The sequence below is a fragment of the Dromaius novaehollandiae genome, chromosome 9 (genome assembly GCF_036370855.1).
Source record: "Dromaius novaehollandiae isolate bDroNov1 chromosome 9, bDroNov1.hap1, whole genome shotgun sequence".
NCBI classification, from domain to species: Eukaryota; Metazoa; Chordata; class Aves; order Casuariiformes; family Dromaiidae; genus Dromaius; species Dromaius novaehollandiae.
In genome coordinates this window covers 20,567,626-20,686,244 of record NC_088106.1, presented here as the reverse complement: position 1 = coordinate 20,686,244, position 118,619 = coordinate 20,567,626, and the positions used below count along the sequence as shown (strand labels likewise).

Genomic DNA, 118,619 nt, shown 5'->3' with positions numbered 1-118,619 from the left:
AGATTAAAGAAACAAAAAAGTTTTAAAAGATCATGAGGTGATCCTTCCTCTTGTCCACTGGGAAAAAAGGGCTGCATGTTACATTGCAGATAGTATTTCATCTAATAAAGAGTTTTGTTGCTAGTCCACAAGAACACAGAATGTCATGGAGAAACATGGCTTGCTAAAATTGGTAGCAAGGAATTGAAGAGAGGAGAATGAGTTCTTAAGCAGTTGGTTTGTTTTTTTCATTGCAGAAAGGCAAGAGCTGCCCAAGTCAGGGCTATTTCCTGGTATGGCACAGGGACCTTGAAAGTCAGCTGGTAATATGTTTACCAGCTATCTAATTTTCCCAGAAGTGTCCTGACCTTAGTGACTCATCTGCATCCCAGGAGGATAGCTAATCATTCTGATTTGTTATGGAGTGGCCCGCCAGCCATTCCAGCTTGGTTTGCATTTGTGACAGCATAGTATTTTATGCAGGGTGGTAGATTAAAAACCAGGTTCTATATAGGCATAGTTACTTAAACTAGATTTGAAACTAAAAAGAATTGATCACTAAGCATCCACAAAATGAATGGAGCAAAAAATGACACCCTGGGCAACATTTGGAAAAAGCTGAAACTCTAAAGAACAGGCAAAGTTACAAGACAAGCTAATAAGTTATCCTGAAGTTAGCTGATGATTACGGGCATCTTCAAACGAAATTACCAAATCCTGAGCACTGCATGTAACCTAGCAAAAAACGCACATGATTATTTTTTATAAGGAAACAGTGAAGCACTGTGTCATGGGAAAAATCTCAAACCTATTAAATTAATAGCTCTTGGTGTTGAATGTACTAGAAACCATGCTGTGGAACCCAGCAAACACACACCTTGAAAAAGCCAGCTCATATTTTGGAGAGTGTGGGCTCATATGCCTTCATTTGGGCCAAAACTTTATTTTAAATGAAGTTCTGCTCCAGAAAAAGTACTTGGGATGGGAATCATCATCCACATGTTGTTTGCTTGTGATGCTGTTATCATCAGTAGGCAGCACTCAAGAAAACTGTTCAGTTCATAAGACTAAAGTAGACTAAGCAGTAGATTCAGCAAAAGCATGTAAAAAAGAAGTACAGCACAGCTGATAAAGAGCATTTTTCAGAAGCAATCTAAAATCCACATATGAAATATACAGCAATATCTCACTAGCTGCAATAGTTTGGCTATGCCCACTAGTATTACATTTGAGATTCCACACTGATCGTATCTTACTGATTTTCACATAAATTGTGCTCACTTTATTTCATTTTGCTTGCTTTGGAAACTCAGCTTGGGATCCGAGAAATACACTGGCAACTTTCTTTCTCCACCTCAACCCATAATAATGGTTTGTGGGACAAATAAAGACATTGATTACATCTCTGCACCAGACTACCATACTGCCAGGTTTTCTGCCCCAGAATTGTATCTAGAAATGGAAGGGAGAAGGAGATTTTACTTGCCCAGAAATTCACTACTGCTCAATCTCAGTACGTGCACAAACTGTTCTTCTACCCTGGCTCTGAGCCCAAGGTGGAGGAGTTAAAATGCACACTCCCTCCCCGGCCTTCCAGGATGAGAAGTGTTCTGGGGAAGATGAAGAGTGGGAAGGGGACAGGAAAGCCCCCTGGTGCAGATGAAGCCAGGGACATGGAGGCTTCTGCAGCAGAAAAAGTTGGAGGTCAACATGGGCACCTTTTGCCCAGGCACTTCTAACCAACCACCTGGCTAAGAACAGGAACTTACCCACAATAATGTCCAGCCAAGTACTTTCTCATATCCCTGTGAAGACTCTTCACACACCAGACCTGATTTTCTCTTCCCAAATACAATACCCTGTCAGAAATAAGTGCCTCAACATCTGCATGCTGTATTCTCAGTAACACCCAAGCAATCTCAAGGCACTTTGGTACCTGCATGAAACTTTGCATACAGTTCTGTGGAAGACGCACAAAACGGCACTGAATACCACACCCTCTCCCAAAGCCAGGCTCCAAACAGTTAATGTAGAATTAGTAAGTAGTAAAAATGTCACTGTCATGAAAATTGGCAAGTTTAGAATACAAGAAGAGATATACTGCGTAAAGGGCATCACTTCTAAGAGGAGAAGCACAACTTAATTCATTAACGAAAATTCCTTCAAACGAGTGGGAGACGTAACAGTCAAATACCACACGCACGCACACACAACAGGTTTGTTAACACCGACCCCTCAGGCAGCCATGCATTTCAATTGCAAGGCACTGTGGGGCTAACTCTTCTGCTCCCTTTGAATAGATCAGCCAGAGGTTCTCTCAAAATCATCTGAGTAGGTGATCTCAAAGACTGCTTTCTGAATTTGCCCTAGAAAAGAAAAAACCTTCTTCAAAAATTGGAACAATAAAAAGCAATACCACCAAATCCATATCCTAAACTCAAGATAAGGATTTTTATTTTATTTTCTACTTGTTTCTTTGAGGTCTGCAAGGTATTTCTTACCTTTTTTTCCTGTTCATTTTTGTGTGCCTCTGCACTTTCTGGTTCTGGCTGACAGCAACTAGCATAGTTCTAGAAAGGCTTCCTTCCTCATCCTACCTCTTATTTCTGGCCAAAATAAAAGCAGGAATGAACAAGTTCAGATAAAGATTTTTTGTTGTTGTTATGTTCAACACTTTACGTTGTTCATGCAACCAAACCATTTACATCACGCATAGTGATACTCATATGGTCAAAAACAGAACAAAATAAAAATCCCTAGGGATTTATCTCAGTAGGTGTCTTGTTTATAAAGTAGTATTTAAAGACAATAACAAATTGCAAATTTAAAAAATGTACCCAAAATTCGTAACCCTACACTCATTTCTGAGAGAACTGGATTGCTTACAGTGGCTTTCATGTGAAAAAAAAAATGATGCAAACAAATGTCTGCCAGCTGTGTATTAGAAACAGTGCTTTTATTACACTAAATTTTGTATTATTAGTATTGTTAGTAATGTTTCTAATACACATCTTCGGCCACTGATAAAAAGTATTTTGTATTTTCTCAAATCACTCTCATGAAATGGTCTTTTCAAGTGGATCTGTCATTGTGGTTTCCTGGATTTCTTCAGCCTCGTTGGAAAGCTTGTAAATTCCCATGGCCGATAGTAAGCTAAGAAAGGAAATAAAAAATAGTAAATACCACTTCAATGGTGTAAGCCCTTTTCTGCTCTTTTTTGGCTGAGAGTGCATTTTAGGAGATTATTATCGGCTTTTACACAAACTTCAAAACAGTTCCAGCTGGGAATCCATCCGTATGTCCATTTTGCACCCTCAATTAAACTCCCTTCCACCAGATCAGTCTTCACTAAATATATATACTAGTAGACTACGCTTGGCTGTATTAAACATTTGGCTGTATTAATTAGGTCTGGACTGCTAGTTTATTTTGCAGGAATAATTGAAGATATCAATGCAATAAATGGATGAAGCAACAGGAAGGAAAATCACCCTTTAATATCATATTACTTCCTATAGCTACAGAGCAAAATGTGTGAAAGAAAGTATAAAGTAAATCAGATGATCTATTTCCATGTGCAGTGACCAGATATTTAATATCTGCTACTTTTTTATCACGGATGTTATAAAACACTGAAAACAAAATGTATATAGAATGTTTTTACTATACAGAGGAATGACTGCACATCAGAAATTACAGAGAGCTGAATACGTTCTCAGGTTATACCACTTTTTGCACTCAGATCATGTACTAGAATTGCTTGTGTTAATTGCTATTTGTATTGCTGAAGATGAGATCAGAATACAGCCCAGGATAGATCTGGAGAGCATGAAATACGGGACAAGGACTATTATTTACTGAGTCCAGTTCTACTTTTCCTAAAGCACCTAACTGACTTATATGCTGCAAACTATCTCATGACTTCTGCAGAACATGAATAATGCTGAAAGGATCATGCCTTCTGACCAGAAGATCCCAGTTTTTACCACAGTCATTCCAAGAGAAGGCGTAGGAAGAAATTCTGACTAGCATAATGCTGTTAGAGGAATATTGACACTGAGATGACCCAGTAACAGCACTCAGAGCTAACGAAGAGATTTACATGGTGCATTCTGGTGAGGGGTTCAAAAGTCAGAAGTCATAACCCAAAATAACTGCGTATACCGGAAATTCAAACTATTTCACTCAGAGTCAGAATAATGAATTCATGGAATTAGTTGCCAAGTAAGAACATGGAAACAAGTACTGCAGCCTAAGTGGCTTGGAGACATCTTGGCACTTTTATGGAGAGAGAAGGGATTAAAGAATATAGTGACAAAACAGAAAACTTGGGGTTAAGATAAACTTAAGGGGGGGACAAGCCTGTGAGGTCAAGTGGCATTTTCCTCTCCAGCCGTTTCTTTTATGCCATTCTTCCCAAAGACATCATGTCAGATTGAATAAACAATCACTAAAGTTTAGATGAGGAATGGACTTCTACTGGACTGTAACTGGGATGAAGAAGCACTAATTTTTCCTCTGCTCCACAATAAAACTGTTAACAAACAAGAATAGACTTCTGTATCTATACACAATGCCATGCATTTGACCCACTCAATCTAATGTAGCACATGAGGTTTTCTCATATCAGCCTCTTCCTGTAACCTTATCTTCTCCAGTCCCATCAGAATACTACAACTAACCAGAAAAAAAATTAAATTGAAATAGCTTAATGTCAGAATGCGCAACAGCTGTCTAATGTACACTTCACTGGTGACACACATCTTAAGACGAGTAGTATTTCTATGCTACCCAACCCATTTGCAGTATTAGCATGGACATGTCACATGTGATAGCAGGAAGCACAGGGACTTATTGGATTATTGCTTTAAGTGACAAAGCACCAAGAAAGACTCCATCTTAGACATCTGTACCCTGCTCTCTTTTCTAAAAAAAATTGTTCCTGTTAAGGGGTTGAATCAGATAGTAATCCTTTTCAATTAGAAACTACATATCTACATAAAAAGATGTGTAAAATAAAGTCCATTTTTTACTTAACATGTTAGGCATTAAAGCAATTCTGTAATAAAATTTCTTACTATTCGCCTCTTCCAGAAATTGCTCTTACAAGTAAAATTAATTCTTCTAATTAATTTTAGTTGCTTTCCTCTACCTCATGCCTGAGTTGACACAGGCAGCAACAGTTGAGGCACATGAAGACTTCTCTACCCGGCTTAGCACTGATTTGTCCCCAGGACATGCGAGATGCCCAAATATTCCATGACACCAGCTCGTTGCATTGTTGTGATACTCCTTAATTTGTCAAGTTGGGTTCTTAATTTCTTGCTCTCCAATGGACCTGTAAAAATAAGACCCAAGGAGGAGAGTAGCGAGATTACATCAGGACTGATGTTTATCAGAGTATTATGAGTACATCAATAAATCTATCTTGGAGCCTGACTTTTCCCACGAACGTAAATCATATCACATCTTTCAGAGACAGATACACTTGGATAAATATCTCCCACACGGTCATTTCTGTTCCAAAAGGTGTGTGTGTCCCTTTGCTGATATTCTGTGAAACGCACAGTTGTGTCTCAGCAGACTCGATAATGCTCAACCAGGTTATCTCCAAATCTTGCTTGCTGACAGGCTTCCTCATAGTCACAGGCACTGAATACATTTCATATCTTCCTAATGCTGAGGAAAGTCCCTGAGCATGCCTAAAACGCAGTGGTAGCCTGTCAAGCCAGACAGACAAAGATTCCTCAAGCAGTGTAGGAGCTTGAGTTGGAGTGATTCAGATCAGGAATGTGTCAAAGCAAGAAAGCATGGGGCAGGCTTGCATTCAGGCTAGGGCTTTGGTCCAGAGATAAGAAAGAAAAATTTCAGCAGTTATCTGAATTGCAGGGGGTCTAACTGGAGCAAATCTCTAAACCTTTGGAGCATCATGATCATTTTACCAGAGGTCCAGTCATTTTTAAAAAGGCATAAAAAAAAGATTCTATCTTATGCTTTTTGCATTGAAACCAGCTTTGTCAGCTCCGATCCTAGGATGTGGCATTAAAGAACATTCCTCTGATTCTTGCCCACAGACACAGATCTGTAATAGCAACTTCCCAAAACCCTTCAGCATTCAGTTACCACTAAAAACTGGTGTTAAAATCTTTGCAGATTGTATTAAAACAGGCAAACATTTGTTTTTCCTCTGACATCCTATTAAAAACATAGTAGAGTCAATAGTAGAGTCATACTTCCTTAAAACATCTGAGCTGCCTTAGAATTTCAAGTAACCTGCATTTGTTTCTATCTAGTATCAGTCTGACACCCTCTACCTTTCACTTCCAAACCCCATAATACTATATAAAATGTACCTTCAAAACTTATCTACGTGTTTCAAGCAATAAAGAAACTTGATATGTTGGGACTGATAAAAAGACAATTAAATCTGTAATTATAACCTTTTACCCCATGTAATCTTACAGCATAAAACCAATTTCTCAAATATAAATTTTGTTTTGTTAAGCCTAATTTGGCTTCTAATTTAATCTGCAATAATAACGGGCAATATTCTGCAATCTTGGGGTAGCAAAACTTCCCCTTAACTGAAAAGAAATTAATTACAGCCTTGTATTCAATTAGAAGCTATGCATTAGTTTATATGACATATACTGAGAGAAACTATTGTACAGACAGAAAGACATTTGTGGATGGATGCGTCATAAAAGTAGACTCAAGATAGAGTTCACCCGCCTAGAATTCTACAATCCTGATTCTGTAAAAATTTATACACAGAGAAGCAGGCAGGGATTTACGAAGGCAAAGAAGACAAAATAAATTTTATTCTCCTTCCCCTACCCGCTCTTCCATTAGCATGGTTAGGGGCAGCACACGGCTCCAAGACTCCACATAGGCCACGGATACCCAACAGCTGTAAGCGGGTCACAGAAATGGTGTGGCATCCAGGCAGTAAGTGCAACTCGCCCAGGACGCAAAGCTCACTGCTCCCTACAAGCTATTATCCTCTGAATCCTTCCATACTATTGCTATGTTTGAACAATTTGTAACAAAGGACTGAAGCTCATTATTCAATAATGGATGTCATTCAGATTTCAAATTCTAGCAGGTTGTGTTAATTACATGTCAACGAGGGTTTTTTTCCTCCCTTCCTACAGAAAAATAAGGTGCTGCCACTGGCCGTCTGCCTGAAAGGTTCAAATGTCAGGGCAGTAATTTTGAATGGAATGGATTTGATTCAACTGATGCGAGAATAAAAATAACTATTAGAGATTCCCTGACAAGTTGCTGTGACAGGGAAAAGCTTAGAAATGCTTCCACTCTCCTGCCTGTATGCCTTTGGCTCCGTCCTGAACAGTACAGTACAAAACACAAAGTCAGAAAAACAAAAACCCTGGCGTAAAATCTTCGAGGTTTTTCCTACAGTCAGGACTAATGATTCCTTCCCTTCCTCAGACAGGGAGTGACCAGGAGCATCATGGCCTCGCCTGAGCCAAGCGCTGAGTGCAGTGCACAGACGGGCCGGGGCTGTGAGCCACAGCCAGCAGAACACGATGCTCCTGCGTCACGAAGGATGCCCAAAAAGGGCAGTTCTGCTCTTATGAAGCAAGACAGCAATTTAGATACAGTCACGGCAGCAAAGGATGGCTCCAGGACACTGCTGAGGTCAAGCTTTCATTAGGCAGACTGCCCACTGTAAGACTGCACAACAGTGACTCAAGCTTTTGACAACCCAGTCACATATTTGAGTTCAGGTTCTCACTAATGATTTAATGCACCTTCTATGTTTCTCCTTTGCTTGATGACTTTTAACACCTCTTTACTTGCCCGGTTATATAGAAATAAATTTCAAATGCAATAATGACTCTGCACTGGATAGTTAACACTACTTTTGGTTTGCTACTTCTGGCTATCAGTAAAGGTCTGAAGATGGCACTGCTTCTTATCTCTCCTGAAGGCTCACAGACACAGCAGGAAAGCAGGCAAACAAATAGAAAACAAAAGAAGAAAAAAAGAAGAAGAAATAAACTTTGGCTGCTGCAAATAAGCAGAGTCTGAAGAAAAGGGTTTTAATCTCTGGATATTATTCAGACCCAGACAATTTAATATCATATAACTTCATATCATATAGCTTCTCCCATACACAGAAACAGCATTTTGCTAAAACAGCATATAAGAAAAATACAACAGAGGAAATATTCCCATCAGGCCAATCCTCCTCTTAAACATGTTCAGCTTTTTCAGCATCTCCCTTATCTGAAGATGGTATGAGGAAAACATGTAACTGGCCAATCTCCAAAGAGGCCACAGTTTGCAACAGGTCAGCTGGCCACTTCTGGTGAGCATGAGAGAAGGTGTGAGGGAGCTCATCTGCCCCTCACTGCTGCAGCACAGAGGGCAAACAGCCTCCAAAGACCTTCCAGTGCCAGCCTCCAGGCAGGTAAGGTACAAGGGCTAGAAGGAAGAAGATCACTGAGCCTGGGCCATCTTGCCTCTCTGTACCTCACACTCCCTACTATAAAACGGTAACAGCCCTCCTGACCTCCGCTGTGAAGCACTTAGAGCTACAAATTAGAAACGGTAAATCAGAATTAGCCATCACTATTCAATGAGGATTCAAGGAAAAGGCAAAAACACGGTTATAAGCATGTATGGGGTGACTTTAAAATTCTTGGAGAAGACTGCCCCAAGGAAGCGGTATTTGATATATTCGGGCTATTTATTCTCTCCCTCCTCCAGCAGGGACAGTGGAGGTGGGAAAGATGCTGATTCCTTCCTCAGACCAGTGTATCTTGACCACAAGGACTAGTAACTAAATATTTCTGAATTACAGGCAGATTAGGACAGACATGTCTCACCAAGTGCTATGAAAAGTAATGCTGTTTAGCTGTTTTGTTAATCACTTCCTATCTCCTTAACGCTATCGCTTGTAGGCCAGCTGAGGTTTTTAAATGAGTAGCTCTCAAAAGCACCACAAAAAATAAATATAGGACATTTACATAGTTTAAAGGTTTCCTGGGAGAAGCAGTTAGCTGCATGAGACTAGCTCATGTGGCCAGAACTGTCACATGTATAAAGAAGGGTCTTTAAACATTCAGAGATGGTGTCCTGTCCTCTTCCATCATGTGTTTTACTGACCTTTTATGGCTGCCTTCCTCCCTCTAGATTTATCTGTTTTCAACCTACCCTTCTCAAAAATTCTTCCCCCCATCTATGTTTTCAGTTCTTCTGCCATATCTCCAGAGTTTTGCTGCACTCTAGCCAAGCTGTCACACTAACCTGGCTTCTCTGAAGGTGCTGCCTGCAGCTAATTCTATGCAGAAAAAGCCACCAGCCTGGCAGAGCAGCAGGGAAGGTTCAATTAAAGGCAGTGCTGAAGACATGCTTCATGTGCGACCTCTCTCCTGCTCTCCAGTGACATATCAGCCACCTTGATCACTCCTAGAGATAACTGCAAAAGCAACAAGTGACACAAGAGAAAAAGACCTGTCAAAATAGATGATGACCTGTATCATCAATTTCCCTATTAAAGGGATGTTTTTGTTTCTTACTGGCACTTTTTTTTCTGCTAGGGACATATCCAGGCTCAAAATTATCAATCTGATTCTGTTGTCAGGCAAGAGATATCTCTTTCAATTTATAAGCTGTGATGGGATACAAGATTAAACACAAAATTAACGACCAAAATCCTTTTGCATCTGAAAAGAAAAAATTTGTTGTTGAATATTTCCTTTATGAGATCTTTGGTTTACACCTATTCCTCCCAAAATATGTTTTTCCTTGTCTCACTCAGATATCTTCAGCCTTTTCCAGGTTCTCTCTTCCTCTGCTCATATTTTTTTTTTATTGAAGACAGAACAATAACTACCCAAGAAGAGCAGTGTAACTCTGTTCCCATAAAGGTGAAAGCCCTAGAAAAGCAGTACATTTAACATCTTTGAACCAATCTAAAGAACTTCAGAAGATGAGAGAGAATCGTAGTCACCTTCTCTGACAAAGCACATTGTTGCAGTATAAGGAAAATCACCTAATGGTTACTGACCTTTAGGCTTACTTGCTTTGGTTACAGGATTATGCCAGGGCTAATCCAACACTGTCTGGATTAACTCCCAGGTAAAGTGTTCAGAGTCCGTCTGCACCCTTACATGGTCTTCCCCAAGCGAAGGGGACAGCCTGTGTCTACCCGTCTATACACAGATTCCCTGTGCCTGGCTTTGTACACAGAGTCCTAAGAAAGTAGTTTCAGAAAGAGACTTCTAGATTTCTTAAGCAAACAGCATACATTGGAATAGTTACTGCCAAGGACTAAAATAATGCCACAGTGATCTTTTCCAGGCACTCAACAATATAGTATTTTTTTTTCATCCAACAGCCTTTCATGTGACATTTTTAAATAAAAATGTTTACAGGAAACAGCAACCTTTCCTTTTGTTCTTTAGGTTACGCGTACCCCCATAAAACGCAAATGCTAAGTGAAGTCATCGAACCACCTGACACTGAAAGATGAATTCATCCAAGTATCCTGCTCAAGATCAAATGGTGGCTCCCAGCAGCTAAACAAGTATTTCAAACACTGGATAACTGATATTCGTCCTGGCTTCCAACTGCCATTTGTACTGGGGAGTTACACAGAGAATCTTTATTAGCAAAGACCGTGGGCCTTAGGGGGTCAAACGAAGGTGGTTTCCATTTGCACTTGTGCAGTGGGATGCCCAAGCCTTCACCTCTGCACAGACTTTTTAAACTCGAAATGAGGACTGGGAGCTGTCACAGAGACAAATCAAATCAGGGAACACAGTCCCGCAATACACCAGAGTCTATGGGGTTTCTACCAGTCCTGTAAGAAAGCTGGCAACAGCTGCTGGGGAGTGCCAGCCAAAAAACAGAATTCCAGTTCTGCAAAGAATTCTCCAAAGAAATTAAAATCTTTGTAATCATTTGGAAACTTTCAGAATTGCTTTTCTCATCTAAACAGTTCAACAATTACGTAAAAATGTGGCATTCAGTTTTCCCTTTCTCCCATCCTCTTTGCAAGGATGGATGGGAGATGTTTTCCCAGCAGAGTGAAAATCAAAAAGCCATGGAGTTTCAAAACCAATTTGCAAGTGTAGCCATTTGTAATGTCCTGCTATTTGTCATGTACCAGCAGCACATACAGAAAGAGGTACCCTGAGCCACTGGTACAGCACAGTGAAGTTCCCAAAGCTGAATTCAATGGACACTGGTTGGTAAGGCTTAAAATTTCTGCAGTAGATACTCAGATTTCCTCATGTGCTAGAAAAGGCAACACGAGGCCCTTCAGCTGAGAGGGAGCAACCTATAAAAAAGCAGCAAGTTCCTAAAAAGGACCTATCTTCTTCCTGTTGGTGGAGAGGTGTCAAGGCTGAGTTGTTCCTTCCCCTGTCCTTCCTTGCATATGGTGCTTTGTTAATTGTGTGATTATACTATCCTATTTTTTCATCTTTCATTAAAGAAAGAAGGCCAGCTCTTGAGCACACTGACTGAGATAGATAACCTGCAAGGACAAGAACCACGCAGAGGTGCCAAGCTGCTGGGCAGGCGCAAGGGAAGGCTTCGGGCCCCCAGGTGCCACCAGCTGCCCCAGCTGGTGGGTGAACGTGCCTTTTCCCTCGAGGCAACGCTGTCAGCTGCTGCTGCGCCACAGCTTGCCATGCCAGGGCTAAGCAACAGGGACACAAGTGCTCGTGGGGCGGCGTGTGTCCTGGCCCCAGTATATGATGCAAGCTAAAAGTCTGGGGAGAGGGAATTTCTTAAGCAGCCTTTGCCAGGGGAGGAAATCAATCAAAAACTTCACATTGAGTACAAATAAACTGCAGGCTCTCCATGTCTGCTCCCTCACTACCAACCATATGCATGAGAGCAGTTGCTACTAAAGAAAAGGGGCTTCATATTTTGCCATGTTCCTTGCTATGGTTCCCCCCCCCCCCCCCCCCAAGGCCTTATCCTAGTTACTATGGAAGTAAATTAGCAGTTAGGAAATGCTGGCAGTTAGGAGCCCTATTGCTGTTGGGCTGCTTTGCTTCTCAGTGTCAATGGTCAGTGTATTTCACATTTACCATCAGAGCGGCGCTCAGCCACAACAGCCACGCTTTCAGCCTTGCAATTGCAAGGGTCGATATCCCACAACCGCAGAGGTGCCTCTGCAGGGGGAATGCTGTTGGGCATCAGCAAGGTGACTGTCGTGGCATCTCTGTGAGCACACCCAGGGAAAATGCAAGGTTTCCAGGCCACTGGGACAGAGCCTGGCTCTTCTCCAATCGATTAGCAGAATGAAGTTTTAGATACTTTAAGTTGCCAAATTTTTTCCAAAGAAAATGCTGTTCGTTAACTCTGAAATACCTTGTTCCAAACTTTTCCCAGTTCAGAAGCCAGCTGACCCGTGATCCAACCTGGATTCCTCCTATAAAGCTGATCCTAAAGGATGATCCTAAAAACTAATGTCCAAAATCAAATTAAAACATATCAACAATAAAATTTGCTACAAACCAGAATCGCTGGTTTCCACCACCTTGGAACGTGTTTCATTGAATGCAAAAATGAGAATCTTGGCAAAGTTATCAGGATTTTATCACTTACTTTTTCCAGAGCAGTCCTGCAATATTTATTACCTGCATAAGATGAGCATTATGGAATTCATTTTAACATTTCATCCAGAGGAAAGTTCATGAGAAAGTAAGAATACGTTTTTTAATGACTAGAACCAGGAGAAACGTGATTGAGATTTAGCCAATTCAGCTTTTTTAAGAACTTACCCATTTGCATTTTAAGAACTTATCCACTGCAAACTTCATTTCCTCACACTCAGGACGTGCACCTGACAATATGACCACACACCCATGCTGTACTTTGAAGTAAGGGTGAGCCTGCAGTCAGACAAACAAACTACTTCAGCTCACATCTCTGTTCCGGCATTTTTGTCTTTCTTCAAGAAACAAGCTGGATAAAAGCAAATTTCTTGAGGAGAAAAATATGTTTCCATTTAGTGATGGACCATCACTTTATCCATCCTCAGAATTATAAATGGGTAGCTCTAGGATGAGAAAAGGAATGCCCAAATGTTAAACTCGCTGATGGACAGCATTTCTATGGAAAGGCAGGAAAAGTACTACAAAGCAAAAAATGACCTCTGCAGCCCACTCAAGGTGTAGTTTCAAAGAAAGTGTATCTTGGGTAAACAACAGGAAAATCATACTTCCTTTTGAAAAACTTCCTGTGAAAACTGACAATAATTTTAGATCTGAAAGTCCCATTGGGGAAAGCAGCAGCACTGCAGGTTGCAAGACAGATTTGGAGAAACAAGGTAGCGGACAAAGGGATCCAGCAGAGCTGTCTGGATCCAAGAAGGTGTTGTCATGCTTATAGGCACTGTATCTCATATACTCTTTCAAAATCAGCCCCCACTGGCAGCTAGAAATAGGTCTCTAGGATGTAAGAGTGGGAGAGACAGGCATAATAGGAGGATTTCCCCTCCCCAGCTTGCCACAGCTGTGAGCCACCAGTATCTGTGCTAGCTGTGTCTGAAGGCATAAGTAGGCAGCAGGGTCTGCGAAGTATATAAGCTGGCTGATGAAACAGTAAAGCTCAGAAATAACACTGCTGATTGGAAAACGTCAGTGTCCACTATGCAGGGCACCCTCTTGGGGCTGACTACAAAAATAATTCAGAAGTTCTCTTTGGGGGGAGTCCAAATCCTGAAAGCAGAATAACAGCAGCAGACTGTTGGGGAGAAAAGACAATTCCCAGGTTTATTTAGTCATTCTGAGGGTATCCTGAAACTGCCTGCTACCTCAGAGCTGTAAAGGAAGAAAGCACGTCTCCAAAACTTGCATTTGTACAGACACTTAGGCCTTATTAAAGTCTTTAACTATATAATCAAGGAACTCAGGAGGGCCAGAATGTTTAGGGATAATATTAATTTCAAAACTCAGCCAGGGATATGGCTGAAGGAAAAGCTGCTTCTACACAATCCAAAAAAGTTGTCATTAAATAGTTTAGGAAATATCTTGTTACTTTGCATGCACTGAATAATGGGTAATTTCACAACTTCCAATGCCCATACTTAGGAGAAACTTTTACAAACCAAATTCAATGACTTCTGCTCAAGGGACTCTCTCTTGCAACACTGTGCAACATGCAATATCCACAGGTATTGCAACATCTAATTGCAAAATCAAGGCTGTTTTCCTCCAAACCTTCTCATGCCCTCCTTTCAGCCAACAGCGATAATGTTATACAGGGATAGTTTTCTTTTGGGTTAGTGAGTTGAACGAGCTCAGCAAACATCTGACAGGCACCCGACAGATCCAACTTGAGGGAAACAGCAGAACTGCTAGGCCAGGAGCTAAGAAGGAGAGTAAGACCAGTCAGTAAGGCTGAGCTGTTAGGTCAGCTACTTCTAGACCTGCACAGTTATTCAGAGGCTGCTCAGCTGGCCCCTCGGTTAAGGGGAAGAGTTCTGAGAGTCAGGACAGTGCCCAGGAGTTACAGCACAAACTGGAAAGTGATGCTGCACTCACACCACAGGCCCTGTGGTCACAGTTATAAAGACCAGGGAGGGGCAAAGTTGTATGAACATACATTGCCCTGGAAACAGCAATTATCTGTGAGTGACAAACTAACAAAGGCTCAGAGATCAAGCACAGCAGTTCGTGACCACTGACCAGAGGACTCTGGGTATCTCAAAACAACTTACAAAGAATGAGGTTTGCTAGTACCTCTTTCCCTTTCCTCCACATTCTAGCCAGGCCCCACGCTCTCCTTCTCCTCCACACACGCTCCTCTTCATACTCTAGCCACCTTCTACCTTTTCACTTTTTCTGTAGGAATGAGGCAACTACTTTTTACAGAGAGAGATGGCACTGAAACAATTTTGGTGATAAAGTGAGCTTAGCCCTCAACAGTCAAAGAACATAAACACTGTCTTCCAAAGGAGTTCAGAGCCAGACCCAAACGAACAGTCTATGGGCCTCTGGTGGAACCCACCCAGTCCATGGTTCAATGACACAGCCAAGCTGACCTGATGGCTGGCAGCCACCAATGGAGGGGACCTATTCCCCTTCTGCTATTCCCCTTTCCCCTGTGCTTCCCACTCCAGTTGTTACCTGTGCAGCCAGCCCCTGCTGTGGCACATCAGTTTGGCTCATCAACATGGCAAAAAACCTAATTTCAGTTATTAAGTTTTACAAACTGAGCAGGTTGAACAAGCAGTGGAGCTGCACCAGAGCTGATGTATGGAAAGCAGCAGGAGAACATGGGGACACTGGAAGGTGGAAGGAGCAGAACTGCTCCCTCTCACTACATAAACTGATCATCATCAAACTGTAAGCAGCTTCTGCTCATGGAGCACGTAGAAGTCTGGGTAGCTCAGCCTCAGAGGTGCCTGCTGGTAGACACCATGAACAGTCTGCATGTGACTCACACACAAGGGGTGGAGATAGCAAGCGGAAGCGCAAAGAAAGGACATTGTGAATGGAGGAACGCTACAGCAAATTGAAGATAGGTAATGGATGGTGAAGCTCACATACCACTGGGGATTATACTCACCTCACAGGATGACCCATTCAGACAGTGACAACTTTTTAATGAGTGGCTAATACACATAGTATATTTAATATTCATACACAGGTAAGTAATGGCTCTGGGATTTAAGTGTCTGTAAATATTATTGTAGTTCTGGAAATAGATGAGGAAGGTATTTCAATATGTCACTGTGACAGAGCACCATAATAGGAGAGATCTAGCTGCTTCTTTAAGAAGCCTCTGTGTCATATAGAGACCCTTTCTTATTCACCATACTTACAGTTCTCCTAATACTGCTCCTAGTTTTTATAGCCCTGAAGCTACAGAATTTGCAATACTACAGGCAAAAAGCAACCACCTCCCCACCATGCAGCAGTGGCAAACCTAAAACATAATAAGGATATGTTAACTTCAACTAGCAAGCACAGACCAAAGGCAAACCTGAGCTCGGCAGCTCAGGCAGTGTCACTCTTGATCCCATATTCCTACACTCCTTCTCAAGCAATGGAGAAGCTAAACTCTCTTAGACTGGAGATCAGCTCAGGGGTCATATATCTTACCGTCTTCAGTGACACCAAAGTAACACACTCGCTCAGAGATGTCAGCTCCACATAGTCTGAAATTATTTATAGGAATACATCTCTTGATCACCCTTTTAAGAGGATCATCTGAGCACCTCTTCAAGAATATTTGCTTTGGGAAAAGGGAGCAGCTTCCTACATCCAGAGCAAAAAAATAGTGTCATTAATACAGGCCACACATGACACACGGACCATCCAAAATAAAAGCCAACATGGCTGATGATGAAGGACGAGTCCTGCCATTTGCTGACCACAGCTGTATTAGGTTCTAGATACCACAGATACCAAGCGACTCTCTCCCAACCCTCTCCCCCATGCACATGCCTCACTCTGGGATAAGTCAACACTAAAAATTAGGTGGGAGAGAAGGAGAGGTGATAACGTGAAAGCTGTGTGGAAGGCAGTATGCTACAGAAACACCAACCAGTAACAGTGGAGTCCGTTGTACCATTTACTCCTGACTACAGCAAACCTGCCCAGCGTTGCATAGCGTCAGCTGTGTCCTCAGCTCACCTCAGCATTCAGTCCAGGCATGTTTACTCCTTGAGCCCCAGGACTCTTCCGATCACACAGAAGTCACTCTATTCCCCCATGGTACAATCAATATCTCAATATTTGGTGCAACCAAATGTCAATAGATGTAGGCAAGCTCAGCCACTGCTGCCCTACTGTCACCCAGGGGAAGACTAAGGGCAGCAGCAGGCCAAGCACTGGCTGACAGAGTTCCTACAAGAAGCCATGGGAATGGCTCTGCTCTCAATACTGCAACTCTGGTTGCATCAACCACAGAAGGACACAAATGCACCACTGATTTTAAGCCTTTGAAATGATGACCAAATTAGGAGAGTAGCAATGAATTCAGCTTCCGTATGTTTCTGAGGCTTTTTTGTGGCAGCCTGTGGTGAAAATTCCTGCAAATGCTAGATGAGGATCCAGCCCTTCTCTTTATATCACTGCATAATTCTCATTGGGCACTCAGGTGGTCAGAGAATAAGAGGAAGAGGTTACCCAACAAATCAAGCATTTCCTTCAGCTGCAGCTCTTTCTCTTAGAGGAAGCCCTGGCTTGTATAAGCCACTCAAGAAGCAAACATCAAAGGACTTCTCTATCACTTAGTCAGGGTAATAGACTGTACTTGAACTCTACTCAGTGAAGTGAAACTTCTTAAGCTGAGAGCTGAAGTCAAATTTGTTATTCCTGGCAAACTGCCCAAGAGGAAATGGATCTAGGGCAGAAGTTTGTTTGTTAGATAGCAGTGAGAGATTGACACTTTTATAACAAGCCACAAAAGCAGGGGGAACAGGAGGAGTTGCTGAAACTACTGATTGTCCTAAGATCTACTCTAATGCCATAGTGGTTATTAGGTTCCTTTCGGTAATTGGCAGATAATGGAAAGCAGAAAGCATGAAACATCAGTAAGAAGGAGTCTGAGCAAAGATCCTGCACATGAGGCTGACTCAAAAGAATAGGAGGGAAAGCTCATTCTTGAATAGCATCAGCCACTTTAGGTCTTTGGCGTACGGTATTTGTTACTTCACAAACAGATCAGGATCACAGATGCCTCTTCACTAAAGACACAAGGTACTGCCTGCCAATTCTGTCCACATGCAGCGTTTCAGACCATTCTGTGACCATGTCCTGCCTGTCAGTGCAAAAAGGAGGTGCAAGGAGCTCAATTATTTGATAACATACACAGCAGCATACAGCTAGGATGTGACACCAGTATGCTATCCTGTAGATCTGCTTGCCTACGTGCCTAGAGGCACAGTACCTTGTGGATCCTGTTCTGTGGTATGTCTTTTCACAGCCTCAGTAAAGCCAGGCTCTAGAAAGCCAATAGAAAACTTGGACTTCAGTGAGCAGGCAGCAAAAATGGCTTTATTGCACTGAAATTCTTTGTTAACATTTCTCAAGAAAGACCAGCCATACCTAACCGACAGCCACACCTTATGCCAAAACATCATATGAACTTCACCCAGGCATCTCTTAGGAAGAGTTCAATTAAGATATCGGACCCTCCTAACTAAGAAATCTGAAGTTGCATTTTTACTTTTTGATTGAAGAGAGCTACCTGTATTATATAATAACAGTAAAAATGTTTCATGATAATGTGACATTTTTGGACTTCCTTTACTGTCAATAACTTAAAAGCTGCGTTAAGACAGACAATTAAATTTGATAAAACTGCCCAACAAGAGCAGAAGCAGTGCATTTACCAACATACCAAAAGACCTGATCTCTGCATGCATTTCTTCAATATTTGTTTCCACTTCACTATTATTGGAGTGTAGTTTAAAGAACTGATTAGGTATATAGATTCAAGAACAACTCCAAGTATGAAGAAGTGTTACTGTGCACATTTGGTAATGCCTCATCCAGAGTTTACTGCACAGATTTTGCAACGTGTAGGAATTCTAAATATTGTTATATCACATTCCTCTGTATTTTCTTCCTATGCTAAAGCATTTTATTTGGAAAAGCTAGAATATCCTCTGAAGAAGCAAGTACACCCCTCTCTACTGTGATCAAAAGGTGGCACGGTAGAGCTAAAGACAGGTTAAGGTAAAAACATTTGCACTCTGTCTAAGCAAAAGCAACTCATCTGAACTGCAGAAAATAACCCACTTGCCTAAACAGTCCCCATGTAATCCATGTATCTGTTTCATTCATTTATGAATGAAACAGAAAACCATGCTGAGATGTCTGGTCCCAGTCGCTCGTGCCCCGTACCTGCCACTCCTCCGAAGCTGCATGGACACTGGCAGCTCCCAGCTCTAAAAGCCCATTTCCCACCTCGTTGTGTGCAAGGCAGACCAGGCTCCAACCATCTGACCCAGCACAGACACAGGAAGGAGGTTCAGCTGTTTGGGCAATGTGTGCCCAAACTGTAGACATCCATCATCTTTCCAAAGGAAAGCACTCAAAGCAGACGGAAGCATCCCACTGATCAATCTGAGGCCAGGAGCTGCCAAACTGACCCATCCTGGTTCTGCCATAAGCTGCAACAGGAGATGCAACTTGAACAATGTCCAAATAAATTTCCTTTAATTCCTGTCTGCGACTTGGAAAAATTGTCTCTTGGGAAGGAAAGATTAATCAGTAAGCATTTATCTGTAAATGAGTAAAAAGGCTATCGGACAAATTTAATAAAATAGCAAATGGCTCCTGAATGATTTTTAAACCATAAAAAGACAAAAGAAAAAAAAAAAGAAAAAAGCACCCTAAAGAGAAACAGAAAAGCATGAAATCATATTTTGGCTTCCTGCACAAGAACTACAGAATAAATCATACACTGTTGATACATTGCTTTAGGATTCTCACCCAATAGTTACTATGATCAAATCTACAGCAACTCTGTAGGTAAACATGAAGGATCAGGGCTGGTAGAAATTGCTTGGTTCTTCAAAGCCAAGATGGCTGTAATCAAGTAGCATTTTTACCTTTAAATTAACAGTTTTAGCTAACCAGGCTGTCATTTTTCTATCTGCAAATCACTAAAGCATTTGCCTCCTAAGCTCAGGGAAAAAGCCTCCAGAGACAGTGAGTCAGTGAATGAAAACTGTTTTGGGTCCCATGGCAAACAAAGTACTTTGCATTCAAAAATAGATACATTTCTTGTGGGAAAAAACAGCCTAACTCCTTCCTCTCCCATAGATAATAATGCAAAATGTCAGACACCTCCCACCCTCCGTTCCCAGGAGATCAATAGGGATATAATGATTACTTTTTTTTTTTCTTAAAGGTTAGCTTACATCAAATCGCAAATTGTGACCCAGCAGCCACCAAATGCAGCTTATTACTTATGAGGTGAGGGAGATGAGGTTGCCACTAGCATTGGACTGCCATGGCTGCAGAGAGATGCAGGGGGGAGACCAAAGGCAGGGTGGGAAGGCAAGGACCTGGAGTCAGGGAAGGGGGGTAGAGAGTACCTGGTTCACCTGCACAACATCGAAGGGCTCAAAAGGGATGGGGAGGAGGTTGCGTGGAGGGAAGACCCCTGCCACGTGCTTGTGACACAGCAAGAGCAGCCCTGCAAAAAGCCCATGGGATTCATCTACTGTGTTTGGACCTCGGGGGCTGTATGGAATGATAGTGTATTTGTAAGCTGCTAAACCTGGTTGGCTAACTTATTTTTTCTCCCCTTGGGGCTGAAAGAGTTAAGTGGAGCAAGACCCCTTCCTCAAAGTTAATATTCAAAAGTAGACAGTATATCATGTCATACCATGCCATTTTAGTTCAAAGGCTTTCAAAGCAGTGGGTTCAGTGACTCTAGTGTCAGAGCACTAACAACTCATGCATCTTAACAGCTGCAACCCTGCAGCAGAGCCACAAAACCCAACCACACTCCTGTCTTCATAACTTTTGCAATGCAAAGTAACACAGGTCAGCTTAAGCCCCACTAGAAAACTGCAGTCCCAGAAGAGTCAAGCAGAGGGACTGACATCGTCACACAGCATTACTGCAACAAGGCTATGCTGGGCCACAGCATTGCAACATTGCATAAGGCACACAGCTAACCGGGAGCCTTCGATTACCCGTGCCACCAATCCTTGACCTTACTGGGCCTGTCAGCACAGCCCACTACACCTGCACTAACTTTGTGCAATGTTTGCAGATGGCAATCTGCTGGACCAGGGACACAAGCAGAGACAGACGCAAGGAGGCTCCGCAGAAGTTATTCTGCACTATTGTTCTCATTTCACTAGATAATTCCTAAATCAAGTAACAACAAAAAAAATTCCCAGACAGTTAAACTGAACTCTGGGCTGTGTACTACCACAGCAGGCTCTGCAAAGCTCTTGCAGTCCCAGGGGAGGCAGGAAAAGGGGGAGGAAATATCATAAGAGATGTCTTTGCTTACTCACATCATTGACATAGACACACTTGTTTACATTGGATTGGCCTCATCTAAACTTTGCTGGAGGTTGACCATAATATTTACAAGCTAAAAGAACAATTATGTAGCTGAGAGCAGCTAAATGGAACAAAACAAAACCAGAGAGGCAGAAATCATGTCATTTGCGAAAGTCAAAAAAACAGACTGAGCCATCAGACCACACATCTTTCCCACTCTATAAAAATTAGCACCGCAGCACTATTTGTGCTGCTTCACTGTAGCATGGATGTTCTTTTAGTTTATAAACACTTATGGTGCTTATATTCTCCATGTACTGATTTGTACCATAAAAATTTATATGAAAGGATATTTCCTATGCTTCATCTGTTTGTTTACAAAGTCCACCTTTAAAAGACCAATATTCTTTCCTTTGGGGCCTGTTTACAGTCTGCACCTGTGATGCTTTCTTCAGTTTGAATCTCATGGGCTGTATTTATTACATAACTGTTTTCCCTCTTTTAGACACCATTAATCATCTCCCTGCCAAGATCTTCTTCCCACACCAGGCTTTACTGTACATTCCTCGCATTTTCATTCCATGATGTCAGTCCAGAAGGGGAATAAAGATAAGAATGGCTCAAGATTTTCCTTCAAATGATCCCTTTTCTCCAAAGCTATACATAAAATAAAAACCTAATACTCACCATGGAATTCAGGGAGGACCAGGTTTGGGGATTTATGGCCCTCTCGTATTACATACCCCTATTTCCTAAAAACTAAGAGAGCATTTGCAAAATACTTTTGGAAGAATGTAGAAATACAGAGACCAAAGCAAGCGTAACACAGCTTTCCAATCAATGGTAAAGCAACTAGGCAAATATGTAAATTATGTCTGCAAATGTTCTGAAAATAGTTTATCAATTATGCTTGAAAAATAATGATTCTTTTTCATACTTTCAATGTTCAGGAAAATTAGATTGTTTCCTTGTGTACTTTTAACACTTTTTTTTGCCATTGTAAATAATCTTTTATGTTTTAGAATACTAACAAGAAAAGAACGCTAAGAGACAACGTCCAATCATTTGTATGTTTTAGAGATAGGATGGACTCTGAATTTTTAATTATGATCTTCACTTCATGAAAGAAAGAAAATTAGCAATCTGGCAAATTGCTGTTTCTGGGCAGTAATCTTGCTTTGGTTTTATTTGATCCAAGCACTCAAATAGCTAGCTTCCACCTAAGTAAGGATCTCTGCCTCATTTTGTTATTATACTAACATCGTAAAGGGTAAAGACTCCACATAACATTATAGCAACATGTAAGAAGAGCAGTGCTGTAACATGTCTGGCTGTCAAATATCAGACTATAAAAATATCTAGGCAGCTCTGCTCTTCTCTCGGAGTAGACAGAGCTGTTCAGGCAGAAAAATATTTGTTTTATTGACAGATTTTACTGTTATCTGTTATCCACCAGTGGGCTCCATTTGCAGTTTTCATCGCAGAGTAATTGCACATTAGAGACATTAGCAGGTTGTTTATTTGAAAACTATTATGCTAATAAGGAGCAATCATATTAGCAAGGTGTGCTCTTTACAACTTTCTTTGTTTATCCTCAGGGACTAAACTTCTGAAACCCCAAACCTTTTGTTACATATTGAAAGATTTAAGAGTAAGATGTCTGATGTTTTTGCTTCATGTCTGAGAAATCTGTCCAATAATAACCAGTAGTTTTACTGCCATCATAAATAAGAGGAGCTGTCTATGACAGAAGGATGTGCTTGGCACTGAAGGCCATTCCATACACAACCACTTACTTGCTAAGCAGCAGGAAAAATTATGCTTTTGCTGTATTTGCATATTTTCTTATTTGCAATGTTACCATAGCAATAATATCCCAACTTTAGTATATTATTATGCCCAAAGGAAAGGAACAAACTAATTGTAGCATAACTTCTAAGGCTCCAGGAAGGCACCTGTTTCCCATATCCTTGGAGCCTCAGGAGGTTTCTGACCTTAGACTCTCCAATAAAATCCCATCACAATAACCTAGATGGGATTAGTTATATTTACACATCCCAAAAGATCTAACAAACAGATAAGTACATACCACATATTTGCACTCTTGCAAGAAAATGCTCTCACCATTTGCACAGCTTAAAGTGTTTGCTATGTTGCTGCTGCTTATAATTTTGTGATGCTAGGGGGTTATTTGTATTGTACACAGCATAACTTCCAGTCAAAAATTAAGAAAACAATCTTGCAGTGGGTGGTGCCCACATGTGTAGTAGAGCTGCAGTGATTACAGCATGATTAAATGCCAAAGCAGCTACACTTATTATTATTTATACTGCAGTAGCACACAGACCCAAATTTGGGATCAGAGCCCAATACTACGAGGTATAATGTAAACACATAGGCAAAGGACCTCCTGACGTAAGTAGCTCATAATCTAAAATAATGACAACAACACAATTGTCAGGAAAAAATGAAAAATGAGCAAACAAACAGCAGAGCAGGGGAAGAGGAGGAGGAGGAGGAGGAGGAAAGAACAACTTGTATGGAGACTAGCCACACACACAATTCAGCTCACCTGCCTGCCTGCTGGCTAGCCTTGGTGGAAGGGCATAGGATGAGACTCCAAATTAAGTAATCAGACAAGTCCATATAGAAATGGAAACAGAACAGGCTGGATTTTGTTATGCAAATATATACATATCAAACACCACAAGTATCACAGTGTATTCCCTATCTGCTTATTTCTGTATGCATACAGACCTGCATGCATGCACACATAGGTGAATCGTGATATGGTGATGCTTAGTTAGATCTTATTCCAATATAAGCAAAGCACTCAAAAGGAAGGTGACATTGCAGAGAATCAGACATGTTGCATTGGAACCACACCCATCTGTGGGCTGGCAGCCAAAGCCAGCAATTCTGTTATATTTTGGAAGTTCTTAGACCTGAAATTGGCCAAGCAAACCTGGCATATCTACCTGGACTTTCACATCACTGACTTCATACGAGGAACAAGAGGCAGAAGTAGATGAATTCATACAGCAAAACAACTAGTCTTCTTGCAATAGTCTTTGTAACAATAACAGCAAAGGAAAGAGAAATACATGAAAGCCGCAACACTTTGTCCTGAAGCCTCAGCCACTCTCCAGGAAAGAGAACTATCGCTTTACATAATACTTTACAAATCAATGCTTACTTCAAAACATGTCTATTAACAGTAAAACCTGCAGATCTGGCAGTCTCCCAATCCTAACACTGCCTTTGTGCCAGAAAAATCTCTGAGTAAAGGCTGCTTTACTTTACAGCAAGTCCAGAGAGCCCTCCGGACTAAAAGCTCGGCTAAATCTCTCTCTGGGGGGTGCTCTTCCAGCCAGCCCCTGCTTTTCCAGGCATTCAGCCTCCTCCAGCCATGCCAGGAGAGACCCACTTCTGTGCCAATGGACTCCTTCTGCATATGGAGCAAGAGGACAAAAGCCAATTTGGGACAGCTGAGAGCACACACAAGCATGCAATCTAGTCCTGTATCTAGTCCTGTACTTTCAGGAGCCTTTTAGAACAGGCATGTGCCCATTAAGTGCCATCCTTCAAGCCTTTACTGTAAATTATGTGCCTGTGCATATATTTTTTGCATGTACTTCAGTAGGATGCAAGGCACTCCAAAGGCTCAGCATAGATGACCCAACAGAAAGCGGGAGCAGGAAAGTCCCCCGTGATTCTCCACCTCCAGCTTTTGCAGGCTGCTCCATTCCACCCTGCAGACGCAGGATGACTGCAGCCCTAGGAGTGAGGGCTTTCCAAACTCTCCCCTCAGGTTCTTACATCACTCAGCAGAAATGCTTCAGAGATGGAAAGCGGGCTAGATATTTACAAGCAGCGTTTATTTTTCTGGAATACCATATGCAGTCAGCTGCATGTTCTCTTCATCAAAAAGTCTTGTGATCTGAATACCCTTAAGCTGGTCTTCTGCACCTCTTGTCCCTCTAGATCATTGGGAAAAAAAAAATAAAAGAACACACTGCCACTTTATGGTGTGCTCTTACAAGCACAGTCTTGTTTGTTAGCACACAGTGGGAGTACGGGATGGCTTTGTGAAGAGCTATCTGTTCCAGCAGGTTTATATTTGAAGGTGACAGTAATGAATGGGATCAGCCTGTTCCATGCTAGCAAGATGCAAGTCTCAGATAGAGACAGGCAGCATGGTGAGGTAGATTTGTATCCGTTTGTGCTCCAATACAAGAGCTTTAAAGCTGGTCTCTTAGACTCACCTTCACTCCAGGTTGTTGCTAAGGGAATGAGAATGTGAGGGGTTGTTTTGTTTTTCCACCTTTAATGTAATGACTGTAGTTCAGGTCATAACCTAACTTAGGGGGAAGAGCTGTACTGGCTTCATGCAGAAATGACTGTGAAAAACTACCAGTGATGCCACAATAGACAGGAACAGATGAACTGAGACTCCGTAACATAATCTGAAATGCCTGTCTAAGGGAATTAATGCCAAGCTCACGCAGTTCCAAACACCTACACTCCACAAGCCAGCCACTGCCTCTGTCAGCCGGGGCAACCGGACGCCACTGCCTGCATGTGGGCCAGGATGAGCTAAGAGCACATGCCCTCTCTGGAGAACAGAGTGGTGCACATGTGCAAACGTAAAATAAAGTAAATTTTCTAGAGAATACAAGAACTATGTTTTTTCTTTTTCCTCCACATTTTCCAACTTTTTTTGGGGGGGGGGCAAAGTCAGTTGCAGTGTTCAGCAACACTCATTTAAGCCTGTTCCAATTGCTCTCACACTGATAGCAAGCATGTGCAAGGAAGAACTGCACAACTGTATTCATTGGGCAACAAATGCTTCAGACAAAACTGTAACACATCTCCTTCGGACAGCCTGTTCCTGCAGGACATGCCCAAAGGAGCAATCAGGTCCTGACCTTCCTCCGCCGGTGAGCTCTGTAGGGCAGGGCTGAGGGTAAGGTGTCAGAAGTCAGTATCCCGGGGTGTCCTGCATGTCTGCTCCACCAGACAGTGTGAGATTGTGCCTCCTTGGCAGGCCACCTGCTGGGAAGTCACGAGGTGTTTGTCAGTCCTCTGCATCCCTGTACTCTCTGCTAGAGAGACAGAGGGCTCAGAGAAGGTGGAAATTTTTCTAGCAGTTAGACTGGACTACATTCTGTAGGGCTGCCCCCAGCCTCATCTCCAGCTTTGCTTTATTGCCCTGCTTTCCTCCCTTGGATCTACTCAGAGTATTTGTGTTACATGTTGGATATAGAATTAGTCCTCCTCCCTTCTGCTGTTTCTGCAACTCCATTAAATTCCACTGTGCATTTGAAAATAGCATTAAATCTGTGTATACATACACACACATACATATATAAAACAGAGCTCTTAAGAGTTCACGTCCTGGGAGGAAGCCAGCATTGATTTCTTTAAACTCAGAGTGACTCCTGACTTACGAAGGAGGTCATGTGTCTGAGAAACAGCAGTGGAAATTTGTCTTTCAATGTTTCCTCTTATCACTCATCAAGGTTCTGGAGTACATTCACATCTCTCTGTAAGGGCCCTGAAGAAGCTGTACTGAAAAGCCTTGTTCCCATTAACAAATCTGTGAAATCATCTGAGAGACTGACATATGGGAATACAGATACATGCATCACGTTCGTTGATCCTTGCTACCCAGCTTCCTTGTGGCAGTGTTCAGCTCCCATATAGCAACACTAGCTGTTAAGGCCTTGATATTTCATCCACTCTTTCACTTGTCACAATGCAGAATGTGTGTGTGAAGCCTAAATATTATTAAGCAAATACTTGAGCTTCCAGGACTGAAGAGGAGTCTGACGAAGGTGCAATGTGACAGTTCTTTAGGTGATGGTCTGGTCCACCAAAGTGGTGAGGAGCTCAGGTAACAGGTACACTGCAAACCTGCAGAAGTTTTGCTACACCCAGGGAAAAAGGCTGCTGCCATAAATCACCTTGTCTGTGAAAGCATTCTGAAATGACAATGTCATGCCCAGTATTTGGGAGATTAACTATCCTGTTCCTTCAGCCTCCTTCAAACTTCATTGCAGACACAAAGAAAGAAGAAAAGAGAATGAAAAAGAAATCTAAGAAGAAGCCATTGATTTTAATCTGCCTGAACCCAACACAGTTCATGCAATTTCACCTCAGTACCATTCCCCTTCCAGGAGACATCACACTTAGTCAAGCAGTAATGCATCTAATTTATTTAAGTGTAGAAAAACTAGAAACTCCTACATTTTTGAAAGAGTTGAATACAGAGCTGGGCCTAGGCCACAAAATTTGCACCGAGGTCAAGGTTTTTTCTCAAGGTCAGAATCGCTTAAAAGAGCACTTTAGAAATGAATCACAGATATTTGACCTGAACTAATGAGGATTCAAGAAAACATATTAAAAATATACCTGGATGAGGTGTATTTTTGGTTGATAAACTCCCAGGACAGAACTGTCCTCTGCCTATTGCATCGAGAACAAAAGGACAGGAATAGGGAACAAGAACATTTAAATTCAGTGGGTGATGGCATACAAAAAAAAAATAGTGAGGTTGGTTTAATCTTTACTTGCTTTTACTACTGCCTTTAAACATCAAAAGTTCAGTGCAAAGGGATCCTCATCCTAGTGTCCTAAAGATCTAAGATTCAAGAGTGAGAATTCTGCATTTTGTACTTGGCAGAACAGTGCTTTTGAAAGCTGAAAACTGTAGGCTCCTTGGTGCAACCTTCAGTCCCCACCTCTGCAGGCACTCGCAGGGAAAGTACTGGTCCCTGCAGAAAGTTCTGTTAACAAAATCTCTCAAAACAGCCAAAGCCACAAGTGAGCACATTTTAAACAGTAAAGAAAGACTGAAAGGTTCCTTTCTAATCAGTGATTTAATTTCCCTGGTAAATTGTATAGTTGCATGTAAAGACCACGTGACTGGGAACAAAAAGGAGCCTCTCGTTGAAAGCTTTCATTTGCCCTTTATCACACTGTTTTGCTTCATATTCTATAAATACGTTGTGTGCACTGTTTTTCCTTTTGGCCTCATAACTATAAACTGGTTCCTCATTGGCTTTTGGGAGTCTGAAGAAAATCTCCAGAGAATGCTGTAAGCGTATTTGATAGAAGCTCACAAGTGGATTAATTTCAAAACAGGGCTCAGTTGGCACATTTTAAAATATGTAATAATCAGAGCTGCTTGTAATAGATTCATCTCCTTCTGCAGTAGAAATCAGGAATCTGAATAGCTTGGTTTCTGCAATCTGATTTTAGTTACAGTTAGGCTGCAATCTATTTTTAGTAACAAACTGTTTCCCCGAGACAGATTCAACTGCTCATTAGCATTGTGAGTCTTCTCTACAAAAAAATATATTGTGAAATTTCCTTTTAGCTCTGACTAGATCTATCCATTACAACACAAACTGGGTTCTGCAAAGAGAGAGAGATTTTACAGCTCCTCTTGTCATTGATGGAAGATGAAGACACCAGAAATAAATTGTGCCTTTTGCCTTAATTTTTTGATCAAGATACAGTATCCCTTTAAAAAAAGCAAGAAAATCTGTTAATTTGATATATGAATTAAGAGGTTAAGGTAAAGAAGCACAAGTGAAAAAGGGCTTGAATGAAAAACAGTAATATACCAGTTCTGCCCAATTTCTGATCTTATACCACTAAACTACTTCATCAATACAGAGCTGAGTGAATCCTCCGCAGTGACTCCTCCTGATGAGGTGTATTAATAGAGAGTTGGAATCCAAATCATCACATTCACCAGCTGTTCCTTCCAAAAGGAGTTTGATATACTTTGCTTCCCATTTCACCACAGGTGCCAGCCCCTGCTGCTCCAATCCAGCTGCCTATTTTAACATAGTAATCAATATTTTGCAGGCCATTTTTTCTACAACGTCCATTCCGGGTAACCTCCAGGCACTCAAACTTCTAGCACTCTGATTTCCAGCATCTAAACTGCCAGCTTGGGTCAGACCAAGGGTCCTCCAGCCCACCCTCCAACAGTGGCCAGCAATGGTTGGGAAAAATAAAACAAAACAGGGCACTTCCAGCATGATCTCTCCTCTGACATAGTGTCTTCTTTATGAAAATCTGCAGTTTAAGAAGTTTCTGAGGATAGCGCTTGTATGCAAGATGGTGCTTAATAGCTTTGGATGCCTATTCTCCAGATGTGCTTAGTTATGCTTATTATCTCTTGAAGTTGGAAAGATTCCTACAGCAAGCAGAAGAGATTTACTTTAGCTCACCCCTGAAGGTGATGAAGAATAACTCCCACTTTAGCACACTGACAATCAGCAGATGGTAATACTGACACAGCAACTTCTTGAGCTGTGGTCCTGCAAAAAGCAGCTCTTTACTGTGACCCAAAGTCTGGGGCAAAAGATGACTCACTTCTGCAAAATATTTGCGTTACTGAAGACAAACTCTTCCAGCCTCTCTGAAGAGCTAACACCAGAACTGATAGGTGTCCGAGTCTGGATGTGCCATTTGGCAAGTTTGGTGTGTGATTTTGGTTGTGGTTGTTGTTGTTGGGTTTTCTGATTTTTTTTAGCTACTATTAACGATGTGTTGCATTAGCAATTTTTCTCATTAAAATAATTTTGAAGGTAATCAACCTATTGGACTGGATTTCAATCAATGCCTGCCTAACACTTCAAGCACTAAGTTGTCCTGACAGTTCAAGTCAGATTTTCTAAAATTTAAAGAGAGTTACTCTTTTCTTTGAATTCCCAATAGAGTGAAGACAGTTCCATACAATTTTCCAGAAAGATAAACTTTTTCCCTTAGAGCAGTGTTTATTTTGGTTACGTTCAGGTTACTATTTTCATGCCTAACAACAAGAAATAAATCCCATTTCACTTTAAAGTATGACTGCAATCTTAACTGTTAATTGTGGAGTTGTTACAAAAACACCACTGAAATGGGTAAGAAAATTGCTCAGAGCAATTGTTAGAGACATTTCACAAGACAGTGCAACAACTCCTCCAGTATTTTATTTACATAAACAGAGCTTTCACATATATGGCTGTGCTTGACTTTGGAAACAATGTCAATTGGAAAAACATCATTTCCTGATGTAAGGGAAGCAGGCTTCACAGATTTTCACTGAAATCACACTAGTTGATTCAAAATTCTTAACCACCTCGTTGTAACTCTAACCTTGACCCTTTGACACTAACAGTTGCAAAGCTAATTGCCTGAGCCAGTGCACTGGCTTGAGGGAAAGGTTTCCAAATGATAGATTTCAAAGAAAAACAGAGACTATTTTATATCAGACTTCAGGGTACTTGCATGGCGATGGATTTGCCTTATTTTGGATGCCTTTATTTTAACTGCAATGTTATTTCAACATGAATTTGGGTGTCGCACTTCATTATGGTGGTATCTGTAGTCCTGCACCACAAACGGCAATGCATTCTTTGCATATTTGATAGAATGCATCAGCTCACTTTGGAACAAAAGCTCTTGTTTTGGATGCATCACTGCAGACTGTTGCCTGATCCAAACTGTCTGCCTCCTTCTGAACTTTTAAACAGAATTGGCAGATCTATTTGTAGTTTTTTTTAACAGATCTAGCCTCAGAAAACTTAGCTGATAATGCCTAAGTAGAAGCATCACTCTGAATTCCAAAGCCAGGAATGTTTACATGTGCATTAATAAAAATGGAAGAAAATATAAAATAATATATATTTTTAAATGTACATCATATTCTCCAGCACCATAGTACCCAAAAGATAACGAAAACTGGAACATAAGCTCTAGCTAGGGAAGATTTTACTTGCAACTAAATCCAAGTATGTGTAATTAGCCCAAGTCTAGGTGCTATTTGAAGAACTGTTGCAAATGCTAATTATGAATGCAAATACACAGCAACTGCATAAAATGGTTCATTTACAAAGTCTGAGTATTCTATAGGGCCTAGCTGTTCACAGCCACTAGTCTCCCATGCAAAGAAATAGCATCTCTCTCATGCTTGAGTATGGAAAACTCAAGTTGCAACGCTGGCTGCAATAGGGTAGAGGACAGGTTATCCTCTGGAAACTCCTTGCCACAGACAAGCAGGGAGAGGAAAAATAGAAACCTTAAATGTAGTCCTGGCTACTTTCCCTACTTGCTAGGCAGAAAAATTAGTTAAGAACACAGAGTAACAATTCTATTTTAAAAAGTAAATCAATTTAATCCCCAAGTACCTCAAGTATCAAGGCAAAACATTCCTCCTTAGGAGAAAAAGATCCCTGAAAAAGAAGTCAGATAGGGACATTGAAAGGACATCCAGTGCCTCCCAGGTCCCAAAGTAGGAACAACTATCTCTATGTCATTCCTGAGAGATATTTCTCTAACCTGTTCTTTATGACCATCAGTGACTCCATAATCACCCTAGCAATCTCTTCCAGCACTCCACTGTCCCTGCTTTGTAAAGGCCTCCTCCCCACACACTTTTTTTTTTAAGATGTCTTCTTTGAATGTCTTTTGCTGCCATCTAGTTCTATTAATTCCTGTTCCATCTAGCACAGAGCTTTTACTCTCTGTGAAGAACAGACAATTCTTTACAGCAGCCTTTTCTGTATCTGAAGACTTCTGTTATGTTTCCTCTGCTCTTTTATTCTCTAACCAACCCAAATTGTTTCAATCTTCCTTGTAGGTTTGTTTTCTAGTTTTTTTAATCATTTACACTTTGGAGACTTTCCAATCAGTCCTCATCATTCTTGAAGCTACCATTCATACGCCAGCATCCTCTTGGGACCTTGTTGCCATATATGACACACAGTTTTTCCAGCCAGGTTTTAAAATGACCTCTGTTAAGCTGAGGACTGTCTCTTTAGTGCACAGTTAACTTGAGTTCTTTGCACTTAGCTTAATGCTTCCCCAGTTAGCCTCATGTCACAGAGTCACAGGAACACAGAAGTGGAAGGAATCTCAGGAGGTAATCCAGTCCATATCCCAACTCTGAGGCACAAGCAAGTGCCACATATCTACACTGTTTTTAAAGACAACACCAACAAAGACTTCATATCCTCCCTAGGCAGTCATTAGATTAGAAATTCTAAATCCCTGTTCACCCATTCATCCCAGGGGTCAAAAAGACCAGTTGATCAGTAGCCATCATATAATGTCTACTTATCTGCAGTATTTTTAATATTTGGAAGCTGTTCTCAGGCCCCCAGACACTCTTATCTGGACCAAACCCAAACCACCCTTTTATCATTTCCCCAGTGACATGTTTCTTTGCATCTCATTGCTACTGTTCACCTCTGAACTTCCTTTAGTTTTGCTATGTCTTTTCTACATCTTTTCCTACAGTGGTACCCAAAAACAGTATTTCAGCTCACACTTCACACCTGCTGAGCAGAAGAGAAATTTACCCCAAGCTTGTTTTACATACTATATTCTTGCTAATAAATCTCAAAATGAGGCTTTCTTTTCTTAAAACAGAACCAAAATGTTGTCTCTTACTCTCTTTGTAACCCAGTAAAACCTCTCCATCTTTACTCATCTCATTTTTTTTTAATCATTTCTCCAACTGATCATGGTCATTTTAATTCCAAACCTGTAAATCCAAACTGTTCATCACTTTGCTGAATTTGGTGTCATCTGAACATTTTTATAATAGACTTTCTTATACTGCAGTATTCAAGTCAATCACCCCCTGCTGAACAGCATTAGAATGAGAAGTCTCCCCTTCAGGGATAAACTTGTTACAGTGCCCAGTCTGGCAGCAGACTGTTGAAAACTGCCCACTGGGTCAGCTTTCTGTCCGTTGTGGGTCCGTCTTACTATGTTTTCATCTAGATGAGAGCACCCTAATTTGCCCATAGGCATGTCATGTGTGATTGTGTCCTGTCTTGCTTTTGAAAAAGTTTCTCCCAAATCTACTAGACCCTTCTACACAGTGACACCATGATAGTTATTTATCATATTTGTAAGGACAAAAAATATTTTAAAGTATCATTTAAGCACTTACTCTATTATTCATTCTAGGTATCAAATAAGAGTTAGCTTCCTGTAAATTCTCCATGGCCTGGCCTCCTTCCTCCCAGCTGTCCCTGCGTTTTCAAACATAAGTAATACATTTGCCTTCTTGACATCAGGAAACTTACCCATCTACCACCATTCTTAAAGATAAAGGCAGAAAACTTAGAGAATGCATTTGCAAATGTTTAATATTCTAGGGTATAGTCTCAAGCCCTGCTGATGTGCATAATGTCACTTACCTATCAAGTACACCCGATCTGTTCCTTTCTTATTCCTGCATATTTTTGTTAAAACTGATGTTTTAAACATCTGGTCATAATTCACCTTCTCTGTGGCAGTTGAAGGGAGAAAGACATCAAATACTTTTGGCTGGGTCACCCATTATTTGCTCATTTCCACATTAAATAATAAACTTCTACTTTTCACCACCTCGATTACTTCTTAAGTATTTCCTTGCTACTCTTCGTTCCTTGCTGGTTGTAATTCAGTTGAAGTCTGTGTTTTCTGACTTTTCCCTACATGCTTGCACAATCTTTCACATCAGGCAGTTTAAAAAGCAACTCTTTTTTTTCTTTTTTTTTTCTTTTTTTTTCTTTTTTTTTCTTTTTTTAAATTTTCAGTGTATTAAAACATGTTTGTCCCTCACTGCGTGCCATCTCTTTGGGATCATTAGCTGAGAGCTGCCGCATTGCAAAATAACCCTTGCATTGCACAGAGAGATTGGATTACTGCACAGAATAATTGTGTTAGCAGCTGACAAACTGTGTTAACTCGAGCTGTAGCCTATGTGACCAGACAAGCCAGTCAATTCAAGCAAAAAATGCCACTGTCCTCATGTTAAAGGTTTCTGACTTTGGACAGGACTCGAGTTAGGGGCAAAACTGAAATTACAACTCAGCTGTACTCAATTAGTCGAGACAAGCCCAGAAAACACTATGAAGAAACATAAGGGGATACTTCCCTTAAACACTGTTGAAAATAAAACAAAAGCAATAGGCTGCACAGCATAAACAAAAGCCTCGCTGCCTGCTCACATTTCAGCTCTAACAACAATGAGAAGGATAGGGAAGATCGACTCTTTCAAGATCTGGTTGCTCTAAGGGTTGCCCTCTCTCTCTGCTTTTACACCAGATCACCTGTCACAGACACTGCACAGGAACGTTCTGCATCCACAGAAAATCTTTAATACACCTGGTAATACAATAAAAGGTTTCAGGCAAAGCCAGATCAAACACTACAAAGCATGGTAACACAGATCAGGGCGAGGGGCACTTGCCCATTTTACAGATGACAAAATATTGAGGAACTAATGCAAACAAACTACAAGAAATGTTTTACAACCTTAAATATAGTATCTAAGAGCATGATAGGGCCATTTTTGGTAGTTCTAGATTTCATTTAACTCCTCCAGTCATACAAGTCTAAGAGCTTCAATGGAAAAGAAAACAAAATCCTTCAATCCTTAGGGAGAAGTCACAGTTTATCTCTAGAAAGCATGAAGCCGCAAAACTGAAAAGATGCCAAAGTTGACAGTTAACTGCCACATACTATTGAAGCCTTTTTTTTTTTTTTTCATTCCTTCCCCCTCCTTCTTCTTAAACTCTTTCTTCCCATTCCCAGGCCAGACTCAAGTTTGGAAGTCACTGAATGAATTCCACAAGTACTACAGTACTTTCACAAATGGCTTAAAAGCTGAGGTATCAGATTTCACAGCTCTGTGAAGAGGCTGGAACAACTTCAAAGCACTTCTGAAATATCTATTACTTTATTATGAAGAGACAGTAGTCTCTCCATAGTTAAAGTTGAAACAATCCTTCCATTCAAAGGCTGATTTTGACATATATAGTCTCAGCTTCAACAATATCTAAAATTTCACAAGCAACACCTTATGCCAAGGCAGAACTTACCTGTAAAGTTTGAAGCAAATCAGAAAGAGTGTTTGCATGATTTCAAAGTTTTTAAAGAAATTACATGATCTCAGGTCTGTCATAACTCCAAAACAGCTAGGGCACAGAATCCCAAATTTGCTTCAGCATGTTGGTCCTGATACAAAGCAGGTGCTTTTGACAAGTGTTTTTAGTTACTAGAAATAGTTCTGTATTACATCATCAAAACCAAATCATCTTTAATTTTTCTCTGAATTTTAGTTAAAGAGAAATACGTTCATCTCAGAATTTATGAGAACAGGTTTCATAAAACTTTCCTATCTTGAATTATTTCAGATATAGCCATTTTTAAAAGATGTCATTTTCTTATCATAGTCTCCTCTGATACTACAAAAATAGTCAACTTTTATAACTTCTTACATACATAAAACATGTAGGATTTTATGTACTTTTTGCCCAATCATTTTACAATCAAAGCCTTTCACTCCTTCAAAATGTCAAGAATAGTTGCAAATGTCATCTCCCATAAGAGCAACGATGTGACAAAAAATGGATGATTACTAGGAATAACAAAATGAAATAAACAGGAATCAAAACCAGATATAAGTATATTAAGAGCAGCAAAACTGACTAAGCAAATACTGAACTGAGAATACCCTTCTAAGCTCCAGGTCAATGGAAAATTTTAATTTACAGCTGTATCATGTGGAACAGCACTGTTACAATTCCAAACATGACAACTGGGTGATATATGTCATTTCCCATGTTCTTATATGTCCTAGCATTTCAGTTATTAAATGACAAGCTGAGAAACAGTAATACACAGGCCAGCAACAACAAAGCTGGTAAAAGGATAGCCAAAATTTGTCAAAGTGTGATGGAAACTGTAGGAAGAACAAAACATTAGCTGCACTGACGTCTGGAAAAAAGAAAACTCTAGAATTCTAAGGACAAAATGAAATACTAGATGCGTTCATAAGGCAAGATGTCATGTATTTGGATGATGCTTGCTAGAAAAGCTTATGCGAAAGGAACAGGAAAGGCCAACTGAAAGTAAGGTAGTCTAATGTTTCATCATTCTCTCTCCGTCTTCAGAACCGTTGGAACAAACTATATACAGGAAAAAAGAATCCCACCATTCCAGTTTAATCATAACCCTCTCTGCTGAGGAATAGGGTAGAACCTTTATCTCAGTAAAGACAACAGTAAAGTTTCCACTGAGCTTATCAGGAAAAGGAATTTACCCTTATTGCTTAATCCCCTTATCCTGTTGAACCAGCGCTTTGTATCTGCACTACTGCCATCCAGTCCCTGGACAACAAACTGTTCACATGGCTTGCTTTCTGTCACTGTGCTCCTCAAAGCGCTTGTATTGCCCAAGTATTTCACTCACAAAAGCAAAGGGAAAAGAAACATCAACTAAATTAGCACCTGGCTTTATTAACTTGTGCTGGCTGTCCTCTATGGAGCTGGGAGAGGCGAGGACACTGAAGAATCCAGCCTGCTCTGTCATTCCCACCCATAACAGGCATAAGTCTATTAACTAACTTCAGGTTAGGGACTCCAAGGTTATGGAAAGTGTGGAGAGTGCTCCCAGAGCATCAGGCTTTAAACCACCAGAAGGTAAAGAGCTGTTCTTAGATGATGCTACTAATTTTGCGAATGTCTTTAGTATTGAATGCAGACATGATAAGCCCAACTTTCAGTCCATTTCTTTCCTCTTCCAATAATCCCTTTCCAATAATCTCTTACCCATGTAATCTTTTTTTTTTTCTTAATATTTCAAATGCTGTAACGATGCTTAAAACTAAACTACCCAAACACTGCAAGGCCAAGAGTCAGCTCAGTATTCTATGAGGCATCCTATATTCACAAAATTCAAAGGCTAAATGGAGAAGAAGTCTTAGATGGAAATATACTTTGCTTTCGCTAATCAGTTTTCATAAACAGCAATGGAGGAAACAAAAGAAAAAAAAGAGGGAATTATATTGAGATAACCCTTTAAAAAATAAATACATAAAATCTAAAAAGACAGCGGGTAATGAACAGCCACAAACTGCAGTACTGGTTGCAGCTTAAACTTACGTAAATTAGGTTTGCTTTCTCTTCCCCTAGTATAGGGTTTGTGAGCCTGTATATTGTTAAGCAAACTTTTTCCACAAGAAACTATTCCCATTCCAGGTCAGAAACAGGCATTATGACTGAACCCTGTTTCTAATGACAGTGTTTGGTTTGGCCGGTTTTAATGTGGTTATCTCGGCAGATAGATATTTCAGCCTATGCCATCTATCTGGTCCCAGTACATTCCAGATTATTTCAAGAAACATCAAATATCATATGAAGGGAAATCATAGCTAGTAAATAACCTGGGAAGTCCCATAAAGGTATTGAAGGCCTCAAGCTGCCAAAGAATCAAAACTGGGTTGCTGATCTGTTACAAATTGGGAACACCTATAATAAAAGCAAAGGCTTTTTTTTTTTTTTTTTTTTTTTTTTTTTTTTTTGTAAGAAGGCAAGACAATATATACAGCACAAAGAATAGTAATATGTTATTTTTAGGTCTGTTGCTCTTTAGTGGGGCCACAATAATTGCTATATTTTTCCTGAAAGCACAAGGGTCTTGTAAATAATTTGCAAAATCAGAGAATGATATAAGTCACTTTTTACAGTCCAGAATACCTTAAGGTAGTTTCAAGCAGTGCAGAAGTAACAGCAAATGGCCTGCTTTTCGCAAATGATCCTCAACCTCAGATCCCTGTGTAAAAGATAGTATCTGTCATTATCTCATACCTGTGGAAACCAGGCCACTTCTAAAAGTTGGAAATAAATAATAAAAATATTCTCTCTATGAAAGGAATTGCTAATTCCTTTATATATATATAAAAAAAGACTGTTTTAAAACCATAACTCATGGAAAATTCGTAGTGCTTAATTTTGATTCGTATTCATGCAGTTTTTCCCCCCCACAAATGTTCAAATGTACCAGTTTTTAAACTGTTCTCAGTGAGAAATGCAGATATGAAATACCTACTTTTTATCTTCCTCCAAGCCAAATGTTGGTTGCTTAAGAGTTAAGAATAGCAGAAGGAATCTGATAGAAAATTCAGAAAAGGAGAGCGTTTCAAAGTTAAAGCTCAACTCTACCATACCATCAGAACAGTCTGAAAACTATGACAATCTTACACATAACTACAGGAAATTTCAGTATAATGCTGTTCGTTGCACACAGTACTATAAATAAGTACAGGAATTAAAATGCAATGACTACAGTTAAATGCAAGTATTTGGCCGCTTAATTTATTTACCATTCTCTACAAGTCTTTTGTATTGCACATATACCTGAAAAATTGCACCAAAAAATGTTTCATAGAAATTCTTCAGATACCATCTAAATAGACATGCAGATTTATTGGCTCTTTGTCTTTTCCAGTAACAGATATCCCTCAAATCAAACAGCAATGCAAAGGGATTATCTAATTTACTAAGCAGCCTATTTTAGAAGCAAGAGTCATATCCTGACCTCATTAACACTGATGTAGATCCAAGATGGCTATCAATTTCAGAAAAAAAAAATATATCCAAATTTACCTCGGTTCAACAGAAACTGTTGAACAGTACCCCAATCTCATATAAATAAGTCTGTTACTGAAACTGTGTCCTGAGTGAATATTTAGTATACTCTGAAACCCAAATAAATCAACATTTTCTCCAATAGATACTACTCATCTTTAAGTACACCCCACACACGTGCATCACAACTGCAATATAAAGCAAAACCATAACCTGAAGTCCATACAAAAAGCACCGCTTCACATAAATCATTAATGAATAAGCATTTACTAAATACAGATATTAAGGCTGTTGTGGGATAAAAATAGAACTGAGTTTTCAAGGGGGATTCGCAACTTTCGGTTAGCTGCAATCCGCAGTGAATGTGTCTTTGTTTTGCACATACACACAGATACACAGACACACACATATTTTGTCAGGCTTCAGACACTGTCATTTTCTGATGACTTCTCTTTTGCCATCCCTTGTCTCCTGCAGTTCCATACGATTGCCTTTCTCCTTCTTTATATTTTCTTTTAGTTGGCCTTAGTGTATATTAGATGCTTAGAGAAAGAATACAAGTACTTTACACTAACCTTTGCATGTAGAAGCAACACTCCTATCAACTCTGTTTTTTGCTTCCAGCAGGTCAGATTCTTTACACAAGCTGCACTACACCAAAAGACCAAAAAAAGGCATCTTAAAAACAAATTAATTATTTTCCTACAAATTAAATTTTCCTTTCTGCATTCTTAAAGCTTTATCTACATTTTCCTCTTTAACAATAAAATTGATTAAATTCAAATTACCATTCTGCAGGCATTGATTTGCTAAAGCTTTTGACACAGCCCATTCCAGATGCCTTGGCTGATGTGATAGATCATGCCAGTGATGCTGCCGTAGACTCCAGACACTGTTTGAGATATAGTTATGTAATGGCTGCCAAGATGCCTGTGTAAGCAAATTATTCAGTCTTTACAGTTGAGTTTTTAGGTACGTTGGTAATTCACATGGATCTGTGCTGGTGCCTGTAAACAGAATCTTCATGACTCTTTGGACAAGGCACAGCTTAATATGCGCTCAGAAATTACTATATACTGACCACAGAAGTGGTCACTGGGAGTAGCTCAAAATGTTTTACAGGAATGCTTTGATGCTATCCAGAGCAGTACTACTGGCCAGTAGCAAAACTATAATTATGTTAGCTGGATTTGAAAGTCAGCGTTGAGTTGCAAGAATTCCCTTCTCAGCTTATCCGTTCCAAAACTTTATCAAGGCCAATGTACTTCTGGGAAAGTTCAGTCCCAGTGAAAATGTAAGGCTACAGCTGAAAACCTCTTGGGTTCAGGTTTTTGTTTTAAAATCTAGGTCAAGTCATTCTAACAGAAGTGTCAGGATTTTCCATGCAGGTGGAAAGGACTTCGGGATTCTACGTAGGTGAAAAGATATGAAACAAATACCACATTTACAAAAATGTTACCATATCTGAAAAAAATATTATCAATTCATTACAAGCATTGTCTCTGGCCTTGCTTCCATCTGTGATGGGGATTTTGTTATCCAGTGCAACAAGAGCAAGACAGAGCTTTAAAGAGTGCCTGCAGCACACAAGCCCTGTCTTTATTCCCAGCAACATATTTATAAATTATGAAACTGAAAAAGGACCACTTTGACTTTGTGGGATGCAGGAATCTACTTAGTCATGACATGTTCTGTCTGCTGCTGTGACCAAGGCAGGCATTCAAAATCTAATTGCAAGCTTCACATTTGTTGCAATCAGGTACATTACCACCATACACTTGAACAGATCCAAAAGTGGCTTCCAACTTCACGCCAGGGATGACTGATTAACAGCACTCACAAGGTCTCTCACTGAAGCAGGGTTTAGTGCAGCTACTACATGGGCCTGAGCCATAGCAGGAGACCCAGCACGTCACACTTCCAAGCATGTGTGCTCCACAGAGACTGCTAATGGCACAGTTACAGATGCCACCGACTGCAGGCACAGCCCTCTGATGACTTTGCCCATCTTGCTGCTGAAGACACTTATAGTGAGGGAAGAGCAGCTAAGGTCAGTCAGGAGAGGGTCATCTGTCTGGTGCGAGCAGTGAGTGAAGTTCAGTATCTGGGTTTCACTTTGATCGTGCTGTTTCTAAGGGCAAAGATCAGAACTGTGGATTTTGCTATGCTTTTTTTTCCCTCCGCAAGACTTGCTGGCTACATTTTTTTAACCCTCTGCTTCCCTGCATAAATACACATCCCAAGCTTGAGACTATTGTTTAACTTTCATCTCATTCAAACCTTACTGGTTTGAGGAATGGTTATCTCTACTCTCCACTCTTTAAACTGGCTCCAAAATAGGGGATTGACTAAACAACAGTTATAGTCTGAAAAGACTTTATTTGCTTTGTGCCTCATGACATTGGTTTATGGAAGCCAGTGCACAATGTACTCCCACACAAACCCATGTAAGGTTCCCATTATCATATAAAAAAACTGGCAGGGAACTACTGTTTTTTCCCCTCACTCCCAAACAAAGAATCTTTATGAAAGAGAACTTCCTCTTCCTTTAAGCCAGCCTCATTTCAAGCCTCACTATTTAAACTAAACAAAATACAATACAATACACTCATGTCTTATAGATTATTTTGGTAGAATTCTTTTCAAAATGAGCTGCTGCTCTAGCAAATTATACTCTTCGAGTTCAGCTCCCTCTAAAAAATATGAGGGTTTGTTCCTGTCCTAGGAAGTCAGGAGACCTTCTGTGTTTGTGTATTTCATTTTACTCTGCCACACATAATCCTAATTACTTTCAGCAGTGACAAAGTCATAGAAATAATTTGAAATTATTATCATATGGAAATATTGTACTTTATTGCAGCAAAATCAGCACTCATGTTTCAACTCCCCTGAGCTTTTACTTCCTGCGCAGAAGCACAGGAGGTAAAACCTATTTCTGAAGCCATGGCCTTAGAAGTTCTCACAGTTTCATTTTTGAACATCTTCCTTCCTGATCAATGAAAATACACAGTGATACACTTAAGACACAAGGTAGTCAAGAGAGCTATCAGTAGTGCAATAGCACCAAATCAGCATATTAAAAGGTGGAATTAGACTAGAACACTATGGCTGTGAAGTCAAAGAATGTCAATCTAAATTTCTCCTTGTCATCCTCAGAAAATAACAAAGGAGAAACTAAGAAATGTAAACTATAAACTTGAGGAACCTGACTTTTGTTTGCTGGGTAAATTTTGCTTTGAAAAAGGATGTGCAGAAATACTGAAAACAACAAAATAGGCAAAGATGATAAAGGAAGAATTTGAGGACACTGGACTTGTAATTTCTTTCTTCTACTGAGTTTCATTTCTTGTTTCCTTCTCATTATAGCTATTGAAATATTTTTAAGGGAAGTATTGTAACATAATGACAGTTATCTATGTGAATTGTAAGTTATTCATGGCTTAACTCCTCTTTTTAGGAACTGGCCTTAACTATTTTTCAGACAAAAAATGCATTTCCTGTAATTTCCAAAAATAACTTCTGGTGATCACTGGAGCTAGAAAAGCTGCTAATCTGTGGTAAGCAACACTTGACACATCTACATGAAGATCAAATCTGAATTTATTAGAGAGCACCTGATGCACATACAGACAAAAGTAATAACTAGCTAAAAAACTCTAGTCAATGCTGAAAGATGTTGATTGCAGCACTCCTTAAAAGATCTCTATAGTGTTATGTATGACAAACATCTTGCCAAAATAACAACACCGTTAAGAAAATGGACTAACAATCCAGCATTGCTGTTATCACAGTGCTATTTGCTTAACAAGGATATGTGATTATTTTACAGAGTGATGGAGGTTTCATTAGGAAACAATTTCACTGCACCAGCTAGCAAGGCTTTTAATGACTATACTGTGCAAAAAAGTCTCCGATCCTAATGCTAAGTTTGTTTGTATCCCATCAAAAAGAAAGTAGCAAGTTCTCTTAGCCTTTAGTCTTCTAGTTCCTTGCTGCTTTTCCTCTAATGACTGTACCAGTCTAATAGGCTATGCCCCAAGGCCAAAAGGTGTTGCTTTTTGAGCCATGTTCTGTCCTCTGTGCCATCATCTTCTAAACTGTATTTGTGAAATGATAGTTTAAAGAAAAAAGAAAGTGCTTGCTTTTTATTTTGGAGGTCTTATTTCAAGTGAAATCATTCCACTTATCTAGCCAGGAACAAAATTACACAACCAGGCCAAAATACCCAGTAATTCCATCAGGCCATCATTTGCAACAGAAGTTATCAAAGAGGGCAGAGCCTTCTTAAACCAAAAGAAATCCATAATGTGGAATAACAGTTTTATTTCCAGTTTTTATTTTCAAAAACTGTAATGCTACAACAAGCCCATTTACTCACATTAAAATTGGAGAGGCTGTAGTTTCATGATCCACTGGTTCCAGAAGCAATTTCAAGTTAAGGATTTCATGCTTTCCCCTATCCTTCTGTTATTTAAATCCAAGTCAGTTCAGTGACATTGCTCATAGTACATCCCCAGAGAGGTTTGCTGGCATGTTGTGGAGCAAGTACAGCAGCAGCAGCTGTGTAGAGGGCAGGGGTTCTCTAAGGCAGGACTGTCCCAAAGTCAGCATACAGTGCCCAAAGTACGTTCAGGTGCTAAGAGTGCTTCACAGAACAAGATCCTAACAGAGGAAAGCAAAGAAAAGTAGTCCGAGGAAGGCATGAGGAGCTCATCAAGCAAGATGGGAGTATGAGAAGAACGAACAAGAAGGAATAAGAAACTCCCTCCTAGAAGCATCCATGGGAAGAGTAAGTTAAGAGGAGGAAGGAAACTAGCTCACTGTAAATAAGAGTCTTACATTTTGAAAGGGCACAAAGTCAAGACACTGATAGAGAACAATATCATGTCTTCAAGGAAGCTTTGAAGATCTTTATTTCCTAGAGCTCCCAGCTCTCACTCTTCACACAATATAACTGCTGGGAAAAAGAGAAATGCAGACCTCAAAAGTATTTATATGTGTGTATAAATCCATTCTTAATTAATTTAAGGATATATTTGCTTTAAGCTTCTGTCGTTTACTGGCTTTATTTAGCAAAGATTACTTTAACGGGTCTTAAGTAGGAACTTTACTGGTCTTCCTGAATAGCAATGCTTTCCTGAATCAGCATCAAGAGTGACTAACTCTCAGGACAGAGGATGAAACCTTCAGGCAACCACATTTTCTGGCTAATCAAGGTAATATTAAAAAGAACAGAGGAAGTACCAAAGTGACAGCTAAACTCAGGAACGGTATGAAAAGCCAGAACAGGATTATTGTACTGTAACAACCATGTTTACATATATTCTTTACATTTCTGTGTTGCTCAACATTACAGGATTTGACTACTACTTATACTTTGTTATCCTTGTAACAGCTCTATGAGGAAGGCAAAAGTCATCTTCATTTTATATGAACAAAACTAAAGCAGTGATATTAAATGATTTATCCACATTCATACAATGTTTTGGAAGCATGAAGAACAAAACTCACCTCTCCTGTCTCATTGTGAGCTCTAATTTTAAAAATAACACAGAAATGTCTTGATCCTTCACACACGTGTCATGTTCAAATCCTTCTCGTTATCTTTCACCTCAAGCAACAACCTTCAGGACTAACCACATGGACTGGGAGACTGGTGATCAGATACCAGATTACCAGGCCACTTTGCATAGAGAAAGCCTAACAAGAAAGAAGTCTGAGCAAGTCTTTTCTGGCGGACTTAGGAAATGAGTAGAATTTTGGCTTACCTTTTGCTGTGGGATCTTGCTTAGGTGGCAGTAATGCTTTGGATGCATGAGGCCAACTGCATTACTAAGGGAAGCCGGTGAACTCCAGCAACAGGCTGCATTACAGATACACTGAAAAAGCTGAAATTAATGCAAAACATGCTACTGATAAAGGCAAGCTGATAGGATGAGCTAGATTACTCTGCCACGTAGCTGAGGCAAGCCACATGATGTGGTAAAATGGCAGGCTGGGCTAGACACCAACAATTTCTTAATCTGAGGAGGTAAAAAATATGCAGATTCAGTGCACAGGGTCCTCAGGCTGCTCTGAAGAAAAGATAAACAAATTGCAGTTATTGAAAACTCAAGAGTATCTAAGGTTGTTAGAATACATCCTTTTTCTCTAAAGTTTATTACTACAAAGAATCAGGAGCCTAACACCCATATCAGGAAATAACAAATGTTAACAGGGTAGAGAGCACGCATTCAGCCCATGCTAAATGCCCACATTCACCAAAGAGTAGTCAGCCATAGACGGGCAGCCTATGCTGACAAAGCTACAGATTACTAATGTGATTCACATGATGGCCACCTTTTGGTTATAACAGATTTAATGTAAATATTAAGAAAGCAGCCTAGTGAACAATGCTGCAGCTATGCAGTCTACTTAAAACGTCCCATACATAATTAAAGGGCTTAGTATTAAAAGTACGAATAACCTTGTCATTACTTTGGCTCTTTATGGGCTATAATTTTTTGGATTAGTACTGTCTGCAACCACAGGAACTGGAAACTTACCTTATTTCTGTAAGTTTTTTTTAAAACAAAAGCCAACACCTTGTTGCAGATTTCAGAAGATGTGGCCTGAGAGTATCAGGATACACGAGAAATTTTGTTGTTGTTCTCAAACTCTTGCCTGTCTCATTTTGAATAGCACTTTGAAAACCTGAAACACTGTTCTGAATTCGCCAGCTGAAAGTGAAACAGTAAATTGATAAATGATTATAAATATTACCCTTTCTTCTTTCTGTTAATGTTCACAATGTGGGAAAAGAGAGCTTACGGAGGAAACGTAAAGGGGTAGCATACTACTGTTCACCGTACAAGAAGAACTGAGGAGAAAATCCCCATTTCAACTTTATTGTGTTTTGTTAATTCAGGGAATAGCTAACATTTTATTCAGTCTAATTAATAATTAGATAGTAAAAAAACAAGCAAACAAAAAGAGAATGGGAGATAGGAGCTAACATTTTGTATTTAAACAGGATGGTCTCCAAGAAAGTTTTGCCACACATCAACCTCTGTATACCATAACCATGAATAGTAGGTAGTCACCTTCAGGCCTGCTTCCGTATCATGAAGATTCAATCAGGCCATCAAATCCTGCAAGATTAATTTTAAAATAAAAAAATAAAAGGAAGGTTGAGTTTGTGACTCCCACGTATACTATACTATAATGCCATAAGCCTTTGAATTGTCAAGCAGGAGTAGAACTGTAAGGAAGAACTTTTAAAAAGTTATTGGCAAAAGTATCAAAGACCTTATCCAACATTTTTTAATTTTTAGCAATTCTGTAGCATCATTGTTGCTTTAATTTTGTTCCTTGCAACACTACCCTCTACAAACATACTAGGTAAGTTCTCCAGTCAGGTTTATTTCCTCCAAACATTCAGTGCCACAATTTCTACAGATACAAGCAGAGCCTAAGAGAGCACTTGAAAAAGCATAACAATTTTCTTCAAGTTATGACACTGAATAACTCCTCTTTCTGTTGTTCTGATGTAATATCTTTTATCTGCCCACAGATAACTTGATTTCTCTGAGACGTATTCCACTGGATTAATCTACAGAGGGCATATAGGGTATCTTTTCTTTTCCTTTTTTTTCCCCCCCTCCCCTCTCTCAACTGTCAATCTCCAGATACAACTGTCAAGTATCCTAATATAGCAAAATGACAGGTGCTGGAATGCCAGTCGCCAGAGGGGCAGCCGCCACACAGAACCTTTCTGCAGCTTGTGCAGGATCAGGGGAATTTCCCCAGCAGCCGCTTTTCCATGTAAAGCACCAATTTTCAAACCACCTATCAATTCAAATCAGGAGTTCAGAGCAGCACAGGACCTCTTACAGGACTGATTTTCTCAACAAGCATCACGAGGGTACAACGTGTTTGAATCTCCCCTCCCTCTGAGAGGCCCAGCACATAGCTTTATTCCACTTTAACAATACAGAGTTCTTTAACTACTTTCCGTAAAATCTGAGCCTGCCCATTAGTCACAGAAAGCTTTGTCATCAGATCCAACGAGTGCAGAATTAGACCCATGGTAATAAAAGTACTTGGATGTACCTAAAATTTTTATTTCTAAAAATACGCAGATAGCACAAACACAAACTGAGGTCTCCTAGCTTTTGGCATTTTAAGAGTGTCACTGCATTTTATCTCCGTTCCCACCTCTCAGATAGGAAAGAGAAAATACAAGCAATCACACAAATTAAAACCAGGCCATTCTTAAGTCACAACTGATTTGAATCCCAAACTACTTTATCTTCTTAGTTTTGTAAATAGAAATTATACATACGATTTGTTTCAGAGAGAAAAGGAAAACCGGAATAGCTTGAAGAGCACCCACACATTAACATTCGATTATCCCATTGCTACTAGCCCAAATTTAGAGTACAGAACTTCTAACCTGAAGATATTTAAATACAGAAGTTAAAATAATACCTGCTTTTCAAGCAGTCATTGATTAGCCTGTTGTTCTTATATATAATGTTCTCGGAATATACTTTTGGGAAGAAGTGAATATGGCATATCATGCTTCTTCCCATCTCAGCTAGATTTCTCATTTCATCTTTGAGAATATCACCACCTTAGGGGCACAAAGACAAAAAAGAAAGCTTACTACAAACTGAAGTCCTTAGTTTCTTTCCATTTGAATCACTACAGCTTGGAGAATTTCACACAGGCATCCAGCAAGTTCACAAAACAGCTTACTTAAGGTACCTTCAAAGTCACAGCTAAATGAAACTACTAATAAGCAGGAAAATATAAGATGAACTGCACAAGTGCAACTACTGTCCACTTTACACTCATGACCCAACCTCAATGCCTGCAAGCTGTCAAAAAATGCAGGCTGCACCCAAAGATGGGTTGGATGTCATGCGAGAGATGCGCAAAGGATTTGCCCTCACTGCACCAGTGAGAGTGGATTATCACATTTTCAGCAACTCCTCTTTAAACTAACCTAGCTGAGGTGAGTTAAACTGCAGAGTAAAGCACTCAAAAATCTACCCAGCTCGATTCAATTAATAGTTGATGTGCTGCACTTAGGCTGCTACCAGGTACTAGCTTCAGCTAATAATTTCAAAAGCAGATGTGAAAGGCATTCATATTGCTGCATTAATCTCTGTTACTGCACAGTAGCATTATACAACTGAAATATGGCACACACTAAGTTGACAGCACCCATACTACTCATTACACAGCCCTTAAATATAATAAAGGGCTTGAATAACAGCTTCACCTAAAAGTGAGCTGGTAGCAAGATGGACATGGATGCTTAGTTCTTAAATGTGCAGAAAGTAAGGCAACAGCAATTGAAGTCATCTATAAATGTGGCCATACTTTCCATCTTCCTTTCTTAATTTGTACTTTTGCTGGAAAAGTTTAATAAACACTACAGAAGACATTTGACATGCTAATTAAAGAGGTTAATATTAGAGACTAGAAAGATGAAAATTTATTCAGATTTCATCTGAACATCAAATTGAGCTTGATACAGCAATTCTTGCAAAAATACAAATGTATAAGTGCAGCTAGTACTGCTGGAAACTGCTGGAGAGCAACCCAATTCATTTTCAACTGATAGGACTAAAACGCATTCACTACAGATTTTTTGAAAACTGAAGCTGCCCCAATAATGGAGCCAGAAAAGAACTCAAATAATAGCCAGCAACTTCCACCTGAAAACAATTTGGAACATAATAAACCTCTGAGAATGAGTTTTACTAGCTGATACAGGACTGATCCCATTTGTTCATTTTCAAACTTCAAGAAATGATAATCTGTTTTGTGGCAGACAGAACAAAACAATGCATAAAAGAATAGGATAATACCATATTTCTTGAGGAGTTTATGCTTTGATTTAAAGGCTTTGCTTCATAATGGCCAATTTATTAAAGTTTGGAATTCACAAGTATAAAAACATCTATGCAAAGAAATGAAGAGGTTCAAGTTTGGTTATGAATGCATTTTGCTTCACAAGTCTTTTCAAAACATATTTGCTGAATAGGCATGTTTAAATTTATTAAGAAAAAAGTAACCACTAACATAAAAACAATGTACATTACCATAATTAATAGGCTGTTTGAGTAGCTAGATGTTACTAATGACATGAATGGAAACCAGCCTGCCAGACCAGCGCTATCCTCCCTACCAATTCCTTCCTAACCAGCGTAATGACCATTACAGATTTAAAAAAATTGTAGAAATTGGCATTTTATAAATGAAATTTACTCATAGATGTATCAGCACAAAATACTTCTATCTGGATTAAATGAACTCACTAATGCCTTTTAACACTTAATAGTAGCTTCCAGCACCTACAAACCCATTCTAGTAATTCCTAGAGCATGCAAATTATCTGAAACAATGCAAAGTGCAATAGCCATGAAATACTGTTCTATCCGAGTTAATTTAACAGCAGCACTGGCTAACATTCAACAACCAAATCAAAACAGTGAACATTTATGTTAATTTGTTAAGCTAGAGAAAGCTGTGGACAATGGTTTTGGGGGGTAACTTTGTTTCTATTTTTTTACTTCAGAATACATGCAAATTTTCACCATTACTTAAACCTCATAAAACAATAGAAAAGGACCTTACAATAAAATGAAAATAGGTAACTTCAAAATTTAAGTACTTGTCCAATATGTATGTGGCTTTTCTTTTTCAACCAAATGCTACCTCGTTAGATGTTAATACATACCAATGCTCTTCAGGAATAATAGACTAGCTAGTGTGGATTAGCTTACCCCTTCCTACGTAAAGAGGAAGCCAAGGCCCACGTCCTTCTCTGGTTGGTACCAGCCTCTTTGGAGGGAGGCCTTCTGTTGGCAAAGACCAAAACTGCCACAGGCGGTACCCTCAGCAGTCACAGGTCCTTCTCAGGCTGCAGCCCCACCATGAGGTAACACCTCTCAAATCCGTCAGCATCACTGCTCACATAACTGTTCCCAGTGATCTGAAATGATTTAAACACTTTTAAGCTATAACTCTTCTCTTAACTTAGTATTTTGACTTGGCAGGGTCAAAAAGTGATTATATGTGCAATGATACCAGCAGATCTAAGAGAACGGTAAACATCCGGCAAAAGGACAGGTGGAGAATAGCTGGGCTATGGCCCCTTCACCTGTACTGCAGTCAGAACTGGGTGCTGCGCTAACCACAGCCTGACCCCAGATATCTTAAACATCTCAGGGGAAAGAAACCCCTTCCTTGTGGGTTTGACAGCTGTCCTGCAGGGAGAGCTGCTGCTCTGAGCCCCTGCCTCTTGAAGACATGGATCCTATTGAATAGGCACTGGCCCATACAGTTGCTTTGCAGAACAGGGACCTGTAATAGCTTCAAGTCCAATTATCACTTAACACAACATTTTACTTGGAAGTGCAGAATCTCAGTATTTCTCTAGTCCACCAAAGTAGTAAGGCTCTGCAAATGCTATGCACAACAGAATTTCTACCTGCACAGAGCCAGTGTAGAGCACAGGACAGTGTCACAGAAGAATTCTTCCTCCTCCTGCTGCATTCACTGACTTCCAGACGACCATCTGGTCCTTTATTTTTAGATTTTATGCTGAAGTCCTGCTACTGCTCCCACTGAATTTGCTTGCTGTGAACTCTTCCACAGACTTAAATGGAAGGACGACTGTATCCTGAAGATTCTCCACAAAACTGAAACAAGAGCTTTAGTAAAACAATTCAAGGAAGCAAACTCCCTAATACACCTAATTATACTTGACTTTTTTTTATTCTTATTCTTGAGCTATGATGACCCACAGCCATTCTTAATTAGACACAATGAAAACAAAGGAACCTGGTGGGACAATTTAAGACAGCTGAGACAATTTAACAGGAAAAAAAGAAAAAAAAAAACAAAAGCAGATAAAACAGTATCTAGTTTATTACATATAGAAAGAGATTTCCAGAATTTACAAACACATTTTCATTCCAAGGAGAGAGTCAATTTGAAAAGTTCACCCTTTGTTTTCATTTTGTTTTGTGGTTTTCTGTTGGTTGTTTTTTTATTTTTTACAATATATACAATGGAAGACTTTGATTTCTTTTTTTCTGATTTTTTTTGTCAGTTTCTGTGCAACTGATGAATTCAAGTTGACATTTGTAAATACCATGTACAGCAAAGTTTGTCTTCATTGTAGTTAATACAGACTATTATTTTACAAGGAGTACAAAATTATTTTTCTTTTGGAAAGAACTTAACATCAGGGTTATCTTACAACTGATAGTATCAGTAAATATGACTGTACAATCAAGGCCCAGGGACCAATGACTTATTATATTATTTTCTGAATTACAATCTTAAAACAAGAATAGTACCCTACTCTATTCTTAGAAGCCTTGTTTTAAGCAGTTCCCCACTCTGTTTACAACAGAATATAGTATACCTCAGTTCCACATCAAAAAAAGATGTGCTGTAGGAAAAGTTACATTTTAATTAAAAAAGTACATGTATAAATCAAAACCTATGTTAAATATTTAATACTCTTCAACCAACATTAAGTTTTGTATGTAATAATTTACAATGATGATTTGTCATACAGATTTTCAGCAGCAAATGAAGTTGTGTAAATGTGCTAGTAAAATACCCATTCTCACCATGACATAGTGGTGGGCACATCAGTTCATTGTGGCCAGCTAAGTCCTTATGGTAGAGGATGAAGTAAGAGAGACTCATTGTCCAGGTGTCACAGTGCTTCTGCTTGGCACAACACAGGATGTGCAGCTCAGTCAACTAACTCCTGAGGTTTGTGTAAAGTAAACAAACTGAACTGGATGCATCGTACCCATTTACAGAGGAAGAGGAGGAGGAGGAGGAGGAGGTGAGGTCCTAGTTGTGATAACATGAAACATTTATAGTCTTGATACCCATGAGTTAAAAGAAGGATTTGCTGAGGTTGTATAGGTCATCATTCTGAAATTGAAAGAGAAAGAAAATTAGCATCATGGGCACTTCAAGCACTTCAAGAGCCATTTGGTAGTTAATTAATTTTGTTATCAAAACTGAAAATGTTAGCACCTTGAGAAATTCCAGCATGCACACTTGAACTGTACTCGAGCATCTGAATCCCAAAAGCATTTGAAAACAGATGTTGGCAATAAAATTTGATGCAGTCAGAAATACTTTTTTAAACTGCAAGAGATTCATCTAAGCAGAAACAATTTTGGTGACTATACTGATTAACTCTGACAAGTTCCTGTGACACAAGCAAGAAAAGAGTTCAGACCATTAGCCTACTGTTGGCATTTTTACCCACTACAAGAAAGACTCATTAGATACCAGGCCTCCCTGTAGAGCTTACTGGCCACCTGTACACGCCAGGTTTTGCTTGAACAGGATGACTGAGGCGTGGAGTATTAGGGGTGCAGCATCCCCATTCACCGCTGTTATAAACTTATAAAAAGTCCCACGCCGGGGCACCCTGTCAAGTGCACCCAACTGTGCGCAAGGCCCAGCAGTAGCCAGCTCTCCAGGAACACACACCCAGCACCCGCCTCGCACCAGCGACTGGGGTGAACCTCACTGCCCGGAGAGCTGCGAGGTGAGCATGCAATCCTGGAGCCGTCACTCCACGCAGTCACTGCACACAACCCCCCCGTCCTTCTCTCCTCATACTACAGCAGTTAGTGATGTAGACATACCCATCGGAAGCCAAACAACACAACAGTGAAATGAATACTATTTTTACTTTAACTAGAGTTAGAGGGCTACCATCATTTCCATTTGGGGACCTTCATGTAAAGACTCACGAAGCAAGACTTAGATTTTACATAAAAGTGTGTCTATTTCTATACTAGATACTAACTATGCTCCTAAAAAGATAGGTAAATAGCATATTTTCCTCAGTACAAATAAAGGCTTCCCATAGAGGCACTGGAGTAAAAAACTGAAAAGACCTCCTGTCCTATATTCTTTAATTGCCCAAGAAACAGAATTTACTTTGTGTGGTCCTTCAAGTGAAAGGAAAGCCTATCCTCGCAGATGATGTGTGGTATGCTGTGAAAGCTCCCTGGAGAATTATCTCACAGATCTCTTATTTACTTTCAACTTTCTTCTGAACTCATATTGCAATCTACTGGAATGTTCCTACCAGAATATCTATATACAGCTTAACATAGCTTTGCAGCTTGCAACTATGTTGGACCTAAAATTAGCCAGTAATGCCATACTTTAATGAAGACTAGTGACAAAGAAGAAATTTCTTAATTTAAACTGAGGAGTGAAGTGCGCGTGATCTGCGCATTTCATATCTGAAGTGCGCGTTTCATATCTGGCTCCGGTCCAGCAAAGCTGAATGAACAGTCGAGTGCAGGAACAAACCGTACCCAGCAGCACAGTCACACAGCCCAACCTACACCGCACATACAGTGGACAACAGAGGAAGGGAAATACAGTTTTTCCACGTTGTTACACCTTATTGTGTTACAAGTGTTTAAGTAAATAAATAATAATTGGCAATATCAAGACCAAATACCACACCTCTTAGCTAGTGCTCAGGTAATCTAAATGTAAATACAGAGTATTTCAAGCAAAATAGCTTGTTCCATCCAGTTCCTCCCCAGTTCAACCAGTACAGTCATAAGCATATTGCAAATGATGCTGCTGGGCATTTATTCCTGGACTCAGAAGGAACAAAAGAGAGTAACAAGTCTATTTGAAAAAGAAACCACTTTCTAGAGGAATTCACTAGGCAAATAGTACTGAGGAAAATCATAGTTACTGAAAGCCCAGCACTCATGTATTCAGACTCTGAGTATGTGTAACAGGAGTGGAAAATGCAGCAGGCTGAAATAGCCAAGAGTCTGAGACTCGGATGACCAGCCAGAATCACATGGGGTGCAAATTGAAACAGGCTCTATTACATATAAATTTTGTCTTTTTATATTACATATAAACTTCTCATGGGCTAGTTTCAAGCTTGTTATACACCTTCAGCATCTTCAGCATTACGAGATGGCATGTCCAGATAGAAAATCTATTTATCACCCCTCTACAAAAACATATCGGTAGCTTTTGTTGGTGAAGTATCAAGTAAAAAAGCAAAATCACAAGTTAAATTGGAAAATACCACCAGATCAGAACTCAGCCCCATATCAATTGACAGTAGTGAAGTTTCAATCCACAAGCCTAGCATCCTTAAGGAGTACCTTTTAAAAGTTATTTTTAGTAATTCCTACTATCCACTGACATCTAGAAGGCTATTAAAAAGTACATGCTATTTCAACTTAACAAAAGAATATCTTTAAAACTGTAATTATGAAAAAAACACTATTTGAGTTACTGAGGTGGTAAAGCAAACATTTGAAACCTGTTACACATTTTCTACAACATTACAAAAACAAGGTACACACGGGGAAAGTTTTCTTCTAATTTTGTAATGAAAAAAAGACATTTAAATACATTAAAGTCTTTGCTATGGACCCTCTTAGATTATCAATTGCAATGACTTGCAATCTAGTTCCTCTTACAAATCCCTTCCCACAAAACCTACAAATGTCTTCCCACAAAAACAAAAAAATGGATAAGTGTGTTTTCCCACAAAACAAAAAATGGGTAAGTGACAATGACAATGCATGCTGCTACCATAGGACAGCGGAGCCTGTTCTGCCTAAACACATAAGGATGTCTGGAAAACAGCCATTCTGAGAACAAACCTACTTACTACTCCAAGGTCACTGTAGATACACTCAATTTAGAAGGTTTTTGATCCAGGAAATTCTTCTTTGTGCACAATTTATGGGGGGGGGGGGAAAAACACCCTCAGTTTTAGTGTAAAGTGTTCTCTGCTCAACTTACAGGAGTATTTCTTGATTTTTGACAAGACGATTTACTCTCAGGGAGACTTTTAATTTGGGATAAGCAATATAGATGAACAATACTTGGTCTTTTCAGAAAGGGTTTCCAAGGTTTACTTTCAGTAGCACCTCTTAAACACAGGTTTAAAACAGCGAGCCAGTCTGAAGGCTGCAAAACAAAATACTTAATAATACAAATTTTTAACAATTTGTATTATTCAACTGAAAATAAAAAGCTGCACATTAAAACTATCTTTTTTCTTTTTAAATCAAGAACTTATTCCCTCTCTTCAGTGAGCTAATACAGTATGTTGCAAGAAGGAAGTGCCTTATATGGGATTTAAATCATCCTCTGGATACCCCATTGTTTCTTATCAACAAGCATGAGCATTTCCTTAACAACATATAAAAACAGTGCAGAAGACGTGTTTTAATAGTGTGCTACGACTACAGTGAGCTGAGGTAAGGATCATTAAAACTACTGACATCACTGTTGGCAACTAGAGAAAAGGGAAAACCTGTGTTTAATCTATTTCCTATTCACCACAAGCTTCAGCTGGAGTCCCCAATAATACAGTTTGTGGTTTGACTTTATGGAAAAAATTAGTGATGCAAGAAAAATGTACCGAAACAAACAAGCATCTTTAAAAGTCACTACAACGTACCTTTGACAAGTAGTCTCTGCTCAACATCTGTTACAAAATACAGGCAGATAACACTAACATACGTTCCAGCTGGCAACACTTTCTTCTCAAGACTGTTAGTCCAGACTGGATACAACACAGCTAACTGTAGTTCCTATTACAGCTGAAGTCTGATTTTTAAATCCAGTAACTAAAAATAATTTGATACTTCATTTTATTTCCATTACTGGGGAGCTGGAGGAGGAGATGAGTGCTTAAAACTTGACTTCTCCAACAGCTAAGTGTCCAGACTACTTAAAGATACTTCTCCTGAAGATAGCTAAATCTTCCTACAGAAAATAAGTGTTTTTAAAATGCATTTAGAGTGTAAACCTTATTCTTTCCTTCCAGTACATTCTTGTTAAAAGAAGCAACCAGAAGAACAAATATATCAAAGGAATGAAAACGAAAACTCAGGTGATCTTAAAGCAAAAGACTTTCCAATCACCAAATTTAATTATTTAATTATTTAATTATTTATGACTAAGGGCTAATAATGTGTCTTACACCAAAAATACCAATAGAAAAGTCCCTGCAAAGGATCATTCCATTTAAAAACAAGTAAGATATCACACAGTTGCTGTCAAAGCTCTGTGATTAATTCAGCAAATAAATACAAGTACTTCATCACTGATTAATATACCAGGGCAAAACACAGTTCCAAAATGCCAGATTTACTTGGTGCATTGTGACAAGTCTTTTCAATGTTAGCTAAACATCTGTTGAACACAACAAACTGACAGCAATAGGAAGCAGCTATAAAAGTAACTAAGGTGGAAATTTCTCTTTCCCACTGTATTCATGCTAGAAACAACAGGCAAATGAGCGACAATTGTAAAGGAACCACCAAATATGGAAATATTCTTCAAGGCTAGAGAGCTGTCTGCTCGTTTGCTGTGGTTGAATAAAAACGTCCACAGAGCCAGGTGAATGAAAAGATGACTCCGCTGAAGCAACAGCAGAATAGGGAGAGCAGAGCAGATTTTCCTAGCTCAGCAGAAGTGGAACCACTTTACACCTCTGCCCGCAACCGTGCCAAACCAAATGAACCCCAGAAGACCTCACCACCCCACCAGCATCTACTTCGAAACAATGAGCAAAAAGGAGCAGTTGAACATACTCTGACAAAGTTATTAGTTACAAGTAAGAGGCTTTAAAAGTAAATGCATGTTTGTTACTTTAGGATAGTATTGTATATCTTATTCTGTGTAGATTATACGGTGATTTATTGCATAATAAACACATCTACCTAGTAGAAACTACAAGGGGTCAGAAACAAAAGGCCAAAATAAAAAAAGATGCCCTTACAAAAAAATACCAGAAGATTCATGCAGAATTTCACCAAGCTCAGGTTACACAATCTGGGCACCATTTGTCTATTGAGGTAACTAAGTATCTTTAGAAATCTAACACAAAGTAAACACATTTACTAGTACTGAAAAGCTCATGTACAGCTCTTGTCCTCCTGGCGTTTGCATGCAGTGTTTTCTAACTGTAATGAAACTGTGCACATCTACTTAAAAGCTGAGTTTACCCACCAGTTTTGTGTTTGCTATCCTCACGATCAGAACTGTCTGTTCACGTTTTCTTGGCATTACTAGCATGCGCACAGATGGGATACAGGAAGTATCCCATTCAGATAGATTGAAAATGAGCAACTAAACATCGCCCAAAAGTTAAACTAGCTCAAATATCTTATTCTCAAAGAGATGCAAATGCATGGTACGGTTTCCCCAGTCTTAAATGCACAATGAGTGAAGGAATGCAAGAAGAAACAATGGTTGCTCTAGTATGTTAATTGTAGTCTGAGTACTAACAAAAAGAATTCAAAATAGAACTAAACAAGGTAATTACAACATTGCTATTTAACTTGACAGGCTGTAATTTACATTTAATAAGCCTAGGGGATGAGAGTTGCTTCATTGTACCCCAAAACGTCTATTTACCTTTCTTACGAATGTCAAAAACGGGGTATTACTGATAAACTGGTTTCACCAAGTCCTCTACTGCCACACCAAGTAATTGGATTTGGTGTTTTTATCCTCTTCTTCCTCTCCATATAAAGCTGTCATTCATTGACAGAGGATCCTAATGACCAGTAGGAGATGGCATAGTTTTCTGCCATTAGTTCAGATAAAATTCACTCCCTTTGGGTACAGCACTGATAAAAACTCATCTTCCCCACAGAGTCTTCTGCTGGTGGGGGGGGGGGGGGCAGGCTTTTTAAGTATGATGATGAACAATAAAAGACTCTCACATTTAAGAAGCTTCTAATTCTCATTTCCTATATTTTAAGCAGAGTGGGAAGACACAAACTAAACCATGCACGTACTTTGGATTAGCTTCTGCCCAGCAAAGAATTTATATGTTTGATTTTAACTTAACAATGTGTGAACTTGATTTAAACTCACTCAAGACAAACCTAAGCCCATCACTTCAGCCAGCAAGAAAGGGTGCTGCCACAGACAGGAAACCAAGGACTGCCTGACAGCAAAGGGCTGACACGGGAGAGAGTGACAGCATCAGAGGTCATATTTGTGTCTCTTTCCACCTGTAAGGGGCAGGAAACAAGCCAGGTGTCTGGGCTGCTACACAGAGATATTGGAAAAAGTAATTTGCCAAGCTTGTATATAGGAAAATTATTTAAGGAGTCTTCTGCTTTATTATACAGAATCAACAGCAGTCAGAAGTTTGAACACAAATGACTTCCCCCAAAGCACTGAATTTCTGACAAAATATTTTCTCTTTTCAATTTTGGAAAAGAATTATTGAAAAACAAATTTTGTTTTTCTTGACGACTAAAAGAAACATATGACAAAGCTTAGAACAAGCTTTAATTTAATAGGAAAAGAGTCTGTTTTTTAAAGAAATCCTGCAGCTTCTCTTGCAGTGACACAGCTAAGCACTATGGCAAAACAACTGTCCAACAGTTATCCAAGCCACAGAAAAGCAAGTGACAGCCTACAGATTCTGGGTTTCTTTAATGAAATGGAAAAAACAGAAGAGTATCTCTCATGAAGAAGTGTTGCATTTTAAGTATGACTCTTGTGTTTGTTTCTTCCAATTTTACAAGAACAGAACATCTGGATTTCTCCCCTTCCTTTACTAATAATCCAAGCTGAGTAATCAGTTGAGTCCAGCTTACATCAAGGGAACTTCTTTTTGTGTCAGGATTGAAAATAAAAACATTACTATGAATTCAGGGAATACAGGATCTCACTGGATTCTATACGGCAAGTTCGTATTGGATCCTCTCACAATGCCTCTCTGATACTCTTGGCAGCATTGTTTGGCGTCCCTCAGATAAATCCACTGCTAGTCCAGGGTCCTCTCTCCTCCCCCAAAATGCAGAGAAGAGTACAGATACCAAAGACTAAAAGAGTATCCAGTTAACAGCTCCAGCCATCACAGGACAACGCTGTTTCTGCTCCAGAGATTCAAAGAAACCAGCAAAGTCAGAAAATGGGGTCATTTATCCTTTTGGAATTTGTACTGTTCAGTTCACTGAGTCAAAGAGCTGAACCCTGAAAGATCTGGGCATTCACAGCTCCCTCTGAAGACCCAAAAAACCTGCTCTCAAGTCGAAAAAGCAAAGCCAGAGTGCAGTTAGCATGGCTGTATCCTTTAAAGAGGGAAAACATGGCTCAGCATTTACTTTTATCAACATAGGCAGTCATCGCAGTTTTGCTCTGCTCTTTAGTTATTAGTGGAAAAAAACTCCACAACAATACCCCAATTTCGCTGTTATAAAGAGTCCATTTACTAGGTTTTTAAAGCTATGCTTCTATACTTTTTCACAGTCTGAAGATTAAAAATGCAAATAATTTTTAGTAATCTGTCAAAATAAGCAACATTTATGTCCAAGAGTCTAGGATTACTAACAGGTAGCAGCCAGAAACACATCTTTGTTATACAATTCATTTCTCCAAGGAGTTTTCTTAGCAGAGAAATTTTATTACTTTTATGGTAGCCTGGAATTCAGTAAAACTCACCAACCCTAAGAACTATTACCATTGTTCTCTCTCTGCGGGGAAGCAGATGATCTATGTGCCTTTAGGTGCATTCACACACCCTCAACTCGTCAGCAGTTTAAACACACACAATTAAATTTGACCAAACTTGAGATGAGCCCACTGAAGCTGTGCACATATTATGTCAACTAAACTACTTCAGCAGTAGAGCTCAGCTGCTCCCAACATCCAGTGTAGTTCTCTCGCATTCAGAACAGATCTCAGTTACCAAATTGTTCACTCTTGCTATCTTTCTGTGAATCTGTATTTCACATGCCTTTCCTGCACTGAGGGCTATTTCCCCATTCCTCCAGCCACACACTGCCACTTCCTCCCATGCTCTTTTGACCCTACTTCTTTATAGTGCTCGTTTTCTGCCAGATTTACTTTTCTCTGACAATATGTTAAAGAATTACATAATTACAGGCTCATCTAGCTTGAAACTATTTTTTGATACACATTAAATTGCACTATTTCAACCTTATAGCAAAGATTTACATCATTCTGCATAGCTGGAACTATTTTCCCCTCAACAGACAAGTAAGGGCAAAAAGCAGAACCAGCCAGAAGAAAAATGGCATTTAAAAGGAAGACATGCAGAAGCCCTGCAGGGGATAACCTGGCCAGCTGACCTTGCCTTTGAAATTTTGCCAGTCCAAATTAAGTAGCTACTCTACACATCACTTCTGGCAGCAGCATGGGAAGGAAGTTCTTCAGTGATTTGGGATGAAATACTTTCTCAATTCTCAGCAACAGAGCATTAAATATCAAAAAGGATAATAGGAGGGTGCTAAAAGCCACATTCTCAAAAACACACTAAGCAAGCTAAGAAATCAGAGGAGATTAGAACAAAATGTCATAAAGTTGACCAAAAAATGCAACAGGAAGTTTGGAAAGAAGAGGTAGATGCAAACTACCCATTATTTTGAGATTGTTTACCATGCCTTAATATAAAAGCTATGTCATACAGCAGAAATAACAGTTAAAAACAAATTAGAGGTAGGGCTTTATCAAAGTAAAAGGAGAAGACCTTTGGCAGGAGGCAAAAAGCTACAGTAAAGTTTGTTACAACTTGAGTTTGGACTAGAAAACAATTATTTAACCACAGATCTAGCATTTTACTAAAATACCACTACCAATCTGATATCAACTGAATTAAACTAACTGCTTTGGCCAGTTGTTTTCTCCTTTATCTACCAGAAGATAACAGATTTTATAAGTCTATGATATCTGATATGAATTTATTCCAATAAGAGTATATTTTCATACTCATCCACATATATTCACGTATTTCTAGTAATCTGCACTCATTTGACCTTACCTAGAGAAGAGCAGCTTTAACTCTTGAGTGGATACAGCCTAACTTAGGATGGCTATAGTGGTTTCTGCTCTGTTTGCATATCAGGTCACCACTATTAATAATACTAAGATGGGCCAGCAGCAGTTTTGGTGAAAGGTTCAGTTGTGAATAACAAATGAGGTTTTTGTCTGTGGACTTTATGGGTTCATCCTGTAAGATGACCTGGGCATACAGAAGTGGTCCAGGCTTAGAGAAAGAACAAAGCCAGTTCTCCGGTCAGAACAGGTAAGAATCGCCTAGGAGAATTCCATTCTCTCCCTCGGCCATAAATTTCAAAAACTTTGTTAGGTGAGGTCACCTGCTATTTTTCCCTCTTCCCAGCACTTTGAACCTGATGTTTAGATTCCTTTAGCACTAAAAATGGACAACTGAAATTCAAAGAATCACCCATGCTCAAAAACTCTCAACAGTAAGATGCTGTCTTTGGGGTATGCAACCTAGGTGTACGTGAATATGCACACAACTGGAAGCAGAGCGACCCGAAATCTAATTCTGGTCCTCCTACCGATTCCCTGTGCAGTTCCACATAAGTCACTTTGTCTTGGTCTCAGGTAAAATAGATATAACATTTACCTCATCTATTTTCTATATGAAATTTTCTCGTGAAGAGGAAGTCTTGATGTATCAAACCGAAACACAGTTACTATATCATCTAGGGAATTAGATTTTGACCTTAATCTTCCCGTATCTCAACTGTGAGATGAGAACTGCTACCTGAAAGAAGAATTTAGATTGTGTCTAAGAGCCAGACAGCAGAGTAGTAAGTGCCTTGAAAGTGCCCACATGGTGACTGCTCATTCTGCAGGGCACAATCTTGACAATGTGTAAATAACACATTGGGCCAGCCGTTCATTGATGAGAAGAACTGAATAACTGACTGAGCACTATGTACAAACTGAACACGAAGTTATTTGTGGAGAAATGTTAGTTTCAAAATGCACGGTTGTAAACTGTGAGAATGCACGTGCATGGGGTAAGCGGGAAAATTAACACTTAAAAAGCTAAATAATGTTTGAGAATTTTCTTACATATTTTCTCAATTTTTTCTCAAAAATTTTCAACGTATTGCTGAGTAATTATTCCACATCAAAATAGATTTATAAAGTTAACTATATATGCAAATGGAATTTTTAGCTATGAAAAAATAAAATCAATTCCAACATGAGAAAATAAATCTTTACTATTAAAGCAAAAGTTCTACCCCTCTACTCCCACTGATTTAGCAATTAAGATATTTTGGACTGCAGTGGGATTAACCTCAAAAGCAACACTGAGCAATTTAATGAGCTCTGAAGTAGTTCATGGCTGAACTACCCATTGTACCATTTAAACAGTGAAATACTTGTTTGTATATAGATTAGGTCTTCAAAACAATTGTCATTCAATTTATTTTCAGAAACCATAGTAACAGGAAAATAGGAAATATAGAGTGATGAAAGGGCACAAAAGAAATGTAATTCTGGTTCAAAACAATGTGGTTATCTCAAATTTGAAGTATGTGGACAGGGGAAGCAGCACCTGGCAGGCTCTCGGGTGCCTATTTGGATACAGCTGTGAATAAAATCCAAACTAATTATGAAGACAGATTAGACAAACCAAGTCCTTTACTGCTGTTTCTTTAGTTTCATTCAGTGAAATTTTAAAAGCCTGAAGAACTGCCAATATGATAATTTAAAGATATTAACAGCATAAATGGAATAATCTTCAGTAGTTCAGTCATTAAAATTGTATTTCAAATGGAAAATTGATCAGTCTCATTAATAGTCAATATAATTTTAACACAAACCTAGCATTATGAGACTGTGCAGAACTATACAGACAAAAGTTAAAGGAAGTAAAAGTTGTTCCCATCACAAAATTTGCAGTCAAAGAATTACTGAATTGAAATGTCAAGTTCTTTTAAAACCATACCAAAAGTTTTTCTATATAATGAAAGTTGTCCACAACAGTATCTGCAAGTACCTCACTAGATGATAGCTACTGTTACTGGGACATACAAATCTTGCATTAACTGTCACATTTAGTATTAAGGATAAACTAATAGCTTCTATAGGGTGTAGTCAATTCAAAGTTAGAAGCATACAGTAATACAGATTAAAGGCTTAGCAGGCATACAGAAAGATCTGTACATGATACTGTCTTACTAGAAGGCATTAAAAAACTCTTAATTAATCAATGGTTAAAAACATCCACTAAACATTAACCTTGTAAAACTATATAAAAATTCAGCCTTGTTAAATAGTACCACCATGTTGTATATAATCTCATAAAATGGAAAGTTGTCCATGTTCTCATAACCTAGGTCATCTGCCACCCAGTTTTCTTAACCAGGAGAGGGACAGAGATATATCTATATATAGTTTTTTTGTTGTTTTTTTTTTTTAATCTTGGACTGCTGACAAGTCTTGGGGATTACAAATGCAATTGATGCTACAGCTAAACCCCTCCAAAAATAATGTATATTAATCATCCTTTCATATCAACTTAATTCATGAAGTTACTCAAAACATATTACACAGAACAACAAATCTTCTTGACATACTGAGAAGGTTAATATTACACTAGTTAAGCATCAGTAACCGTTTCAGAAATGGTTTGACAAAATGATAGCTGACAAGTAGTTACTGAAATTACCAGTCTTGCCAATTACGGTATTGTTCCAGTTACAACCTTAGTGGATGACAGAGCATAGATTCCCTGATATTCAAAACTAGGCATACTTTTGGATTTAGCAAGTCACAAACTGACATGTGCAAGACTGAGAAGCAAGGAGGATTAGGAAAAAGCATGAACCTTGCCATATAAAAGCAAAGCTCCTCCAGACAAACTACTAAGCATGACATTACCTTCTGGTTCTTTTCACCTTCAAATCTTCTAACAAGGACATATCCCACTACTGAGATCTTTGTTATGATTCAGCCAGATTGAAAAAATCCATTGATTAAAGTACCCTGAAAATAGCTATTTTAGGCTCATAAATATTTTCTTTTCCTTCCAAGTAATTGCTCAGCGGATTGCCCAAATGGCAAGTAAACATAAGCCAGTCAAGGGGCAAGGACATTCATCTGCAGCAAAGCAAAAATACAGTCAGCTAGTGCTTAAAAACAAAGACAACAAAATGAGGGGGAGAAGACCAAAGAGAGAAAATATACCCTGCCGTATTCAAGAAACCTTAAATTTCACTGGTTTCTTTGGTCTGGTTTCCTGAAGAAATGAAGCTTAAATAATTGGTAGAACAGGGAGCAGAACGTTTAAACCAGCTATCAAATTAAGTTTAACTTTAGCAAAGAGGTAAAATTTCAGATATACTAAGTTGCTGTAAGTTTAAAAAAAAAAATCCTTTTCTGAGGCAAAGTTTTAACTAACTTAACCTCTAACGCGTTCCAAGAGGCAGCAGAGAGCAGGCTGCTCAGCACCCGTCATCAGTCCCTGCACACATTTCAACAGCCACAGCACAGATCTGGCAGCTATTGCAGAGAAAAAGCAGCATAGGATGCACTGGGAACAGGAAAGGGCTAGTTAATAAACCTAAGACAAATCTACAGGAAACAAGGCTTCATTAGCTCCACTGGTCACATATCACCTGTTTGTATAAGCAATTTTGTTTGGAGCTGTGTTTTATAACTACTATTACTCTTATTTATGCAAAGAACATATTACACACTTAAATATTACACGAGATATCATGGCATGTGTATTATATGTGAGAGGTCAGACAAGGAGGTAATGTTCCATCCAACCTTACAGACATTACTCAAACAACAGACGCCTTCAGAGAGCAAGTGCAGTCCAAACGTATGCCCAAGACTGGCAGCTGGAAAAGCAGGGGGACAAACCAGTGATTGTGACAAGCAACTGTGCATTTTTAAAGAAAGCTCTTGCCCCCACTACCTTTGTTAAAAAGGTAACCCAAACCACAGTAAGATTACAACCAAGGAGCTATGCCATTGATTATACCTAGCAGGAATTTACTCTCAAAGGCAAGGCTCCAAGTCAGTCGGTTTTACAGCAAGGTCCACCATCCCTGGGTCCCATTCTACCCTTGTCTTCTCCTAGAAGTCCTGCCGTTGAATTACGCTCAGTCTTTGCTTATTCTCTGGCAAGGATTTTCCCTGGCGATAGAAAACTGGCAGAAGCAAAGCCATAGAGGTTTAGAAATAGAAACAGCAAAAAGATTCTGTCTCTGTGACTAACTTGAAAATCCACAAACTTGGGTAGCAGTAGGCACATAATAGGCAAATAAGCATGTTCTAAAAGCTTTTCAAAATTAGAACTGGAATGCCCTCAAAGATGTACATCAGGCATCTTTATGCAGCTGATACCATAAAATTAAGGTATTACATTTCCAGAGACAATAGAGAAGTGGGAGACAAAGAGGGGAAGAAAAAACAAACAAAAAAACAAAAAACCCACTATCAAATACAACCTCACTTACTATCCCAGATAAAATGAAAAAAAAAAAAACCCTACTCTTGAAGGCAACACAACATTAGTGAAAAATACTTTCAACTTTAAGAAAAAGGAAGCAAAATTAAGTTCTTGATGATCAATAAATACAATTTAATGTAATGACAAGTTGAACAAATCATGTTTTAAGTGAACTAACCAGTTCATTGAGCCAACTTTTTTTTCCCTGCCTTTTAAAAACTTTTCTGCTTTTGGAAACTATCTTTTAAAACTCTCCTTGAATCCCTTCCCTTATCCAACAGAATATTGCATCTGGTTTTTAGTTCCTCTGTATGTCTGGAAACTCTGTGTAGCTCCAGTTGTAGGGACCCAAAGTCCTTGCTACACTTATGAGACTATATGAAGAATGGCAGAAATTATCTTGCCTTCCACTTTGTATCTGTATTGCAATACCAGAGCCAAAATTATTTTAAGTCTAATTTTAGGTCTAGCTCTCTTATATGAAGGCTTTAATTAAGATAAAACAAGCATTTTTGTTGCAAAGCTTCCATTTTCATGGGCTTTTGAGAAAACAAAAACAAAGCACAGGACTGCAACCAGACAGATCTCAGTATATGTTCTATTGTCCATCTGTTTTCCCAAAAACAGATAGCAGATTTCTAGTATTATTGAAAAGGTTTTTTGAAGGTAAATTTCATCATTTTAAATTACATAGGGAACAAAAGAAAACAACTTTGTAACTATGGCATCATAGTGAAAATACATATACCTTGCAGTTTAGAATTCTGTCAGAATTCATATTGCTTATCACTTTTCCTGCAGTATGAGTTCTCTACTTATCACATTCACGCTACAAAATATAAGGGCCTAACAACACACTACCTATAAGCATGCACATATACAAAAAGGAACTGGTGGCTGGAACTAAAGTAGGTTACAGTTGCACGGAAAAATTAGGTCAGTTGCCTTACTGGAAAAACAAAAAACTCCAAACAAACCAGGACAGCTCCCTATATTAGTTTAAAAAAAAAGATCTCCATACTGTCAGATACAATTTATAATTCCCAATTCAAATTCTGTGAAGACTCTCAGAAATGGCAATTATCTTGGAAGAAGGAGAAGGGAAAAGAAGCACACTTATTTTCTGCATATAAATATTTCTTGTATTGCTAACAATACAGTTTTCGATTATATTTTCTCTGCAGACTCAATAATTGCATCTTCACTTCTGTTTAAGCACATTGTTTTCCACTTTTTAAACTTTTTAAATTTCTAGTTGCCAACTAGATAGACTGCTTAATGCAACGTTCAGTTTTAATCAAGAGTCATGACAGTCAGAAGTCAGAATTCCTAGAGCATCTTATTGTACAAAGAAAATACGATAACATACAGCCAAAGAAACCTTTTCTTTTTATAGGTCTAAGTCCTGGTATTTTGACTAGGTAGAAAAAAAAAAAAAAAAAAAACTTTCAAACTTTCCTTTTTGCCTGTAATTCTCTTCTGGCTACAAATCATAATTGCCAGCTAAAGATTCATCAAGTTCTGCGGAGCTTGAAAGCACACACAGGGCAGTGTAGTGGGAGTGGCAGCTCTCAGAAATGATAATCAAAAGAGGTAACAAGTTCTATTCTAAACGCAATTGGCAGTTTTCGGTGATTTAGAGTATTGATAAACAAAAACATGGCTTTCAAATACAAAAACTCCTCAAATTCAGAGTAATTCCTTCCAAACTTCCACGTCACCATTCAAAATCTGCAAAGCATCAGAGCTGTCCAAAGTATTGGTTGGAAGGGGTGAAAAAGGATGATGCTCTCCCCATGTCCCTGATGATGATTGGATTCTTTTAGATAAAGCTTTCAAATTAATTTTGACTGCAGAAGACTGATAACAAGCAAAGAAATTATCAGTCTTACAGACTGAAAGCTTTCAAAACTATGAGCAATTTAGATGCTCTATTATTTCACTATCCAAAATATAGGTAGTAATAGAGACATTCACAGGATTTTTAAGTGAAAATCTTCTTGTCATACACACGTTCAAAAGAACAATTGTCATGGTAAGCAACTGAATTACAATACCCTAAACTTCATTAGCACAATTTAGGACAAATCATAATGATTCTTTTAAAGCCAACTCACTTCAAACAGTAAGATTTTTTTCTAGTACAATCTTTGCATAACTATAGACAGAGCTTTCTGTAAAAAACAAAGAGCACAACCAAAAAACATCCTTTGCTACCATTTTTACCTTTAAAGTTTCTTCTAGATGGTCTTAAAAATATGCCCACAAGTGCTTCCACATTCTCATTTCCTTTTCTGTGTTCAGAAGCCTCCCTGCCCCTGTATTATTTCTCAGCTTAAATGCTTAAGAACCAAGTAAATAACCAAATCTTTCGGTAAGAGCAATCTTAGGACATCAGTAAGCAATAATACATTCAGATAGGTGTGAGATTTCAAAGCTGTGCATTTTAAATGTTGAACTGGCTACTTCAACTGTAAGATGCATACGAAATGCTCCACTTCCCTAAACAAAGCCACGGTCCCTCGAAAGTCGAATCACAAAAGTAATGGAAATGTAAGAAAGACGACAAGGATTTTGGAAACATCCCACAGTATGTACTTGAAAGCAGTGATTAAAACAGGGAAGAATACATATCTCTACTGATGTTTGGCTTTAAAAGATTTAAAGAAGACATCATCCCCTTCACTTTAGAGTTTACAAATGGGATTCAGTTACAGAAAAACAATGTTGCAATCTTAATTTGTAATATACCCCAAATCAAATAATGTTTCTAGTAAGCAAAATTAAGTGACAAGCAGATTTCAATGCAAGCAGCGTCCATACCTAAGCTAGGGGGATGGAAGTCCAGAATGCACAAAACCCTCATACTTCCATCCTTACATACTGTCTCATTTTGATTTCAGTAACAGTCTTACTCCCAGTATTTATATACATGAATATCATTTTTCTTTCCTATATTTAGGAAACTAATATGCAACCATAAACAACATGTTTATAAAATTCTAATCCATATTCTGTAATGTAAACAAGTACCAGTTATTTAGAGGCCACAGATGAGCATACTATTAAATAGTAATAGAAAACAGCTGCATTTTCCTTTCCAGTTGTTTACATTTCAAAAGCATCCACTCTTTAAAATATTCTCCATACAAATCAAAACATGCTGTGCCTGAACTAAGGACAAAACAATGATGGTAGTTTTAAAACACTGCACTTCCTGCAATATTATGCAAATAAACTTCAGTCTGCAGTCTGAGTAAATGGAGCACTTCAAAGGGAAAAGTAACTAGAAACGTTATCACTATCAGGCAAAGGGGATAGAAAGGTGATGGCATACTCCACTCTACTGCACAGATTACGTTTACCACCACCAGAGTAACCTTGATATTGCAATTATTTACATATACATGTTTATGTACATATATATCTCACTCAAAACATCCACTTATTTTATTGATACGGGTTAGCATAAAGCAAGACGTATTTTAATGTTTTCTTCAAAAGCCTACAGTATGTGCCATCTTTCAAATCAGTATTAACTACAGGTATAAATTATGTGCAAAGACTTACCAATCACTAGAAAATAATGCACCCAAAATATATAATCCAGAAGTTTTCAAAGCTTTCACTTGCACTTGTCCTGAAGTAGTTTATAAGTTGCTTGAAAGATATAATGGAAACACTAAAATCACTTCTAAACCTAAATGTTGGGGCACAGTCTATGTGTGACTGTTAGCATTGCTTCAAAAATTAATATATTCCCAAACTATATGCAGTAGCCAAACGATAGCTTGGCTACCACGTTCCAAAACAAGCTGTTGCTAATAGCTGAGTTACCCACTCACTCGCAAACAGTATCTCTAGTAGTTTTGTTGATTTTAATTACTTAGTATTGTTTTTATTTTAAATTAATAAAAAGATAGCTTCTGTAGAGGCTCAGCTCTATTGTGAGAAAATAGCCTGAGTTTTGCTTTGAGTCGTTTTAACCTTTATCAGAAAAAACTTTAGAAAAGACCCTACTGCACACAATACTAAAATCAAAATATCTTACCAAGCTTGCAGTTTTAAAATATTCTCTACAGTTCATGGCGACTGTGTGTGTGAAGATCAAATAAAGCATTAGTACCAACATATGCTAACAAAAAAAAAAAAAAAAAAATACAAGAAAAGGATCTACTGTCTAGACATTAAAAAAAATTTCAAAGCCCCTCCACCGTGTACATCCTACAGGCTGTAAAGAAGACATGAAAACAGCAGCCATTTATAAATTGCTTTAACACTGGTATACAGAGAGGGAACTTGCTACTTGCTTTGACTTTGAAAAAAAATTATCTGTTCTTTGGATTAAATTACAGCAAAGAGGCGCAGCCAGGCCCTCTTCAAGTTCTGTGGATTTGGCCCCTTTCCAGCTTGGGAAGCTAACTGTACTCCCTGCTCCATAACATGCAGCTCCTTGTGCAGCAACTAATTTATTTTTAAACTTATCAGTTGGGTGGTGGGAAGTCAAAAATACTGAAATGGATTATTTCGGAACTTCTAATTATATTACCATGTGTGAAAAACACTACTTATCTTTTGAAAAACTATTACTAAACATATCTTTATCTAACAAACCATAAAATCTTTATAACGTAAGACACCTGCAGCACATACATGTTTTGCTAAGTAAAAGATCTCTCTTGATATTAATCTAAACAATTTTTTCTGAAAGTAGCTTTGAAATAAAAAGAATATGAACATCTATGCAGAGAGGCATAAACTGTAACAGAAGGCTGCTTTTTGCATTAGTTAGTAAAAAAAAATTTAAAAAAGAAAAAAAAGGAAAGTATAAATCAATATTGTCCTGATTCTAATATGAGGGGTGGGGAGTGCATGTACCTGCCTACCTACACACTCTAGCACCTTGTAAACATCCTCAAATATTAACCACTAAACAGCAACTGTAGCAAATCTAATTCAGAAACCTCATTGCACTTCCTAAATGTTTTCCAACACGTTAACAGTTATTTCAACACTACAACTGAAGAAAGATCACATGAACAGAATGTAACTAAGCCAGATATGTTTTCCAAAGGAGGATTTAAATGAATTAGAAACCTACAACATTGTGGTGTTTTTTTTAAATACAGAGCATAATCATTAAATGAAGGGTTTTTTTTAAAATAAGTGAAAAGATGGTGTTAATTCTGTTTCATGTATAGTAAGATATTTATAGTAACCACATATAATATACACATCACTAAAATGATCATTATGCTGCAATTTTTCAAGTTATCACCAAGATACAAACGTCTGCACGAAGTAGGATGAGAGCTCTAAGTCATACAAAGAAGAAACAACATGAGTTCACCTCACCAAGAAATAATGCATCAAACGATTCACATTAGATGAATACCTGATACCCAGATATCTTAACTTTCCAGATCAGTGGTTCCCAGCACTTTCCTCCATCCATCAACACTTCATCAACTGTCCTGTGACACACCTACACTATTTAGCAGTAGGCTCCCCCAATCACGCATATAAAGTGAATGCAACACTTGAGAGGAAGCTGTAATTACTTGGAATTCAAAGCATATCTAACAGCCTACTACTCTTCTACATGACCCAGCATATCAGTTGGGAACAACTGTTCTAGATGTATTTATTTTTGAAATTTAGGAAAGACTATGAATCTTGGGATCATACAACTGAACTCCAAGTTAATCAAAACCATTTATTGCTAATAAAAGTGAAAAATAAGAAAAAATATAAAACTCCAGACTTTCATTGTATTTTGTTTTCATGCCATTCACAGCAAATTTTGAAGTAAATCATCAACTTAACTTCTCTAGCAATATCTCCCAAAGGCCCTAAAAGACATTAAGAATAGCTATCAATACAGAATTATCATGGTCATATATATTTTTTTCTTTTTCTTTAAAATTCAAAAACAAACAACTAATTACACTGCTTTCTTTTACAATTAAAACATATATTGGGAAAAGATTACATCAAGTGAGCATGCTGCAACACAATAGCGTAACACTATACCCCACAGTACAGTTGTTTGTGCCTATTTCAGCAGAGCTTCAGCGTTTGCTGGAGTTTTCCTATCTGCTTCAGTGAAAACCAATATCTCTAGGTTTCACTGCTCACTGCTTATGTGAAACTAAAGTTAGAAGCGAAGCTGAGCATCATCAAGAGGAGAAAAAAAAAAGAAATCAACACAACTGTGTAGCCAAGTAAGAAGATACATAGGGAGCCCAATCTCATTCTTACTCAAGGAAGGAAGTAAAGGAAGCAAATTAAAGGTCTGCCTATAAATGTTACCAGGCAAAGTGGATTTTGAGAGGACAAAGACTGATACACATTTACATAATACAAAACACTATGAATACGAGCAAGTCTTCCTTTAAGGAAGATCCACCTACCCCTTTATAGTTGGTCTAAATGCCAATTACAGCAGACAATTTTGAACTAAATGCAAAAAAAACAAAACAAAACAAAAATCTCACAGTTTGAGATAACTTCCAATAAGGTCCTAAAGTTAACTCTGAAACAACACAACAAGACTTCAACCTTCTCATAACAAATATGCTATTGCAGAACATCCAGGAAAGGACAGCCATATTTGTCAAAGCACCATGTGATCTGTGGGAACAGAAAGGCTGAAGAGATTATGTGGATACTTTACATATTTCCCAAAAAGAAACAAAAGGATTTTTCTGCTCACAGAACTTCAGGATTGAGAACTTGACTGTGCTAAATATCAATGGCAAGACTTTATTGGCCTCAGTAATCTCTGCATGTGACCAGGCTACAGTCACTTTTAACTGCGGCAGCTGGATTAGTGAAGCTGCCGTGGGAATACTTCAGTGTTTGAAGTTCTGCAGCATCAGTGACCTAAAGGGAGGAAGAACATAGGAATCCAGACAGCAGACAAAGATTTATAGCCTTCCACACTATCTTTATGTAAAAATAATTCCTCCATTCTAATCTCAAATGTAACGGATAGGTTGCCATCCCCGCACCAGCCAAAGTTATACCAGAGCTCAGAACACAGCTTATTTGACACTTGATCAGATGTTTTTCTCCCCTTCTAACAGGTTCCTTTTACATCTGATATAACCGAGCTGCGCCTTTCCTGTTTCTGGTAATGTGCTTCAGCCTGCAGCAGCAGCTGGGGACAGGAAATCTGTTTGTCCCCACTTTCTGGTTGGCTTGGAGCTACGTGCCTTCCACTGCCTCTAGCTGCCTGTAGGATGCAGCTGCCCAGGAGGTCTTCCTGACACTACCTTACAGTCAATTACCTCGTCACCGGAGGAGAGTATCCCAGACAGCTTCTGCCAACCTCTCAAAGCTAAAGAACCAAGCAAAGCTTCAATCCAGCTGCCAATAAGAATACATACATATTAGGAAGTTGGACTGGATTTCAGTTTCTGCTCTACAAATACAGTTGGGAAAAAAGAAAACTTGCATGAAAACAGAGAAATAGAACAAAACTGCAACAGTTTTACAGGCTGAGAGCTCTAGCTCTCTTTGAGAGCTCAGTGGAGACCAGGCAGTAATGTATCTGTAAGCACCCATCTGAAGAAGAAAAATACTTATGCTTTGAGTAGCAAGGCCACTTGAATGGCTGTTGAGCACAGTGAATTCATCACTCTTGGTATGCCGGTTGCAGCTTTACTTACTCATAGAGAGAATCTCAGCACCTTTCTTTTTATGCCGCATTTGTTAAATCCTCTCTCCCTCCAAAGCATACTCAGAAATGTATTTTCAGCTGCCGTTTTTTTATTCTTCCTCTTGATCAAAAGAAGATGAAACTCATCCCTAAGGACTTGCATGCAATGAGCAGGAGCAAATCACAGAAAAATTATTCAGCGGGCCTCCACACATTTCAGAGGTGGGGTCCATATTTCACACAAATCTGGCAGAAGTTAACCAGTAGTGGTCAGGACACCTATCCCTATATAGACCAAAATGTAGCAATGTAACATTTCAAGCAGTGGCAAGGCTGCCAATGGACTAAAATAGCAACTTAGGAGCTTTATACTGTTGCCTCTCACAAGAAGCCAGATTTGAGAAGGGGTCCATCTCCCCACTTCTCCAATCCTCACAGATGATAATTTCTAGGAAGAAAAAAAAAAAAAAAACACAAAATGATCTACATCACTTTCACCCATCATTAGAGCAATGACATGGCAAGCGAAAGTCAAAGGCAGTTTCTCCAGAACTGTTCATGTAGGTGCATCCTAGAACCCAACGAAAAGCAAAGAAGGATTCTTCATACGTTCATTTTCCACTGCTGCATGTTGTGACTGGAACAAAACCAATTTCTAAGATTCCTAAATTCAGGTTTCCAACAGCAGTGCTATGTTAACAACCAATCTGTTGGTATTCTGTGAACGCTTTTTTTCACCCACCAATCATGGCTTTTAGAAGAGCTCATTAACACAAATTACAAAATTAATTTGATGAATTACAGAATCTAGCTGAAATTTTATTTTAAGTTGTTCACAATAGTTATATTCTTCTGCATCACAGAAGGACTTCACAATTCATGCTTTGTAATCTCTGCCGTAGTTACTGGCTCTTCTTTACACTATCAACCACTACTTCTGAGAAGTTCTGCAGTTCACTGAATTAAAAAAAAAATAAAGTTGTCTGCATTATGCAAACCTCTTAGCAGATTTGCATCTATCATACGTACCTTACCCAAATTGATGAAAATAAAGTATCACCATTTAGCAGCATTTGCATTGCATTGGGTGGAAACATTAGACTCTCTCAAAAACAAAAGAATAAACATACAAAGTTGGTTCACCAAACAGTAGAGCTGGTTCTCAGAATAATAAACATTAATATTTTTAATCTAGGTATTTCATAATTTAAGCAGAAGGTATCCTCTTGTCCACAGGAAAAAAGCTGGGGTTTTGGTACTAAAGTTATTAAGCAGGTTTTACTTTAATTAACACTTGCGTTCGATATTAAAAAGAAAAAAAGTTTTTTTCTGTATTCTAGGATGCAGAAGTGTAATGCTGAAATTTATGGTCTCTTTCAAGGAAAGACTTTCATGTAATTTAGGATTAATTTACATTTTGAGCTATCAAATTTTACTGCAGAGTTACAGAAAGAGAAATAAGGGACAAGGAAGGGAGAAAGAGACAGATGAGCTCTCACAGGACATTCTTCCAAGACAGGTATGCCCCAGCAAGGAAAATTCAGATGCATATAGCCACATGAATAATCAAATATTGCTAGCAGAGTCTTCTTAGTGACAAGTTCTAGAGCACCTTGACACTAGACTAGGATCAAGCCTGACTATGTTCAGATTTTGGCATAACCTAGCCCTTATTAATAATAGGATAAAACACATTGTACAATATCAGACTACAAACTGGACATTTGTTATTCTGTCGTAAGAAATTCCATCTTAATGGAGAAAAAAAAAAGCTTTGAAAGGAAAGCCCTTGCCTTTTTTCTACTTTTCTATTATGCCATTTTTAGTTTTTGTTCAAAGTGCTATTTTTTAGCCTTGCAATCTCCCCAGTCTTAAAATTACACAAAAACTCCAGGCTCTCTTTATTAGCCTGTCTTTTAGAAGATTTCTATCCAAATTCATTCTAAAAATAATTACAAATAAAACCACTAACAGCATTAGGTATACCATCTCACAGTTACCAGTGGTTACCGCCCTACGAGCCACCACTATACTGAAGTTAACTTTGAGAGAATTTTACAAAACCATATTTACTTGAAAATATTGTAACATACTCTCCTAGACTCTAACCCAAGAACTACTCACATTCTTCAGCTTATGATTAAATGTCTCTTAACTCTGTTTTTTATGCTCTTTTGCAGGCAAAGTCCATCCAATTATTTGCATCAATATGCAGCATGGGAAACTTTGAGATTAGGCAGAGGATGAACTAAAGGAAGCTGAGATTAAATAAAATCTTACAGCCAGTAGGTCAGCACTATCCTGAACCTCTGCTTATAGTAGGAAAGGAAAATGACGAGTGTGACCCACATGAATCACATTCCCAGATGGGCTTCCCAGTCTGTTTTTCCTGGCTAGAAATAAGGGCTTTTTTCTAGCTTATTATGAAGCAATAGCCACACCAGCTTGCAATGCTGATCAATTTAAATAAGTAGATCAAAAGTTTCCTTGGAGGTGCAGCTTATTTAACATTAAAAAAAAAAGTGAGGAGCCTTAATGCCTCCCCATCTAACCCTGCTGCAAATGAGGATGTATTTTGAGTGAATGACAGAAAGATCCTATTAAACCTGAATGCTCGAGAGTATAAGAAATAGCATGCTTGATCAGACTGATGGTTCATCTATTCCGGAATTTGTCTCCAACAGGGCAGAAAAAGGTGCTATTGAGAGTGCCTATAAACCATGTTCTGCGGTCCACTCCTCTCACACTCTGCCTATTGACCACGAATTCACCTAATCCTGTTTTGAACCTGCTTATACTGCCTGTTTTCAAAACATCCTGTGGCTGCAAGTTCCATAAATTCACTGCCTGCTGTGTAAACAAATATTTTCTTTAATCAGTTTTAAACTGATTCCCAACCAGTTTCATCAAGTGTCCTGTAATTCCAGTACTGCAGGATTGCTGTCAACAACGGTTCTGCATTCAACTTACCCACCATCTTCATGATTTTGTAAATCTTGATCATTTTGCCCCTCTCAGCCTCTCCTCTTCAAACTGAGGAGTTCTAGGATTTTAGATTTCTCCTCATAAGGCAGCTACTTCATCCCCTTGGTTGTTTAATTGCCTTTCTCTGTACCTTCCCTAACCTACAACTTTCTTAAAATGTGGACATCAAAACCGTATCCAGTGCTCAAGATGTGGGTACACCAAAGTTTGAAACATTGGCAAAATAACACCTTTTCTCTTGTTCTCAATAATTTTTTCTGATGATGCCAAAAGGCACTGGCCATGCTTTTCTAGCTTTTTTTGGCTGCTGATGCTTCATGTTGAGCCAATGATGCTGAAGAACTGTCAACAACAACTCTTAAGATCTCTTTTCCAAATTGTAACCATCAGTTTTAAGTTCAGCATCACATAAGCACAGGTTTAGATTATTTTTTTCCTCCCTGGATTGTTCACCTGTGCTGAAGTTCATCTACCACATTTCTGCCCACTCCTTATGTGATGTCCCTCTCATTCCCTAGCACCGATATAGAATCAGACTACCCAAAAGAGTTGAATATCTAACAATAAACCCAGTTTTCATCATAAGTGGAATTAGAGGTTGGTACAAGTTAACAAACCTAGCTGTTGTTTTGAGTGATGCCTAGAATGTAACACATCAATTGAGACCACTGGAGCTAGTGTTATCGTTGTGGAAAGATTACCAAAGACAGAAGATATATTAAGCAGAAGAGAAACGAGCAGCATACTTAAAGAAAAAAAATCTCCATGATTGATGATAGAGAAGAGTCCAAAATCTCTTTTTCTATCACATGATGTAATTTGGTGAAGAGGTGTCTAGAAGGCTTTAGAGACATTAAAGACTGCTATCATGCAGCAGAGAATGAAAGTGCCTGAATTCTGGTCTCAAAGGGATTGTTTAGGCATTCTCTGCAATTCTCTACTTACTGGCATTAATACCAGCCCCTTGTTTATTCTCCAGGAAAAAAAAAAAAAATTACTCCCCCACTTATTAAAATAGAGATGTCTTAAAAAAAATAGAAAAATGGAGTAGAAACACCATGTTTTTCAGTGAATTTCCATTCATTTCCTCCTCAACCAGCAAATGTTCATTTACAGTTCTCAGAATTAAGAGAACTGAATCTGCATTTTTCACACTCAAATTCAAAACAACTTTTTCAATTCCTATGCTTTCAACTGAACAATAAAAAAAAAAATGGGTAAACCCCAGGAAACCACCATGCTTTCTGTCGGCTGTGATGTGCAAGGCCAAAAGGCACTACCAGTCACTCAAGAGATGGCACCTAGAATGAGATTCACTTGAAGTCTTACCACATCAAGTAAGTCAATATGATTTGGAACAAGTGTACTGAATAGGATATTTTAAAATTTATTAAAGAAATGAATTGGACCTTCAATACTTGTAACTCAGAGAATGGCAGTTAAGCTATTGCTTTCTTCTGTTACCTCCTACTTGATTTTTCCTTACTTTAGGATTTGACTTTTCTACTTCAAATCCAATTCATTTTTTTCTTCGCATCTTTTGTGAAGTTTAGCCTTTATACGTATCCAAAATCCCAGTCAATAATTGTCTATATTTACATATAAATAATATATCACGCTGTAATAGATTGTTCATAGAATTTAGACTGTTAGTATGCCCATTAGTATGGAGGAAATCAGATCCCTTGTAACATCAACTCAGCTGATACTCTGCCAAGATGACCAGACAGCAGAATTCCTAATGACAGCTTGTTGCTATCAGTTCACCACTTTTACCTTACAATGAAAAAAGACTGCTAAGGAGATCTTCAAAAGTGCTTTTTAAAAAGTTAAAGAAAAGTCCAAACAACATTAGAGGAAAAAAAAAATCTAATTAAAAATCACCCTGAACCTCAAAGCAGAATTTTGACACTAAGGAATTCTTTATAAGAAAAGAGCTGAATCACCACAATATCAACAGAAATTAAACAAAATCTTATTCAAATTAGAGGGCTGCAACAACTTATCACACAAGAATTAACTAGCAACTATAAACAAAAGTGTTAAGAACTTCTGTGATTACTGTAAGACCTTCTTAAGATAAGAAGCATTCTGGCTTGGCTGCATACTGAGCACTCACTGCTGTGCCACCATAGGAATCACCTTTTATCACATGCAGCAATGCCAAGAACTGTCCTCTAAAACATATCACAAACAAATTTTATGTGGCAAAAGTAGCGGATATAAAGCTACCAAAAATATGCTGGTAATTTCCATTTTTGAATATGATTGCAGTTTGCTGTGTGAAAGGAAAAAAAAAAGAAAACTTTATTCAGACACATAGATTAAACTACCTTCATCAAAACTGGATTCACACTTTTGACAGTTAAAGAAATCAAAGACAATCTTATGGTTGTTCTCTCAGCATCAAATAATTAAAGACAAAAAAACTTAATTTTAAAAATGAGAGTTTCAGAGTCCTTTGATTAGATGGCGATTTTACAAGAGAAAACTAGTTTTTTCTAGCCACAGCTGGTAGATCTAGATAACCTAACACCTGAGCTTCCACTCTCAGTACAAGTAAATTATCAGTAATTCACTGGGAGTCTTTCAGGCTTGTTGGCACAGAGCACTTCTGATCAAATGCAAATAACATTTTGTATGTGTACTCTTCAAAAAACTTACACATTGTATGTATCAATTAGGAAATGCCCTATTTACTGAGGGGAAAAAAACCACCCACCCACCACCACTTCCAGATTTCAGAGTATGAATTAATTTCTTACTCCAACAGATTTAGATCTGAAATCTACTCTTCCCTCCTCTAACGTGGCAGTTAAAGGGGCAATTTTCTGAATGCTTTGTTCAACAGATCTGTTTTCAGAAACCTTTATTATTGCTCTAATAATCCTCCATTTAGGACTAGGTGATTGGAAGGAGCTGGAATTTCCTTTCTTTTCTTGAAATTCTGAATGCTAAGAAGCCTCGTAGGAGCCCACCATAACTGCTTCTGGACTACCTGGTATCACCGGGGTGTTACATACTTCAAGTGAATGTTGTTTAGAGCCCTGCACTTTCATCAAGACTGATGAAATTCCTCCATTTATAGACAAATTGTCTGACATTTGTCCTCTATAATAGCTCTTTCATCTTAACTCCATTTTCCCCAGCAGAATGTAAAGCAGGACACAATGCAGAATAAAAGGAGAACATGCTTGGTTAGAGCCAAGGTTACATCATGGTATCCAGTAATGGATCTAACACAGACTCTGTAACTGGGCAAAGTCACACTGAATACACAGAATTTTTGATCCTGATTAGCAGAGACCACAACAAACCCTCTCCAAAACCAAGACTGTCCAGCAAAGGATACCAAAGTTGTGGACATCCAGAGAGCTATAGAAAAAAAGCCATGTCAGTTGTCTTTCTCAGCTTTTTAGAGCTAGGCACCTGCTGCTCTGCTGAATAAACTGCTGGCATTTTCTCCATGCATCTGTCACCAAATAGCTGGATGTTTAAAAAAAAACTCCAAGAGAAAGAAATACAAAACACTTCCACTTTTACATGGGAAGAAAAAGTATTAAATGACTTTGCTAGTAGTAATCTACTTCCGCACAAACAAGAAATCTCTTTGCAGTGCTTTCCTGCATGCAAGTTGAAGAAAGAGTTATGCTTCAGCTTCTCTCCCCTTCCTCCACCAGCGTTAGTGGCCAACGGGCTTTTCCTGAAGGAGGAACAGCTGGCCTTTGGTTCCCCAGGCAGAGGGGAAAGGCTAACCAGCCCGTGGAAGGAGGGAGAGATTTCACAACGCAGACCTAATTAAAGGCTATCAAAACATGGAAAGCAATAATAAGTTTGTGGAAGGAAAAAGAAAATGAAGGATTTGTGTAATACACAGTTTTATGAAGCAGATTTTAATACTAGTACAGCACCTACTTAGGAAGAATAGTTTGGAGTATTAAGCTGCATGGTGCTGCCCGTTGCAGCCTCTCAATCTTGACAACAGAAATCAGCAGCTTCAACCTCCTCTGGTCAGGATCAGGAAACAACTTCAATACAGCTGCTGTAGATCAGGCCTCATAATTTCCTCACAAAAATATGCTTCTATTTTCTGTTTCTAAATAGGAAATGGTGTTTGTCTCAATATTTAAGTAAAAATTTTTTTTATGTTATTCAAGAACAAAGTTCTTTTCTGGGGGAAAAAAAACTTTCTTACTTATGTAGATTTCTATCTTCTACCTTCCTTATGATTTAAAAATTTTTGCATTTAAATGGTCTGTTTACATTTTTAAACTAAAGATGCAAATAGTTAATTCAGTAAAATGAAGCTACTCTCAAATGCTATTCCTTTCATCCCACAAATCATTTCCTGCCTTGGCCAACTCCAGCTGTTCTGACTAGTTTGATCACACAAGACATCAGAAAACCTTAAATGCAATTTCTTAAACTGAAGAAAACATTAAAATTCCACCACTAACTTCACATTATATCTGCTTTTACCTTATGAATATCTTTAAGTGACAATTCACTCACTTTGAAAGCTTAATGCAGCTTCTGGTTCATTTCTTGAAGTTTTATTTCCTTACAACCTTTGTATGTAGAAACTATTTTTAAAACATTTTGAAAACTGTACATGCAAAAACTACTTTATAACAACTACACTGCCAGTATGTACATATTTTAGATACTAGCATATGCTAAGTCAGGTTTTCAGTTCTAAGTTCTTTACCCTGTACATCCCAAATTTGTTTAACACAACAAAGCAGAAAAAGACTGTTATCACATTTACCTTGGCATGAATACCTAGTCCTCCACTAAAAAGCAACTTGTGCCACATAAGGCAGAGGCCATAAATAACACTTGGAATCTCTTTAAGACAGGCAATGATTATGTATCAAATATTACAGCTGATCTCTCTCCTTTTTCCACTCCTCTGCTCCATTCATTAGATCAAATCTTTTGGTTTCTCCCCACTGCATTAGCCATTAAAAACATTAAATTAAACTCATTTTAAAATGTACAGTGTTTTGCAGGAGAAAACTGAAGAATTATCAAATGAAATGAACTGAAATGTAGATGCTGCCTTAAAGCTGCACTGTTATCTTCTGATATTTCTTGCTTTATACCTCTATCCATAGTCACAAAGAAATACTTTTACAGATATTTTAAAGGTTTTGAGAGGCTGCCTCAGGAAGACCAGGAATGTTTCAGCTGAACGTAGTCCACCTAATCCATCTTCAGAAAGTGGTCGGCCTAGTCTCCAATCTCAGACCAAATGGTAGAATGCAAGATACATTTATCCTCAGTTGACATGTTTTCATTCATATCTGTCCTATTCCACTTGGACTAATTATTAATTTGAGATTCTCTGGACTGGCGCTTTCACCTATTATGGCACTAAATTATTAAGTTGAAGCCCATGATGATGACAGTTTAGTGAATCTAAAATGATTATCTGTTATGCCTTATATCTTCTATGAATTGGTCATGCTTGACTAGAGGATAATAGACAAAGCGTAGACGAGTAAACTTAAAACAGTTTCATCCAAGAATTTTCAGCAAGATCAAAATACACTGTTCTGTCAGTCCTTTAAGAATACCTAATATGGAAGTGATAGTGTTCTTTGCTGCTAGATCAAGCCATCACGCATTTAGAGAGATGGCATAATAGATACATGCCAAAGTATGTGTTGAAAAGATGCTTCGCAGTTGAAACAATCCCAAACCTTGACCTTCCAGGTGTAACTTGGACCACACATTTCACTGTAAGTGGCAAAGATCCCATCAGGAATTATGCTCACAGAGGTGGAGCATGTCACCTGCTCTGGTGAAACCTAAGTCATGTGGTTCACACAGAAAGAACGTTACAGCTGATGATCTGAGGAAGTGGCATTTCGTAGCAAGGGTTAAGCATTTTAGCAAGTCGTCTGAGGAAAAAAAATAATTACAGTTTAAAATAAATTATCAAGTTGCAAAAGAAACAGCTAGCATATATTTTATGATAATTAAAAAAAGATATTGCACACACATTTTTAAAAAGAAAAGTTAATTTTTTTCTTATGAAGCATTCTCTGCTGACTCAAGAGAATGCAATCCCCCATTTATCCATGGAACAGGTTTTCCTTGAACAGCTGATGCCTCCTACTTGCTTGAAACTCTTTCTGGTCTCTCCAACAGAAGTACCAACAAAGTTACCAGCTGTATGGCAGCTAGGTTTAACATGTGCTGATGCTTTAAAAAAAAATTGGAATATTAACAGCACACAGCTTAATATACTGCAGAGTAAAAATCATGATCTAGCTATACACAGTCACATACAGGAAAGCACAAAGGCTACAGCTGGAATTCATTTGGCATCAGGGAGCAGATACAGCATGCACCAGCTAGCTCAAGGCAAGAGCCTGAACTTTGCCCCATTTACTGAACTCAAGCACTGAAGTTTCAGTCTGTGAGCAACTGTAACAAAATGGTCGCAGCACTCACAGTCAACAAGGTATTTTCTTCAGATTTAATGCTCAACAATGACATATATTCAACTTAGGATCCAAACCAGCTGAGTAGGTAGCACCACCTTCCAAAAAGATAATTTTTGTTCTGTCTCTCAACTAGCTACTTTAGCCTTTTTATTAAGTATCTGCAAAGGAAAAGCAAAGCTAAGATGCAAATAAACTCTCATTTAACAGTCTCCCTGTCCTCCTTACAGTTTCTGTGACACTACTGTTCTTGACTTCAGCAGTTTTAAAGTGTCTAAATCCACAACAAAAAACCCACAACTCTAAAAGTAAAAAAAAAAAAAAAAAAAAGTGGCATTTCTAAAACAAAAAGGTTAAAAAGTGATTCTATAATATTTTAAATGAACTCAGAAAAGCAAGGAACGGGACCACAGACAAAGTGAAAGAAAAAAAGCTGCATAAAAACCTGGTCTCCATTAATTCCCAACCTTAAATTGCCTCATACATGTGTAACTCTTAGATTCTCTGTTAGTTCATCTAAAATGGTTTATCAGACTGATACAGGCTAAGAAAGTGTACCCTATAGCCACTGGTCACCTATTCACAAGATGTGAAATACCCTTCTACTGCTTCTCAGAACACTGCAGCATTTCCCCATCATCTACATGACCTCATCCTTAAGGACACTTATGAAAACAACGTTCAATGCCTTCTGACTCACAGCCAGCGGTTTCACTGGCAGCCAAACATGTGCACTGCAAAACACTCTCTACGATCTAAATTGCAAATACAGTACAAGTATATCAAGTTCCCTTTACAGCTTATGGATTCTAATGGGAGGGGGAAAAGCCATACTGGAAAATATACAAAATCAAAGCTATACGCCTTATGAAAAGGACTTCAGTTATAGAAGAGCCATAAATGTTTTGTCCGAAAAAGATATCCCGACTGTCTATCTGTGCCTTATTAAAGCTGAGTGATCAGCTTTCAGCAATAAGCAGAGGGGATGATCTTTAAACGGCAGTGAGGGAAAAAACTCATACAAATACATATTAACAAAGAATAAAGTAAATGAAAACACAGAGAAAAAATAACCCCTTTTTATCCCCTGAAGTGCAAGATGGGATAAAAAGTCTTCTGTTTCAGAATGATGGGTTTGGCATCAAAATTCCTAACTACCCTCATATCTTCTCTCTTCCTTTTGCTTTTCTGAAATTCTAGGTTAATTTCAGAGCTCTCTGAACTTCTTCCCCAAGGCAAAGATATGAATAAAACTTCAACTTGAAAACTACCTTGTCTCTTCTGCATGGCAGAGCACAGCTGTGAAAGGAAAGGGTGTGCTCTCTTTGAAGTCGCATTACTAGCGCTTCTGTTTCTTAAATATAGCTCTCCCTCATGCATTGCTTGAGTGACCATGCTGTGCATTTTGATGCCTTTTGCCCAGCTACACCAGTTGTCTTGTCTGGTGGTGTTTGTCTCTCAGGTGCTCCCAAAAGAAGAACCTACCAAACTGAATTTAGTTTCATCATTGCTGAAAATATGGAGAATTTAAATTAAGATGAACGGAGTTGGAAAATTTAAAAAAAAAAAAAAAAGCAAAAAAAAAAAAAAAAGCTGGGAGCCCTTTCTCCCTTTTCAAAATGCTAAAGTTTCGGGTAGTTTTATGGAGAGTAATCGAGTCTCCGTTCCACTGCGCTGAGAAAAAGCTGCATTTGTAGCTCACACGAAGTATACAAAGTATACTACACAATCCATATAAAGGTTTTGGGGAGAAAAAAAGAGATGACAGATCATCTCTGTCATCTGCTTTTTAACAAAATATGACTTGAAGTTAAAAAGGAACCAATTCTTATCAACTAATGAAAGATGTGCTTTTTAAAAAGCTCTCTGTTATTCTTAAATTCCAATCAGCAAGTAGAGACAGCAAGACAGATTACAGGGTAATGAAAGAAATTACATGTGTGATTCAAAGTTAAACATAGAGGATAGGAAGCTGGTATATACATCATATTCCTGGTTATAATTTTTATGATGCAGGCTTGAAAAAATCCTACTGCCAGCACTTCTGGACATGCTTAGGCAGAAACAGCTACTAGGACGGAGGAGGGGGAGAAAGCTTGACAACTTGACTGGAGTTTTGTGAACAAGGTGAGGCTTATTGATTTGGGGTTTATGAAGACTTTAAATCTGAGCAGGGACAGAATGTTACATATTTGGACAACGCCCGGCCGGCACAGGACAGGAACTGATGTGATAACCAGTGATAATGATTATTTGTATTGCTTGCACTGCAACGGACTATAGGAGCCTCAGTCATAGCTGCAGGCCTCACTCCACCAGCCACTGAATAAACAGAGTAAAACGACAGCCCCTGCCCCAGCAGATCTATAGTTAAAGAAAAAAAGAGAAGATAAGTAGATACAGCAGAGTACAGGGAAATAACGGCATAATATTTGTCAATACGTCATGAGTGGCATGTGCAACAGCATATCAAAGGATGCAGCTGGGCTATTCCTCATTAATTAATGAACATACAGCTGCAATTGCATAACTATTCAAAACTGTTCCTACACCCACATCAGAGAACTTTCTTCCAAACAACAAGGCTTCTAATCTTTAGCTGTGCTTAGAAGACGTTAGTGCAAGACACAACTTCAAAACAAAGACGGCCTGGATTGAGTTTTGAGTGTTTTCTTCCTCCCACTTTTTTGAGTGCCCATCATCCTGTTCAGAGTAAAGCTTTAAAAATACATCTTCACTATTATGATAATATACCAGATTAATTTTTCGATGACCAAATGATTAGCAACAGACTACAGTGGCAGGGCTTCTATACTCAATTCCTTTGAGGCCAGAGGCCTTTGATGATGTGGTTATAGGTTCCAAATTCAGCCTGCTGAGCCCACTACAGAAGTGACAGTACTACCCATCAATTATTCCAGACAAGAATTCCTAGTTTTCGCATTTTAAATTAAAACTTCATTAAGTAATGTTGGTCTTTTGGACCTGTTCTTTACTTGACATTTCCTGAAAAGATCCAGAATTTTTTTTTCTTTTCAAAGTTCATTATTTTTTTACCTCCTCTACCCATCTTTCTAGTCTTAAACAGGACTAGAGAGAAATCTTTATTGCTCCCTGTTTGAAAGAATGTCTTGAGTTTTAAGTGTTTCGTCCTCTTACAACAACAATGAAACACTCATTTTTACCATCTTGTTACTTACTTGAAAGTTAGGTACAAGGCCCAAACCAAAATATTGGCTTGTCAATCTCAGAAACAAAACCTAGAACCTGCTTTGTGGCACGAAAAAATGCCCTCCCTTTCTCCCCTCCTCTCGCCCCTGCACTTAACAGCCAAGTAAATGACTAATCTATTCACTGCATGTTAAAGTCATATGTTAGGCAACCTAATCCACTGTCAATAATGACAGGCTTATAGAAGAAATCTCAAATGTTGTATTTGTTCTACTAGCTAACTGTTACGGAAAGCTTAGTGTAACAGATTTCCCAAGGAGCAAGAGATTGTATCTTTCCGGCCTGACCCCAAGCACTCCAGAGAAGACAGATATCCTTTCAGAATAGCTATTCAAAAGAAAACAAACCAAAAACAACAACAAAAAAAATCACTACATAATTCAGCACAATCACTCCCATTTCTGTCAAGAGTTGGAATTTGTCCTAAAAAAATCTCTCCACAGCTGAAAGACAGAAAAATCACTCCTTAGAAGAAACTCAGGTTTCTGAACAAAGGTACCTAGTTTCAGATACTCTACAGTATCCCAGGCCTAGCAGAGACAAGACCAAATGAGAGACAAATACCCTTCTGGGGGAAGGGTATTTTCAGCAGGAGCTGAAAACCAGACAGGAAACCCTGGAGCGTCTTTAAAAAAGAATGATTTATTTATTTTTACACTAAAACTTTCTGCAAAAGGCTCACTTCCAGACACTACAGTGAGAAAGTTTCTATAATGTAGGAAAAGATCTAATCTCTTCTACTTTATGCAATCAGTACACTGCCTGGAGGCACAGTTACTGTCCTGCCCCAATGAAATAAGCACTGTGAAAAATGAATGAAAATGTTGCAGGGATAACAAAATCATAGTTTCACATCTACTTTAAGCCAGCACAAGCCAGTACTGCTGCTGCCTAAACATTCCCATCTACTTTGCATATCCCCACCACACACAGCATCCCCTCCTTTCCCCAAGCACAGGAGATTGTGTAGCAGCATAGTGAACTGGACGTGAATTAAAATTTTATTTCTCTCCTTCCCTAGCTAGGTTAGTTTTAACCTGGATTAGGTTCCTGATGTAGCTGCTTACTCAGCTACATGGAATGCTTGCACTCAGATAAAAAGAGGAGGCAACATGCGAGCAGGAGTAAGAATACCACTTTGAGCAGCCATGACAGTCTAAAAAGTAGCTGTGAAACTATGGCGTACAAGTATGCCCAAAGTGTAGTGCAGAGAGTCCTATACAAGTTCCACCCATGCTGGTGAACTGACAGGGTGCAAACTCTCTCTTGTCCAGAGGTTGTTCAGAGACATTTATGTAATCGCACCTGCTTTAATAAACCTTTCTTTTTTGACATGATGTCCATCAAAGAACTTAAAAAGGAAGCAGTGCTCCAGAGGAGGGGACTCCTCTAAACAGTGGAGATGAGCAGCACCAGGGGGAAAAAAGGCACAAATCTAAGTAGAAAATAATGAGGTTTGGAATAGAGGAGGGGAGTTGATCTCTTGACTGCCAATCAGACAAAAAAGAGATCTAATTGAGAAAAGGTTTCAAAAGCGTACAAGCAATTTATTTTTGATGCGATGGAGAAAACAGAAAGCCATCAATAGATTATGAAAGGAGAACAAATATAGCTGACCAACAGGCTAAGAAAATGATCTTTCCAGCATTATATTGTGCAGGATTAGGCAAAGGAAAATTCAGTAAGTCAAGGCCAAAAAAAGGATAGCAGATAGTATTTACTCCAAAATATAACATCTGGACTGGGAAGGTGGCAAGAAGAAGTCAACCCTTAAATACTATAATTCACAGAATTTAGATACACAGCTGGAGGAATAGGTCCAAATCAAAAATGCCATGTTCAGATTAGCAGCCCAATTCAAATACAAGAAGATAATGTCATACACAGTGATCAAAAATGTAAAGGTCTTATGGAAAGGGAGGAAGGGGAAAGACCTCATTTAGTCATACGGAACTTGAGCTGATGACTGAACGTTGTATGCCCACATAAGTAAACAAAGTCACTGAAGCTACTCTGGTTAAAATCATACCTGGTTGTAAAAAGATTAATCTGCTATGGAATGTCTCTGCATCTTCCCCAAAGGGGAAGGGATGAATATTTTGCTTTATCTCATGGTTTTCTGTTGCCCAGACCAATCACTATTAAGCACTGGAATTAAAACACTTGCATTAAAATGCTGACTTATTTTAATTCACACTTTTTGTTTTTCTGTGCAAGTTTGTACACAGGCCAGCCCTTAATATCACAGAATTTTTCCTTGCTTAATCAAAGCCTTGTGTGTGAGGACACTGACGCACAATAACTTAGGGTGTTCTGATTTGGCCAAGTAGACCCATGTTCAAACAGAAGTGTATAAAACAGATTTTACAAATCTATGACATACATGTCAGAAATATTTAACAAGTGATTTTCATTTCAAATCTATGATTACCCTTTTTCTCCAGAAAACAATGCTCTTGAGCAGATTAACTCAAACATCACAAAGCTCATAACTCTCACTATAATACATACATACACTTCTGTAGAAGAGAACTACAGAAAAAAAGAGTTAAATAAAATTTGCTATTAACTTTTAAACATTGATAAAGAACTCTTGAAATTCAAAAGAGCATTTCTGGACATACAGCAGCACTACAGCATTGCAAACTCTACCCACATCCATCTACTTTGTCTATACAACCGAGAAAACTCTGCTCCACTAAAGTAAATGGAAGTTCTGCTACCAAATTATTAAAGGGTAGAATTCTTCCACAGTGCGCAAACACATCAGCAAAGTCCTCTATTCCTGCTGCCCTCAGGATAATGGTGCAAAAGGATAACCTCGCTTAAAAATATAACTGTGATACAGAGAAATCAAAACTGAGCCTCATTTTCTAAGGCAGTGAAATTCCAACTGCAAACAGATCCAGAAGGCAACTGAGGATGCAATGAAGAAACCCTGTGGAGACCAGTCTCCCAAGCAGAAGGCAGAGCTGCTGCAAGTGCTGAATGGCTGGACTGGATTCGCCCTTAGGAAGGGGATTCCACTGCACAACCTAACTAAACTGAGCCTGTGCTGAACATCTGAAAAAAATATGTTGAACATTTTGGTCCTGCTTTTCTAAATTTTGGTTTCCATACCATTGCTAATAATAAACCACCAGATAGCAAACTAAAAGTGTGTGCTGCGTGACCTTCAGCTGCTGAAGCATAATGAACTTGTGGGAATCCTATCAGACAAACACATCGCCTAAAAGGTGCTAAAATATTTGCACTGCCAGAGCCCCTTAAGGTGGAAGAAAACTTCTCATCCATCTGGACTGGTGGATTTCCACAAGTCTATGGAGAAGAGGTACATAAACTAAAACACAGTAAGTTAAGCTCATGAAAAATGAAATCTAAGTTTCTTTTTACAAAAATGCAAGAAACCTGCGTCTGTGTTTTTTTCATGACTTTTGGAAACATCCACGACACACCTTTATTAAAGAAAAAAGGGGGGGGGGGGGATAAAGAACTAAAGTTCCCTCACTTCCTTGCTCAGAAAATAGTCATTGTTTGGATGAGCCACTAAATTAACTTCAGCTGTAGAGAAAATTACTCATTAAATAGAACAATCAAAAATTTCACTGGGGAGAGGGGGAGGAGGTAAGGAGGAACTTTAACCTTCCCCCCCATACCAAATAAATGACACAGTAGTATTTAAAAAAAAATGCAATAGCACTTCTTAATGTAGGCTTAAAACAAAGTTAAAGAAAACTGAGGGGGAAGAAAAGCCAAGCTACAGATGATTCTGGTAGTTCTTGGAGCATTGCAATTCTCCAAACTGTACTCAAAATACAGCTGGAAACACTCCATGGAGCAGAAAAATAGAGCTATCTTGAAGAGGTAGTTACTTCTTAAGGTTGATCATAATGTTAAAAGTTTGTTAAATAATTAAAAGCATGTTTTATTTTTACAATCACATATCTGCTGGACAATATCCATTGAGTTTTTATATCATACCACAGGGATCAACAGGCAAGTCTTTTTTTTCCTTTTTTTTTTTTTTTTTTTAATAAAAGACCAAATTTTATTCCACAGACTCACCTGTTTTGCTACTACATCAGCAGAAAATGTTTCAGGGAGACTGATGCTTCTATCATAGTCAATTACTTATTGAACCTTCCTCTACAATCGCTAAGTTTGAACTAGAACTGGGTCCAGAAAAGTGGAAACCCTGGCAGTTTCTCATCTGACATCTTGAAGAACCATATCAGAAGGTCTGAAAGACAACTGTATACAACCATTACATATAGCTACAAACCTGAAAACAGTTCACCCAAAACAAACAAACAAAAAACCCACACTTCTAGAATTTACACTGAAGATCAGTAATGAGCTACAAAAACAGTGCATCAGTTAAAAACACAAACAGGGATGCAAAGCTATAGAAATAATATGAGTGCTATACACAAAAGCTATGATTAATGCATTATAGTAGTGTTTCTTCCAAACACTAAGCATATAGCAATATTACTAACAGTCTCTGGCTTTTACCTGTTTCTTCGACCTAAATTCAAAAGCTAAAATGTGACCCAAATCCTTAAAGCACAATTAACATCACAGGAGTTATTTGCTAAAAGAATAAAAGCTGATGAGCTGTTGTAACTAACATACAGGTAAACAAGCTTGCATCAAAACAGATCAAATGTCCTATCAATCTTCAAGAGAAGAATTTTTGGAAAAGATGAAATACCCAGGGTAGGAAATAAATTAGATGCCAAATTACAGATACAGATTGTAATACTTCAGAACTAACTCATTAGTATAGCTGATTAAAATTACCTGGGACTTGCTATTAATTCAAACAGAACACTGTAGTAACAACTTAGAAGAAAAAAATGAGTAAGTTTAAAGGGACACATTCTAAAATGAGGTATGTTGCCCTAGTCCCATTGACTGCAAGTAGGCTATGGCTATTCACATTAATTGAAGATCCCCTTCCCTCCTCTGCCAAGATGAGATATATTTCATAGCACTGTCACATGCGGAAGGAACATCACTCAAATCTTCCTCCAATACATGTTTATGCAAATATTACCAACATCTTATACTATTTTCCCCCTCTAACAATTCTTGGTACATCAATGCCTTTCAGTACCTCAATTTCTAAAATGTCATCAGTGTAAATAACTTCATTTATACCTATGTTGAAGATTCTGTAACAGTCTATGAAGCTAAGAGACTATGAATCACCCAAGCTATTAAAGCCCAATTACATCCACTGAAATCTGAGCTTCCTAGCTTTATTCCAATTTCCCCTTCTGCTCACTTATTCCTTGTACCCCTTCCCACTCAACTTCGCCTTCTCTAGCCCTGCAAAACTACTCTTACAGACAACCCAACAACTGGTCAGCTAACTCATTCAACTTGCCTGTTACTTTTATCTCTGAATAGGTTAAATCACCATTTCTTTGTACTTGTGGTTTTGTCCTCTTCTCCCACCCTCCCAGCCTCTTAGCATTTCATGTGTTGGCTGCTCCTCCTCCTCTAGTTCACATGAGGTCCCTTAACCAGGTCTTTTCTCTGGCTACACTTGATTTCTGCATGATCGTATCAGTTCAAAGACATTTAATTATCATGTATACACTGACACTTGACTTCATGGTGGATTAATTCAAATTAAAGTGATTAAAATAATCAAATTTAAATTAGCAAATGAGGAAACTTATCTTTTTATGTTCTTAATGGTCATTCTCACAGAGTGATAACCACTAAATCATACTGGTTTCTAATATAACCTTTTAATTTAGCACTTAGTATAGTCTCCTAGTTAGTCGATATCATTAGCATATATTTATGCAGATTCTTGACATATTATTTATGACCAATACAAGTCACCATTTACTAGTTAGTTCAATTTTATATCCATGACTTGTCAAGCTGCATTTGAATGGAAATCAGGATGAAACTTTAAAGTGTTCTGCATTTAGTTAAGTAAAAACTAACATATATCCTGAATACATAAGGAAGCCATTTAACAAAATAAACTTTGCATTTAATTTCAGTTTATTTTAAAAAAGCCTCATCTTTATTTAGTAGATGAAATTAAGTAGGCCTAGTTACTATGGACTTCAAAATTACAGATTTAGTAGAGCTCACTCTTATCCTCCTCTTTTCCTGAAAAACTGAAGAAATCTGTTTTCCTACCTTTTCAGTTTCAACTGATCTCGCTCAATGTTGAATAAACTACTTGTGTAATTAGACGATTCATATACTAAAATGAAAACAAGTTTCCCTCTGTATCTCCTTAAGTGTCTGCTGTTCTCAAAACAAGTTTTTAGCACCTCAAAGCCGGATTCTGGATACTTCAACAATCATGCCCACTACAGCAATAGTGCTATTTCCTTTAAACATTTGACAGTTACATTCACTGAGTGGCTCTTATTTTAGATAATGTTAACATATTAAAGCACATTTAGTTCTGAAAATAGTTTATTTTTGAGAAAACATTACAAAAAGTAATTCAACCTGAGCTGCCCTGCTTTCCAAACCTCAATTTGCCTTTCCCTCCAGGGATGTGCTACCATCACCTCGGGGTCAAAACAGAATTTAAGAGAAATGTAAATATTTATTCCCTTCCTGGGAAAACACTACATAGAGAGGTGGGGGGGGGGGGGAAGAAAAGGGAATGTGCATATAGGGAATTACATCAGTATAATCAGAGAGTTTTATTAAGCTGGTAAATCTGTGTTAGGCAATTCCTTTGCTCTAAAGGGTACTTCCTATTTAAAAATATGCATTTCATTTTCCGGGGCCTTCCTACTGAAGAAGCATCTCAACACCACCGCCCAATTAGATCAAATTGGGTGGCTTGCTGTTTTTGTTGTGTGCATGATAATACAAAGACTCTCCAAGTTCCCGCTCAACAAAGACTTGTGTGAAACAGGCTTTGAAGACACAATAACATTCCTCTTGCGAGTTTCAAGCCCTGAAGCTAAAAGCACCAAATAACTATTCATTCTTCCATCTTGAGACACATTCCTAACCTAGTTCAAAGGCCTGAAAAAACATGCCCTAGCTACATGCCTGCACACCTTCTGAAGGGCTTTTCCCTTGTATCAGAGCTTGCTAGATAAAGAAGTTTCATACAGAAAATGAAATGTATTTGAGAGTTTGTTTCATTTTTTAAGAATTACTACAATTGTTAAAAGTATTCAAAACTGCCTTTTATATAAATTCATCAGCAATGTTAATCCATTTAAGATTAAAATTTCATCATTTACATATTTAAACTACAAGTTAGTACCCAGTGTGCCAATTTTAACAGACATACCAGTTCTCTATGTTTTGCTCCTGAGAACCAAAAGTGGGTGGAGGAAGCATACAGCAGTTGTAGAAGGAAGAGGGAAGGTTTGGAGCTGCCCTGTTTCCATCACTACTTTTTTCTATGTAGTTTCATCTACCCATGTTTTCATCTCAAACTGATAAGATGGATAAAAATCACATGTCACTATCCACCCATATCAAGATATTCAAGGAATGAAAGCAGATTCAACATCACCTTCACCAAATGATTATAAAGTCAACAAAATACAAGATTATTTCTAAAATACTGACACTAAAACAAAGCCTAACTTTCAATAAGAAAAAATTTGAAGTTTTCAACCTACAGCTTCCTAGATGAACTAAATTCCTCAGTATAGGTTTTATTTGGCTGTTTCTCAGAAATCTGAATGCTGTTATGTGCAAAATGGGGAAATATAAACAGCTACTAAAAAATAAGCAAGCCTAACTATAATTACCATTTGGTATAGAATATGGGTCAAGATACTTGATTCCTGAAGATGAAGTTCCACAAGATGGGCCAGCCAAATCAAATTCTCTGCTTCTACCAAATGAGGCAATCCTGCCCGTCAGTCTCGGACATTCTCCCCCACTAACACTTCTTTCCCACTGCCTCCTGTGTCTGTCTGACCTGTCATGTGCCAGCTGAGCTCACCACACCAGCAGAAAAGTAACCCTGAAAGATGCAAACATTATTGTTTTGTGCCTGCCTTCCCAGAACCAGTGCAAGAGAAACAGCGAAAGCATCCAGATGAGCAAAGAAAGCTGAGGCAAGACCACCTTTTTCAGCAAAGCAAGCTGTTAGATCTGCCCAAACACCTTGCAGAACCACAGCCTAGATATACCAGACAGCCCGCTTTTCGACATCCCTGAACCATAGTGGGTTGTAGGTCTCATTTGTTTGTAATCTTTTTCAGTATACCTAAGCTTTAGAAATGCTAGGGTTTCCTTTCACATACTTCGTTTTAGGTATGTAATCAAGCAGTGAACTATTAAGTATTTGTGCACTTTCCTCTCATTTCTAAGAACAACAAATATTTATTATTCTGCAATTTAGTTACCATTAGTGGGGGGGAGGGGGGGGACAAAAGGCAACTTTGTTCTGCAATGCAGACAATTAAAAATGGACCAACTGCTAAAAATACCAGATCACAGCAAAACCAGAAGGGAGCAGTATACTATCCCTGTGCTTTGTAAGCAGAGCAGTCAGAAAAAGAAATAGGGTAAAAGTAACAAGTAACAAGAGACAAGTTTTTCACTTTTAACAAAGCTGTTCCTAACCAAAATGTATTTTGACCTTCATAAGGATTTCAACTAGTCACTTGCATTTTCACCAAATGAAAATAGTTTAGTTCGAATTTATTTTGTCATTGCAAAAAGGTGAGCATTACTTATTTTTCCCTTCATGTAACCATCATATAGATCATAATTTCCACCACAACAAATCAAAATACACAAATAATATATCATCTAACTTTAAGATTTATTTAAAATTCTCCAGGCAAGCTTAGCTGCCCTACCTCTTTCAACCACTAAGCAAGCTGGGCTACCTGCTGTTGGTTACTTCCAAGAAATGTTACCACACTATAAAAGGAAATATCCTTGAGTGTGTTCCCCAAAGAAAATAAGTAAGAGAACATTGACTTAGTCTCAATTGATTAAACAATCTGTTAGATTATTTCCTCGTTATTCCATAGAATTTTGCCTCATAAATTCTGTATTACGCCATTTCAAAATAGCAAATAATTTTTAATTTGTAATCAGGAATTACTGGAAAGGAATCAGTAATTATGAAAGCACAAACTTATCTGAAGAGAAGAAAAACTAATCATATCTTTTGGACACAGTTCTGCCAATGTCTCCATTATTTACTTGCAGTGACTGCAAGAGTCAAAAAATGAAACAGTGGCCTTCATTTCAGCAGAAAACGTGGAACACAAGTTCACAAACTTTATTTCTCTGGACACCACCATTAGAGAAAGAGAAATAAATTGTACCATGCTGGGAAACGCAATAGACATTATCAGCCTTATGTCATGATATGCAGGGGTGCAGAAAAAGACATTCTGCTGTGTCTGTATCTCCTCTAGGAAAGACGAGACATGAGTTAACATCACTATGAAGGACCCAGCATACCACACGCAAGTTAGCATGTTTCCTGTTTGCTGGAGTTAAAACATCCTTTTCTAACATACTAATCTTCTTTTCAAAATGAAGGCCAGCTATTCTGACCTCAGAGGTGGCCAGTGTTTAAACATGGAAGTCGCTACTAACATACAGATGTCCACATCTTGTAAGGAGCAAGGGCTTTTTTTTTTTTTTTTTTTTTTTTTTTGGTTTGTTGGTTGGTTGGGTTTTTGTAAGTCTACAATTCAATGAAGTAAAGCTGGAAGAAACCCATACAATCACTGACAATCTCCTCAACTCCAGTTTTTTGTTCTTTCAGGACACAATTCCATTGAAGAAAAGCTTCCTTACAGAGATTAGTTATATATTTCATTAAGTAGCAAGCGTGCTTAAGGAGTTCCTGCCCCATACTTGTGTCTTAACAATTATTTTGTGCACCACATTGAAAGCCAGATCACTGAAATGGGAGAAAAATCAAGAAAAGAAAAAAAATTTTTTTCTTGAAATTCAGTATTTCAAAGAAAGCTTGTCAAATGCGTAGGCGCCATAGTGACTTTTAAACACCTAACCTACACAAACTGGAAAGAAAAAATATCAGTGAATTAAATCAAAGTTGTAGATGCTTCCAAACTACTTCTTGCCTGCATCTTTATATCCTATATCATCAGACTGTACAAATACACAAGCACACTTGAACGGTTCTACTAGCTGTAAAGACTGAAATATTTCCACAATATAATTCCATTCTTTCTGAAGTGTATTTAATTGAAAATGTAATAGGTCATTTTTGCGCATCCTCAGCTTCCAAATAACCGGAATTTTACAACACTTGACAAAACGCATACAGGCAAGTCTTCTGTAAAACCACAAGAACAATGCATTTCATCTTACAGTTCAGGTAGCTGATATCAGATCTTTTAACTAGAATCCCAAAAACAGTTCAACACAAACTTCCACTGTCCCACCTGCCTGATCAAAAATTACTCTGAAGAAAATACAATTTGCAATTACTCAAGGTTAAATCTCTAATAATGGTCTTCAGAGAACCTGACCTAGATATGTCAAGCATGATCAGAGTGATATATATCAAGGCATCTTTTAGTTAGTTAAGAGTGCCAGGCTTATTTAAATCTTCTTTATCTGTTCACACCTTGGTTTTTTGTTATATTTCCATCATTTCTGTAAGTGGACAGTAAAGCTGTTAAACTTGAGAATCTTCTTGAAGTTACTGATATCTCTCCTTTGCTGCCTTCATCTTGTGAATTCAGACTAATAGTTTATAATCATCATGATCACCATTTACCAAAAACACAGATGATATAAAAATAGAATTAATGCTATTCCCTTTGATGAACAGCTATGCTAGCAAATCATATTACGTACAGAAGACCAAGAGCCAGCTTTTGGCATTCTGACAAATTGGGATTTTAGTCATTTTTGTTAATAATAATATATTTTTCTTGCAGCTCTTTCCACAAAATGGAAAGCAGAAGATCTGCTGTAACAAATCATGATTGTTTGCTGTTATTGCTGAAATTTTCTTTTATAAGATCTTCCTTAAATCAAATAGTTTTACGGTAATCCATACTCATTAATCCATAAGACAAATAATGAAAGCAGTAAACTTGATTTTTTATCAGATTTATAACAACTGTGTCAGTAGTACAATGAAAAGAACAAAACAGTGCTGCTAAAAATCTGTGTGAATATCTTTTCCTTTCTCTACATGTTTTACAAAAACAAGACTTTTAATGCTTAAAAATTCACTAATTCTTATACATGTTGTACCTAATTTAGATTCCTACCTATGGTTTACTGCTATGGTTGTGACAGGGATGTTACAAGACAAAGAACTCGGGACAGAAGAGCTGGAGGCAAAATCCCGCTTACCTTAGCAATGCACATCATCCTGTTAAGGTCAGCAGAATATCCAAGTAACGTTAACAAAAAAAGTCTGGTCAAGAGTAAGGGGCACACACGTTTTCTGAACAGAGCATCTATCTTAAAATATCCCAGTAATAAAGAATGAATGCAAAGTACCCAAGTAAAAACACCTGGGTACAGGTACAAACTGGGTAAACATGCTAAATGAGCACTTCTAGAAAAAACTCACTGCATATATCCAAGCTCTTTACATTTATACGCATCCTCAAACTTTTACACACCACCACGCCAATCACCTTCAGATCACTAGTACCTTGTAATTCACTCCACCCACATCCTTCTGCCATGGTTTCTGTGCCCCCTAAGTCATGTCTCTCTGTGTCTCATTTCCATCTCCCTCCCATAGCAGTTTCCATAACACTTTCCCAGTCAGTACTTCTAATTCTCAATATCTTATGTCAGCAACCCATACTTTTAGCCACATCAGGGGTCCTGTAAACAGCCTCCCCCCCGTCTTTCAAAACTCTGACAATCATATGTAAAAATTAGTTTAGAATGAAACTTGGCACAGAGATTAAATCCACCTTCTAATTAGTTTTGGAAAAGTATACCTACCACTCTGCCATATTACTAGACACAAAAAACTAGCTTACATTCCTAAGTGACTTTGTTTGCAAAAAATCACTTGTAAAATAAGCAGTACTGAACTTTTACAGCTTCAATAAATTGGAAAAAAAAAGATCTTCCTTAACAAACAAATTATTATGCAGTTACAGCAACCTGTTCAAAAGAATACTCGAGTTTGTCTCAGTTTCAGTATCTGTGTTCATGTTTTTATAAAGTCATTATAAACTGTTAGGTCCTAATGAATATCAAAGTTTCAGCTACGGTAAAGCATCTGTAAAGCAACACAACGTACTAAGGATGTTAGTCAAGTAACATTCCTGCTCCTCAGCTGCTTGCTGCATCTTATTTAAGAGTTGTAATTCTCAATTTAAGAGTGTTATCTGAAGAAACATACGATCACTCCACAGCTGCTAGTTAAAAGAATGAGTGTCATCCTTGCCCTGTAATGCCCTCTTTCATTTTCAAATTTAAACCACATTCAGAAACCAGTTAAATAGACTAGATATGAAACCTATATGGTAAAGTAGTCTGGATAGTACTGTATTGTCTACTGTATTGATTTATGAATCACATAGTTCCAATTTTTTAAGTCAGGAAAACAAAAATGAGGTCTCAAGAAACCTGTTATTAAAATCAAGGAAAAAAACAATACTAAACATCTACTGTAACTACATTAAAGGAACCTGTCTAGTCTAAATTACAAATACATATATATATTCAAAAAACAAAAACAAATTATAAGCTTGTGGTTTTGTTAAACAGGAGAACTTCAAATATTCAAGTATATGGAGAAACAGGCTCAGTTTCAGCAAATATTTAGGCATGAGGAAAAACTGGTGTGCGCATATCATAAGAAATGCAGTTTTGTCTACAGTAACAGCCACAGAGCATTAAAATCTTTCATAACTTACTGGTGTTTATGTTGGTGCTGACCCCAAACTACATAAACTTCCATTCTTTTAATTCTGGAAACAACCTTCACTCCCTCCAGAAATTTACTTTAATTGTATATTTGTTGGTTTTGGTGATTTCTGAGTTTCAATTGTTCCACCTTAAGTTTTTAATGTAAGGAAACAAAGCCAGCTATAGAAAATTATTTAAAAAAACCCACAGGCTAAAAAGAAAACAATACCCCATCAAAAAAGTTCCAGATATATTATACAGGAATTGCATGAGTAGAATAATTCTGTTTACCACATTTTCGAGGTGCAAAAGAAAATTGTAGCTTTTTGCCTCTGCAGTCCTTTGTTTTAACTGGAGCCAGACAAAAGGCATAACAAGCTTATAGATGTCATTGTACTTTATTCCACTTTCTTTCACCGCCACTACCAAAAAAAAAAAAAAAGAAACACTTAGGTATTGGGTAAAAGAGGCATTATTAAAGCTGAGAGTGAGCCAAGTTACTACTTGCTCACACTACACATATTCTATCCGCTGTTATTAGCACTCACTTTCACAAGTTCTCAGACTCATCAGCAAAATGGAAATAAGGCAGGGGAATAATGTTTTGACTTTGAAGTTCCAGAGATCAAAACCACATACCTGGATTCATTCGACCATCCTACTACAGCCTTTCCTGTTCCTCCAGAGCCAACCCTTAATGGTTTCCTTTTTGGAATGTTTTGCAACTATGTACTCAGAACAGAAACTATCAGCTGTTTATCTTCAAAATCCCTACTAATTTATTTTCTCACAACAATCCCAAAGGCAAGTAAGAATCACATTCACAACATCTGCTCATACATGGAAGAACCTAAGCAAGAGGAAAACTAATTACACCAACATTGCTCTCTCCCTTCCCTAGTTATCACCTCAGTTTCTTCACATCAGTTTTCCAGCATGATTTGGCCACTACAGCAACGTGGCCTTCTAACTACAGCATAAAAGTGCACCTATCATAGGATCCAAGTGCTAAACAGTCTCCAGCTTGACACACACAACAATGCCCAATTCTGTGAAGCAGACGGAAGTAAAAACATCAAAAACAGAAAGTATGCAAGGCAATATTAAAACTGCTGCACTTTTAAAAGGATAAGAAAGAGCACTAGAAAGGCTAGGACAGGGGCAGCTGTTAGGAAAAAGCCAAGAACACACAACAGGAAAAGCAGTAGGATTTGAGAGTGCAGAAGAATGCTGTGAATGCAAAAGAATTTTTTTAATTAAATTTGGAAATTAAGGTAATTATTTCAACCAGTATCTTCAATCTTTGGTGAAATACATAACTTGAAAGAGGTTAAAAAATACTCAAGAATGTAATGCCTGAGCAGCTTTGGGGGGTTTGGGGGATGGGGACAGGGCAGGGGAGTAGGGAATAGGAGAGGAGCTAGTTTGCAGCAAAGCAGCAGGAGTTATTTTACCTACTAGGATTTGGATGGGAAACATTTGAGGCCTCTGTCTTGCAATCTGAACAAGAAAAATTCCAGAATGGATAAAACAAGAGTTATCCAAATTGTTTTGACCTTCGGGGGTGTGGGTGTGGGTGTGGGTGTAAGGCTTCCCTATGAAGAGGAAAAAAAAAAAGAAAGAAAGAAAAAAAAAGGAGGTGTAGCCCCTTTGCCTCTTCTGAGATTAAAAGCATAGATAGGAACTCACAGTCACTAAAGAGATGGAGAGCAAAGAAAAGGTACTTAAAAAACACTGCCTTCCCTGCCTCTTATTCTGATACCTGCAGCTTCACCTCTCCCTCCCCTATGTCCAGATGTTCTCTCCTCTCTGCTGTACCTACAGATACACCAAGTAGCTTTTTCCTTTCTCTATCATATTGCTCAGACACCTACAGGAAAAACAACAAAAGCAGCATCCCTACTCTCAGCTACGGCCGAAACAGCCTCACCTGACAGGAGGAGCGCTTGGTGAAGCTGACTAAGGCTGAGAGAGAGCCCACTCGGCTGCTTGTTGGAAACGCCATGCAAAGCTTTGGGGGACTGGAGCACACTCACTGCACACGGAATTTTCAAGAGAATGGTTTAGCTTAAGGTGCTCAACAACTTTGTCAGGCACGTGCAAACAGACTATTCACAGGCCTATAAATCACTCACCTCTAGGCAGATTTTCTCAAGAATGGCATAAGGCATATCCTACAATGGACCAATTACCCTGCCAAACTTGAGTTCCATCTCCAAGGCAAAAAAGGCATGCGAATTTGTCAAAAACAGCTGCAAAACGGTTTAACATGGACAAAAAAAATTTCTTTTTCTTTAATAGTCTCAACAATGGAGGAGCTAGTTGAGCTGAATTTTGTGGAGAAAGTTTCAGCTGACAGCAAGAAATCCAGCATGAAAAATAGCTGGATTAGGGTTAATAGCTGGAAAAGGGTTAATATGTGGGAAAGCTACAAGCAATTAACAAAGCATTAAAATGGAAACAGTGAGGGAACAAACATGGCTACAAACTCCCCCTATGATTATAAACTGGCTCCCTTCCTCTGCCTTCCAGGAGAGGTTATACCTGCTTAGCTCAATCCTAATTTGGAGAAATAAGAACTAACTTCAAATAGCAATTACTCTATTAGACACTACCTTTCACAATGCTACTCTGAAAAACATCTGCATAATACTCTTCAGCATGCTTTAATGGTCTTTTATGTCCTTATCCTACACACACTAGCATAATCACAGTGGGTACCTACCTACCACCATGACAGAAAACTTTGCCACAGCTTTTATGTTAAAGTTGTCTACATCAAAAATAAACACTGCTTCTAGAAAATCTGTGTAAGCAAACAGTTATGACACTGCTCTCTCACAGACCTGCATTCTCTTCCTCTTGCCCACCTTTCCTGGTGTCCCAGTGCATTTTCTCTCATACTTGCCCCCTCAATCTTAGCACAGAACAGAAAAAAAAAAAGCGATACTCCTACCAATGTGAGTACAGCACAAAATGCTGAATCCTCTGGGGAAAATCCTCTCCCTAAAAGTTCACAATAGTAATACTGCCCCAGGCAGATAAGAATTCATAGGGTAACGGCAGGCATCACGAAGATAGTCTAGACAGTCTCTTGAAAGCACATCCCAGAACAGAGAAAGGGTGTGGCGGCTCAAGTCTGTTCACAGACAAAGTACTGTGACAGCCAGCACACTCCTGTCAGAAATTCATGAAAATAATTGTTTCCTACCAGTTACTATTTGAAACAGACCAGCTACACCTGTACTGATCTTAAACCTTATCTTGAACTTTGAAATTAATCTAATGGACTAACACCTACATTGCATTGCTCTAACAAGCAAGAGCAGCAAGTGCTAAGTAGTGAATATGGAAAGATTGTTTTGCTTTTGTTCGGGTTATAAAAATGGAAAACAGAACATACAATTCCAGTCTTCTTACTGAGACTCCCTCAGTGTTCTCCTACACCAAGTGAACAAGCAGTACAAACAGTAACCTTATTACACTTAAAATGAAATAAAGTGATATGAGATTCATCCCCTAGTTTATCATTGTATACATTCATTATAATAACCACTTACACTACTATGATTGCTGCTGTTCAAGTATGTAAAAAAACTGTTAAAATCAAAAGTGTCATAATAAAATTTACAGGATAACAATCTACTAGTACTTTGCTGCGGATGCAAAAGAAATTTTTTTATTAAATTTGTAAACTAAGGTGATTATTTCAACACTATCTTCAATCTTCAGTGAAATATGCAACTTGAAAGAGGTTAAAAATACTCAAGAATGCAATGCCTGAGCAGCTCTGAGGGGTTTTGGGGGTGGGGACAGGGCAGGGGAGTACTTGTCTGCAGCAAAACCTTCTTCGGTCTTTTGTAAAATGACTTGCACACATGCACACTGCACTTCACAAGCTTCTGAATAAGATATATTCAGTATGTGCTGCATTAAGTTTCTACATAGCAGAAACATCAAATTGTTTGCAACAATGCTCCTACTCATCTTATGCCCGTAATCAAAATGCAACAATCTGGCAGAAGTTTTTCTTAAATTATTTCTCCTTAAACTCTTCATTTTTAAAACATGAGTGATAAAGCCACAGTTTATACTGTTTCTTCTGCAATTTGCAATACAGTTGCAAGCAAAGAACAACCATACTTAGTATCAGTCTAAATATAAGTTATAATGTTTTGAAGACTTTAAAGCCTTTTTCAAATTAAAAGTAGTTTGCAAACCAAATTGGATTAATACCCACCACAAACCTGTGAGGTAGATGACATTAGCCATATTTTACACATGGGAAAACACAAGCTGGAATGGTTAACTGCCTTACCCTTGGCCACAAGAGTCATGAAACTAGGATTAAAATGGGAGTTTCCAATTTCCAGCTCTATGCTATAAGCTAATTCACTCATATTTTTACATGCGCTTTTTAAGTACACAATTCGAAACATTAAACAAATGAGGTAACACCGTAACCACAAAATCATATCTGTCTCAACAAGCACATTCAAGGGTATTTTGTAAACAATCTCACCATAACACTATACAGATGAGACTCCAGCTGCTGAGGCAAGCTCACATTTTCTGAGCACCCAAACTTCAAGGATGCTACACTCAGTGACTAATTTTGCTACTAAAACGAGTTGGAGATATTAAGGTCACAACGAACAACAGAATTAAGCTAGTGTGTCACAGGCAAGGGTTGACGTGGCCGCAGCCCCTTCCAAAGCATCTCCCCCAGGAAGGGAACATCTCACGCTGCGGGCCCATCGCACCTTACCACAACGTGCAAATTAGAGGCTGCGAGCGGGAACGCTCCACAACAGAAGTCAGCGCATCGATCTGATCAGACCAACTTCCGTTGTAATGAACAGCCTCAAACCACCACCGCTTCGACACCTCACGGTACCTAAGGGCGTTCCCGTGAGCGAAGCGACGAGAAAGCCCACCGAGATTTACCGGTCCTCACCCCCCCTCCCCGGCGGCCCGTTACAGAGGCGCTTGGAGCCGTTAAACTTCCTCAGCTGGGCTGCACCTCCCCCGCCCCCACCGGCGCGCGCGGGGCGCTGGCACGGGCCGGCTGCGGGCGGCCCCCCGCGCGCCGCCCCCGCCCCAACGGACCGCGCCGACCGTTGGCCCGCCCGCTGGCGCGCGCGCGGGGACGGCGGCCGGCGGCGCGCTCACCTTCCCTGGCTGGCGCCCAGCTCCTACATCTCCTCCCGCTTCTGGAAGCTGATGCTGGCGTACGCGCTCAAGTCGTCGCTGGAGTGGCTGCCGCCGCGGGGCTGGCTCGGCGGGGCCGGCTGCTGCTGCGGCGGCGGCGGCTTCCCCCCCAGCAGAGCGGCGCCCTCCGCGGGGGGGCGGAGATGGTGGTGGCGGCGGTGGCTGCTAAAATCCTTCGCTAAGTCCAGGTCGATGTAGTTGAGTCCGTTCTCGAGGGCGGGCGCGGCCCCCGGCTCCCGGCGGGCGGCCGGGGCGCCGGCCGCCTCCCCCGCGGCGGGCCGCAGCCAGACGTTCTCGAAGGAGGCCGAGCTGTGGCGCTTCACCTCCTCGGCGCCCCCCGCGCCGCCGCAGGGGAACGGCGCGCCCGGGCCGCCGCCGCCCGCCGCTCCGCGGGCGGCGCTCGGCGTGGAGGAGAAGGTCTCGGAGCTGTGCCGCCGCCGGCCGCCCTGGGGGTCGGCGCGGATCACTTTGGCACTCTGGTTGCGGCCGGGGCTGAGGCTGACGCGGGTGAAGGCGCTGCTCGCGCCGGGGCCCCCGAGCAGCGAGGAGGAGCGCGGCGGCGCCGCGGCCAGCTCGGCCGGCGGCCGCGGCAGCTGCGGGGAGGCCGGCGCGGCCGCCGGCGGCTTCTCCGCGCCGGAGCGGCCCGCCCGCACGTCGGCGTAGTTGAGCAGCAGGGCCGGGGAGGACGGCGAAGGGCTGTCGGCGCAGTCCGAGCAGGAGCCCCCGGCGCCTCCCCCCAGCTGCATAGTCACATAGTCCCGGCCGCCGGGGGCCGCGCCTCGGCCGGGCCGCGCCGCGGGGGCCGCCCGCACGGCAGCGAAGCCGGCGGGGCAGGGGGCCCGCGGCAGCCCCAGGTCCATGTTCATGTACTCCTCGGCGCCCTCGTCCCCCGGCGGCGGCGGCAGGCGCAGGCCCAGGGCGGCGGCGGGGAAGGCCGGCTTGTCGCCGGCGATGAACTCGATGTTCACGTACTCGCCGGGGCTCTTGGGCTCCGGGGGCAGGAGGAGCGGCGGCTGCTCCCGGGCCCGTGGCAGGGTGCTGGCCTTGGGGCCGCCCAGCGACAAGCGCGTGGGCCGCGCCAGGCGGCTCCTGGTCTGCACCGCCGTGTCCACCTTGCGCGGGGGCTGCGGCTGCGGCGGGGGGCCGCCCTCCGCGCCGCCGCCGCCGCCCAGGCTGTCGCTGCTGGTGGACGAGGACGAGTCCTCGGCGGCGTAGAGGAGGCGGCCGGAGCTGAGGGCGATGCGAGGCTGGGGGCTGCCCTCGTCGCCGCCCGCCGCCACCCCGCCGCCGCGCCGCTGCACGTGCTTGAAGGAGCGCGGCAGGGAGAAGTAGGAGTAGATGGGCTTGTGGTGGGGAGCGGTGGCAGCGGCGGCCTCCTCGGCGCCCGGCTGCCCCGCGCCCCCAAAGTAGCAGTCCGGCGGGGTGCTGGTGGTGGAGCCGCTAGCCGGGGACATGTTGATGTAGTCGCTGCCGCCACAGGGGAGCTTCCCTTCGTTGCTCTCCACCGAAAGCTTTGGGTGGTGGCCGGCCCCGTTAGTCCAGATCTTGCCGTAGCCCGCAGGGCCGCCATCGGGCGAGTAGCTGCCGCTGGGGGACATCATCATGTAGCCATTGGAGTCCACCATGGGTGGAGGGTGGCGGCCCCCCCTGCCAGGGTTGATGATCTGCTGCGGGGCTGACACGCTCTTAGGACTCATAGGCATGTAGTCGCCACCCTTGGGGGGCCCACCACCACTGGGCACAGGGGCTACGCCAGGAGACATCGGCATGTAGCCATCATCTGTGTGGGGGGCGGAGTTGGTCCGATGGTGGCCACTGTCCAGGTGGTGCATCTCCAAACACTCCTCAGGGTAGGAGTGAGTGGGCACAAAGGCCGAGTGCCGGTAGGAGGACAGCCGGCTGCTGCTACAAGAGTAAGAAGGCAGCATCTCCGTATATTCCTCTATGGAGGCCACCGAAGACTGCGAGGGTGTCTTCTGGTGGGAGATGGTGGGCGAAGTGCCTGCAGAGTGAGTCCGTTTCCTGAATGCCTTCTCCAAGTCGGTAACCTCCTCACCACCACCTCGGGGACAGCAGGGGGTACCGGCATAGCGGGGCGGCTGCTGCGGGTGGCAGGTGCGTGGGATGAAGTGGCCATTGGGGGCCACCAGGCTACAGCAAGATGAGGTGGCCTTCCCCCCCATGCAGATGTAGTTGAGCTCTTCGTCGCCCCGAGCTGGTGGGGTGTGTCCCAATGAATCTGGGGTCACACTGCGAAAAGAGCTGCGGAAGTCACATGGGCTAGAGCCATACTCATCAGAAGAAATAAATCCACCATCGCTCGGGGAGCCGGAAACCGAAGCACTAGACCTGCGTGGAAAGAGGCAGTCCGAGGTGGAGCCATGGCCACTAGTGCTGCTGGATGACAGGCTGACTGGACTGGTGGCCGATGGAGAGCAGCGCGAGGAAGGCATCGGGATGGACCGGCTGTGGTTGAGTGGAGGATGGAGCCTGGAGTTGCCACGGTGTCGATGTGAATGGGTCCGGTTGGCGCTGGGACTAACTGGACTACCATCCACAGAGGCAGGCCTTGACATAGTGCCTTCCCCATCACTTGATGCTCGTACCCGGAAAGAGCTAGGTTTGCCACCAGTACCTCCTCCGCCACCGCCAGCAGGAGATGTGGCAGTGACGCTTTCAGTCCTGGACCGGCGACTGAGCCCCACTTGGCTGGGTGGAGGGTTGTTGATGTGGTGTCTGCTACGAAGAGGCACGGAGATGGGGTTGGAACAGTTTGAGGAGGACTGGCTCTTGCTGCGGGGCCGGAATTCCTCGCTCATGGCTCGCATGGCCTCCAGGATGGTTTCGTGCATGTTCTGCGCCACCACCGAGTCGTCCACCTGCATCCAGAACTCGCCAGGCCCAGTCACAGCTGAGCGCCCCACCTCAATGAAGAAGAAGTTCTCAGAGTGACCACAGCGGCGGATATTGAGCAGCTGCAGCACCACAGCAGCCGCATCCGAATTCAGCTTCACAAAGCTGATGGTCTTGTTAGTCAGGCACAGGCGGTAGATGCCAATCAGGTTCTTTGTCTGGCCTAGGCCCTTAGGCTTCAGAATTACTTGCCAAACTTCCTTAAAAGCTGGGCCAGGGGCTACCTCACCATAGTTGTCCTCGCCTGCTTCCCCCAATCCCACATTGCTGCCCCCAAAGGTGACGTCGCTGTGGTGGTGGTGGTGGTGGTGATGGAGGTGGTGGTGGCCCTTGGCCCTGTTGTGCAGCTGCAGCAGCGCTTGGTACCAGCTCTCCTGTTCAGGCTCACTGTCAGCTGCAATGGCAAAGTGCTCGTCCTTGGTGTAGAGGGCCACCAGGTGCTTGTTCTTGGAGTCAGCTCGTTTGTTGATGTTGAAGCAGCTTTCTAATGGGATGGAGCGCTTGGGGGCCCCTGACTTGTGTCTCCATTTCTTCTCATTCTCGTAATACTCCAGCCGGGCGGGTCCTGACTCGCTGGCTGCCCTCAGCACAAAAAAGCGTTTATGCATGCTCTTGGGTTTGCGCAAGTAACCCACCTTTCTGACATCTGAGAAGAAGCCCTCGTTATTATCTGTGGGGCTAGCCATGGTAAAAGCAGAGGCGGCGTTACTGCTACTGCAGTTAGCAGTCCACGAGACCCCAAAACAGCCAAGCCAGCCAGAAAAGACAAACACCAAAAATAAAATTCATGCAACAACAATTAAAAAAGGAAGCAAAATAGCTCAGGATCCCCTTTTGAAAACGGGACGGGGGAGGGACAGAGGCAGGGTGAGAGCAGCTGTTCAGTGGCAGAGGCAGCTTGCAGCACCAAATCAGAGTTTGTGTTGCTGTTTATGCCCAAATCGCCCTTAGATGGGTAAGCGCGTCCTTAAAAAGTCCAGTCCCAATCAGTCCAGACGAAAGTCTCATCCCAGGAGGAGCCGCCGGGAAGGAGAAACGCATCTTTCGCGTGCGTGGGTCGGATTCCTCCGCAGACGGAGCAGGACGGGGTCCCCTTTCGCCGCTCCTCAGCACCCCTTCCCTTCTCAAGTTTGCCTCCGCGAGTAGCAATTTCTGTTGCAGATTAAATATCCTCTTGGGGGCGGAGATTGTTTTGCAAAGTCCGGGGTTTGCACCCAAAAATACACGCTATTTTTCTCCCCCCCAAAAAAGAGGACCAACTCCAAACACCCACAACACAACCCCCCCTTCCCAAATATCAGCGCCGAGGTTGCTGCTGCTTCTCCCGCTGGTGCGTGCGGAGGCGGCTGGCGACCCCATTCAGTCCCATCTCGTTAGGCAGAGAAAGTGCCATTTCAACACAAAACGCGACCAGGCAGCGGCAGGAGGGGAAACAGCCCGAGCGGAGCAGGAACATCCTCTCTTCCTCCTCCTCTTCATTCCAGGCGGCAGCGCCTCAGCGGCCGGCGGCAGGGCCCCCTCCCGCGCCCCAGGCTGGCGGAGCGGCGGGCACCGCCGTGGCGACTCCCTCTCCGCCGGCTTCTTCGCGGAGTTTCCCGGAGCCCCGCACCAAAACAGGCGGCGGGGGCCGCGCTCGCCAGTCCAGCCCCCTCCAGCCGCCGCCGCCGCGGCTCAGGCTCGCTCCAAGGAGAACAACACGTGACGGCGCCAGTGCGTGGACCATCCCCGGAGCCGCCGCCGCCGCCAGGCTCCCGGCCAGCCCAGCGCCGCGGCCCCGCGGCCCGCCCCGGCCCGCCGCGCCGCTCCCCGCCCTCCCCGCCTGCCCTCATTGAGCGCGGCCGCGGGGGCCGCCACCGCCGGGCCCGGCCCCGCGCGCGCCGCCCGCCGGGGGCCGCGCCCCCATTGGTGCCGCCGCCTGTCCGTCACGCCGAGGCGGGGGGCGGCGCCCAGGCTAGGTTGAGGCGCGCGGCGTAGTAAGGAGGCGTAGACGCCATTCAGCGTCGTGTTATTTATAACCGCCGCCGGCAGCCTCTGCAGTGTGGCGGCTCCCCCGCCCCAGCGCTGCCCCCTCGGCGGCGGCCGGGAGGGGCCCAGCCCCCCCGCCCGCCGCGGCCGTCGGCCCGAGCCGTCGGCAGGCCCGAGCGCGTGAGCCGTCGCCGCGCGGGCCCGCGGCCGTTGCCCTCAGGGCGCGGCGGCGCTGCTCCCGCCGGCTCCCCGCGGGCTGCCGTGACAGGGGCGGCGCTGGGCGCGGCGGGGCCGCGCTCGGCTGCGGCGCCGCCCGCTGCTCGCGGGAGCCGCTCTGGGCTCGTAGGTGGCCCCGAGCGCGGTGTGCGCGGCCGCCGCTCCCCGCGGAGAGGCTGGCCGCGGAGCGGGGGCTTGTCGCTGCCGGAAATGCAAATTGTGGCGCCTTCGGAGTCCGCTGCGGCACTGCCGAGCAGAGGTTCCCAGAAGGGTTATTTTCTAATGTAGTGTCAAGCGGTTAACTACATTTCCCCAAATCATTATATGCTAAATTAAACTGAATATTCAACGTGATTTGCAGTTTGCAGGGCTGAAACGTAGTGCATGCGTAACTTTTATCTCACCGTAAGAAACAAGACAAGTGTTGCAAGCCAACGCTGAAAAATAAGTTGCTCAATGCTGCCATCTCCAGGACGGCTCAGAATGGTCCTTGCTCGTCTCTCTCACTCCACGAGAGGGACTTCCTTGTGGGGTCTGTCTGCTTTTTTTCCCAATACCAAAGCAAGCCTCGTTCGCTTCTCTTGGTATGTGAATCCGTATATTCCATACAGTGCGACGGGCCTCCAGCATGCCTGCTGCTGGCAGGGTATCTAAGGAGCAGGCTGTGGGAGTTAGGCTGTTCCCCAGCTGGTTAGAGACGAAAGCATGCTAGCAATGTCTTAACATCGAAGTGTAATGCAAAGGTATCCTTTTGTGGGGATTTGTGTAGGTCCAAACAGACGGAATAAATTAGAGACTTTTAAAAATGCATCTGCATTGCAAAGTTTGATGGCAGGGAGATCATGGTTGTGCAGTAATTTGAGACCACAAGTTAGTTGGTCAAAAGGTGAAAAATTCCCCTGAAATGTTTTCAGAAAAATGTGGAGAGCTCAGAGAGGACAAGAGGCAACACTGCAAGCCACCATCTCTTTTTATCCTGTAATTAACGACAGAAAATACAGCACTGCTTAAAGCACATGATGACAATTTGTAATGTAGGAGCAGGGTCTAGCTGGTAAGAATCAAGGAGTTAGAAGGAATGATAATGAAAATCTATATTATAATAATCTGTATTATAATCTCATCTTTTCCTTTACATCATACTGTAGTTTACCATGATAGAAACACATTTCCATTAAAAATAAATCAGTTGATGTGTACTTTGCATTAAAGCGTAGTACGAACAAGAGGTATTTCTATCTAGAAAGAGAATGACAGGAAATTGCTTCCCCAGCCCAGGTCTTGGAGCTGCTGGACACAGTTCCAGCTTTTAGGGAATATTAAGATCAGCTCTCACGGCGGCTATTAAGGAGAAAGTATGTGTGTTGGCAGAGGGCACCACCGCCGTACGCACCTGACGCACAGCACATCCTAAAGAGGCGGTGTGCCTGTACATGCTAAGTCATCCTGTCGTGTGGCAAGCACGTAGCTCCTGAACCTCCCTTCCCTGTCCCTCCAGAGGCACGGGAATGTGTGTTTGTGCACAAAATATATGTAGCACGATTTGTTAATTAAACATTGTGCACATAGCATGTAGGGTTATTAATAACAAATAATATCTTGTTGTATTTACTATCCCATTCTTTCCTTCCAAAAGATCTTGATGCATTTGGCAAGTGATATACTGTCATGCATGACACCTGTGTAGAACGATCTTGTGATGGAGGGTCATTTGATTTGCTCTGTGTTGCACAAGAGTGATTGCAAACAGGGGTATCAGGGTAAAAGCAGGAGATAGTCTTGCCAACAGTATATGGGCAAGCAGTGTACTTAAATACACTCCATTCACCTTGGGTGCATTCTTTTCAGGAATAACTGATTTTGCAGACACAATGAAATTTGGTTCTTCTAAATCTGGTTTTCAAGGGGAGTCAGTAAGTGTCCCAAAAGTGTTTTCAAACTCTGTGTATGGATTCATGTCCTTCATCCAGCAGAGCTAACAGGCAACAAGTAAGACTTCCAGCATATTTTCAAAACTAGTTTTTTGAAGATAGTTTAAATCATACCAGACGACATCTTGGAATAGTTTTCTTGCTCTTTTAATTTGGGTTCCAAAGCTATTAAACCCCAAAATACTGAACTTTTCTGCAAGATATGTAAGCGTGCACAGCAGTACAACAGAGAAGAACATACCCCTGCTTTTTCTATTTAAATCCTCTTCTTGCTTTGACAGTGAGCTATTGAGAATTCAGGCTGTGCAATTAATTGCAAAGGGGTTTGCATACGAGAGGATCCTGGCAGTAAATCAAGGCATTTCGTTCCTTGTATAAGTACCCACAGCTATTACACTACATTGCTATGTCTCTATGGGAGAAAGTCAACTTCAGTAAACAGAAGTGGAATGGAGGTCCTCAGTTTAGAATCTGTGTCCAAACTCCGAATTCTACACAGACAAGTTTGTTCAGTACCTTTCATCCCCGTGTTCAGATCACACATCTCAGAATATGTTAGAATTAACCTTTTTCTTTTGGAGACAATATATTTATTTGATGTAGAGAAGGGAAAGGAGTATAATAGATCAGATAAGGATCCAAGTTCCCATATCTTTATCTGCCTTAGTAAGTGGTTCAAGATGAAGCTAGGGAAGGGTAATCCCTTGTGGCATAATCTGTTTGGAGCAATTAGTTCCTGTCATGTTACTGCCAAACCTGGTGGAGCAGATAGGTCAGGTCCATGAGCTAGTCAAAGCTGGTATTTTTGTAATGCTGGGCTGGTGGGGTGGCATCTCAGCAAGGCCACTGTGAGCATCCAAAGTAATTAAAGATGTAGTGCTGCTCTAAATTACAGTGAGGACTAGTTTCTCTTGAAGCTGTCTTTACCTCTGCACATATACATTCCCAGCTAGCTGCAAAAATAGAAGGCTTTGGTAAAGTATATTTCTAGCTCATTGTGGGGTTTTCTTGCATTTGAATGAAAAACAGAGTAGAAGTAGGAGTTCAGACCAAACACATCCTTAATGCAGTGAGAAAGAACCAACTGCACATTTATCTTTTCAGGTGAATGTCATAGGCTGTTGAGTTTTATTCTCTGCTTTCACACACTTTTGTTGCTTTCTTTTTTTTCCAGCTTTTCTCCCTTCTGACACATCTCTGTGCACTTTGCTCACTTTTCTGTTAACCTTCCCTACCTGACTGTTTTCTGTTAAAAGGGGGTTAGTCAGTCTTGTCATTACCTTCTTCTAGACTTCTAAGGTCCACTTAAAATCTCACTTGCATGGATACAAGGCAAAAGAAATTTCTCCAAACAATGGTGTTACATTGCTGTAAGCCTGTAGGAAAAGAAGCCTCTTGATCATCAGTTTCGTCAGTTCACCTTCCAGACCAACCGATGGGCAAGTTTCTTATTTTAACTCCCACTCCCAGCTGTTCCTAAAACACTTGATCTCATCTGCCACATGCAACTCTTCAGTTAAAGAAGATGTAAAAAACTCCAGTTCTGGGCAGCATCTCATGAAAAAATAATAGGTCAGGAAATCAAAATTTTCTGCATACTATTTTCTTCCATTTCCCACTGAGTTTGAAACAAGTTGCCCAGGAGCAGCTAAAGAGAGCTGGGCCGCAAGGGAGGGGGAGCCAGGCACTGAGGGGGACAGTGAGGCAGGCAGGCAGCGGCCTTCCCGGCTGCCACCCCATCCCACAGCCCTGAACGGGGCAGGCCGGTGGTGGTAACCAGGAGAGATAACAGAACAGTTGGGGTTAGCAGGAACCTCTGGAGATCATCTGGTCCAATCCCCATGCTCAAAGCAGGGACAGCTAAAGCAGGTTGCCCAGGACCACATCCAGTCCATTTCTGAGTATCTCCAAGTATGGAGATGCCACAACCTCCCTGGACAACCTGCTCCAGTGTTCAAGCACCCTCCCAGCAAAAAAAAATTTCCTATTTTTAAACGGAATTTCCTGCATTTCAGTGTGTGCCCATTGCCTCTTGCCCTTTCACTGGGCACCACTGAGAAGACTCTGGCTCCATGTGTCTCCCATCAGGTATTTTTACACATTGACACATATACACTCATGTTCTGGCCCTTGTTCCAAGGTTGATTTGACTGCATCTTTTATTTGTTTAAGCTCATTTGTAGTATTTACTTTTCCATGTTCAACAGTAAGGATGAAACTTGCATAACTCTTACTTTGAAAATGGCATGTTGACTCTAAACTAGTTAAATCCTTACTTGAGTAAACAGATTGTTTAATTTCTCTGTTAAAGGAATGGTAGTAATATCATGATTACAGCAGAAATGCAAAACAGCAGATCCTACATCCCCAGCTTCTGCTGGCATCTCTTTGAGGCACATGCAGAACACATATAGAATGACTAATGAGATCTCCAAATATATTGCATTAAGAACAGTAAGCTTATCTGATTGCTAGCAGCTGTAGTTGACAGAATCACAGTAATGAGAACTAGAAAAGTCTAAGTCATCTTGTCCATACCTTACTTACTAGGATTGTTTCTACAGCATATTATCTGTGGATTGTCCAGTTCATGTGTAAGGCAGTTTTACTGGTATCAGCATGTAGGCAGAGCATATGTATTAATAACATAAGATGTTTAAATTGCGCTATACAAATCAGTTCACCATCTCCTCTCTTAAAAAGACACCGGATTTAATACCAATTTACATAGATCATATTTTTTCTATTTTTCCGCCTCCCTAGATACCTTCTTATGTCTCTGTTTAAGGAAACGAGGAAAGATAGAACATCGCTCCTACTGCTTTGGGGAATATCTCACTAGAGTGCCACTACACTAACAGGAAACTAAGGAATACTTTTGGATAATTCCCAGACTACGCTGATCAACCTTCAACTCTGCATCTATGATCTTTAGATTTCTTTCTTGCAATATGTTCAGAAAAGGTCTCCATGTTTCACAGACATTTCTTTTGCTTTAATTCTGTTTCCTTCACAGACAAAATTGCTAGGAACATGGATTTCCTAAGTGATACTGAAGTTACAGAATCATTTATCTGATTTCTGATAATTTTTCTCTATGCACTGCTAAAAGCAATGGTCTTGAGCAGTTCTTGACTGAGGAAGGGAGTTTCGTAAGTTCATAGCTGTGCCAAAGTCCACAAAGGCCTGAAAATGAAAGCCAGATATAAGGTTTTGCCCATAGCTGACCGGTGATAGCAGCTAGACTTGGTCTTGTCCAGATTCAGCTTTACTTCATCTTTTAAAAGTATTGCAGTGTTTAACCATGAATGACAGATAAAGCTGACTGCAATGTGTATGTTACTGGCAGCAGTGGTATTTAGCAGTTACGGAAGAAAGAAGAAAAAGTGTTGCTTCTTGTAGGATCCCACTGGTGAGAGCCTTCCGAGACAAGAATCAGCTATCCATCCGCCCGCTTGGTCCTCTGCTGAGGGGGAGGGAACGGAGCCCTGCTGTGCTCACCCATCTACTCCTGCCACGTGCCATTTAGCTAGGTAAACTGTACTTTGGGTTTCACTGTGTCTGAAGGTGCATGGAAAATGTGCAGCATGAAGTCAGAGCTCTTCCCTTTGGCCATAAAGAAGCTGTCTTTGCCGCTAGCCCTTGTGCTGTGCTCTGGTCTGCATGCTGAGCACTGTAATTCCAGGACGATGAAAAGCAGGGTGTGCTGTTGGAGTTCGACCATCAATGATTTCTCAGTTATGTTAACCAGGAATGAGGGACTGAAAACAGGATAACAGAGCATAAGAGTAAGTGATATTTTCTAGAGAAAAAGAAATATTGTTGCGTTTTTCAAAGAGTTTAGCACTTGAGATTATCTAAAGAACATCCAGATTATGTCCAGTAATAGTGGACAAAATAGTGGACAAAATAGTTTATCTATTTTTATTGATCTGGGAAGGCAGGGATTCATTTCACAGGCTCTGGCTGTGATTCAGAATTCCTTGAACTTTGACTTGTGTGATGGGATCAAACTTAACCATGACCTGCTGATTACAAATGGAAAATACTTTATTGGTTTCTGTTCTTTCAAAGAACTACAAAAGGTTCAGAGTCGCAGAAGAGCCTCATGATACTATTTTATGCTGAGTAATAAAATGCTAAATGTAAATGCACATAGGAAAAAGCAATTCTAACTTGACATATTCAGTGGCAGGCTCTGACCTAATTAAGGCTACTGCTGAACAAGCTCTTGGAACGGTAAGAGGCAGTTTTATGACTACATCAGCTCAATACCCTTCAACAGTCAAAAAAGCAAATAGAACATCGGGGGTTATCATGTAATGGATAGGAAAAAAATAATATAATTTTGTGACTGTATAAATCTATTGTGCACCTTCGCATTGCCTACTGCGTGAAATTCTACTCCCTGGTCTCAAAAACAATATAAAGGAATCAGAAAACATAAAGAGTGTAGACGGCCAAAGATAGCTCAGACCATCAGACTGAGCTAACAGATTAATATTGTTCAGACTGGAAAAAGGATGACTGAGAAGGGGTATGACAGATATCTGGAAATATCACTACTGGCATGGGGAAGGTGGAAAAGGATTGATTGTTCTAATACAAAAGACAAAGGACATTAGATGAAAGTAGAAGATTCAAAACAAATACAAAGTTACTTCTTCAGATGATGTCCGCAAAACTGTGAAATCATTTCCACAGGATGCTGTGACTTGTCAATCAGTGGCTAAATACTTGGGGAAAAAATCCTTCCATGAAATACAAAGATATCACATCTGGCTCAGGAAGTGCATGAGGTACAGATCTGCGGAAGTTGGGACAGTATTCTGGGTAAGTGTCACCATTTATGTCCCTTACTCTTATTTGCTGTTGGCCGTTGGTGTCAGAATAGTGGCCTAGCTGGACCTTGGTGTGATGCAGCACAGACATGCTTATGCTCTCAAGATTAATTTTGTAGGTGTTTTGGTTGAGCTATCAACAGAGCTCACTGATAACCCTTCACACAGTCCATGATTGAATCCATTGTCGAGGCTGCACTGTCTGGCTTGATTAGCTGTGTTCCTTCAGCTTTGATTGTAGAGAAAGAGAATACATTTTGTCTTCTGTACTATGATGACATATAAGAAACACTCTGTTGCAAGCCATTATTTTACTCACAATTATTTGCATCTACAAAATTTCACCCTCAGTCGAATGGGACTGCAAAGCTAGACTTCAGACTCTCAAACAATTCAATGGCAATTCATATTCATGATCTGCTCAAAGGGGATTAGTAATCTACGTGTATTGCAATTTAAAAATTCATATTATTCCAAATGCTTCAGCTTCTTTTTCATTAGGAAGCACAACTACTAACCTTTACTTCCTAGACAGTAAGGACCACAACATGCTCATGTGGAAAACTTAATGGATTTACAATTGTTAATTACAGTATGAGGCTGCATGTAGTATCTTTTGAGATCACACTGGTAATGTAGCACCATTACATTTCTTTGGTAGCTTTTGGAATCTACATACTGTTAAATCCATATTTTTTTTATTATATACTGCTTTTTGATTTTTCATGTTATAAAAGGTGGTCAGTGGATTCCAACTTTCAGAAGGTTTTGCCAGAGTAAAGAAATTTTGAGTTTACAAAGCACAAGCTCAATAGGATGTATTGTAGTAATCCCCTGGACACATTGTGGCATGGCATAAGAGAGGTGGCATCAGGTCCAGACTCTAAGAGTAGTCTCCAGGGTGAGAGCATAACAAATGATGAAGCAGTGCAGATGAGGACATCCTCTTCCATCTTTCAGCAGCTACTGCACTATACTGTTCTAATATACAAAATGAACAGTTTCATAAATTTATGGAAATGCATATACACATTTGTAAAATAAGCACAGTTTCCTACATTTAAGGAAACACATACATTTGTAAATAGTGATATTAATTCCACATTATTTAAACAGAGACATTTACAAACCTGCCAAATATTCTTCTAAGTTAATGCAGTAAAGAAGCCAATGACTTTTTAAAAGAGCTATTGGAAAGGGAATGACTCAAAATGCAAATTAAATAACTCACTTAGAATCCCATATCTCTCCTAAACCATACCATCTGAGCAGTTTCTGGGATGAGACCCAGAAAATAACCATGTGCTTATGTGTGATGTGAGCAGCACTGAGGTAGTAATTTCACTATTTATACACTGTTTTTCATTACACCTTTTGTGCAAAAAACACCCCTCTTAGGTGTAAGTGAATCAATACCCCATAAAATGTAATTATGCTGCCTTCCATAGCAACTTGCCTTTCTGGAATGGTCTTAACTGGATTCATCTTGGAGTCATCTTCACTGAACACAGTTGTCACCTCTTCCTACTTGCTAAGCATTTTTAACCATTAATCCTGTAAGCAGGCCTTACTTTGGGGTTCAAGAAGCTGCGCAGTAAAATGTTCAGACATAAATTGTCATCCACAGTCTGTTTTTCCGTTGCGTTCTAGATGCACCTCTAGCTGATTCAAGTGCACATCATTAGCTGCAGTTGTTTCAGGGAGCTCTTTTTAAACTTTAATCATAAGGATATGGCATAACCATGCTTAAGCATGCTAATTACTATACCTACCTTTCATTTTAGTTTGGCCTGGTTGCCAAGAGCTTATATGGGTTTTGGGAGATGTGGGGGTGGCGGGTCAAGCATTGAAAAATATTACTTTCTTATGCCCACTGATGAGTAAGTATAGCTGGAAGTTTATACATTTTATCACTCAAAGGAAGGGAGTGGAAGGTTCTAACTTCTGTTTTCTTGTTACACTTAATAATTTTCTTAGTACTTTCAAGGCTCAAAATTTTCTTGACTGATCTCAGACAAAAAGTAAATAGCTTAGGAAATCTTAGAGAAAATCTGTTCAATTGTTTGGAGTTTTGTCTGCATGAAAAAATAACCCAAACCACATTTTTCGTTATTACCATTATTCAAATGTTTCCTTTTCAAGCCTGTTCTTAACAGTCTAGTCAAAACCCATTAGTTTCTCTCAACTCCTACTTTTGCGCAAGTGCGGGTTTGCTGTATAGAATGAAAGGCGTTATATGCATTTAAAACATTACCACAGTAATTGCCACTTAAATGATACATGCTAAATTAGAACAGTCATTTTTGGGAACCTCTCTGAAGAAACTGGTTTTAGCCTAACAGAAGTGCATAACTACTGCTTACTTGGAACACCATTACCATCATTATTGCTTAAACAAGGACAGATTTAATTAACAGTTGGTCACTAGCAAGAATATTCTCTAAGCTGTCAGCTGATCCTGGTTCCCCCAAATGTTTTGTAGACTTAGTTGAAGGCACGGAGGGGAACCACTGCAGATACTCCTCCAGAAAGGCTGAGGTCCCTCATGGACTACAGGCCATGTGCCAGTCGTGTGCAAACAGCTTGGATACTCCGAGCACCTAAAATGGCACTAATCACACATGCTTAGGTACCTGACTCCCACCCTTTCAATATCTCAGACTGGTCACCCCAAAAAGATAGGTATCTCCAATGAGCAATATAGATCCAGTTCAACTGCAATGAATAGCTAATCGGGTGTGAAGCGCTGGGCTTTGGGGTTTCAAACTTCAGGAATGCCATACAATATGAATTATATTCCAAGAAATGGGCATGTTGACCTGGCTTCAGTCTGTGGAAACAGCCTTGCTGGATGTGAAGACAAGCTCAGAAGACAATAAAATAATTCAAATAATTTGATTTAGTAATGGCAATGGCAAATTTTTTCAATAATACATACAAGCGAGAATCAAATGAGAAGATATGTGAAATTAATCTGTCTTAACATATTTATTTCTCTTTATTTACATTTTTATTACGACAAATGCTCTAGAAATGAGCAAGAAAATGAGCTATCAGGCTCTGGAAGCCAGCAGTCATGCCTATAGGCAAAAATTTCTAAGATATTTTAAAATTTGTTGTAGAATTGTACATAGACTAAATTAATGAAATATTCAAACAATTTCAGAGTTGGTTTATTATGTGTCTAAGAGATCTACAGAACCACCCAGGTCTGAAAAAAAGATTTTGTGATAAAATAATGGCTTTTGGTTTTCGTTTGGAATCCTCCATTTGAGATGGTTTGAATTAGAGATGGCTTTAGGAGAAGCATAAAAAAAATCCCAAAAGTCCAATTTTTATCATTTATGAGTAATGAATGAACCTGAATGTATGCAGCTAAAACTTGTATACCAAACCAGTATGTATGTTTATCCCCAAATAAATCTGTCAAACAGTGCTGTCACATAACTTCTTTCTAGCAAGTACTTTGCAGAACTGCTATTTAAGAGATACTGGAACTCCTTTCAGAAAATTGCCTTTAGAGATTTTGGGGGGCTTAATAATAGAGAACTATATCTTTCTTTCTGATTATCAAAAACAAGAGAAAGGGATAGGAAACAGCCTGTCATCCAAATAAAGTATCGATCTAGCCATGAAACAATTATTGAGCTCATTTTATAGAAAAATAT

At 40.0% G+C, this 118,619-nt stretch overlaps 1 protein-coding gene across 1 annotated transcript; it reads right to left on the bottom strand.

The window, feature by feature from the left end:
- Window positions 1–50,287: 50,287 nt before the first annotated feature.
- Window positions 50,288–107,848, bottom strand: IRS1 (insulin receptor substrate 1). The gene is made up of 2 exons (XM_064516900.1): window positions 103,047–107,848; window positions 50,288–51,334 (listed from the first exon to the last, which is right to left on the bottom strand). Exon 1 carries the CDS (start codon window positions 106,682–106,684, stop codon window positions 103,070–103,072), a length of 3,615 nt encoding a protein of 1,204 aa, XP_064372970.1. The 5' UTR covers window positions 106,685–107,848; the 3' UTR covers window positions 50,288–51,334; window positions 103,047–103,069.
- Window positions 107,849–118,619: the final 10,771 nt, after the last annotated feature.

Coding starts and splice junctions, on each gene's coding strand:
- IRS1 (XM_064516900.1), bottom strand. CDS start 106,684: ATGGCTAGCCCCACAGATAATAACGAGGGCTTCTTCTCAGATGTCAGA.